Source organism: Sciurus carolinensis, chromosome 2, assembly GCF_902686445.1.
Source record: "Sciurus carolinensis chromosome 2, mSciCar1.2, whole genome shotgun sequence".
Lineage (NCBI taxonomy): Eukaryota > Metazoa > Chordata > Mammalia > Rodentia > Sciuridae > Sciurus > Sciurus carolinensis.
Window position 1 is genome coordinate 152,654,337 of NC_062214.1, and position 144,179 is coordinate 152,798,515.

Consider the following 144,179-nt stretch of genomic DNA (forward strand, 5'->3'; position numbering starts at 1 on the left):
ATAAAAACACATTGAGAATTAGCATGTAGGCTTTGTCTATAAAATTAATCCTTAATCTCCCATTCTCACCCCTCATGTCTATCTGTTCCTTATCACTCTGACCACACTATCTAAAGGAGGTCCCTTCTTGTTAAGTTCCATCTCCTTTGCTTCATTATTTCCTAGATTCCTTTTGGGCTGTAAACTCCCTGAAGTTGAGGGTCATGTATATCTTCATTGTCCTATCTCAAGTGTCTAGCTCGGTGGTACATAACAGATGCTCAATAAATATCTGCTGCATATTTATGAATGAATGAATGAGCATAACTTCTCCCCCCTGACTCTTTACCCAGTTCTGATGTCCTCCTTCATTGACCCACCTGAGCTACCCAGGGCTTTAAATGTAATTAGCCTATAATAGTTATATGAGACCTTGAAGCAGAAGGTGGAGTATCTTGTGCTTTCCATCAAAATGGAATTTTACTTATAATGTTCCCAAACCTGGGAACCAGGCTAAGCTAAGGGAAAATCTAGAGGAGTTCACCATCCCCTGCCTTCCTATAGCTTTCAGGATGGGTTCAATGCTGTGGTTTCTTAGGGAGGAACCCTGGGAAACCTGGTCTGAAAGTGAATCCTGCACTTGGGGGACCAACTATCAGGACAATGCCTCTCATAAGATGGTCAAAGGTCCTTTGAGAAATCAAACTTTCTAGCAGTACAAGCATCCCTTCAGTAGCATCTCTGGAGAAAGATCAGTTCTTGAGAATTCAGAACAAAGGGAAATGGCTGAGACTTGGTCAACATCTCACAGTTAACAAATCTGCCTGAGGGTTCACTGAAGAAAGAGGCAAAAGGAAGAAAGAACAGGAATGCATAGGAGATCTGTAAAGCAGAGGATCTAAGGTGACTATATGTTAGTCAGTATTATATGATATCGTGATCTCTGCCTTATTCACTACATGCTCTCAAGTAGTCAGAGATGACTTCACAGAAACCATCACAGAAATCTGCCACTGAAATGTTGATTTTTATCATTCTGCCACCAATCCTGTGTTTCTAAACCTGCTCCTCTCCACCTTTTGGGACACCACGTTTTATTTGTTCTCTTCATATTTCCAATCATGTCTTCCGTATTTCATGATTCTTCCTCCTACTCCCACTGGAATATAAATAATGGTTTTTCCTAAGATTCAGTTCTCAGCCTTCTTTTCTTTCCCCTTTTTCTCATGGAGCTCATCTTAATGGCTTCAGTTACAGCTTTACACTGACAACTTCTCAATGGACATCTCCAGTTCATTCACTTAGGTTCATTCCTGACATCCTAAGAGTGATCGATCACAGACTACATCTTCCATCATCTCAAATTCAACAAGTCTCAAATTGAATTCTTCAGCTTCCCCAGACTGGTTCCCTTCTACCAGCACTCCTATTTCTGTGCATCAATTCACTCTTGGTCACATCTCTGATGCATGACTGTTCAGAAGTCACCTGTAAGTCATTCATCTCCTTCCCATTTTATGTTGAGTTACACCAATTCCAGAGATTTGGGGAGTGGGAGAGTACTGGGGATTGAACCCAAGGCCTCATGCATGCTGGGCAAGCACTGTAGCATTGAGTTACATCTCTAGCCCCTGTGGATCATTTCTTTTATGTTACTCTAGAATCAATCCTCACATTAGGACTATTTCACCTTTAAGTAACAAAACTCCCAACCCAGCCTGGTTCAATTGTAAAATAAAATTTATTGGCTTGCATATCTGAAAAGTTGGATCTAACTCTTTGCAAGACATTTTTGGGAATGGCCTATCTCTACCTCATCACTCTGTTTCCTGTGTAGTCAGGTAAACTTCCTCTGCAGTATCAAACGTGGAAGATGAATGCTTTATGTTCCTGTTATGACTAAATGTATGATTATTCATTACTATTTGGTTTCTACCAATAAAATTTAATTTTACTGGTTTGCTTTTTTGCTGCTAATGCTAAATCATGACATACTCAGCCTGATCTTATTAAAAAAAAAAAAAAAAGCAAGTCTTCATATTTAACAGAAAGAGAGTAGATATTCTCTGCCTGGGAGGCTTCCTGGGAACAGGTACCTTTCTGCAACACGCAATAGGTTGAAAATATCTGATTTCATGAGGAGTTCAATAATAACATTCATCAGAATATTTCTATGCAATATAGATAACTTCATATTTCTTAGTGTTATCGACTTGTTTTGTTCATTGTCTTTGGAAGGATAATTTAAACAAAGCTAGCAAAACTGCTTCCTTTAAAAATGTTGAGTTAGGAAAATAATTTTCAAAGAGTTATTTATGCCTCTTATTGGTTGTCTTACTTGGTATGTATTATTTGGTTAATAATGTTGAAATTACCACCTCCATATGTGTGAAACCCTATACACCATTGAAAATATTTTCGGTTTTGTGAGACATATGGTCTCTGTTGCATCTATTCACCTCTGCCCTTGAAGCATCAAAGCATCCAGTAAGCAAATGGGCATGGCGAACTTACAACTTTATTTATGGCCATTGAAATTTGAATTACATATAGACTTCACGTGTCATATTATTCTTTTGATTTTTCCAATCATTTTAAAATATAAAAACCATTCTTATCTTACAGTAGTACTGAGTACTCTACCTAGAACTGTTTCCCCAGAGTCATGTGACTAACTTCCTTACCTTTTTCAGCCCTTTATTTACATTTCACCTTTTCTTAAGAAGACCTAGCCTGATCCTCCTGCCTAAAACTGCAACTTGTCTAAAACCTCCTGGCTGTCTCCACCCAGCTGTTTACCTTCCTTACTTCAATGTTTTCCCCACAGAACTTAGCATGTTTTACAATAGTAAATAATTTACTTTTATTATCGTATTATTTGTCTTCCCTTGCCTGATGGTAAGCTCCTTGAGTTAGGAGAGACGGGATCAAAGGAGCTGGTTGACCTACTAGATGCTGTGACTGAGTGTTTGGGAAAGGTAAGGATGATTCCAGTTGCTGACTTCTCTCAGCGGCTGGAACTATCACGTAGTTCTCTGTTATCCGTAGATCACTCCCAGCTACTCTGGAAGTGTCTCATTGCAGGGATTTCGCTTTTCAGTCTTTGCATTAGCAGTGTTAGAAAAGCACCAATGTAGGAAGAACAATAAGTAAATGAATACACTAAAAATACTAGGAGTAATTCTATGATCCAGTGGAAGATATAGCCTGGAGTAGGAAGCCTACAGATACTAATCTCTGCATGCTATATTAAAAAAAGGAGGGAGACAGGAGGAAACCGGCTCCCCGCTAGCTTTCTGCCTATTGTACAACTAGGAAGCTGACAATAAAGTTTATTTGAGCGTCGACGTGCCCTGACGTGGCCCCGCCTCCCCATCCTGAGCCGCGACTGGTGAAGATTTGCCGGCGGCCTGCGTTCTTAAGCCCCGATTGGTGAAAGCCGCCGTCATTCCGGAGCGTCCCGGCGTCAGCCCGCCCTCTCGCCGCGTCGCCGGTGCCTGCGCCGCCAGCTCCACCTCGCTTCTCCTCTCCCGGCGAGGCCCGGGGGACCAGAGCGAGAAGCGGGGACCATGTTCCGACGCAAGCTGACGGCTCTCGACTACCATAATCCTTCCGGCTTCAACTGTAAAGGTGAGGCGGCGACCCTGGCCGGCCGCGTGGTCCTGACCCCGGCGGTGGACGCACCCCAACCGCGCCTCTCCACTGGGACCCTCGGAGGCCTTGTACCCCTCGGTGACGGGAGGGCTTTGGGCCCCTCTTCTCCCGGCCGCCACACATGTCCACCCTCCGCCGCGCCCCGAGGTCGGAGCCCGTTCACTTCTGTCTGGGTATCGCCACTTTCTGCACTTGCTAACTCCAGACTACCCCACCCGACCCCGCAAACACCCAGCCCCCTCTGCACACGAAAGTGAAAGCGTTTGCCTTTCTTCTCTTTCAGCCCCAGGGTTCATCGGGTTGTTGGGTGATACATTGAGCATTTGTTGTGGGGCAGTAGGGCTGTATTCTGAGGAAGGTGCTGAGTAACTTGAAGTCTAGCTCACTGTCTGCCTGAGCTAAGGGGTAGGGGTTGAAGACAGAACTGAGGAAGCGGTTTCAGATCCAAGATAGTGCATAACAAAATCCAGCACCTACAGGGTAAGAGACTAATGCAGTTGTGTGGATTGTGCAAAAAAAAATGTAGCAGATGAGCGCAGAGGTTGAATTGTAAATAGAAAGATATTTAGAATTTTGCAGTATTAAAAGTTTTGAAAAGTAATGACATTGCTACTCATCATTACTAACCCATCTACTCATTTCCTCCAATCGTTCTTGATCTCTGATAGACTAGGAAGTTTGAAAGGGATCATCAAGTTCAACTTGTGATAGCACACTCACATCATTATATAAAACAAGTTGGAAATAATTTCAAGGCGGGTTTTTTTGATCTGTAGAATCACATCTAATTATTTTATCTTGTTTTTTACTTTGCCTTTGAATAAAAAAAGGTTCAGTGGCATTAGAACTTAGATCTGGATTTGAATCTTTAAGTATCCGTTTTCTGATCTGTAAAATGCGAATGTTACCCACCTCTAAAAGGTATTGAAAGCAGTCAGGCCAGGTGGCACATGCCTGTAATCCCAGTGACTGAAGCAGGAGTATCAGAGTTAAAAGCTAGCCTCAGCAACTTAGTGAGACCCTGTCTCAAAATAAAGGACTGGGGATGTGGTTAAGGGCACCTGGGTTCAATCCCGGTTTTTGTTTTGTTTTTTAAAAGAGTATAAGGATTAAAATAAATATAAACCATGCACTTAATATTCAGTAAGCATTACAAGACAGTAGTAGTCACAGTGTCTCCTTTCTGAGTTTAATTTCTTGAATTTTAGTTTTTTTATTATTGTTTATTTCACTTAGTTATAATTTCAGACTTGCCCAGTCTCCCTTTTCTCCCCCCAAGAAACTGGAATAGTACTAACACTTAAATAGCAAAACTATGTGTTGTGCACTGTTTTCTCAATATTTCACTCAATCTTCAAAACAACCCTATGAGGTAAGTCCGTTTTTTTAATCTCCATTTTGTAGCTAAAGAATCTGAGGCACAGAAAAATGTAGGTGATTAGCTCATGTTCACACAACCAATAAGTGTCTGGACTTTTTAAATTCAGGTTGGGATTGAATAGATCATTGTTAATCTGTAGCTCCAGAGTCAATACTTTGCAACTCCTGCTTCTGTTGGCTCAATTAAGTTATCATTGTGGAATTAAGAATATTCCACAAGACCATTTATGAAAAAGGAAGTATTTCATCAGTGCTTCTAGTGATTTAAATAATATTTTGATTACAGATGAAACAGAATTTAGAAACTTTATTGTTTGGCTTGAAGACCAGAAAATCAGACACTACAAGATTGAAGACAGAGGTAATTTAAGAAACATCCACAGCAGTGACTGGCCCAAGTTCTTTGAAAAGGTATGGAATTAGGAAGTAAAATAAAAAAGTACAGAGAGCTTTACTAAACTATATGAAAGCAACCTTAAAATTACTTTGTTCTTTAAAGATGTAATAATTAGTAAATATTAGAAAAGCAGATTTCAAGGATTTAGCTTTTTTCTTACCATGTTTCTCGATTTTAGTGCAAATTCTGTTCCTACCAAACTTGAGTATTGGTAATGGTAGGGGGTGGGAGGTCCTTGACAAACCTATGAATGAGGTAGAACTAGATTTCTTCAGAAACATTGTGAAGTTTCTTAAATAGTGTCATATATTCTATAAATGTAAATATATTCATTTAGTGGCTAAAAGCAGAATTTTAACATTAGACAATAGACTAAAATAAATAAATAAAAATGCAGCAATGTTATACTTTTAGTATTATTTCTTTCTTTCTTTTTTTTTTTTTTAAACTGGGGATTGAACCCAGGGGCCCTTAACCACTGAGCCACATCCCCAGCCCTTTTTTATATTTTATTTAGAGACAAGGTCTCACTGAGTTACTTAGGACCTTGCTGAATTTCTGAGGCTGGCTTTGAACTTGCGATCCTCCTCCCTCAGCCTCCTGAGCTGCTGGGTATTTTTTATATTAATACATTGGCATTTTGAAAACTAGACTGTGTCAAGTTTATGCTTATATTTAATGTACACAAATGTTCCTGTGTATGATAGAAACAGTCCCATAAAAGGTTTGTGTTTACATTACATTTTCGTGACTAGAATAAGTTTCCCATTGACTTAATTTTAGTAATATTTTTACAGAAAAAAATTGTTTTCAAATTAGATAAAAATAGCATTATACAGTGTTGCTATTTACATTAAATGCTTTCATCAGCTGTATTACTTTCATGAGTAAGAGCAAAGTGATTAGTTACCTTTCTCCCTAGACTCAATCAGTAATTTTATGAATTAGGTAGTTCTATAAGTTATATACCAGTGCTATGACCTTGGGCAAGTTTATGAACCTTTTTGTCTCAATTTTGTCATCAGTAAATGGGTATTACAATGGTGCCTATTCCATAGGGGTGGCTTTGTTGTTAGTGAGTGATAGACCTATATACCTGTTGACAGAAGTGCCTGACCCATAGCAGGTACTGTATGATAATTATTGTCACTGCCTTTTCTTCTCCTGGGTTATATTCCTTTACCCTTAAAAATATTTTAAAAATTCTAATGGATTTGTTAAGACTTTGAAATACATTGCTAGGATTTTGCATTTGTTTATTTTACCTTGTATGGCCCATTCACATATATGAGACAATACACATGTAATGTATTTGAAGAATAAAAATTTTTCTGATCTAAAACACACAAATGAGATAAAGTACAATAACTTGAAGATAAGTATATCAGAACTTACCCAGATTATCATCAAGTTTGTCTCTTGGGAATGCTAATGTCATTGTGTAAAGCATATGTTTCTTTTTAAATTACTTTTAAATCATGAGTCAACCCTTTAAATATTTTCAGTATTGACAATTTGGGGAGGGTGGTCATGAGAAAATGTGAAGGAGGTGATTATTTTCTTAAGTAAGTGAACAGAATTCAGGGGTAGAAAACAAGTTATGCTTAAACATACCAATTCATTAGTTATTCCTGAAAGGATTTCCAAAAAGGCAGAAGTTTTAACTAGTAGCATCGTTGCTAGAATTCAGTTTTCACTTCCTAAGAGGCTTCTTTGAAGGATACCAGTCATCTGGTATATGGCTTCAGATGTTTATTTAAAATACATGGTTATAGCCTACGTGTATGCTACATGGCTTTCTCTGTTCAGTAGCATTTCCATAACATGAAAGTTATAATTTTGAAATTTAGATAACTAATTTATTTATATATCCTTCTTTTTAAAAATGTCTCCCTTTTTATAAATTACCCTTTGTGTACTAAAGCCTAGAATTGGAAAGTTTAGATTCCCATCCCAGATCTAAGTTCTGTAATCATTGACTAAAACTGGATAATATAATCAAACTGGGCCTTTAAAAAAATTTTTTTTTTCCTTCCTTGCAGTATCTCAGAGATGTTAACTGTCCCTTCAAGATACAGGATCGACAAGAAGCAATTGACTGGCTTCTTGGCTTAGCTGTTAGACTTGAGTATGGAGATAATGGTATGTTTTTTGAAGTATTTGCATTTTTTTAAAGAGAAAAGAAAGATGGGAAAGAGGGAATATAAAAATACAGGGAACTTACCAATTTGTTTCTGTCTTCTATTGTTTTATCTTTGAATTTTTTGTTTTGTTTATTTTGTTTTCTATTGTTTGCACTTCTGAGGATTAAACCAGGGGCACTCTACTACTGAGTAATAGTCAAAGCCTTTTATTTTCTATTTTGAGACAGGGTCTTCCTAAGTTGCCTGGACTGGCCTCAAACTTGTTATACTCCTGCCTCAGCCTCCCAAGTAGCCAGAATTACAGGCATGTGCCTGTGCCTGGCACCTTTGGTTAATTTTTATCACAGGAAGTTAAGCACCTTCTATTGTCTTTTATTGATCCTTGTATTTATCTTTTAGAATTTGGAAATGTTTTCTGGAGAAGGCTATTTACCTTTTCAACAAAGTAACATTACATTGATAAATTTGCCAACTTTCACAGCCTACGCCTTAATCTTTTAAGTTAAATTGTTTTTTTTGTATCCCAGAATTGATGGGATTTTGGAGTGTTGGTTAAAGCATTTATCCCACGAGACTGAAAAGTATGTGTTAGCTAATATACATTAATGCATTATACATCAAAATATGTGTATTGTGCTTAATGTTGTCACACATACTTTTGGTATTAGAAGCTTCTTAATACTAGTACATAGAGTAAAAACAATTTTTCATTAAACTCATGTTTCCTCTCAGTGGACTTTCATTTTTGAAAAGCCTGCCAAGGTCTAAATGCAAGATCCAATCCATCTTATCTACATCCTTTGTATTTTGTTTTTCATTTTATTGATACTGTCAGTTACAGTCTCTTGATCATTTTCTTTTGAAGTTTCTTTGATAACTCTGTCTTTACCCCGTCCCTCCTGTCCTGCTACTATTGATCTTTTGCCTTGTTTGCTGTATCTTATCTCCTCCATTCTTAGACTATCATCCTGTTTCAGCTTCTTGCTACTTTCTGCTAAAGTTATTGTAATATTTTCTAAACTAGTCTGCTGTGTCACCCTACATTCTTTAGCCACATAGTCCACCAGCTAACTTTCTGAAATGTGAATCTGTTTCAGAGTGCTACTTCCTGAACAGCTTTATGTTATGTATTTTAAAATATCATTGTTTTCCTAATTTCTACAGAAGGAACTTTAAGCTCCTTAAATCTGGTATTTCAGTCTATACATTTAGCAGTAATTTCCATCTTAGCAGTAATTTCCTTATAGCTTTTTATCTCTACCTTCTAAGTCACTTGCCACTTTGCATTTTCCTACTATGTCTTATTTGCCCCAGTAAATTGTGAGGTTTGTTCCCAGCATGGTATCTTCTTAGTTTCCTGTTACTGCTTTAACAAATTATCACAAACTCAATGACTTAAAACATAATTTATTATCTTATTTTGGAGTCAGAAGTTCAACATCAGTCTCCTGGGCTAAAGTAAAGTTGTCAGCAGAGCTGGTTCTATTTGGAGACTGGAGGAGAGAGTCTGTTTTTTCTTTTCCACCTTCTCGAGGATGCCTGCCTGCCTTGACTCTGGTCCCTTTCTCCATCTTCAAATCTAGCAGCATAGCATCTTCTAGTCTTTTTCTGCCTCTCCTTCCATTGTCATATCTTGTTCTCTGACCTTTCTGCCTTCTTTCAGTAAGAACGTTGTGATTACAGTGGGCCCTCTTGAATAATCCAGGATAATCTCCCCATCCCACAATCCTTAATTTAATCATATATACAATTCCCTTTTGCCACATAAGGTGACATGAACAGGTTCTAAATACTCGGGGGAGGAGGCATTCTATCTGGCACAGTACCTGAGTGTTCCTTATCAGCTTTAGTGATTGCTTCGTAAATGTAGGATCTATGAATGTTCACATAAACATTGATTTGGAGCATCACCCAGTTGGTTTTTGCTGGTGCCTCAGATTTAAATTTCAGAAGCATTATGCCAAAGATCTTAGGAAAAGCTCTAATTTGAAATTTTTTCTTTACTTTCAGTTTTAGTTTACAAGGAAAATATTTATGCTTTTGATCCTTTAGAAAATAAATGTAATCCTCTGCCTTGTGACCATGATAGTGTTAATTGATTTTTAGCAGCTTTTATCAGTGCTGCTAGGAATTGGTAGGAACTATGGAAGCAATAAAGTATTCTCCACCTTATCAAAACTATTTTTCAGCTATTCCAAATAAGTTTGTAATCACATACCAATTTATTTGTTTTACCCTTGTTTATTCCATTGTTTTTATAATCCTTTAGTCTTCAATGGTAGGTGCCATATAAGTATGTACCTGTAAGTATGTACATTTATTTCTCAATTATAGCAGTCTTTGTTAATGAATAAAACAAATTCATATGTGAAATATAATGATTTTTTTTGATACTGAAAAAAATAGTGGAAAGGTAACTAGTATCAAAAGTGTATTTAAAAACTAAACTAGAAAACAAGTTTTGTTAAATATTATAATTTAGAATTATAAGACTACTTTTGAAAATTGTTTAAAGTAGTAATGCTGTCCTTTTTCAGCAGGAGGCACTCGTGTTCTTTTTAGGTTTTACATTGATAGGTTGCTACTTTTTTGACTTTTAAGCTTTCTTAAATTTGCTGAAATAATTGTGAAATTTTTATTTGTGCCTTACCACTATTTAAATTCTTCTACTAGCTTATCAATTAAGGTGTTTAAACTCTGTCTTAAATTTCTTTCACTTTTTTTTAATATAATTTCAGATTAACAGAAAAATTGCAAGAATAGTACAAAGAAGTTTTACATAATCAGATTCAGATTCTGCATTTAACATTTCATTGTCTTCATCCTTTTCTCTGTGTACACACACACACATATGCACATGTACACAATTTTTTCCTAAACAGTTTGATAGTAAATTATAGATAATTTCCTTCACCTATAAATACTTGTTTGTACATTTCCTAAAAATGATTTTGTCTTATTTGACCACAGCATAATAATTAAAGTCAGGAATATACTGCTATCTACAAATGTTACTTACATTTCACATTGTCTCCACAATGTTTTTTTATAGATAGCTCCCTCCAAATAAAATTAAAAAAAAATAAATAAAGCTATCCCAGATTGTATATTAGATTCAGTTTTCTATATCTTTTTAGTGGCCTATAATCTGGAACAATTTCTTAGTCATAGCTTGTGCTAAATGACACTTGACTTTTCTTTTATAGAATGTTCCTCAGTTTGGATTTGTGTGATGTTTCCTCATGATTAGATTCAGGGTTTACACTTTTGTTAGAAATAACACAGAAGTGATATATTTTTAAAGTGCATCACATCAGAAGATGTATGATAATACTGTTTCTCATTCTTAGTCATGTTAACTTTGATCACTTGGTCAAGGTCTGTTTACTATTAATTGTTTTCCCCTTTGGGAAATAACTGTGGGGAGATATTTTGAGACTATTTTAGTGTACTTTTTTTCCCTATATTTCCCTCCTAGTTTTAGCATCCATTTTATGATTCTTGCCTCAATTTCCCAAAGGGGCTTTCCCAATTCCATCATTCTTTCGACATTTATTTGTTGGCTTTCTACTGTAAGGAAGAACTCTCCTTCTCTCTACTTTATTTATTAAAATCATCATAGAGCCAGGCACGGTGGTGCACGTCTGTTATCCCAGTGGCTCAGGAAGCTGAGGCAGGAGGATTGCAAGTTCAAAGCCAGCCTCAGCAGAAGCGAGGTGCTAAGCAACTCAGTGAGACCCTGTCTCTAAATTAAATACAAAATAGAGCTGGGGATATGACTCAGTGGTCATGTGCCCCTGAGTTCAATCCCCAGAACCCCCCCACCATAAAAAAATCATTGTAGATAGATGGGGTCTTACTTTACTCAGTGTGTCCAAATCTCTTCTTCTCTTCTGTCTTGGTGTTTATACTGTTAGGCTTTAACTGTCTGACTTAAATTTTAAAATTTATTTTTTCCTCGTTTCATTAACAAATCATAAAAGCACTATAACTTAAGATTTCATTTTGGACATTAAGTTGATTCAAATTTTTTTTTAATGTATTCAATATTTTTCAAATGAAAGTAATAAAGCCCACCTTTGGAATTCTAAATTTCACCTTTCCTTGAAATAAGTTTTAGATTTACATATAATGTCATGTTTGAAGTAGTGATACTTTAGAAAGCAAAGTTTTTAGATTTCATATACTGCATTCAAAATAAGATTTAGGAAAAATCTTTTAGTGAGTTTATATTTAATCTTTCGTAACCTGTACTCACCTTCCTCCCATTCTTATGTCCCAAGTTTTAGATGGAGCTGTACAGGAAGACATTTTCCCTCCCAAAATTTCAGTGTTTGAAATAATTACCTTTAGAAATGTTATTGTCAGTCTGGGGTTGTGACTCAGTGGTAGAGTGGCTTACCTAGCTCATCTCATGAGGCACGTGGTTCAGTCCTCAGCACCACATAAATATAAATGAAATAAAGGTATTGTATCTACCTACAACTAGAAAAAAGATTTTTAAAAAAGATAGTTGTCAAGTATTCCAATAAGCACTTTAGCTTAATCAAAAATCTATGATTACATACTCTTCTGTTAGATTTTCTGTAGTAAAAAAAATAAGTTTAATTGGATGAGATGTCTTATGCTTGTAATCAGTTTGGCTCAGTTGAATTCAGAAATTTATTTTACCTTAAGTTGCCATTCTGCAAATTATATTTTTACCTCTTTTATAGCTGAAAAATACAAGGACTTAGTACCTGATAATGCAAAAAATACTGACAATGCAACTAAAAATGCAGAGCCATTGATCAATTTGGATGGTAAGTAATAATGTATAAAATTGATCAACATTTTTGATTTCTTATATATATTTTACTTCATGGAACGAAGTTCACATTTAACTTGCTTTCATTAAATTAAGAATGCTTCGTGTAGATCGTGTTTGTGTTGGCATTTTATTCTCTGTAATATGTTTTATTGTCAGTTACACTGTGCTTTCTCCCTCCCATTACAGTTGAATATTTGAATGTTAAAATGCTATTCTTTGATTCACTCCAAGTAGTTTGGAGTTTCAATTTATATTTAATGATGTAGGTCATTGTTTGCCTTTCTGGGTGTATAAATTTTACTTTTTAATCCAGTGACAGTGTGAAACAAATGGTAAAATTTTTCATTAAGTCCCACGTGTCTCAGTAATTATTTCCCCTTTTTGAAAGTATGAAGAGTCTAATTACCTAGATTACAATATTTTAAGTATGTTTTACTGACTAATTTCATTGTGACCTATAATTTATGAGTTATTTTTATGAATGAATAAGCTTGTACATTCCAGAACTGCTGCTTAGAGAAAAGGTTTGAGGGAAAACTCCCCACTGAAGGGATCTGTGTATTAAAATTAGTAACTTTGGGAAGAAATATAAATTAAAAGTGCCACAAAAATGGGCCTTGCAGACAGTTACAGGACAAACCTGATGCCAAGTTAAATTAGTCACTTACTGGTTGTGTGACTGGTGAGATGTATTAATAGTGAAACCATTTATCTCACTCATTTACCTGATCATTGATACTTTATACATTGCTTTGTTTTTTCTCATTAACATCAAAATAATTGGTATTATTAGGAAATTTAAGATATATTTTATAAGCTTATATATCTATAGATCTCTCTCAAATTATGTCTGCAGAGTTACATAATTTGTTTATTTTTAATCATTTCTAGTAAATAATCCCGACTTCAAGGCTGGTGTGATGGCTTTGGCTAATCTTCTTCAGATTCAGCGTCATGATGATTACCTGGTAATGCTTAAGGTAAGCTTCATATTTTTGATTCTTGAAAAAAAATTGTATATAGAAAAAAATCTCTTCATTTTTAAATACTATTTATTGATATTAAAAATTATGGTTGAGTAACCAAATATAGTCAAGAAATGTGGGGCATGATGGATTGTCTAGTAGCAACTAATATTGAAGAGTATTAATGTGCTTTAATCTTCAAAAAGGTAATCTTATTCAGTCCTCCCAATAATCATAGATACTAACGTTCTTTTTTTAAAAAATGTATACCAAGAAATAGACTTAGAAGAAGATAATGTCCAAGACACAGGAAGTTCTAGAATGAGAAACTGAATCTAAGTACTCTGACCCAGTGGCCCATTCTTTTTCCTACATTACTTCATCTATCAGTTCTTTTAAGGATTCAAGATCTGTATTCATTACAATAGTGGAAAATGCCAAAATTAATAATGGTAAATTTGGCCACAAATACAACAAAATCTCTTTTGGAAATGAATGTTTCAATCTTCTATTCCCTCATCCTACATAGGCTAGTCTGTTTAAATTCCCACATCAGGGAGCACAGTAATTTGAAAGTACTCTCATATTTCTGAGAGGAAAAAAATGTGCTCCAGAACATTTATTCCTTGTAACTAAAAACACAGTGGAGTAGAGAAGGGGAGTGGTACTTAAGATATCAGGCTTGGAAATTATTTTAGAAGTTATTATTGATTTCATAAGAGATTAAAGAGCATTGGGCTAGACCATGTACATGACTATTACTTTAAACTACTTTGTAATAAATTGAATAATTAAATTTTACCTTACCTTGAAGATATTAAGTCATAGTTTGTCCTACTTTTTAGAACTGTATATATTAGATGGCAATTTTAACAAGGGAAATATTATCCTAGCTTATTATAGTTCTCTACACTGAATCTGAATGTTAACTTGAATTTTCTTTGCCTAGATTGGATACCAAAAGACAAAGTTTTTTATGAAATTTAGCTGTTTCAAATGCTTATTCTTCATTCAGTTATGTAAATTTCTTTGGAATAACTACAGAGGTCATGACAGTTTTAGTTGTAAACTAAATGAGGAAAAACAGACAATGCATAGCATATTTAGGGTGTTTTGTTAGATTTCCAAAATGATTTCCAAATGAATAATACAAATCCAGCTCTAACAAAAAGCTGTATAATAAATTCTAGTCCTACCTACGTGTTTATCTCCCATTGGGTTATTTAAAGAGGCATTCAAAAAATAACATAGAAAGATCTCGGTAGGTTCGCCAGGTATAAAAGTCAACATATTAACTGGCAGACAATCACCATTAAAAATGTTTTAATTATCTTTTTCAAATATAGCATTTGCTTTTTATTAAAAATAATTTTTCAAGTTGTAATTGTTCTCTCCCCAATTTAAATTGCATTTAAAAAAATCTTGTCCTTTGAAATGTCCGAAAACTTGAGTATTGTGAAGTGAAAAAAAAAGGTATAGGGGCTGGGGTTGTGGCTCAGTGGTAGAGCGCTTGCCTAGCATGTGCGAGGCCCTGGGTTTAGCACCACATATAAATAAATAAAATAAAGGATCCATTGAGAACTAAACAAATATTTAAAAAAAAAAAAACAAGGTATAAAACAAGCATTGTGCGCTGGGGTTGTGACTCGGTGTTAGAGATTTGCCTAGTGTGAAGGCACTGGGTTCGATCCTCAGCACCACATAAAAATAAATGTTACAAAAAATTTTAAAACAAGCATTTTATGCCACTCTGTGGCACAGATTGTGCATGCATGAGCATACTTACAACTTCAGAATCTTTGTAGGGATACATAAAAATCTGGTAACAATGCTTGTCCTTTGGAGGGACAGCTAGGCATAGAAAGGAGACCTACTTTTTACCACATATCCTTTATTTAAAAAAAATTTTTTTAACCATGTACTTTTATTATCTGTTCACAAAAGTGTTTTGAATTGTTGTGAACAGCCTTATTTTCTGGATGCAGAGAAGGATGAATTTTAAACAGTAAACAATATTTTTGGTTTTCTTAAGGCAATTCGCATTTTGGTTCAAGAGCGCCTAACACAAGATGCAGTTGCTAAAGCAAATCAAACAAAAGAGGTATGTTTTTATAAATTCTAAATCAATTATTAATGGAAATTTCTTCTGGTATAGCCATGAGATTAAACTTCATAAGTATCTACTCAAGATACCCATTTTATGTCAAATAGCACAAAGAAAGAATATCTTATTTAATGTGTGATTCAGTTTGGTTCTTAAGTGAATTCAGTGTATCCAGTTGTTGGGAGTCAGTTGAGTGATGTATGAACTTCATTTTTATCTACTTTTATACCTTAGAAAAGTTCCAGTAGCTCATGTACAGTCTACAAACTACTGCACATGCCCAGTTGAAGTTCATTTAAAAGAATTTACCCCTGTGAAATTCATTGGATTGTTTTGATTCATGCTTGAAAACAAATGGCATATCTTCTGTTACCAGTTTTCTTTTTTGAGCTAAATTCTTTCCTTGCATCATTTTGTTCAGTATTTCATAACTACCTTCTCTGTACATAAAGAATACTTTGGGAATATTTTTAGATTAACTGTCCAAAATCCAGATATCCCTAAAGCCTTTTCGACCATGAAACGGTGCAGAGCATGTCCTCAGGAGTTAAGAGGAACAGCTAGCTATAGGTCTCTAATGACACTTCCCTCCTACTGCATAGACGTTGCAGTGAATACTTTGGGTTCACTACCATTCTGGACTTTGGTCCCCCTCCCTCTCTGATGCCTTTTGTCCTCTGACCCCTTTAGCAAGAGCCAGTAGTGTTAAAAGGTTACTAATGGCAGGGCAGTGTGGTCCCCTGTGAAAGACCCTCAGTTTTCTTCTCTAGGTTTTTCTTGACTTAATTATGTATGAATGGGGCCACTAGAACTTGGCTTAAAATCAGCTTATTTCACCCACTCTATAGAACAGACAGTAAATTGTTCTGGCATAATGTAATCATTCATTCAGCAAAACTATGTCTTTAGTTTGGAAGGCAATGTGAATAAAGGAATAGCCAAATCTTTTTGCCCTTGTTTGCAAAGTAAAATTTAGTCTTATTTTCAGTGCTCTGAATTCTAGTTTTAGTGTCATCTTAAGATACCAGTAGAGAAATTCTTATAGTTTAGTTTTTGTAACTATTCGTAACTAGTATTTGAGGCATGTGGTAATTTTCAGGGATAGCTATTCCTCAGTGGTCTGTTGGCAGACAGAGGGAAAATTCCAGCCTCTGGTACCAGACTGACAGAGCTTCTCAGTACAGTTGTTACTTTTTTAGTTTGCTCACTATACTTTCATACCCATTTGTTTTGTCACTTTTATATCTTATTTATTGGCTACTTTAAAACAGAAAGCAGATGGTAAGTAGGTAGGTGTATGTTAATAGATGAGGCGAGAAATGAGCAGTGACCAGAGTATTTACAAAGTAACATTGAAAGTATAGGTAGTTGGATTTTGTTGTTTTACTGGTAATGATTGTATACAGTATAATCATTGCATCCCAGACATCATTTTTGATAGTTATTTTGAAGTCTACAATTTGGCATCATTGTAGTTGTGACCTTTGGTATATCTATGTCAGTGTTGACTGTTTAGTTGAAATTTTTTTTCCCTTTATTTTCTGATATTGTTTCAAACAACAGCATATTTTTAGATAGGTTTTGTGTACTTGTAAAGGCAGATCAAGCTGGGCATGGTGGTGCTCTACCGTAGTCTCAGCACTGGAGAGAATCCCTTGAGTCCAGAAGTTCAAGATTAGTGTGGGCGATATAACAAGGCATCTCAAAAAAGAAAAAGCCAGGTGTAGTGGTACATGCTTGTAACCCTAGCTACTTAGTAGGATAAGACAAGAGGATCACAAGTTTGAGGGTAATCTGATCAATTTAGTGAGACCCTATCTCCAAAACAAAAAGGGCTAGGGGATGTAACTCAGTACTTACCAAGAGTGTCTGAGGCCCTGGAGTCAAACCCCACTACTGGAGGAAAGAAAACATCAAAATAAATGTGCTAAAAGAAAAAAAAGAAACTTCCTGGAGGAAATATTAAAAATATTCCTATCCCACTTGCCTGTACACTGATGCTTTCTGTAATTAAAATGGAACAAGAGCCAATTCAACCCTCTTTCCACAGCAGTAATGACAAAACACTGCTGCAGTAAGGATTGATTGATTTTGCAGTCCTGGGAGTTGAATCCAGGGCCTTGCATATGCTAGGCAAGCATTCTACCTCTGAGCCATATTGTCTGCTCAGGATTTATTGGTTTTTAAGCCTGGTCTAAAGGACTGGATGGGGTTGGGGATATAGCTCAGTTGGTAGAGTGCTTGCCTGTCAAGCACAAGGCCCTGGGTTCAGTCACCAACATCGCAAACAAACAAACAGACAAAAAACCAATAAAGGGCTGGATGGGCTATAGAATTTCTGGTACATTTAAAAGCCATTCTTTCTAGATTATTGTAATAGGGAAAAATGTAATCACAAGGCAAATTTCAGCAAACAATTCTTAGGCCCCTGACCACTGCAACTAAAAGAGTTAAAGTAGCAGAGTAGCTGCTTTTTACAGTTTCATATGAGAAGTTATGTTTAACTGTAAACTCATTTTGTCCTTTTTTTTTTTTTTTTTTTTAAAGGGCTTGCCTGTTGCTTTAGACAAACATATTCTTGGCTTTGACACAGGAGGTAAGTGATTTTTGTTTGAATTCAAACTATTCTTAGACTCTTGAAATGAATAAATAGTATTAAACACAACAATTATGTATTGATGCAGTGTTCTTTTCTTATAAAACAGATGCAGTTCTTAATGAAGCTGCCCAGATTCTGCGATTGCTGCATATAGAAGAACTCAGAGAGCTACAGACAAAAATTAACGAAGCCATAGTAGCTGTTCAGGCAATTATTGCTGATCCAAAGACAGACCACAGACTAGGGAAAGTTGGAAGATGAACACTTTAGGATTTTAGCTTCTTACCTACTTAGTACAATTGGGAACCATGTACACTTCTGGCATGTGTTTGGAAATCAAATGTCACATTTTCAAGGGAGGAATCCCAGAAAATTGACTATGTTCTAGAAATTTACCACCATTTCTTTTTTCTTTAATAAAGTTTGGGAAAGTGGAGTGTTTTGTTTTGTTTTTGTTTTTAACTATGTATTGCTGTATATTTGTATAATTAATGTGCTCCCTTGTGGTTAAGATGCATGCCAGTCCCCACCTTGTCACAGAACAGTATAGATCCTTAAGTTGTAGGAAAACAAATTTTATTAGAGTAATCTATAAAATGTGAAAACTGCTACATCTTTGGTATTTATAAATGTAGTACTTTTGGTGGTTGTGTCTATAGAGGCACTTATGGGATCAGAAAATACAATCATTCTAGCACCTTTTAATATAAATAGAAATGCACTGATGCAGAGGTAAAAAAGTCTTAGAACTTTTGTTGGGAAACTATAAATAAGTTGGTCTTTCCCACCAGTTCTGCATAGGCTTCTGTAACTATAACTACACTGATCTTTAGGATTGTATTTTAATTGTATTTTTATACTGATCACATGTGCTTTAATTTCCTGGTCAGAAAGAATCCATAGCAAAAATCAAATTTAGAGGCTTTAGCTCTAATTGGTTCTTAGTTTTGTGAATTTGCCCTTTTAAATATGATATGCATGTTTACAAAAAGTTGCTTTAATAAGCAACGATTAAAATTCTATTACTTTTTTAAACTTGCAATAACAACCTTTGTTTTTAAAAATACAGTAGTAAAGATTGAGGTATAAACTTTTCACAAAATATACTTAGTCTTGTACATTAAAAATGTTCATCTTGTATGTCCAGAAACTTCTAATGACCAATTCCTTTTTCACTGTCTTTGCCTTTTCAGTAAATGTTCTTTAGGGTCAAGATTCTGATTGTAAACTTAAAGTCCTCCTTTACGTTTCATATTCATTTTCTTCCTGTGAGGAAAAAGGGCAGAGGGGTGAGAATTTTGTAACTAAGTTGCAAGACCCTGTGCTAGGTAGACTTAAGGTAGTAAAGATGGCAATGTCAGTGGCGGCAGGAGTAATCAGTATTGCAGAAATCTCTTCACTGCTAATTCAAAAGAGCATCCTGTTATATGTTCATTTACCTGTAGGGCAGTAGGGATAGACTGCAGTTATCCCATAGAGGTGAGATCGCTGCTCTGGGAGATACTCATCAATAAACTGGCCACTGTCTTTATTTACTGATATAACACCATCCCTGGCAAAAAAAAAAAAAAGTCATGAAATTTTAATCAATAGATAAAAAGATACTAGTGGTTAGATAAAGTAGAGCTAAATCTCTGCCAACCTAGAATATGTTATTTAAATCAAGTTAGCCAAATGAGTTTTTTTCTCATGGAAGAGTTGTCTAATACCAGTGGTTCTTAAGGTGATACCCAGACCAGAATCACTTGGTAACTTGTAGGAAATACAAATCCCTGGCACCTCCCTACCACCCCACAAACATACCAACTCAGCCTCTGGGATGGGACCTAGTAATATGTTTAAAATAAGCCCTTGGGGTGATGTTGAAGCCATACTGAAGTTTGCAAACCACTGGTCTAAATCAGTTGTTCTCAGTCCTAGCTGCATTTAGAGTCACATGAGGATCTATTAAAATACTGATGTCTGGATCTTATGCCAGACCAATTAAATCAAAATTATAGGGAATGGGGAAAAGAACGTAGATGTTTTGTTTTTTAAATGTTCCCTAGATCCTCATTTGAGAAAGTCTAAATAGTATTTTCCAGTCTCCTAGATAGTCTGTAATATTCTTAAAAAAAAAAAAAAAAGTCTCATACCTACTAACTGCCTTATGGTACCACATAAGGGTAATCTTTTATTCTCTGAGAAACAGATTTAAATAAGCATGGCTCCTTTTAAAATAGGATATTACCAAATAATCTGCCACTTTAAGCTACCTATGGACAATAACATTAAATTTCTGGGTTAAGAAAGCATGATTTCAAAATTACTAACCCTTGAAGAGTAACTACTAATAAGGAAATAATGAAAAACCTCAGTAGAGGGCTTAAGTACCTAAGTAACTCACTGGTAAAGTGTGATCTCAAAAACCATTTGCCTTTTCAGGCAGAGTGTGCTGAGCTCACCTCCTCCAGTCTGTGTGGTAGAAGTGATCTGCGTAGCTAACGATGCTGAAGGGGTAGTTGAGGTTGTTTTGGATGACACGCCGTCCAGTTCCATCAGGTAGTGTACACTCCAGTTTTTTGGTTCCTTTTAAAACAAAGAGGGAAATGAGATCCTGCTATGCCATGAAGAAAAGAATGCTATTTTATCAAATATGATAGTGGTAGATTCCTTCTCCAGGAAAACAGAAAGACTAGAAAATGGGACATTTTATTCTCATTCCTAGTCATTAGCAACTGCATTATGAAAATTTTGAACTAGCTAAATAATTCAAGAATTTTAATCCCAAATACTTTTTAAAAATGGTAGTGTTTTGGACAATTGGGTTTTAAGTGACCCATCTGCATTATAGTCCTTTTTATTAGATAATAAATTCAAGAATAATATTTTCCATATTATTTACACAACTAGATACATAGCATCTTTCATTTATTCTAAAGAAAAGCACACAACAGAAATAGATAAACCTGGGTATTAACCCAAAAGTATTACTGAAAGGAAGCCATCCTGCCACAACCCTTTTCAATATTCTCAGTATAATATACTATTGAAGTAACAAGTGTTAAGCTGTAATACTGGTCCCAAAAGGCAGAATAACCTCAATTGGTTTATCCAACCTTGTGAATTCAACAGTGGCTAATATTTTAGTTTAAAAAGTATGCCAGGTGCCCATTGTTGAGGTCAAACAGTACAGACGAACTGTCCAATTCAGCACCCCCAACCCAAACCCAGAAAGCTCAAAATAAGATCTATTACAAAATTCTCAAAGTTTATAGACCAAATAGATTGTTATACTGTTATAAGTTTAAATTAAAAGATCTACATGATGGAATTTGTGTTTTTTGTAGTAAAATCTGTCACAGTGTACACACCCACTGTAATGAAGGGTTATATATTTGCATTCCATCAGTATTACCTGCATCTGCCCAGCACAGCAGTTTGGAGAAGGGATCAAAGGTTAAGCCATTGGGTAATCCAATGTCTTTATTAACCAGAATTCTTCTGTCTTCTCCATCTAAAGAAGATGTTTCAATTTTAGGTGCTTCTCTATTCCAGTCTGTCCAGTACAAGTTGCTGTAGATAAATTTTTAAAAAAGAATGTAAAAGCATAGCTGCAGGGTCTGGAATGTAGCTCAGTGGTTGAATGCTTGCCTAGCATGCAGGAGGCCCTGGATTCAATCCCCAGCCCCACAGAAAAATAATGATAGCGGTGCAGCTTATGGTAGGCAGCATCCAAGATGGCTGCCAGTATTTCCCCATCCTGTAGTATTCACATCTTTAAGCAATTCCCTTAAGTTTGGGCTAGATTTGGCTGAAGTGGTAGGATATCACTTCCAATATTAGGTTTCAAAATACTGTCTTCTGTCATAAGTTCCTTCTCTTGTTCCTTCTAAAGGAAGGAAGGTAGATGCCATGCTGAAAGCAGCCCTATAGAGAGACCAATCTGCCAAGGAACTTGTGTCTCTGTCCATAGCCAGCAAGGGCAGAGTTTTCCAAGAGCCGTCACAAGTGCTTGGAAGTGGATCTTCCCTAGCTAGGCCTTGCGATTACTACAGCTTGGCCAAAGTCTTAATCAGAGCATTGTGAAAACTAATATATAGTAAATGTGATTGGTGACTAATTTTGGGGGGGACAATTTGTTACACACCAATAGATAACTAATGCACAGTCATCTCCTACTTTTGCCTGTAACAAGGTTTTTCTGACAGTTTCTGAAGAAGTAATTTGAGTCTCAAAATTCTTGCTTCTTACACACCCCTAATTCAACTGCCAGAAACGCTTAATTTACTGAAATGTTGAATTGGATCTTAAGCCTAGAATCCAAAGAAATGCAGTTGTTAGAAACTATGGAACTTGTCAAATCCCCTGGGTCAAGGAGTTAAGAGGGAGATCTTCCAGGAAAAATACTCTGTGATACTTGTCAAAGGGCAATACACCTGGCCCCCAGGGGTAGAAACACTAAGCCAGGCAGCTTACCTTGAATGCCCAGTTAAATATGCAGATCTCTAGAAAATTCTCTCAATTGGAAATAGGTTACATGTTTACAAAAACGGTTTATAGAGAAGTAATGATGAATGCACTGTCTATAAAATACTGTTTCATAAAAGGTATAGTCAGTTGAACTACAGTAAGAGGAAGGAGGAAGAGATCATGGGTTTCCTCTGCTGAGAACTTTATCTTTTATACCTAATAGATGATGGCTGAGAGTGAAACCCAAAAAGCAGTTTCCACTTTGAGCTAAGGTAGAGGCAACCAGAGAGGGCAGGGCATGCTTTATCCTTTAAACCTGTCTCCTCCAAAATGATTTTAAGGTACTGAAAGCAGTGAGTCCTGAAAAGCTCACACAGATATACAACTTTTAATATAAATTACTCAAAATCCTTAAGGCAGAAAATTGGAAGGGTACAATCTATAGAAAATTAAAAATATTTACGAAGGTTTAACAACCAAGACTGAGCAGTTGTGGAAGATTTAGTTACATGTCAAGGTTTTTGTTTTCATTAAAAATTATTTTTAAAGTCCTTCAGCATTATTATTTTCTATCTTGATAATGAATGAAGTTCTAATTTCATTTTTAAACTCAAGGCAGTGATTTGGATGTTAGTTTAAAAATATGCCTTTTCCTCTAGGTCACGGAGCACATGATCAGGCATCACTTCTCCATAACTAGCAGCTCTTCCCCAGTTTCATGTCAAGTACCAAGGAGCAAATGTCAGAAAGGCAAGCTTATCAAAACAGGGTTCCTAAGAGGGTTTTTAATTCTTGTGACTAAGTTAACTGGAGTAAAGATATACTCCAGTTCTTCATTTGTAGAACCCCAAATTCAGAACTACCTCTGAGGCTTTGTACTTAAGTATTTTTGAGATTTCTGAACTGAAAACTACTTTGCTGAAGGTCTTCTCTACTGATGTGAAGGGCTACTGTGGAGTTTTGTTTGGTAAAAGCTCCACTTAGGTACAGCAAGAGTTTCTCAAGTATAAAAATCCTTCATGGTTCATTAAGTCCTATAAGTCCCAATAAGCAGCCTTAGTAATTGTCACAGAGAGGGAACATTTCTAAATGCCCAGTATCTGAATTTTGGTTACAGAGGAAAACTCTGCTGTGGCTTTAACACTATGGTTTCTAAATGTGCTGAATGAACTTGCTTTTTCCAGTGTAAATGTCATCTCCTGAGACCTTGCCTGATCATCTGGTCCAGCTGTCCTAAGTCCCTCTCATAACACTCTGAATTCTCCACATATCACATCACAGCTGAATATTATTTGTTCATGGTCTTATTTAAACTCCATGAAAGAATAGATCTTCTTTATCTAAAATAGTGCCTGGCACCTAGTAGTGGGTCCTCAATAGATATGGAGGTTAATGCATTTGAGCTTTTACTCTTGTTCTGATCCTCCCCACACTATTTAAAATCCAGGGGCTAAGTCAGGATCCATAGGTAACAGGAGAATTAGGGAAGCCCAGCTGACCCTCTGATTGGATCCACAGCGATGGCACGGGGGTTCACCAGATCTGTGTGGAAGAGGACCTTGCGCTCGGAGCCATCCAGCTTGGCCCTCTCTATCTTATCAAGGCCACTGTCTGTCCAGTACATTGTTCTACGGAAGTGGTCGATGGCAAGTCCTTCTGGGCTTATCAAACCTGGAAATAAAGCAAAGGCAGAGCTGGAGAATTTCTAAGGCATCAAGAGTGAACTAGAGTAGAGAGATCTGTCATATTTGAACAGTTTACAAAAACAGAAAAAGAAAAAAAAAAAAAAAAAGAGCCTGAAAGAATCTCTTAATTCACCAGAGGAACCAACCCTTTTGTTTTTTTTTAGACCGCCTCTAGCTTCTAAATATACTAATTGAACTACCACCTTGATGTCACCAGGTATCTACTGTGCTGAGGAACAAGTAGCATAAACTTGCTATGCCCTGCATTTGTACCCTGAGTCCTTTCTTTTGAGAAGAGCTCATGGTAAGAGTCACCTATTGAAATGGTGTTTGAATAGGTTTGCTTACAGAGAGGCTGGTCTCATGCAACTCAATAAAATGACTTGTGTAGAACTTAACCTCCCCTGTTAGATGAAAACAGAGGGAGATTTTGGCATAAAACAGGCAAGTGACTTAGTTCAATCAAAGGAAATGCAACGTGTCTGCTGAGTGAAGTTGCTGACCTGAGTTAATGATAGTCTCGGGCTCTGCTCCTGGTTCCAGGCTGGCACGGCTGATTGTCCGTCCGGCAACATCTGTCCAGTACACCATCCTTTCCCGGCAGTCATAATCAATTCCCACAACTATGGAGCCCTTTATGAACCAAATCATAAAATTAGAAGCATTAGGATTCTTTGGATCTCCCCATCCTCACCAGGTTCATGTTCACACCGGCCATGAGCTACTCTGGACTGTGGTTTTACAGGCAGTAGAGCAGAGTGGTTTTTCCTGTAGGCCGTGGAGACCTCCCCAGGGTCACAACCAGGCTCAGCCACTTAATAACTGTGAAATTCTCGTACTTAACCTCTCTCCATAGGCCTTCATTTCCTCATTTGCAAAATAAGGCTAATAGCAATGCCTACTTCAAATGACTGCTATAAAAATACCATAAATTCTTATAAAGTGTCCTAATCAGTAATTAGTATACAATAAACCCCTCAAGAAATAGTATAACCACTGCTGGTAAAAAATCAGATAATTTCATGGGGAAATCTAGCCTCATCAGTGAGTAGAGGGCAATCTAAGGCAAAGTCATTAACACTTACTGGGGCAAAATAATCCTTTCAGATGTTACACTTTTGAAAGAGCCTTTCTAAAATTTACCAATATATGCCAACGCAAACTATCGTCACCCCCCCACCCCCGTATGTAGACTGAGTGAGTCTTTTCCCTACCTGACATGCAATCATCCTTACTCTGCCCCTAATTTTTAATACAAAGCAAGTCTTCAGCTGTACTCTATAAAAAGTCTAATTTAATAGGCTTAGGAATTGGGGAATTGTGATCTCCCAATCTTTGGCCAGTAAGGCCTCCCTTCATTCCTTACTACTTAATAATAACAATGTCTTTTATTTAAAAAAACACTGGGGCTGTGGTATTCCTTTCCTCAACTCCACACAGGACTTGCTTCAGTTTCCAACCCCACCTCCTGCTCTGAGAACCCCAGCAGAAGTGCAAAGCAACATCAGAGGCCATCTGGCGGTCCCTGAGGTCACACCAGTTCCCATATTGCCCAAGAAAGCCTCCTGGGGCTTGGCTTGACTTATGCCTCCAAGACAGTAGCCACTGCAAGAGACTGAACAATGCAGGATTTGACTGTTTAAAAGTAGGCAGTTTATATGGCAGGGTCGGGGGGAACCCTAAGAATTTTACTTTCACTGGAAAATTAAAATGAATAAGCCATCTGTCCCAGGCAAGTATACACATTCATACAGACTTCCATTAGCCCAGGGAATCATGGGATTCATAAAACAATTTTCTTGGGGAAAATGTCCCAGTTGAAGCAAATTTCCCTAAGATGTGCTTGTGACACATGTCCATATCTCTTCCTGTTCGATCACCCCCCTGTCCCACCAGGGGCATGTTAAGAAATAAAGTCAAGCATCTGACAGGGATTAGAATAAAAGATGGTAAACTTGAAGCAATGGCAAGTTCTTTTAGCTTCTGCCTCTTCTGGAGAAGCTTAAAAACAGTATGCTAGAATTCATGGGAAAAAAAACCTCAAATTTTAAAAAGGTAGAGAAAACATCTTTTTCTGATAACTGCTATTAAACTTCTTTGCAAACAAATAAGTAGTTCATTAATAGAAGGAAATATTAACATGAACCCTAAATTATTCTTTCTCATGGTGAGCAAATACCCTGAGTGGAGTTTAGAAATAGGTACTTCCATTGTGCATGTCAATGCCTTTTCTGCAAAGTCCCCTTTTCTATTCCCTATTTTAGTGAGGGAAAAAAAAAATCCCTTCTTCCAAATTGGGCTGTCTTGATAATAGGGAAGTTGCTGGTTCAGGAAGTGACAAGCAGCCCAGAGGGAAAGATCCACGTACTCCTTTGCCAGCATTCCACACTGTCCGGATCTTCATTATGAAGGAGTCAGAGAAAGTTGGGAAGAGGTGAGTCAAAAGGACAACCAAAATGGCCAGGGAGGGCTGTAACAGGCAGTACTTAGCTCATTTCCACTTGGGGTTCTCTACTGACCACAGAAGCCACCCTTCACCTCTTGTCCTTTGACTTCCAGGATCTCTGCGGAAATGGTTGTGACCTGGAGAGAACCCTGGAGGCTTGGTTGAGATTCTGTCACTTTTCCCTAGGATCACCATACAGCCTCTGCATCCTGCCAAGTCTGAAACTCCCTTTCCATATATTGAACCCTGTGAACCCACAGGTGAGTGCAGTTGTGGTCAGTCAGATGTGACTCCCAGCAACAGAGCTTCTGTGGTAGTGGCATTGGACCCATGTAGATTGCAGAAACCTTCAGGGATTTCCTGCCCTGGTGTCCTTGGCTTGATCCACAGGGTACTTCCAGAAAGCCCTGCAGCCCCACCCTGCCCGAGAACTCCACTTTACATGCAGTGACAGCAGGGTCTTGGCGGCGTCCTTCTGAAGCCTGGTGCCATTGAGGGGCAAATGGCCAATCTGCTGGCCTTGGGCGTAGAGCAGGAAAGTGCCCACTGAAGGTGGGGTCACATCAGGCCGGGGCGTGGGCCGGACTGTGGGCGGAGCGACCGTGGGTATACCTGCCCAGGGGAAAGAGTAGGAGGGCATGGGGAGGGAGAAGAGAGGAAACAGGAGGGTGGGGAGGAAGAAAAGTTACTTTCTCACATCCCAGAGCATCCAAAAATATCAAAACTTCTTCACCCTAGACAGATGTGCTCCAGATGTTCTTCAAAAGAAATTCTAATTTCTAGAGTTTTTTCAAGGATCAATTATGTAAATCACTGCCAATTACTAGGACTAAGACAACAAAACACTTCCCTCAGAACAAAGCAGACCGTTTTGTTTCTGAAAGGAAGAAACCTCTTTGGTTTCTGGGGAGACTCTGCCCTTTCACCCTGGGTTGGGGAGTGGGAGAAAGAGCAGGTTGGCAGGAGTTCTAGCTGTTGTAAATGCAGTTCTAACTGCTAGTGACAAAACCAACGTAGTTGGGCTACTAGGGGGACCAGATTATAAATTAACAAAGTATAATGAGGAAGTGACTTCTTTGATCGGACCTGGTAACCCCATCACCCTCGGTGGGCAGCGACCCTGCAGAAGGACCTCGGTGCTGCTGAGGTGAGTCTGGGCTGGGTCCCCAGTGCTTACATGCAGGGGTGATGCCTGGTTGTGAGCGTGTGCCCTGCACCTCTCTGCCATCTTTGTCCACACACCAGCAGAAGTCGCTCTTTCCGTGGCACTGCAGGGGGGTGAAGTGGCCTAGGTCATCGCACTGGGGCACATACTGGTCATCTCTGGGTGTACCGCCATAGTGCTCCAGCAGGTTTTCCCTCCAGCGCTCACAGACGGTCCGAGGCCTCTGGGTGGGCTCTGAGCAGATAAGGAAACAAAGAGTCTTGGATTGCCTTCGGAGGACAGCGTGGTATACAGCACAAGGACCTTCCTTCTACTGTCCAGTAATGAGGTCTCAAACCCCTGAATATTGAGCCAGGGAAGCAAATGTGTCCTAAGAAGTTCTCTGTGGGGATTTCAAGAGATCCTCTTGATGCTCCTGTCTCCCCAGGCCAGGAGGATCCACAATCAAACCCCAGCCACATCAGGAAAGAATGAGAGGTAAGATCCATAGGGCAGAGTTTGCTCAACCTTGGGAAGGGGATGATCTTGCTCAGGCCAGCAGAGGCCATGTGAACAACTGCTTGCACCAAAAAGGACCTCTGCTGATGGAGCACTTGTGCGGGCTTTGGGGACTCAATGGCCTATGTGATGCTTAAAACCAATTGTTATTCTTTTCTCCTTGCTTCAAGCTACAGGGCCTGCTACTGAGAGGGCCATCCCGAACCTGGTCAGTGTCTCCAAGTTATTGCTAAAAGCCAGGCTCTGCCACATAGCCCTCAGTAGTACTGGAAAATTACATTGAGTAAAAAATAAATAAGACTTACTGGAATTAGTGTGTGGAACATGGTAGAGGTGGTAGCAGGCAACTTAAAACTCCCAGACAGTTGGTTTCTAGAAGTTCTTCAGTCACTCTACTCCTGGGACTATCAAAGCTGATCTCTTTTCTGCAGGTTCTAACTTTCTGCCACGTTGCTACCCCATCTCTTTTCTCCAGCATTCTCCCCTCCTCTCCCTTCCCTCCCAGCCCACACCATGCTTAAAGCCTTGCTGACTCCTGCTACAAAGCTGTTCCCTCCTGGATTGCTGTCACAGGGCTATGGGTGATTCTGTCTGAAAAAAATGCTGTGGGTTGTTGAATTAATGTGTTCATTTATGATAAGATTACCCAGAAGAACTCAAATAAGAGGACATGCTTCTCCTTCCTTTTTAATTCCTGCAACTCAAAGCCTGCAGTCTATAGAATCACACAACCAAGTATCTACTTGCTGCCTCCATTTGGATGCATAATAGAAATCTCAGATAGAAACTAACAGAACCTAAGCTAGGTACAGTGGTGCACACCTGTAATCCCAGTGGCTCAGGGGGCTGAGGCAGGAAGATTGCAAGTTCAAAGCCAGCCTCAGCAAAAGCAAGGCACTAAGCAACTCATTGAGACCCTGTCTCTAAATCAAATACAAAATAGGGCTGGGGATGTGGCTCAGTGGTCGAGTGCCCCTGAAGTCAATCCCTGGTACCCCCCCCCCACCAAAAAAAAAAAAGAAAAGAAATGAATAGAACTTGGTCTCTGGCTTTCCCTATCAAATCTGCTCCTCTCCTAGTCTCTTCAATACCAATAGCCCTCCATTTTCTCATTTCTCAGACAAACTCATTTTTGACTCCTTTCTCTTGCTCTTTACATCCAATATATCAAAAAACGCTGGCAATTCAAAGACATTCTGAACATCTTCATGTCTCACCACTTCCACCCCATTGCTGTGGTCAAGGCGCCATCGCCTCCCACTGGGATTACTTCTACAGCTGGTTTTCCTGCTTCCAATCTCCTGTGCCTTCCCTCCCCCTAAACCAATGTAAACTCAACCATCAGACAGAATGGTCCATTTAAAACAAGGCATTTCATGGGACTCCTTTGCTCAAAACCCTCCAATGACTTTGAAGAACAAAATTGGAAACATTATAATACAGCTGCAGCGGGGACAGTTTCTCTGGGAAGCAGGAAGATGGTGAATTAAATCCTCTGCATTCAAACTGGACTAGGTCCACAGCAAGGCTCACCAGGTTTGGGGGAAGAGGAGACCCCTCAGTTTGCCACTACAACTCCTGACCCACAGGAAACAAAGCTCTGAGACCTCATGGAGAAGGCAGGACTTGATTTTCCTACCCAAGTACTACTCAAGGAACCAGGAGACAAATGGCTACCTCCTCACACCCCTGTCAGCCACTTTAGGGTGGGACACCCTGGGGAAGCTCCTGACACCACCCTGCTCTGCATTCTGAGTTTAAGCATTCATTCTTGGTTCAAGAGACCACCCAAGGCACATCTCTTGGTTTGGACAGAGAGCAGAGTCAGTTTCTGGGGAATGGGCCTCAAACCACTCAGAATGTGGGCATCCCTCACTCCTTACTATTTGAAGCTACTTCTCAATCCAACCATGGATTTTTATTTTCCTCTTCTGTTTGGCAGGGGCTTAAATATTCTAAAATCTTGGGCACAGAACATCCTCGCTCCCCTAGAGCTGACCCCATTATGCAGATGAGATTAGTTAGAAATGGCAGCCAAGGCCAAATCAGTGCCAAGAGAAAAGTCTGGGCCATGAGAAAGTCTGCAGAAAGGAATGTGTCCCTATTTTAGTCATTAACTTCTCAGCCTGAATCACTGTCCTTAACACATGCTTGTCTTAATAAACTTAATAGAATTCTGAATCATTCCCCTAAGGCACCTCCCAGCTGGAGTGGAACCTAGACTTTCTAAAGAGAAGCCATAAGTGAAACAGGGTTTCTATGCACTCTTTTTTTTTTTTGAGTGGGGGGTAACCAGAGATTGAACTCAGGGGCACTTGACCACTGAGTCACATCCCCAGTCCTATTTTATATTTGATTTAGAGACAGGGTTTCACTGAGTTGCTTAGCACCTCACTTTTGCTGAGGCTGGCTTTGAACTCGCCATCCTCCTGCCTCAGCCTCTGGAGTCGCTGAGATTACAGGCGTGCACCACCACACCCAGCTATGCACTCTTTTTTAAACATGCAGAATCTTTTCCTAAAAATAGGGACAGAGAGGAATTGGGAATTTTACTGTTGATCAAACTACTACCAATTTTCACCTATATGACTCTCAGAACCACTAAAGTCCTGGCCATAACTATTAAAATTCTTAAAAAGTCTCAAAACTGTTGGTGATTCTCCAACATTCTCTATTTACTCATTAAAATCCAATATGAGTATTTTTGGGACCCTTCTCAATAACAAAAATGGATTTTGAATAGCAAGCTTGTGGTTATAGGAATCATTTTGGCCAAAATAGTATCCAACTTATCCTGTAATCTTCATATCAATTCTACCATTTAAAAAAAAAAAAAAGGAAGGAAAAAAAAGCTTCACCCAACTCAGCTATTAACAGAAAGCTGCCTTAGATGCCTGCTATTGGCATCAACTGTGAACACTTGCTAACCATGCCCTATGGGCAGAACTCAGATGACGACTAGCATGTTCACCATCAGCGTCCCTGATCTTATGAATGAAACAAATTCCTATGCCTCCTACAAAGGTGACTAAGGCAAGAGGGATTCCCTATCAACATGCTGGATAGGCTAGAGAGGGCTGGGTCACCCAGGTAGAGAAAACTAGCTGATCCACCCATAAGTTTCATACTTATCTTTCCTATCCACAGGAACACAAACTTAAAACTGCATCCTGCAATTCAGAAGGCAGAGGTAAGTAAGAGTTACGTAGGAAGGCAATTTTCCTTCTGGACAAACTTGAGTCTGTCAAGGTCCTCTAGCTCTCTAAGATCTTAGTGTGACCTCAGCCTGACCTAGATAATCTGAACTTCCAGTCTGGCACTCAACAAGGATCGAAGAGGCTGGAGTTCAATGTGTGACAGATCCAATGTATCACATGTGTATATGTCCTCATAACAAACATGCACATACCTGTGCACATATTATCTAAGTGTTCCTTGGAGGAAAGAGGCTATCAAAGGATGGTGGCCGGACATTCCATGTCTCCGTGATCTGAGCAGGGCTTATAATCCACCCTACCATCAGCACCATTCTCCTTCTTAAGCCCCAGGCCCAAGCTGTTCCAACTTCCTTTTCTGGTGGGCTCACCTGGTGGTGGCCCGCAGTGAGGTGGAGTGGAGCCAGGAGGAGTCTGGGTACCGGGGACTTCGTGGCCATTGGGATCCACACACCAGCAGAAGCCAGTGCTGCCATGACACTGCAGGGGTAGGAAGTTGCCCTGCTCGTCACACTGGGGGATGTGGAGCCGGGACCCAGGGTAGGCATGCTGCGCCTGGGCATAGCGCTGCTGGTGTTCACAGGGCTTCAGTCCAGAGATGGAGTCTTCCGGAACCAAGGCAAAGAGAGATACAAAGGAGAAAAAACAGATAGAACAATCCATCTACTTTAACCAGCTAACATCAAAGTCTCCTGTGCCACTTTTCCTACAATTGGAAGACACTGTGGCATGGGAAAAGTCGGAAGGCACCAGAATCTTAGAGTCCTGAATTCTTATTTAAGTTCTGCCACTAGTTTGTCTCCATATCTCTTAGTTTACTCTCTAAGTTCCTAGATGACTGTTAAGTGGACAGAAACCCTTTCCTCAGCCTTCAGGAGCCTACTGCTGTCTGGGTGAAATGAAGAGCAACTCATGGCACCTGCCCAAACATCCCAGAGGACTTTGGAGAGAACAAATCAGATTCCATCAAGCTCCTGAGCCCCAGAAGTCTGAGAAGTCTGAGATGCCCCAGGTCAATGGCAGTCACACACTTGGGTGTTCACCCCTGACTCACCAGTCCTATTTAATATACTTCTCAATATCTCATCCAAATCACACTCATCAAAGCAAAGTGGATCACTGGGGCAGTTAACCAGAGCAGCTACTAGGCAGGATAAGGGATGGGACAAACTCCAGACCTCCATAAATGTTAATAGCCAGTGAGCCCTAGGAGAGAAGGCAGCAGGAGGTAACTGAAGAAAGAATCCACCCACTAAGGCCCCAGACCAGGCTAAATAAAGAGTGAACCAAGCATCAGAGAAAGACACCATTGAAAGAACAGCAAGATTCATGTGTCTAGTCTGGCCCTCCAAACCTTACCAGGTGTGCACTGAAATCCGTCCCCATGATATCCAGATTGGCAATGGCAGGAGAAGGAGCCAGGGGTATTGTAGCAGGTAGCTGCAGGGTGACATCTGTTTTCTGTACATTCATCAACATCTGCAGAGGTCAGGAACCAGACAGAGAGAGAAGGAAGGAAGAGCATGACTTCACTACACACAATCTGTGCATTGACATGGGCTCAGGACACATACAATAACCAAGTGTCAACTTCAGAAGACCTTTGGACATAACCAGAACAATGCTAATGCCTAAAGGTCAATTTAATGAAAAACATTAAGGAATGTGTAAGTTAGCATATGAGAGAAGAACATTCAGTATAGAAGTCAAACGTGTGGTTGCTCAGATAAAAATATCCCGCAGTATATTTCTAGAGCATCTTTCATCTACAGTGAATTCCAGGAAGTTAATACCTTTGAACTAACCTTTAGACTATAAATCATCAGTTTCCTTTCAGTAACATTGCAAGGAAGATAAATATAGGAACAATGGTATTTTTTTTCTTTCATTGTTGGCACCATCTCCCTAGAATATTCACAAAGAGATGCAGAGGAGCTAGATGAGGCTCTAAACACTTCTGTGTTAGAAGCACATAGTCCTGCTATCTAGAACCTCCAATTAGCCAGAAATTTACTTTTCACTTACAGAAGAGAAAAAAAGAAAAATACTGTAAGCAAATATCACCAGCAGTTTTAAAATAAAAAAAAAAAATATATATATATATATATACATACACACACACACACATATATTATATATATCACATATGTTGGGCATATTGGTATAAATAACTCAGGCCTCTGCATGCCCCATGTGGTACCCTGAGGATTTTCATGTCTCAGAACTGCAAACACTTCAAACAAAAGCCAATTCATATCCATTTTTAATTCATTTACAGCAATTAGCACGTGCTGACAATAGCATGTCATTCATCTTCCCTGCCCTCCACGCAACAGGCTGAGGGGGGAATGTTAAAACTAAGGCTCAGTGGATGAGGTAAGCTCCCTCCAGAGGACGGAAGTCTTCCAGAGTAAAAGGAGCATAAACAAAAGGTTCAGCCCCAACTTGGCTTGACTGAAAGAAAACAAAGCATTAGTCACATCCATTATAATGATCAGAATTTTTTTTTTTTAATTCATGAACAGAAGAATAAAGTATAATGGGATGATCAGCATGAAAACTAGACAAGAGGGAATTGCATCCTCTTGGTCCACAGCCCATGGCAGAACCACACCAGCCTGGGAAGCTGGAGATTTACAACCTGGAACTTGATGAGACAGACTAGGAACAGGACAGCTCCTCACTCAACCTCCCATGACCCAGATGAGATGTCTTCTAGGGTTATCTCAGCCACCTTACTCAACCACACTGTCACCCAGTCACCTTCCCATAACTTCGTGCTTTCTGAGGTACCACTATGGGGATACACTGTACTGTAACCATAGGCACCCAGCTCATTGGAGGGGAATCTCTTAGATTGTAATTAGAAAATTAGCATCTGCTCATCCTCTGCCTCTGGGGAGTTTAATCAACATATATCAGTTCCTTTGAGTAAACAAACAAATTCTCAGCACTCTAATAACAGCCAGAGAGGCTCTCCATGGGGAGCAGTTGGCTTCCCTGATTACCTTTACTCCACCTATAACAGTAAAGTGATTCTAAATGTATCTCTAAAGTTAAAAATGAACAAGGTGTTCTGGTTAGCTCCTCGGTGTCTCAAATTGTCTTATTTAATTATGCTTGTGGTTGGCTGTCTCCTCAAAAGGATAGATCAAATGACCAGTTGAGTGAAGCTGGTGACCATCCAGCTCTTTGGGCTTGTAAGAGGTTGTAAAACTGGTTATAAAACCAAAGCTGTAAAAATTAGCATCCAGGCAAATGCAGGAAGTTGATTCTTCTGGCAGTACATACACTAAAAGTACCTCTAATGGTAACAGGAACCACAAGCAATGACAGGAAGCAGGAATTCCTGAGACACATGACCTATTTCTGAAGCCCAAGGTGAGATTTTTTTACAATTATTTTTGAACTAAGGGGATTCCCCAAAGCTTTCAAGCCAGCAATAAGATTAGGAATTCTGACCTAATCTGAAAGACCAGCTTTGCTCCCCACAGGTACCCTTGCCATTATCATGCATACCACAGTCACAGGTAGACAGTAACTGGTGCAAATGACCAAGGAGAAGGAGAAAGTCCCTGAAGAGACAGAAGGCATCCCTCACGAGCAATCTCTGAGCCCACAAAGCTGGAGGAGGTTAAGATTCCCTGGATCACAGTCCCTGACCCTTCTTGGAGGGCCTCAGGTCATGATATGAAACTAGATCCCTATCAGTCACTTAACTCAGAGCTGGCTGCAGCCTCTCCTCAGGAGATCAAACATGGAGGGGTTTGTGAGGAGCCTGAACTTACGTACAGAGGAGGAGAACCCTTCCCCATTTCATAGGATGTCAAGTGTCAAGAGAGAAAATGGGGAAGGACTTTCAGCCCCAAGGCAAGACAAGAGCTTTCCTCACTATACCACCAGGGAAACAGGGAGATACCAATTATACCGCATCAGTGGCAGGGATCTCCAGGAACTGACTGAAACCGACTGGCCAGAGTCCAGTGGACTTAAGAGTATTCTATAAATGGCAAAACCCCTTTACCACAAAGGTAACAAAAAGGAGCTCAATTCTAGCACAGTTTGCTATTCTATGATCTATTAAGTTCCTAGGGAACTTGTTTGGAAAATGTGTTAAAAACCCTCCATTTGGAGCTCATGTTTGGTGCTTTGACATTCTTCTTGGGCCCAATGCTGAGCAAAATCAGCTGGAGCCCCTGGATAACAACCATGTACTGAATCCCAGTTCCCCACCACCCATTTGTTTTCTAGCTCAATGTAATTCCCTGATGTCAATTAACCTTGATCCTTCCCAGGATCCCAGGTGCTTTCTCTCTGCTCCCCATCTGCTAAGTACCCTGTGGGTTGCACCCGTGTGGCACATGGTGACCCTGCTTAGGATCTGTGAGTTAAAAGTATCTTTTCAAGTCTCTTCCTCACCTCCTGTGACTACACTGACTTTACCATGCCTTACCCAATATCTACCATGGGAAAACAGAAAGTCCGAGAGGAAGTAATGACAGTACCCACCCCCACCTCCCTCCTGGGCAGGGGTGATGCTGGGTAACAGGCCATCTGTAACCCAGCTGCCTTGCTTCTCCCTGGGAAGGTTCTAACTCCTGACAATCTGCTCTTGCACTGGAGAAGGCACTAAGATCCACCAGGGCAAAGGCGCCTGAGAAACATCCAGCTCACACCAAGGCAGGGTTGAAATCCCACCAGATGGAGAGAAGCCTGGAGCAGACTTAACTCTGGATAAAAACCTCCTGCTAGTGACTCAGACCAGACTGAGAACCCAAATCCAAGTGCAGCCTCTCCAGGGAGCCTGGTTTTTAACAGACCATGGCTGGAGAGAAACCCACACACCCTCTTATGGTTAGTTTGATGGAGTAAAAATGTGTATGCCTCAAGAATGCAACTTCCCACAAGACAGCCTCCATCAAAGTTCCTTTGGAAGGAGACTGGGGATGGAGCTCAGTAGTAGAGCACTTGCCTAGTATGCAGAAGGCCCTGAATTACATCCCCGACACACACACAAAAAATAAAAAGATCCTTTGGTAACTCAGACACATGAACACTATGGAATGCCTTTAAACGTGAACACACATACACAATACACTAACATGCTTGCAGGTTTAGTCCGTCAGTTGCAAGTTACTTTCATGATTAGTGCAGACTAATTTATTCAGGGTGTTTAGGACAATGACTATTCATTCTCTACTACCCCACAATCCGAAAATTTGAAAGGCCACCACACAGTTCTGGCTGTGGTAGGGAGGCTTCAAAATGGTCCCCAGTGATCCCACCACGTGGTATTCGTGGTTCTCCTATAATCCCCTCCCCTTGAATAACATGCTTGTAGCCAATGCCATCGAGGGGAGGTTGAGATGAGGACTTCCATGGGCTTTGCCATCTCATTGGCTTTCATGAAGTAAGCTGTCATAATGGAGAGGACACAGGGCAAGAAACTGGAGGCCAGCCACAGCCAGCAAGGAACTGAGGCCCTCGGCATAGCAGTCCTGCGGTCTTCTCCCACTGGCCACGCCCCTTACCTGTATCCTCTAGAGATCCTAAAGTAGCGTACCATGAAGCCATGCCCAGGTCCCCAAGGCACAGGTGACAAATGTGCCTTGTTTTAAGCTGCTACATTTGGGGGTTATTTGTTGTGCAGCAATTAAGATTAAATCATGGGGGAAACATGTGACAGGTCTGGCACATTTTTAAGTCTGTGTGTTCCAGATAGAATCCCAAAAGTAGAGGACCGAGACGAAATAGGAACCATTGCAAATGATGAAAATAAGAAAGAGGGCAATAATAGCCAAGGATGGGTATTCTAGAAACTCTAAATCCAGGAAAGTTGCGAACTCTACTAATATGATATGATCCCAGAAGGTAACCAAGCTCTCACAGGAGAAGTAGACACAAACAGGAGGGAGAGAAAGTGATTCCAGAAGGGATTAAAGCAAGAAATACCTAACCCAACATTCTGATTATTAATACCCATTTCACCTAGGCTGAAATTAATTTCAACTACTTTGCTTTAGACTAAAGAGCACCATCTGACAACCTGAGCAGTCAGATGTTTAAATATGAAATTCTACAGACAGGAATGCACACTCTCTAGGCATTATTGTTTCTTAAGCTGGTAGTGGGTTAAATGGAAATGAATAAGTTCCATAGGGGCAGAAAAAGCATTATTCCCACTGTTGCAGGGAGAGAAGAAGGAGCTCTACAGGTATAAAAAGACATTAATTCATACTGCATCCCTAAACACCTTTCTCTTAACATTTATCTTGAAGAAATCATATAGTATTTTATAAAACCATTAAACTAGAATACAGGGCTAACCATTCAAATTTAAATATGTTGGACATAATGTGAGATTGTTATTTAAAGACTAGATATAACTCTCAGTATAATGTTCATGAAATTAGATTAGTAGTATTATAATGTATATATGTATATGTGATCAAATTGAACCTAGTTTCATGTCAATAACACACAGTCATGGGAATGTGAGACTCTGGGGATGAGAGAATGATGGGAAAGCATTTGGAATTGGAAAGGACCTGTTTTGGGAATGAAAATGCAAAAGGCAAGCTTCCCCTTTCTTTGAATTGCTGTTTGCCTCAGTCACAAACACCTGGACCCACTGAGCTGATGTGCTAGGAACAGCTTTGCAACTCCTGGGAACTTCCGGGGAGATCTAAATAGCAGGGGCCTCCATCCTCCTCCCTAGATGTTTGGTGAGGCAGGGACAAGAGGAGGGAAAAGAACAATCGGAGGAAGAATTGTATGTGTAAGTTTCTCCAGCCTGTACTAGCTCCCAGGAACAGAAGGTTACAAGCTGACGGTGGCTCATCACACTCCAAGGACATGCCTCCAAGGACAACCACAGTGCTCACCAGTCTAGGCCTATGGAAATCCCTGTGGTCTCCCTTCTTGACTCTAGGGGTACCTCTTCTCTTTTGGCAGTTACAAGGCTATTTGAGTCAAAAGAGGAGAAATGTTCTTCCTGTCTTTGTAGGGATGTTCATCCAAAGTGACCATCCAGAGTCCCCGAGACACACCCGCTGGTACTCACCAGAACACTGGTGCCCATTGCCAGCATAACCTGGAAGACAGGTGCAGCTGAATGTGCGGCCTCCATGGTGAACACATCGTGCCTGCCCAGCAGGAGCACAGGTGTGACTGCCATCCTCACAGGGGTTGGGAGGAGGGGCGATCACTAAAAAGAGAAGGCAAAGGTGTCCAAGAACTTGAATGGTGACCCTTATTCTCTCAGCACCATCCACAGACCAATAGCACCAGCACACCTGGAGCTTGCAAGACATGCAGGTTCTCAGGTCCCATCCCAGAGTCGGAGAGCCAATGTCAATATTAGCAAGATTCCTAGATGGGTCACATGCACATTAAGGTTTGAGAAGTGCTGGTATTGGTTTGTGTTGAAAATATTAGCCATTTCTCTCTCTCTCTCTCTCTCTCTCTCTCTCTCTCTCTCTCACACACACACACACACACACACACACTCTCAAATATCACACTGGATTAAAGCTTGCATTTTCTCCATTACTTACCTCTATCAGTAAAATGAATTTGGATTTCTCATTCTTTTGGACCCATTTTTAGATCTAAAATACGGTTTATGACCCTAAAAGGGTCATAATTCACTATGAATGGGGCTCTTTAGCTCCTCACATGGGACCAGCATCTTATAAATTACAAATATACCTTGTTCTAAGATGAGGACTACATATACTCTGTCTATAGCTGGGGTGTTCTTCTACAGAGGTCCATAGTCTTGTTATGTGGTGGGACCAGGAACCCCAACTGAGAGAACACCCTCCAGTAACTTGACATTAAAAAAATATATAGTTAGAGGAAAACCATGACCATAAACAAATAGCTGAACTGAGCTGTAGCCTTGGGTTATTTCGATATGCACTGTTTCAAGAAAAATTACTTAGCAGAGCTTCTATACAGTAGAAGCTGAAAAACTCAGTGAATTAAAGAGCAAGATTCAGTGCCATCTTGGCCAATGAGAAAAAATGATTCTGGTACTCACAGACACAAGTGTGCTGGTCATCTGCAAACTCATAGCCACTGCGGCATTCGCACCTGTGGCTTCCTGGCAAGTTGATACACACTGAGTTGGGGCCACAGCGATGGAAGCCAGTTGCACATTCATTTACATCTAAGAAGAAATGAAAGAGGAAAAGTGCTGCTTTTCTGGTCCCATGAGTTGGAAGGTCTACAGAGTCAGTTTTCTTACCACTATGATGCTTGAATGAGCTTAATGGTTGGTGAACTAAACAGGAATTGAAACAGGATATCTAAGTACCAGGTATGAATGAATGCAAGTTGAAGCACATCAGAAATAAAAATTTATCTCAAGTCCTTCCAGTGAGGTCACAGGGAGACAATTTTTAAATAACTATTCTAAGAATTCTTTAAATGTTTAAAACTAATGAATATTTAGAAGAAAATATATTGTAGCTTTTTTTTTTAATATGAAGAAACTTCTACTGATGCTTTCTTGGGATATAATTGTTAAAGGAAGTACTGTCTGAAATTTAAAAAGAAAACCAGAAAATATGCTTTCTAGTAAATCTAAGGACTACTTAATATAAGCTCAAAGTTGCAAAGCTTAAAAATATCCCAATATTGCAAAAGATGGTTTCTTTTTATAGACTCAGCATGAAATCCCCACCTCTATTTTCAAACCTGACCAGACAATGCTTCACTTTTTAACATAACTGCATCCAGATTCAGGGCTGCTAAAATCACAGACCTCAAATCAATGTGCTCACAGATCACAAAGACCACAGATCCTCGTCTTCCACATAACAATGCTGGAGATGGCGAATGAAAACAGGGGCTATGTGATACCAACAGGCATGGCTCTTACCCACACAGCTCCGGCCATCTCCCTGGTACCCAGGTGCACACTCGCAGGTGTAGTCTACACCTGTCCCTGGGTGGCATCGTGCTGCTGTGTCACAGGCGTGGCTCCCATCGTGGCAAGGGTTCACTGGGGCAGGGTCTGAGTCTGCTGCATGGGCAGAGAGAAAACAAACAGTGACAAGGTTGTAGAGAGAATGGCAGGGAAGGAAGCAGAGAAAGAGAGAGTCCTTGGCATTGAACGTGTGCTCATCTGTTTTGTGGCACCCCTGGAGGCCCAACTCAATTATTCATACTGAAAGCGAGGGTGAATCACCTTTAACTCAGGTTTAAATTTCATGCTGCTTTCCTTTACCTACCCTGTAGACAAGTTTCCCCGTTTTCAGCAAGTTTGTGTCCAAGGAATAAAAATATCCAACACCTCTTTCTATTTAGAAGTGCTTTTGCTCTGGCATCTGCTGTGGGTCTGTGTCCTGGGCTATTGTCCCCACTGTGGGCAGTTTCATAGATGAGGAAAGTGAGGGAGAGACATGGGAAAAATGTATCTGAACCTGTGAAATTGAGGCAGGGACTCAACCTTCAAGTTTCTGGCTCTAAATTTGGCAGTCTCATGAAAATTCACTATTTTTACAGGTGAGACCCAATTTTTTTTTAATTTTTTTTTTCTTAAGGATTCCCCAAAACAGATAAGTAGAAAGAGTTTTCCCAGAATTTACTCTTCTGGATCAACCTTGCCACGGATTCATCCATCCACAAGGAGGTGATCACTGATAACCTCTGAAATCTTCCCTAAAGAATCTGATTTCTAGATGCAATGTAGAAATGGCCAATGCTCATCAAGATTTCTGTACCAGGTGCTAATCCGAACCCTGGGCTTTACCAGTCCATCAAATTCTCATAACTACAAGGTGAGGAAAGTATCATCATATCTTCATTTTTATTTCAGCACACAGAGGTCAAGTAAACTGCCCAAAGTGACAAAGAAGAGGTAGATGGAGCTGGAAAAAGATAAAAACCCAGGCAGGCTCCCTCCAGGGCCCATGCTCCCCACCGCTCTGCTACAACCATCCCAGAGGAACTTCATAAAGTTACCTAGTCTGGCCAAAGGTCCAGAGATGCAGTGTTGGAGGGAGCCCCCAGTACCCAAGGAGTCCAATAACTTTGGGTAGTTGTTTACTTCTGATTCCTTGGGTGTAAAATAGAAATAAAAATGTTTACATCTGTCAGAATTGCTAAAAAGAAATCCAACAGTGTCACTGAAAGGTGAGTCCCCCACTGGCAGGGCTGGCAGTCCCCAGTGACTGTATTCTTTCTACCTTCTCAGGGGATCACTGTTCACCCTCATCTGAAGTTATACTTTGTCTCAGTCCCTAGAATTAATTCGAATCTTTAGATTCCAAAGATTTCAAGAGCCCTGACTGTGCCTGTTGGTCTCTACACTGAGCCACGTGTGCTACTAAGATGGCTTCATATAAGTTATAACTTGGGCTTCTGGCAGGCAACTCGGTATGCTCCACATCCTATCCTGCTGGTGACAGTTCTCGCCAGCCCAGAAGCCAGCACTGTGGCATCGGCAGACACACTCTGGCAGAATCACCTACCTCAACTTCTCAGTTTCACCTCCTCCTGGACCTTCTATCATTCCTCCTCACCCATGTCTCTCCAGACACCTTAATTCACATGGGTGAGACTTGCCCAAAGTATCTCCTCGACTATGCCCCAGGTACTTGCCACCACACAGCCTGCCCCATAGAGCAGCCTTCGGGATGACAGGTCATCTCCCCAGGGCTTGTACCTCCCACTGCCCAAGTCACAGCTCTGCAGTTTTCTCTACTGGTCTGCTGTGAATTGGATGCCTTGGCCAAAACACTTTCTGGTAAATGCCCTTCATCCACTTTATAAGAAATATTACAGTGTTCCTGTAACTGGATACTCCCATATTATCAGTTCCCATGCTAGTGCCTGAAAATAAGGAGGGCTGTGGGTTTATCCTCAGTTCACCTCAATGATTTGGCTATGGTAACAATCTCTGCCAAAACAAAAGACCAAAAAATGGCCCCAGTGCTTTTTAAACATGATGAACTTATGTCAGCATAAGCCTAGCTCCCCAAATCACACAGACACCCCTGGCAGACAGGAAGGAAGCACAACACTGGGGTTGTGGTTGATGAGTAAACTAGAGTGTAGACCAATTCCCAAGTCTACCTGAGCATGTGTTATGACTGACAATGACAGGGTTGTGTCCTCACTGAGGGCCCAATGTAAGAGAAGGATCTGATTCTCTCCCATGATCGTTTCTCCATTTTGGAGAAGATTCTGTACAAAAGGCCTGGCATCCCTTGCCAAAAAGGAAGGTCATCTTCAAAATGTTTTAATATTGCTGCTTAGCCTTCTTATTCAGTAATTTCCAGCATCAAACTTTCACCATGGAACATTCCAACAAAGATTAGTGAATTCACCAGCCTGCTAGGCATTAAGAGAAGAAAAAAAAAAAAAAAAAACCCAGGCAGTTCCAAGGTAACTTGCATACTTGGACAGGGTACATGATTGCACTTGAATTAAGGAGGAAATGGCCAAAATTATATGATACTGATTTAAAATGCATCTCACTGTCAAGACCAGTTACATAACTCAGAGTCCAATGCAAAGTGAAAATGCAGAGCCTCTTGTTTAAAAATTAAGAATTTCAGTGATACAGCATTATACCAAGCATGAAGCCATTCTGAACTTGGGGCTCTATTGACTGAACTTGGATTCTAAAAAAAAAAATTGTTTTTGTTTTTTCAGTGCCAGGGATTGAACCCAGGACTTCTGGCATGCCAGGCAAGCATTCTATTACTGAGTTACACTCCTAGCCCCCTAAGTAGTTTAAGAATATATTTCTAGAACAATCGCACCATTAATTCTTGACGGCTTGCTAGCTTTTCTCCTATCAAAGTTAGAACAGCAGTATCCTTCCTAAGTCATTTCACATTTCACCCTCACCTTCTTAAACTGTGCGACTCTGGCAGAGGATCTGGAACTCATTTACTCATTTAATCAAAAGGGGAAAGAGTGGTTTCCTTAAGAGAACAATCGGTTCAGCTTCACTGCACAGCCCTCTGCCTCAGGTCTCCTCACTTCACTGAAAGGACCCCTTTCAGGGGAGAGGAAGGGCAGGAAGCATTCCTGGTCCTGTTCTATGACACTACAAACAACAGCCAACTCCACTTGAAGCTCAAACAATGAGTGACCAAGTGGTGGTTGGGAAGACAGCAAGGGCAGCAGGCTCTGGGTAAGACACAGTAATTCTCATCTAAACCCTGGGAAATATGCAGCTCCCACATCAGGTGCAGGCAGCTGTCTTGTTTTACCTGCATTCCAGCCAGCTGACAGCTCCCTCTGGAGAAAGCAAAAGACTTAAGATATGGCTATGCACTGAGGGCGTGGCAGGAGAAAAAAGTGTCTTGTTTTTCTTCTTTGTTCTCCCCCGCACCCCATTTTTCTCCTGAAGTATGGTTCAAACAAACACAAAGAGTTTAAAAACACACACTGCCTCTTTTTTAATTTGGTCTGAATTATGAGGCAGTTGCAAAGCCAATGGTGTCCATGAGGAGCAGCAGGGCCATGAGGTGTAAAGCGTGGGCTCTAGACCTAGGTCCCAGACCACTTCTTACCAGCTGGGACTTCAAATTACTTCATCTCTACATCAGTTTCATTATCAGCAATAGTGATGGGGATGAGTTAATTCACAGAAGGTGCTTAGAAGAACACTAGGCACTTTTTATTAATTATTGCTTTTGTTTGATTTGGATGGAAGGGAAAATCATAAAACTCAAAAGGCAAACTAGCAACTTGGAACGTTTGCTGGTGTTTTCTGACCACTGGTTATTCCACATGATATTTCTCTAGGAAACTGACTCAGGGATATATCTTTTCAGAATATGAATGGGACTGTCACCTGGAAGGGTCTTCCACTAATGGCTGTTTTTACATATTTGAGGTATATACCAGCAAAGGGCAGAACTGGGCATCTAAGCGGGGGGATGTTTTCCTCAGCAGTTTTTTGCTCATCTCTCTGAGACGTCTGCAATAGCAATCTTTCTTTCTTGATTTACGTGTTCCCCTGAAGTCAACTGGCATTTTCACTTATTAACTCACTACCCCCAACCCCCTCTCTTCCCTTCATTCCCCTTTGTCTAATCCACTGAACTTCTATTCTCCACCCACTTCCCCTTATTGTGGCTAGCATCCACATATCAGAAAGAATATTCAGCCTTTGGTTTTTTTTTTCACTTAGCATGACAGTCTCCAGATTCATCCATTTACTGGCATAAATCATAAAGTCAGTCTTTTTATGGCTGAGTAATATTGCATTGCATTATATATATATATATATACATATATTTATATACTGCATTTATATATATATATTTATATATATATATATATATATACATATATTTATATACTGCATTTTCTTTATCCATTCCTCAGTTGAAGGTCACCTAGGTTGGTTCCATAGCTTAGCTATTGTGATTCTTGGCACCAAAACAGACATGAAGCCCAATGGAACAGAAGACATAGAGACAAAGTCACATAAATATAGTTTTCTCATACTAGACAAAGGAGCCATGAGCATACATTGGAGAAAAGATAGCCTCATCAACAAATGGTGCTGGGAAAACTGGAAATCCATATGTAGCAGAATGAAAATGAACTCCTATCTCTCACCCTGCACAAAACTCAACTCAAAGTGGATCAAGGACCTAGGCATTAGACCAGAGACCCTGTGCCTACAGGAAGAAAATGTAGGCCCAACTCTCCATCATGTCAGCTTAGGAACCAATTTCTTCAACAGACTCCTAAGGCACAAGAAATAAAATGAAGAATCAATAAATGGGATGATATCAAACTAAAAAGCTTCTTTACAGTGAAGGAAACAGTCAAGTACGTGAAAAGAGAACCTACAGAATGGGAGAAAAATCTTTGCCACCTGCACCTTAGAGCATTAATCTCCAGGATATATAAAAAGCTCAAGAAACTTAACACACACACACACAAAAAAAAAAAAACAAATAACCTAATATTTATTAAAATTTTAGAACCACTGTTTTCAAATTTTGTTTCCACAATGGTTTCCTTCAATTGAAATCAATTCAGGGGCTGTGATTGTGGCTCAGTGGTAGAGCGCTTGCCTAGCATGTGTGAAGGCACTGGGTAGATCCTGAGCACCACATAAAAAATAAATAAATAAAATAAAGGTATTGGATCCATCTATAACAAAAAAAAAATTTAAAGAAATGTAATTCGAATGCCATGCAATTCACCCACTTAAAAGTGCACGACCAAATGACTTTCAGTATATATTCACAGTTGCAAAACCAATATGACCAATTATTAGAATATTTTCATCACCTCAAAAAGAAACCTGAACCTTTTAACATAATAACTCCCTATCCGTCTGTTACCACCCCCAGCCCTGAACAAACTTTAATCTACTTTCGGTCTCTGGATTTGCCTGTTTTGGATATTCTTTATAAATGGAATCATGCAAGATGCTGTCTTCTGTGACTGGCTTCCTTCAATTAGTATGAAGTTTTCAAGGTCCATCCATGTTGGACGATGTATCAGTGCTTCATTTCTTTTTGTGGCTAAACAATATCCCATTGTATAAAAAAAAGACTTTATTTCATATGCTTTCATCAATTGACAGGCATTTAGGTTGCATCTACCTTTTGGCTACTATAAATAACAATGCTATGATTATCTCTGCACAAGTTTTTGTGAGCACATAGTTGTCCTTTCTCTTGGGTACATAACCAGGAGTGGGATTGCTCTGTCAAATGGTAACTTTGGTTTATAACTTTGAGAAGCTGCTGTTCTGTTTTTCATAGCAGCTATACAATTTTATGCACAGCAGCAGCAATGAATGAGGGTTCCAATTTCTCCACATCCACCCCAACACATTTTTTTAAAGCCATCCACGTGATGTAAAGTAATAACTCACTGTGGTTTTAAATTGCATTTCCCTGATGGCTAATGATGTTGAACATCTTTTCATGTGCTCATTGGATACTTGTTTATCTTTTTTAGAGAATGTCATTCCAGATCCTTTGTCCATCTTTTCATTTGATTTGTTTTTAGTATTGAGTTGTACAAGTACTTCATATACTTTAGAACAAGGCTTTGATTAAACATAATTAAAAACAATTGTTTTTGCAGCAGTGGGGTTTGACCCTACGTTTAAAATAGTTTATCCCATTCCATGGCTATATTTTCACTTTGTTGATAACGTCTTCTAAAGCACACATGTTTAAAATTTTCATGACACCCATTTGTTTTTCCTCTTGTTGCTTCTGCTTTTAGTGGCATTTCTAAGAAACCATTGCCAATTTCAAGACGGCAAAAATTCACCCCTTTATTTTCTTCTGAAAGTTTTAGCTCTTACATTCAGGTCTTTGACCCATTTTGAGTTGGTTTTTTAAATATGCTGTGAGGTCCAACTTCGTTTTTTTGCATGTGGATAGTCCGTTGTCTCAGCATCATCTATTAAAAAGACTTATTTCCCCATTGACTTGTTTTGACACTCTTGTTGAAACACAACTGGCTGAAAATGTGAGCATTTACATCTGGTTTCTCACTTCTATTCCATTAATCTATATGTTTTAATGACTCTTTTGAAATTGAGAAGTATAAATCCTTCAACTTCATGCTTCAAGATTTTGGCCGCTCTGGTTCCTTGAATTTCAATATGAATTTTAGAATCATTTTATCAATCTCCGCAAAGCAGCCAGCTGAAATCCTGATGGGGACTGAGTTGAATCAAGAGAACGATTTGGGAAGTACTGTCATTTTACAATAGTACGTCTTCCAATTGATGAATATGGAACACAGTTCCACTTATTTGAGTCTTTATTATTTTTTTTTCCAAACAGTTCTGTTTCAATGGATAAGTATGGCATTTCTTTAAAAAGAAAAAAAGTATTCCTAAGTATTTTATTCTTTTTGAAATAAAAATTTCTTGATTGCTTTCTCAATTCACTCATTGCTATTACAGATACACAATTTTTGTAGATTGAACTTGTGTACTGCAACGTTGCTGAATTTATTTGTTCTAATAGGTTTTTGTACATAAAGGATAGAGATAATTTTACTTCTACCTTTTCAATTTAGATGTCCTTTATCTCATGTGCTTGCCTAACTGTTCTGGCTACAACTTCCAGTACGTGTTGAGCAGAGGGGGCAGAGCGGGACTTCTTGCCTCGTTCCTGATGTTAGAGGAAGAGCTCTAGCCTTTCACTGTAAAGTACAATGTATCTGTGGGTTCTTCCCACATGAAGTTCCATTTCATTTTTCCAGGTCCTCCTGGTTTTTGGTCCCACCTTGGTCTGGTGAAAAAATCCTTCTCACCCTTGAAGCTTTAGATGAAGTGTCACTTCCTGGGGAATCGCCCTGCACCTCCAGACTAGGGGCTCTGCACTTGTGATAGCTGTAACCAGGGCTCACCAGTAGTCTCCCTCCTAACTTGCCTCCCTCTTCCCTGTTCACAGGCACACCCCAGCATGGACATGTTCGATTGGCATCACTACAGACCAGGCTCAGGCACTGTGCTGTTCCCTGAGCTTGGCAGGGACGTTGTTCTGCAGGTTCCATTTCTGCCTGACTCCACCTCCAGGACAAGGACCCCACTTTATTCATCCTTACAACCAGTAGCGCACAAAGATCCTGGCACCCACGAACCCTTACTACCCTCTGATTGTTCTGAGAATTCTCAAAAAGGTAGAACTTTGGACAAAGTTACAAATGAGAATTCTTACCTTCCACAGGGCCAATCTGATTGGTCACTGCAAATCTAAGCACTCCTTCGCCTTCACTGTACAAGGCAAAAACCCGGTCCACAGTCAGCTGCTGGGTGCTGGGGGTGGCCCGGTGTCTGGGAGTGTGCTTGCAGACCTGGTAAGTGAGGTTCTGGTGGACGCGGTAGGACCCCGTTTGGTTGATTGCACCAAAAGTGAGAGAGTAGTCTCTGGAACTTGTGGAGGTCACAGCTGCAACAGACATTGTACAAGGCAAACTAGTAAAATTTTTAAAATGTTAAATACAGAGATTTTCATGGGGGTGGGTTTTTCTATGGTTTTTCATCTAATTCCTGAGTATATCCCCTGGGAATGCCTTGAGTTTATATGGGAGACTTGCAAGGAAGGCCCAAGAACCTGAGTGGATGCAAAGCCACAGTGCTGAGAGGGAGGCGGCATTACAGTTGCTGTCACTGTGTGTCAGCTCTGTGAGCTGGGCACTACCATCACGTGAGCAGAGACTTGCAGAGGTGAAGTACGTAGCCCGAGAAGTAGGGCTAGGAAGTGGCTGAACTGGCTGGAACTTGAAACCATCTGGCTCTCCACCCCGAGGTCTGAACCAGCCCATCCCATCCATACATTGCACAGAGGTGGCAGCTCCTGATGACTTGCACTAAGTCTCCAGGGTTTCAGGGAAAGGAAAGGGTGGTTTCCTCTCAGTCTGGGAGTCGGGCCCAGGCCAGTTATCTGGCTCTTGGCTATTCTGAACACAGGCCAGGTCCCTGCTTCCCATTCTCTTCCCTACGTTTCTGTCCAGCTTCCAGCTCTCGCACCAGAGGAGAAACCAGGGCCAGAGAAGGAGCAGCTCAAGCCAAATCGCTGTCCTGCCAAACAGCCACCAGTGGCTGCAGCAGTTTCTTGCATATGGGTAATGATTTACAGAATATGTTGCACTTCACATGATTTATCAACCAATTAATCAACCATGTAAGGTAGAGGACATTTTTATTCTGATGCTAAAGGTGAGACAATAGGGCTGGGGTAGAGTACTTGTCTAGTAGCACAGGTGAAGCCCTGGGTTCAATCTTTAGTACAAAAAAGACAGAGAAAAGAGGCTCTCATATCAAGTGATCTTTCCCACAGGTTATAAATGGCAAGCCCAGGATGTGAATCTCTAACTTCTGACTCCAATTCTTGCCTTAGATTTATAAGACTATATAGCATCTTTCTGTGGCTTTTACAGCAGACTGAAATCATCAGCTGAAACAAGGTTTTGTTTGTTTGTTATTTCCACAATCCCACAGTGCTGGGGACTCGAACCCGGACCTCCAGCATGAGAGGCAGGCACTCTATGAGGTGGGCTATATGGCCTGCACTAGCTGAAACAAGGTTACAGGACAAATTCTGACAATATTTTACCATGCCCAAGAGAGTAAAATCTATATCTATTTACATGATGCCTACCCACCCCAAAAGATAATGTTGTTATTGATTATATTATTACTTTTGAAAGGATCGGGTAGGGAATTTGAGTATAAATAGCTGGTACTCTGCTCACTTACACTATATCATAGTAACAGTAACAAGAATAAAAATGGTATTGAACTCATGTTATCTGCCACACACTGTTCTAGGGCATTCCATGTAGTTATACCTTTAATTCTCATAACCACCCTGGGAGACAGTTACTATCCCTGTTTCCTAAAAGGTGAACACAGACTAAACATACCTGACTCTGAGTAATGGTAAATCTCTTTGTAGGGAGCAACATGGGCTGTGAAGTTTGCTGGGATGTAGGGCACCTGGCCTTGGATGTGGGTCTTGATGCTCAGATAATTCTCTGCATCGAGTCCCTCAGCAGTTTGAGTGATTCGAACCCTCTCCTCTCCTGGGTAGAAAGTAACTTCTGTGTCATGGATAAAGGTAGCACCTGGTAAGAAAAGAATTCAGCAAAAAGGTGAATAAAAGCCTTGCTTAAATAACAGCCAGTACTGACTGGGGCTCAGGCTCAGCAGTAGAGCACTTGTCTAGGATGCGTGATGTTCCAGGTTCGAGCCCCAGCAACCCCGGCAGATGCTCCCTCCTCCCAATTTCTACTACTGTGGGAGATGGTGCCTAAGATGACTATCTGATATTCAGACTGAGTCCTATCAGCTATTTAACTCCTTAAGTTCCTCAAATTTTCAATCGAAGAGTCTGTTTTCATCATTACCTTGCACTGTTTCTCTTTATAGAAACAGACTCTTGGAAACCTCCTTCACTTATCCAAGGTTGCCAGAATTAGCAAAAACAAGCAAGGCAAAACAAAACACGAACCCATAAACCAGACACCCAGTTAAATTTGAATTTCATATAAATGATGAATCTATCTTTTATATATATTCCATGCAATATTTGGGGTGTACTTATATTTTAAAAATTATTGCTTATCTGAAATTCAAACTTAACTTGTACTATATTTTATTTACCTTTGACCCAAGGTTATTCCAATCTTGATCAATGGCAAGATCCTATAAATAGCCATTGAGCTCTGCTGAGGTGAGGAAAGAACTTTTCTCACCCTATTTTTACTTTACATGCAATCAGGAAACAAACCTTTTCAGGTGAGTAGCCAGAAAGTATCCCCCACACTTTTGCTATCAAAAGGACCAGCAGGACTGGCATCTCCTGGGAGCCTGGTTAAAAAAAAAATGCAGACCCCACCAAAGGCCTACTGAATCAGAATCCGCATGCCCACAAATTGTCCAGGCAATCTGAAAAGCAGTGGTCTACACGGCTATAGGTAAGGGCTGTGGAGGTGCAAGAGGAGAAAAGGCAGCCCTCCTACATGAAGTAAAGTCATCTCCAGGTGTCCCGTAGGCTCACTGTTTTTGCATCTCTTTGACAGAGCTGTCACAATAATTCAAACAAAACTTGACAAATAGACTCCAACAAATTGGGGCAAGGGGACACAAATGCCCCAAAAGGGATCATCAGCCTATTTCTCAGAACAGCTGGGGAAACATTTAGACGCAATTGCTCTCAAAAATCAGCCCTAGGTGGGCGTGGTGGCTACACCTGTAATCCCAGCTACTTGAGGCTGAGACAGGAGGATCCCAAGTTTTAGGTTAACCTGAGCAACTCAGTGAGACCCTGTTTCAAAATAAAAAGAGCTGGATGTAGCTCAGCATATGCTGAGGTCCCAGGTTCAAGACCCAATACCACACACCACACACACACACACACACACACACACACACACACACACACAAATTCAGTTGTACAAGCCAGACCATTCCCAACTAAGCACAGGCAGAACTACACATGGGGGCTCAGCCATGAGAAAATCCCCTTTCCCTGTACAAATGCCCCAAGGAGCAACAGCACAAGGCACTGCTATCAGCCTTCAGGGCCCCACTCACCGGTGAGGCTGAAGCCATTCTCAGAGTCTGGTTTTTCCAAAGCAAAGAGCCAGCCAAACAGGCCTCCAATTGGTGTGAGGGGGAGAAGGGCCTGGGCCGCAGGCTGTGGGATGTGGCTGATGGCTGTGTAGGCTCTGCCGTCATTGCCCACGATGTAAGCATGCAGATCCACATCAGCAAAGTGCACGGGCATGTGGCCCACGTGGAGCTGGCCACTCACCTTCCCGTTGACTCGATGAGGTGCCCCTAGAAGATGGCAAATCCAATTAGCCTTGGCCATCAGCCAAGCTCGGGAGGGGTGCACACAGACAAAATAATTCCACTGCCCATTCCCAAAACTCCCTCTTTAGCAAGCCATTGCAACGATGCCCTAACCACTCAATTATCCAGCTGTGAGAAGGTCCTGTCTGGGATCTCTTCTCCCAGCCACCCGCCCTTGCTCCTCTCCCCTGTGGCTCTACGGAGCTGGAGGTGGAGGGAGGAGAACATCTCTGGATAAGTTTCAAATTGGTAAATCAGCCCAAATGTATTTGTTCCTCAAACATTTACACAGCACTTGCAAGATGCCAGTACTTAGACCCCACTAAGCCGTGGAGAGGTGAGGTCCACAAAGCAGAGCTCACAGAGGTAGCTGGAAACCAGCAGGCAACAGAACACACGCAGAGCAGCCCCAGCCCGCCAATCACCTTCCGGAAGACAGTGCTTCCCATTTCCATAAAACCCGGACTGGCAGTGACAGCAAAAGCCGGTGGCATAATCCGTGCAGAAGGCGTGCCGGGAGCACTGTCCGTGGTTGTGTTCGCAGGTTTCCTTATTGGCAGAATTATATGTAAAGACTGAAAAATAAAACAAAGTTGCATGAGGATGATTGAGCGATTCCAGCATCATGGCTGCCAAGCTTCAGGATGGCCTCCACATCTGCTGCATAAACTTGGTGTGGATTATAATAAACACATAGATTTTTGATGTTTAAGAGACAGAAATAACATTGGACTCAGGGGAATTAACTGGCTTTGTCCTCTGGCAAGAAATGCAGCTTATTGTTCCCATCTGGGTCTCCTTGTGAAGCAGGTGAACTAAGATGAGGCTGCTCTACTGCTGTCCAAGAGCAGAGAAATGCAGGCAAGCCACTAAGTGCACCTCAGGTTGAACTTCATCAAAAACGGCCAAATGCCAGCCACTTTGTATGGTTCCACCTAATAGTAATGGTCTGCTCAGAGGAAGACAAAATGAGGAGCTGAGCTGACAACTGTGGTCTATGTCTGACCATTCTTCTTTCAGGTAACCCTGAACTGAAAGTAACCTATAGCTGGTCTCACTTCACAGAGTTTTACTTTCTGAGAAAGAAGAGCCTTAAGGAATGTAGCTTAAAGAAAGTGTGTGGGGAGAAGGGAATGAGGGAGGGAGAAAGGAAGGGAATCCTGCCGTTAAAACATTCTGAACCCTTGCAGGGTTCGCTGTGTAGGGTACACCACAAGAATGGTTTCCATACAACAGTAGAGAGCTTCAGCTATGGCCACGTTTTCTAGAATGCCATGGTAGACCAGGGTAAGCTTGATGCTCCAGTCATTGTTGCTCATTGTTCCCATCTCCCATGTGCTGCACCCATTTTTTAAAAAGAGGTGTGGGGGCACTATTTGTGCAACAGTGAAGCAGGGGATTTGGAGCAAATGCCATTGCCCATAAAGGAAATGGCCAATGTAATGGGGAATGACTGGGAGTTGGGGGCATTTCAAAGATAGACACAAGGGTGCTTCCTCACAGGACACTGGGCCATGTGCCTACCCCAAGCATGGTCACTAGGAAGTGAAGTGGCTGTGCACACCTCGGTCTCTGCATCCCCAGAAGCTAAAGTGGGTTGGAGACTCTAGGAAACCACTGATAAGGCAGGGGTGGCACGAAGTCTATTGTGAGACTCTGGTGCTGGCATGGAGTGCCAGCTCCTAAGAGCTCACCCTACTTGTAGGAAAAAATAGATCATCATTGTGAAGGAAACAGGAAGGGAAGGAAGAAATCAAAAGATCAATATGTACCCAGTATTTCATGGGAGAAGAAAAACACACCAGAGAGAAGATACTATACTATATGTGTAACAATAGAGCCAAAGACTTGTATCAGCAAATAAAAATGTAACAAAGTTACCATTTTAGTACTTAACAGATGACAGATACTCTTCCCAAACTTTAAGCTTAACTTAATTTTCACAAGAGCCCTACACTCATAGCCCTTTTCATTTTGGGGACAGGGTCCCACTAAATTGCAAAGGCTAGTTTTGAAGTTTTCATCCTCCTGCCTCAGTCTGCCTAGTAGCTGTGCTACCACACCCTGTGCAGGCACTGTTTTTAATCCCTGTTTTGCAAATAAAGAAATGAGGCAATGTTAAGGAATGTTAAGAATAAGAAACCCAGGATAGCTAAAGCAATCCTTAGCAGAAAGAGCGAAGGATTTCAACTCTACTACAAAGCAATAGTAACAAAAACGGCATGGTATTGGCACCAAAATAGACAGGTAGATCAATGGTACAGAATAGAGGACACGGACACAAACCCAAATAAATACAATTTTCTCATACTAGACAAAGGGGCCAAAAACATACAATGGAGAAAAGATAGCCTCTTCAACAAATGGTGCTGGGAAAACTGGAAAACCATATGCAATAGAATGAAACTAAACCCCTATCTCTCACCCTGAACAAAACTCAACTCACAATGGATCAAGGACCTCGGAATCAGACCAGAGACCCTGCATCTTATAGAAGAAAAAGTAGGTCCAAATCTTCAACTTGTTGGCTTAGGATCAGACTTCCTTAACAGGACTCCCATAGCACAAGAAATAAAAGCAAGAATCAATAACTGTGATAGATTCAAACTAAATAGCTTTCTCTCAGCAAAGGAAACTATCAGCAATGCGAAGAGAGAGCCTACAGAGTGGGAGAATATCTTTACCACTCATACTTCAGATAGAGCGCTAATTTCCAGAATCTATAAAGAAATCAAAAAATTCTACACCAAGAATACAAATAACCCAATCAACAAATGGCCTAAGGATATGAATAGACACTTCACAGAAGAAGATCTACAAGCAATCAACAGATATATGAAAAAATGTTCAACATCTTTAGTAATAAGAGAAATGCAAATCAAAACTACCCTAAGATTCCATCTCACCCCAATTAGAATGGCAATTATCAAGAACACAAGCAACAATAGGTGTTGGCGAACAATAGGGGAAAAAGGTACACTCATACATTGCTGGTGGGGCTGCAAATTAGTGCAGCCACTCTGGAAAGCAGTATGGAGATTCCTCAAAAAGCTTGGAATGGAACCACCATTTGACCCAGCTATCCCACTCCTTGGCCTATACCCAAAGGACTTAAAATCAGCATACTACAGAGATACAGCCACATCAATGTTCATTGCTGCTGAATTCACCATAGCCAGATTGTGGAACCAACCTAGATGTCCTTCAATTGATGAATGGATAAAGAAACTGTGATATATATATATATATATATATATATATATATATATACACACACTATATACACAATGGAATATTACTCAGCCATAAAGAAGAATAAATTATGGCATTTGCAGGCAAATGGATGACATTGGAGAATATCATGCTAAGTGAGATAAGCCAATCTCAAAAAACCAAAGGATGAATGATCTCGCTGATAAGTGGATGATGACACATAATGGCGGGTTAGGGTTAGGGTTAGGGTTAGGGTTAGGGTTAGGGTTAGGGTTAGGGAGAGAGGCAAGAATGGAGGAAGGAAGGACTGTGTAGAGGGAAAGAGGGGTGGGAGGGGTGGGGGGAAGGGGAAAAATAACAGAATAAATCAAACAGCATTACCCTATGTAAATTTATGATTACACAAATGGTATGCCTTTACTCCATGTACAAACAGAGAAACAACATGTATCCCATTTGTTTACAATAAGAAAAAAAAAAAAAAAGAAATGAGGCAAAGAGGATGAAAGTGATTCACTGAAGGTCACGTGGGCAGCACACAGCAAAGGTGGATTTGAACCCAGGAAGTCTGGTTCAGAATTTTAACCAACACTCTTTACTACCCTCCCTTGGGACCTAGGTACATATATCGCGAGCCTAGGATAAGGAAGCAATTAGGTGTTTGGAATTAGTCAACACAGGTTCCAGCGGAGGGAGGTTTGAGTCAGACTCTACAAATCAGGTTTAAATGGTACAAAGAGAAGATTGTCAAGGTGCATATTTTAAAAAGCTCAGGTAAGAAGCAATGAGAATAGCAATATCATTGGTTTTTGGACACAAAAACTGTGTACAAAAAAGCAGCAAACTGAGGGGTCGGAGGTCAAATAGATAACCCTGATTCAAGTGGAAAATCTGATTAAGAACATAGCAGGCATGGATGGAGTCAGTGACTCAAGATTTGTTTTAGAGCCTTGATGATTTGGCTAAGAAATTCCAGTTTGATAAAAATAGAAAATTAGGCATAACTCAAGTTTTCAAATAGGAAGATGACATGCATAATGACTTTCATTTTTAAAAAAGGCAAGTGACAAAATTCAGGGGCAAAACAGAACAGATCATGATAAATATTATGGAAGTTACTGTAGAGAAAATTATCACTGTCCTCTATTGGTTTAAAAGGGGGGGGGGCACTTTGGGTTAAAAGAAATGAATGTAACCTGGGTGTGTCAAAGTCTCAGGTTTTTCCAGCTCAGAAAGTTCACAACTAAGTGTAAAGCAGCTCCAAGTGTGTCCTCGGCATTTCTCACTGCGAAGGAGAAGGGGAAGCAGCAGGTCTGGTTACTGAGCTCCACCACCTTGGGTAGCTCTTCAGAGACAATGAACTTGTGTGCTTCAGCACTGTCCTCTTAAACTCAGGACGACACCTGCTTCCCACACCTGTGTTTCCAGAAGTCACACTTTTTTTCTTAGCATACTTCTGAGCACCCAAGCAAAAAGGCAATCTGATGCGAATGTGAAAGATAGGCATTTTCAGGAAATTCAGGTATAAATAAAACCAGGTTGTACACACTGTTTTGCAAATTAAGGAAATGATGGATTTGTGATATAGTACCTCTGTTTCTATTAATTTGAAAAGAACGGTTCTTTGGCCCAGTTCCTACTCTCAGACTGGATTATGAATCAAGGAGAAGTAGGGCAGAGGAGAGAGTATAGATCCAGAGAGTCAGGTTAACTTAACTGAAAAAAATGGTATAATCATGGCTTTTATGCAGGTAAAAAGAGAGTTACAGCAACACAGCCAACTTAACATGGGCAATTATACAAAGGTTTGCAAGTTCACTGGAAACCACATTTTATTTTTCTACCAAAAAATAAAAATACCTGGCTGGGGTTGTGGCTCAGTGGTAGAGTGCTTGCCTAGCACATGTGAGGCAGTGGGTTCAATCCTCAGCACCACATAAAAATAAATAAATAAAATAAAGGTATTGTGTCTCTCGACAGTAAAAAAATATTTAAAAAAAAAAAAACTCCTGCCTCGCCGGTACGGGCTCAATAACTATGCCACAGCATGGGGGGCCCAAGCAGGAGGCCAGGGGAGAAGGCCCGGACTAACAGTCCTGGAGGTGAGCATTCTCCAAGTTTCCAGAAGTCCTCACCGGCTCTCCAGCTCAACGCAGCATGCATCTCTGTTTATCCCCCGTGGTGCATTTCCAACCCACGCAGCATTTAAATCACCTTTACCCCACAGAGACGTGCATAGCTCTCTTCAAAGGCTCATTCCTAGTTTCTGGCCAGTTCACTGGAAAGGAAAGCAGAGAATAACTTTCTGGAACTGTGGACAGAAACAGTGCCCTCTGCTAGTATCTTTCCTGGACACAGCCAAGCAAGGGGACTCCTTTGGATTGAGGTGGCTCTTTGCAAACTCTCCTGAAGATGTGTCCCTTCAGACACTCCCTGGCTTTGCAACTCTGGACATATTTATCCTTGTATTTGAGTATCATTTTCAAATAGATATAAAATGTATATAGTAACGAGCACTTAAGAGAGAGTGTACAGCATTTCCAAAGAGACTAGAAAGAGATGACTCTCATGAAAAATAAAATATTCCCCCAGCCCAGGATGTAACTCAGTGGTAGAGCACTTGCCTAATAGGCAAAGCCTGGGTTTAATGCCCAGCACTGAAAAAAAAAAAAAATCCAGTGAATAAAATATTCCAAAAAAAAAAAAAAATCCTACCATATAAGATTCAAACTCTAATTATGATGGGCTAGTTGGTTATTGGTAAGTTCAGCTGAGACTCTTCTCAAATCGTTTTTTTAAGGAAAATTGTAATTTTGGGATGAAACTTACTGAGGCATGCACACACCCGGCCGTCCAGCCCTGTGGCAGCCACAACAAAGAAAGAACACGCTCTCCTCTATAACGCCTCTTCCACACTGGCCTTCATGCCCAGGTGCACGCGCAGATTTACACACTTAACACTTAAAACCGCAGCTTGTTCAGTGAAAGGTGAACACCTCTTGCAATTTTCTTTCATTCATCCAGTAATTGGACAAATATTTATTAAGCACTCCCTCCATGCTTAGCTCTGGTCTAGAAATCAGGCATAGAGCCGGGACCAAGGGAGACGAGCATCTCTGTTCTGAAGCTTGCTTCCCCCCTGGGCAGCAGTCCAGGACAAGCATGGCAGATGTGTTAAGAGCTGTGCAGAGAAATCAAGCAGGGAAAGGCTAGAGGTGGGAGGGGACAGGTGCCCTTTACTCTTTTAAATGACATGGACCTTGAGAAAAGATGACCTTTGGGCAGAGGTGCGGAGGGAGTGAGCCTCATGGACCAGTGGGTCAAGGCCCTCACCATGTGGGCAGGAAGGTGCCTGGGCCGAGAGGTAGCCTGGGCCTTCACCTTCATGCAGGGTCTCAGGAAGAATCTGGACTTCAGTCTGAGCAAGATGGGAAGCCACTGGCGGGCTCTGGGCAGAAGAGTGATGTGATCTGACTGACAGGAAGTCAGGAACGGGCTGGTGCCTTGGTAGTCTAAGAAGTGCTAGCAGAGAACATGATAAGGGACCAGATCTGGGATATTTTGAAAGTGGAACCAAAAGGGTTTGCTGATGAACTGGATATGCAGTGTGAGGAAAAGATAGGGGGCAATCGAGGACGAAGCTGGAGTCTTGTGGCAAACTGGAGGGGGGTGCAGCATTTCCTATGGAGGGTAGGTCTGTGGGGATCAAGAGCTTTGGCAACTGATGGGGGGCCTCAGGGAAATTCACTCCAATCCCCACAGCAACTGACCCTCAGCCTGCACCCCCTCAACCCTTCACAGGGAGAACTGCATGCCTCTCAGTGAACTCCAGGGACCATCACATTAAGATCACCTGAGATGTCTGTTAATAAAGCAAACTCTGAGACCCCACTTAGACCTACCAAGTCAACTCTACAGGTGGATGCCTGGGAGCTGCCCAAATAAACCTAATGGCAACTGATGGTGACCACATAGGCGCTCACAAGCTTCCCATTTCTGAGCCAGGGACTGCTCATTAACATGCTTAATGAGTTGGACCAAATAGCAGCCCCTGGGTGGGTGGAATGTCAAGGAATGCTCTTGTGCTCATTCCTGGTCATCTATCTGAAAAGTGGAACTCAGTGCTTACAGCCCAGCTGGGCCTTGAGCCACAAGAACACCATATGAAGATCCTTTAAAGGACGTAACACAACAGCCAGGTCCCTTTTATTGGTCCCTTCCCTGATGAAAAGGGAAAATTGGAACTAGAAATGTGAACCCACACATGCCAATCTTCCCAGAGCAAGAAAGTCCAGACTTTGGGGCAATGCAATATTTCATTTCTGTGAGAATAAGATTCAGATGCTGTGTAGGATTGGAATTAAGGTCTGGATTCCAGAGAATGGTCCAACAGACACATCTAACCCAAAGTGGCACTTTTCCTTTTCAGTGGCTACTTGCATGCCTCTTTACATCATTGTTGGGATGTATTTCCAAACCTGCTTCCTATTATGGTAAGGAGATATTATTTCCATTTTAAAGAAGAGAAAACAGAGGCCCACAGAGATCCAACAATCTTCTGGCTCTAAATCCCATGCTCCTTCCACTACACCAGCAGTCTTCAGATTGTTTGGGCATCAGAATCACCAGGGGGACTTAGTTGTAAAATGCTGATTCTATTTCAGAAGGTGGAGGAAGGAGAAAAAGGGCAGTATTTCTAACCAGAGCCCAGGTAAGTTAGATAAAGGTGGGCTATAGTATTGAGGTTTTTTTTTTTAAATTCCATGACCCTCTCTTCTGACCCCATGAGATGCTGTCATGGAAAGTTGAGACGATACAGAGCTGAGGTTGATGACATCTCAGTACATAGCAGTGGGCTGAGGATACCAGGTTTGAATGAGCTCAATTTGTCACAGATTTGCCTACTGAGGCTTGATAGTTGCTAAAGGAATCTTAACATGAGGATTTTTTTAATCTCATGTACTTTTTCCATTTGTCTTTTTTTTTTTTTTCCCTCTCTCTCTCTCTCTCTTTTCATATCCTTTAATAGAAAGAAAAATGGGGTGGAGATACATAAGAGAAAAGAAGCAAAGGCTCTGCCAAAGTACTTGAGACTTGTCCTAATTGGGAGTTTTTAACAAAAATGGAAAGTTCTCCTCTGCTGTGCTGTTCTGACCCATCCTTCAATCTTCATTCTCCCAGAAGCACTTAAGTGCTTGTCCTCAGCCCGAGGCCTGCCTGCCCTCCTCACTGAGGGCTCTGGCCCTGCTGTGGGAGGCAGACAGGCTCCATAGGGTGGGCCAAGCTCATTGCCACGGGACAGAGGTCTTCCTGCACTGGCTGCCCCATGGAGGCTGGAGTGACTTTTACTTTTAACAACTCTTCATTCCTTCTCAAGAAAATGAATGACCATTTTCATTTCAGGACTGATTGGGTACTCAGGGTTGGGTACTCAGTGATGCAAGTGGCAAACAGTTCTCAGGACCCCGGGGGGTGGCAGTTTACATCAACTGTCATGACAGCTCTCTCTACTTCTGGAGAAGGAACAGGATCCTCACCAAGGACTCTCTCCATGCAGTTGTCCTCACAGGTATGGGGACTTCCATTCCCAGGCCTCAACAACCCGGAGAGTACCAGCGACACAGGGCTTTTATGCCTGAAGGGCTGGACTGGGTACAGAGCCTGAAGTGGACACTCAGTGAGCAACATAGTCCTGCAGCCCCCACCCCCACCCCCAAGGCCAGAAGTAGAGTGGAACCCCAGGTCCTAGAAATCCTGCTTAGGCTGGGCTCTCCCAGCATGGCTCCCATCCAAGTAGAAAGAACAGGATCCCCAAGGGGGTGCCCTTCTCCCTTTGCCATATAGGTCAAGATGCAGCACCTCGGCAGGCTGAAGGACATCTAAGACCCCTATAAGTCAACCTGCTCCTTTGCTACTCCCAACACAGGCAGTCCCTGGTCCCAGCTGGCTGAAGCCATCTCTGGGAACTCCGACTCTTTCCCTCCCCATTTCCATCTCTGTACCTCCACTCTTGTCACTTCTCTGTCCAGAATGTTTTCACCCTTTTTTTCTCTCTTGTTTCAGATTCCCAAGGCCTGGCTGGAGCGCCCCCTCCTTCACCAAACTGTCCCTGACTACAGTGACACCCAGCTACCGCCCATCCCTGGGGTACCCACAGGCTTGCCCCATTCTTCCCTGGAGTCACTGCAGTCTCCATCTGCCTCTTACTAGGCGAGACACTGTGTATTCCCATCCTGGAGTTTCTGCCTCTGCAAGAAGGAAAGGATTACCAGAGGCACTTCTGAGAACTAACCAGATAATATAATCTAAGCAAAGCTCCTGCTTAGATAACCAGTGGGCACTCAATAAACACGCATTAAAACTTCCACCAGCACGTAGTTCAGAGAAAAGTACATGGCAGTTAGTTGGGTAATGTCTGACTTGAGGAGCTCCCTGGAAACAGACACCCCAGGGAAAGGACGGACACGGCCTCTGCTTCACTGGTTCTGGGGTCTATGAAAATAGAACACTTGGGACCACAACCTGATTGTAACTGGGACATTCTTGCCTGATGAAGACCTAATCTGAAAAGAATCTAGATTTCTGAATTTAAAGAAAAAATAGTCTGTGAAAAGAGTCCCTAATGAGGAAATAAATAAATAAAAAGAGGAGAGAGATTTTCTGGGCCTTTAAGTCTTACTTCCTCGGTTTGGCAAGATGAGTACTATAAGCTTAAAAGGGAAACTAAAATTTATAGGGTGTGGAGCTTCCCAAGCCCAATTTTAACTTTGGTAACTACTTAATGAGGTCTGTGTTATCTCCATTTTATAGTTGAGGAAAACAAGGGTCAAACAGAGTCCATATCTTGCCTGAAACCACACAGCAGAGGTGGAATCAAGTTCAAGTCCACCAGGTACTAAACCCATGCACTTTCTACTCCAATCACAGAAAAGGACAGGCAGATGACACACAGCTGTGTCTTAGCTGCAATATTTCGTGTGGGTCTCTGCCACCCCCATGTCCCCAGCTTCCAGAGTGAGTCCACCTTAACACAATTCCATGTGTCTATACTTCACATCTCTCCCCAAATTCCTTTAAAAAAAAATGCTGGCTCTTTCTTCTTCAACACTTAAAAACTTCTAGTTATTTTTTCCCCTACATATCTCAGTGTATTACTCAGCATTTTCATATGCATTTTGCCATTTCCAAACTCTCAGTGGTAGGCTCTGTTCAGCAGCTGACAAGTGTCACAGTTCATGTGCCACCAGGGATATGGTGGCTGCATTCAGCTCTCAAAGGCAAACCTCCCGCACTGTTACTCCATACAGCAGCTAAAAGGAGCGTGTGCAGCCCCTTCTTAGGTCTTTAACGGACAGCTGCACAGAGCTGCTTTTTAATATTCCTGAGCTCTTCTCAGGGAAATCACAAACCACAAATGCAAAGCTTACATCTTCACCTTAAAATCTCTTTGTAAAAATCTTTGACACTTGGCTTTAAAGTGTCTTTAGATACAGAGAACTCATACTGAGGATTCCAGAGACTGTTAGGCATAGTCGAAGGTTCTGAAGCCTTCCCATAAAAGCTGCATCCTCAGCTTTACAGAAATGAGGTCCCTTAGACACAAATCAAGGCAAAACTCTTGAATAAGCACTTTCTTCATTCTCTCCCCATCCTCCAGCCCATTTCCACTGTTTTACATTTTCTAAAATTAGTGACAGCAGCCACCATATCTTTTTCCAGGATCTACTAATACAGACACTAAATACTTCACACATGTTATCTCATGTAATCTTCCCAATAAAGTCAGGAGAAACTGGAGGCTGGGGTGTTACATGAGTTGCCTTGAGGCAGCCAGGATTCAAGTGTGACACCCAAGCTCTTCCTCTACTCATTACACAACACCACATTAGTCACAAAATACTTTCTTCCCTCTGGAAATAAGAACTTCTCAAAGCAAAATCCTGCAGATCAGTGCCACAGCTGAACCTAGGAGGCCTCTTTGTTGGTCAGCACGTTTTTGTCACAATGTGGATAGAAACGGAAAAAGTGGGAAAAAATGGATGTGTAAAAGAAAGTTTCTGCCTCTGAGCTCTTTCCTCCTGGTAGAGGTCAGATGAGCTGTCCCTGGAACAAACGGAATAAATCTGTGGTCAGTTTCCCATCTTTATATCCCTACCAAGAAGAAAGAGCGGACATGACAAGTCTCCAGTAGGAAGAGGAAAGTGTTGATAAAACACTGGCTGCTACTCCTTCCAGCTCCAGTCAGTGAATCATGAAATGAGGACAAGGCTCCAGGGAGGAGGATGCCACAGCTGCACAGACAGGAACCAGAAATGACAGCAGACCCAGGTGTGCCGCCATCTTTCCCCCCAAAGGCTCTCTGGGCCGACACAGTACAAGGGTGTCTACTACCAAGGGGAGCGCCTGGGTTGTCCCATAAGCCACCTGGAATCTGGTCTGTGCATCACAGCTAACACCGCCCTGACTCAAAACCAAAGTGTTCAGCCCTCCTTCACTGCGCTGCACACGAAGCCTCCAAATGCTTCACCTTTGCTGAACTCTCAAACTGAAATACTTCAGTACACTTGAGAGCGCAGCTGGCACAAGCAACCAGTTCTTCCCCACTCATTTCGTGAGGCCCATTTTAAAAAACACATTATTAATGGTCAAGAGACTCCAACCAGAACCTGCCTGCCAAGATTTATTTGGCAAAAAAATTTATCTGCTGAAACACAGGGAGTAAAAATCAGTTCCAATCTTCTTGCTAAACTTTTCACCTACTCACTTGAGAGAAAAATCACGACGATATACAAGACCAGCATTTTAAAAAATGAACATCTGCTTTTCTGATGCACTTACCCTCAGTGCTGGAACTGATGTCGTCCCCTGTGCCTACTGTGTACCTCCCTTGACTAGGGGGTGAAGTGTGACCTGGCACAGGGTAATCAGGAAGAACAACTTTGGCTTCTCCTTCAGGATGGGCTGCAGGAACATGGGGTTTTGAAGGAACAGCCCCTCCATCTGGGTAAGGCTGGATGCTTCTATTTCCAGGATAGAGTGGTGGGCCTTCCCGGGGAGGAACCAGTGAATCTCCATCTACTTCCGGGGGACTTGGGCTTCTGTTGTCTGTCTGGTCCAGAGGTTCCACACGATCTTTCAAATCTGGGGCTCCTACCTCCCCCTGAGATGCTCCTTTTTTGGTGAGAGGGTCTAAGGTAGCAGATTCTGTTTTAGGATAGGGTGGCCAATTACTAGGTGCTGGATGTGGCAAAGGGGAGGCCAGATCAGAATCTGGAGGAGAGAGTCCACCTCCTAAAGGATCTGGATCAGTTTGTGAGTGGAAGGACACATCAATTCTGCTGTGGCCATTCAATGCCTCCTCTGGTTCACTTGGGGGGTATTCAACCTCTTCCTCATTCTCGTCATAATAATCCAAATTGTCCTCTGTATAGTCACTTTCTAGGGCTGCAGCATGGCTGAAGGAATGTTCCAGAGAAGCTGAAGAGTGGAATGTGGAAAGGTCTCCAACTGCTGCAGGTCTGATGTTGTCCAGGGGGGACCTGCTGCTGATATGAAAAGCCCACACTCCAGGAATCCCCAGGTTGCTTAGTCTAAATAGAAAGGAAAAGCTCATTGTAACTGAAATAAATGTCCATTCATCCTTCCCACAAAATTGAGCAATGTTTTTGAAAACAGAAAGACTATTAAAAAGAGATTTGGGTTTTCACTAGTACATAAGACCAAATAAAAGTAGGCTTGCAGCCGGGCACGGTGAAGCTCCCCATAATCCCAGGGGCTCAGGAGACTGAGGCAGGAGGATCACAAATTCAAAGACAGCCCCACTCAGTGAGACCCTGTCTCTAAAAAAATTACAAAATAGGGAATGTGGCTCAGTGGTCGAGTGTCCCTGAGTTCAATCCCTGGTACCCCCCAAAAATAAATAAATAAAAAGCAGACTTGCATGGTAAAAGAAGAAAGGACTATGCTGGAATTTTGATGTAAACTACTTTTTATTTAACATTATGTTTTGAATACAGACCATCAATTTATAAATCTGCTCTAAAATCCAAATATTTTTTTCTAAAATTTGACTATCCAAAAACAAATAAGGAGTGTTGTGGGAATAATTTATCCTTTCTCTACTTATCTGAAAACTTGTAACACTCAAGAAGACTTATGCTTACAATTCTTCACCAAACACTCAAACAATAGTGACCACTGTACACCTTGGTTAGGTGCCAGCCCCTGTGCCAAGTGCTTCACGTTCTTCACAACACTGCAAGAGAGAGATGGTGATCATGCCTAATTTTACTGAGTTAAAAATAGGTTCAGAGAGGTTCATTAATCTTAGGATCACATAACTAATTGCTGCCAGAGCCTGGGCTTGAATTCAGTGCTGACACCAAAACCCATGCCCTAAACATCTGTATTATGTCAGTAAACCAAAACACTTGGATTATCACTACTACAAAGAAAGTTAAAGACATTTTCATGATTTGTCCCCAGGACCAATCCACAAAGAATGGACAAAATTTTCAGAAAAAAAACAAAAATCAAAAACCAAAAAACCAGTAACCATGCACATCTAAAAAATTTTGAGCAAATGCAGAACAAATTTAAGGGGAAAATAATAATGGCTTAGTCAAGCCAAGCATGGTGACACATGCCTGTAATCCCAGAGGTTTGAGAAGCTGAGGCAAGAGGATCACAAGTTCAAAGCCTGTGTTAGCAACTTAGTGAGGCCCTAAGAACTCAGCAAGACTCTGTCTCTAAATAAAATACAAAAGTGGGCTGGGGATGTGGCTCAGTGATTAACTGCACCTGGGTTCAATCCCTGGTACCAAAAAAATAAAAAAGAATGCAGCTTAGTGAAAATGAAAAGAGTCTTAAGTGGGAAGTCTTTGCAAAAATATCTGAAACTCACTCATTTTCTCCACTAGAAAGTAGCAATGATTCTATTCAGTTTTCCAAATATCTCAATACTCCATTATTTTAGAGTCAGTGATACATTCTGAAGAGAACAACTATATATAAGATTTTTAAAACCAAGAGGAAACTTGAGCTACCAAGGGTCTGGCTAACTTGAATATGCCCGTTTACAGACTCTTCTGCTATTTGTGCACAATGCTGTTTATGCTCAAAGTCTCCCATGCTATGGAATTTCCTCCGAAGTCAGCAATGAGAAATAGGAATGAATAATGAATAAGATATTTAAAATGTATTGAATTGCAAAGGGAAAAGAGAACTCTGCTTTTGGGGGTAGGTATTTATCATATTTGTCTGGATTTTTACAGTAAAAATATTTTAAAACACAATTTGAGATTCTTTCCTGTGCGTGTGACTGTGTGTGTGCACACGCACGCACTTGTTAGTGTATGTACATGCTGCTGCTGCTGTAGCGAGTCTAGGAAAAGAAGACACAGAAAATAAAACTGCAATCCTTAGCGCAATAAGCTATGCATATGAGTATTTTCATAAGAATTAATGTGTTTTTCAGCAAGCAAACAAGGAAAATTAAAGAAGATATAAGAAAATCCTAGCCATATAGAATATTAAGTTGATTATCACATTAGAAGTGTTGCAGTTTTGAAATCTGTTCTTGAATTTAGAAACAGAAAACTATGAAAGTTTCAAAGAGCAGGACTATACAAATAATGACAGATAAGAGCTAAATAAAATAGCCTTCTAATGACATATAAATCACAATTCTGGCTTTTGTCATAGTGTATGATGGGAAAGTAACCAGTGTGAGTTTATTGTCAAGTCCAAGGTCATTTGGGAGGCTTAGTGATAGAAAGAACTTAATTTATTTCCTAAAGGGGAAAACCAGGCTACAAAATGAAATGATAATGTCTTCGTCATTGGGTTGTTGGGAAGATTAAGTGAGAAAATCACACAAAATGACTAGCACAGGCTCTGAGCATAATTTACCTACTAGGGACTACTATCTTCCAGAAGATAGAAAAGTTTAATCATCCAAAATGCAAATACACACATTCACATTTAAGTTTGCAAAAGAAGAGTATGACGAACATTATGAATTATTTAATTTATGACCTTTGAATTTACAAGTTTATAGGACAAGTTTGAGGGAAAGAAAGATTCCATTGACAAGGAAAATAACTTTACTCTTTAGCGATGCATGCCAAAGTATTTAGGAGTGAACTGAAATGACATTTGTCACTTACTTTATTCAGAAACATGTTAAATGTTCATCAACAAGTTGTCTTTATAATGCAGAACATATGTGATGTGAAGTTTTATTATCTCAAAATGATAACATAAATACATGACTAAAAGGTGCCTATAAGACAGTGAAAGATGTGAAAATATCAGGTGTAAAGCAAATGAACAATTTGCATTTTAAAATGTTTGTGTAGGTACCTCAAATACAGGAAGGACAGCTAATACTGTTTATCACGTGAAGTAGTGATCATGGGTACTTTTACATTTCACATTGTTCTGCATTGTCTGTACTTTTTTTTTTTTTTTTTACAGACTTCATTTTGGTCCGCATATCTCCCCACCTCCTTGGCAGCACTGGGGGTTGAACCCAGGAATGCTCTACATCCCCAACCCTTTTCATTTTTGAGACAGGGTCTTATTGAGTTGCCTAAACTGGCCTCAAATTTGCAATCCTCCTGCCTCAGCCTTCTGAGTTGCTGGGATTACAGACCTGCACCATGGAGCCTGCCTCGGTCCCATTTCTTATTTTGCTCTCCTCAAGACACTCAGAGGTTTCTGGGAAGTATCAAGGATGAAGATATGGCAAGTCTGGAGTGGGGTAAGTGGCAGTGCTTCTGTTCGAGTTGCACACATGTATGGTATTAGATTCCAGGCCCTTCATGACTCTGGTGGGGGACACAAATGCTTTTTTGTCCATGAGTTTCATGGCCCCACTGCTCCTGTACCCTGTGTGGATGTCAGCCCTTAGTCCAGTCTCTACAATTGGACTGACCTATTTGTCTGGGTTACCAGAGTACAAGTTATTGGTATGCAGGGCCTGACTCCTAAAATATCTGCGTATTGCAAGTGCTGGGCCCTCTGTGAGTGCTTTCGTAATATCTGAGGAGTAGAGAACCTGAGCTCCTGAATAAAAGAGGAGGATGGAGAGGGGCAAGGAGTGGGGAGAGAACGAGGAGCTAAGTGTGTCCCAGAGTCCAGACTAAGCAGAAGCCTAGCTCGAGACCAAAAGAACGGCCCTGTGGGTCACAGAATGGGAAAGGAGACAAGGGCTTAGCATAAAACAGAGTAACTGGCTGAGCACTCCTAACCTGTGCTTGGCTGTGGCTTAGCCACTTAACTCTGAGATCATAGGCAACTGGTTCAACTGCCCTAAGCTTATTTGTAAAATTAAGAAAATAGTAGTATTTACCTCCTGTGATTCTGGTGACTTTTAATTAAGATAACATCTGAAAGTATTTAGCATGATACTTAGCAAATAATAAGCTTTCAATAAATGCCAGTTCTGAGAAACCTTATCTGGCTGCAGGGCACATGGTATGGTAGTCAAGCAGAGCAGAGGCCATGCATAGGTGTAAGGTGTTCCTATACCCAGGGATGATTTAATGAAACTGAGACCCAGCTGAGGGTGGCCAGGAGGTAGCCAAATTGTTCTGTCTGGTTTCTGAGCCAGTATTTAGGGAAGGGATAAAAGCAAAGACAAAACAAAACAAACAAACCAACCCCAAAACACAAGGGTTAATAAAAATCCTACTCCCTAAATGGACTGACAAAATGGGTCAGGGTTGAATATTGCAATCATGGAATAAGTCGATGACGGGATAAAGAATGGATCCAATTCTGGCTCCCACTCAGAAAACCAATCAGTGTCACTTCAGGCAGTGAAACCATAGAGAAATCCTGAGGCTTTTAAAGATTTACAAATGTGTTTTATTTTTTTCATAAATTATATTAATTTAATTTTTAACAGTATCTGTCCAAGAGACTAAATCCTCCCCTGTGAAATGATTAACCTGAAAACCCTCCATCGAGGCAGTTAGATTACTGGATATTTTTATGTGGTTCCAAGAGCAATGTTTTTCATAGCAAGCCTCAGTGGTTCTGCAAATACACACACACTGCTCTGTTTCTGGTATCTATACACAACAGAGCCGGAAAAATAAAGGACCTTTTATATCTTGGAGAACTTGATTCTCCCTGGATCCAATCTAGTTCCTGGTTTTGATGCGTAGTCTTTCTGACCAGCCACCAAGGGATCATTTAATGGCCACTCGAATTCAGGTCCCAAATTCCTTATACTCAAACAGCAAAGGGCTCAAGCTCCATGTTACTTACTGATAGAGATTTTTCACAGACTGTTCAGTGCTAGTCAAGCTGAAATATAGACCTTCTCGCTTTAGGTCATCAGCCTCGCCTCGGCAAAAGCCCACCCGAGCTGGCAGCTGGAGCTGGACGTTGTAAGACTCTTTGGGACGGGTTCCGAAGAACTGAAGACCATTGGCCGGATAAAGAAAGAGGGCATACGAATCAGACTCATCAGATGCCAAAACCACCTGGAAAGTGTTCAGCTGAGGAAAAATAAAAAAGGAATTGGAGACATCCTTAAAAAAAAAATGAACATATGAAGAAAATGACAATGTAGACATGGTATCAAAGTGCAAAGGTGCTCACCTTTCTCAGGATTTCCCCAAATTGGTTTGAAACATAATTTTTAAAAAATTTTCTCTTCAAATTACAAATATGTTTATAAGTGATATTCTTTATTTATTATAAGCATCTTCTACCAATTCATATCAATTGGCACAGGAAAAAAAAAACCTTAAAATTTTTTTAAGGTTTCAAACTTTTCTTATCTAAACCCTCTCAGAGCTAAGAGCAAGTAGCAAAATTAACTTGCCTGTTTCCACAGTCACTGTCCTCATGTTTAACCCTAGGCACTCAGCATCTTTCTTTTGGATCAATCATTCATTCATTCGTCTATTTACAAAATGCCCATGGAGGCAGGCACTGTGTTAGGCACCCGCTGACCAAAAAGGCTCTTTGCTGCTCTTATGGCCTTACTCTCTTTTCTCTTTCATCTGCTCTTTCACACCAGCACCAGTTACCCTCAAGTCACAAATGAGGAAAAGAGATGAGGGGTAGCAGATATGCCTAAAGTCAGGTGACAGACAGAGCCCATCCCCTGCACTAGGCCAGCCCTTAGTACACCACTCATGGGGATTTGTAATGGCCCAACTTCCCCTCAGTTCTGTTGCATATTCATTGCACTATTAAATCGTCCTCCTTTGTATCATGTATTTGGTGCTTCTATCCTTTGCTCCTGTTTCTCCGCATCTGCAAACCCTCCTCACCTTCAGAAACTGCCCTTCGGAGGTGTTCTGTGATTCCCTGTAGAATTACTCCCGACCCTCCATAACATGTCTTCTGTGGCTATTTCTAGATAGCATTCGTTAGTTTTGCTTGGTGAGCAGTTTACGTGTTTGAAAATCCTGTTTGCTTATTATTCGCTTGTAATTCAAATAGCCAAGTGTCTACTAAGCACTGGGATATAATATAATGCTCAGCACCAAATACACAAGGGGCAAAAAACAGGAGACTGTGCCCAGGCGAGCCCTGGTTTGTTAGAGGGAAGCAGCAGTGGTTGGAACTGTAGGACAGTTACAGAGAAGGTGGTAGAGGCCACAGAGGAGGGTGTGTGCCCAAGACTCAGGGTGAGGGTGGGGAGGTGTCACAGAGGCAGCAAGTGAATGTTAATAAACACCACAGGAGCCAAAGCAGACCAGAGAGAGAGACCAGGAATTAGTCACAAGCTCAGTACCCAGCTGATTACAAGAATCACTATTTGATGTTCAGTTTTCTCTCATATTTTCAATAAGACAATTTTTACCTTTACCTTTATCCAGCTATCTGCCCACCACCCTTCCTCCAAAGATCAGTTAACAGCGCTGGGTTTTCTTAAAAAGACACCATACTTAAGACTCCGAGACGACCACTCTCACTAGATCACATACTTATTTTATAATCTAGTAAGGAACTGCATAGGTATTTTTTAAAAACTACTTACCTCATAAATAAGGTGACTCTCAAAAAACATCACTTATTGGTACATATCATTACCTCCCCGTTTTGCGAGGCAGAGAAAATTAGGCACGGAGAAGAACCTCACATTTAACTAAATAAAATAGCCAGGAAAGAATGTGTCCTTGCTTTTGGTCTGTCCTGGGTCTTTTCCCATGTTGTTCCAGATCTTTTCTAATGCTAATTTTTTCCTTCAATATTGAATTCCAAAGTATAGTTTTGAGGTTTTGCAGATAGGACAAAGATATGCAGGTGTTACCAAGCCTCAAAAAAAAAAAAAAAAAAAAAAAAAAGAAAAAAGAAAAGAAAAAGAAAAAGAAAAGAAAAGAAAGAAAAAATAAAAAATTATGGTAGGAGCCATGGCAGCACACTCCTGTAATCCCATCTACTCTGAGGTTGAAGTAGGAGGATAGCAAGTTCAAGGCCTGGACAACTTAGAGAGACACTATCTCAAAATAAAATTTTAAAAAGGCCTGGGGATGTAGCTTAGTTGTTGAGCACTTTCCCAGCATGGCAAGACCCTGGGTCTAATTCCCAGCACCACACACACCAAAAAAATACTATGCAAACTTTCCTTAAGTTCTCTACTTGAAAAAAAAAATCCTCTTACTGTTTTTTCTTTTTTAATTTTTCCTTTCTTTCTTTTACTCATTCAGTTCATGAACTAATAGGAGATCTGGTATATTTGTTTTTGTTTTTTTTTTAGTATTTTTTAGATGTCAATAGACCTTTATTTTATTCATTTATTTAAATGTGGTGCTGAGAATCGAACCCAGTGCCTCACACATGCCAGGCGAGCGCTCTACCACTGAGCCACAACCCCAGCCCGATCTGGTATATTTGTTACGGTTGTGGCTGCTGATTGTTTCATCAGCAAAGCTTGACTTTTCCTAAAACAAAAGGCAAGGAATGTTTTCTAGAATCTTTCACAGCTAAGAAATATCAACTTCTGCCAAATGTAAACAAAGGTGTTCTGCCTCCTGTCTATGCATAATATATACTTCATCGTCAACTAATGTGGAGTCTATCACTTCAGAGTTTTATTTCAGTCAGAATAAAGAAAGTTCAACTTAGGAAAGGGAAGTCATCAGGGAAAGAGAAAGAACCCCATTTTTAAAAGCTACCCTTTAAAAGCTCCTGCTGTGGATTGCCCACAATTAAGGTAAGATGGGAGAGAATCTGGTTCTATGTTTAGAGAAATTTTGAAAGATAAGGCGGGTGTAAGATTGTGAGGAGTTGCAGGGAATGGGAAGAGGGATGGGGAAAAATAAACAAAGTCTGGAGGGGAGAATGGCTTTTCTCTCTGGGGTCCGAGTAGTTAGCATTTCATTCATTCTCTCACTCACTCACCCAACAGACTCATTTTGATGAAGATGTATCAACATATTCTTTCCTATGCCTTCTTTGAGATAAACACTCATTACAGGTGGCAAGCATTTAATTTCCTTGTCTCCCCTGAAACAGGCAGATATCAAAGGACAAAAACAACTTCCTTTTAATAGAATTTATGATACCAAAGTACACTCCAAAAGAGTTTGGCTGTTCAAAAACCACCCACACACCAAATGATGACTTGTAAAGTCCTCCGTCAGTTCTACAAAATTCTAAGTACACTCCAGAAGAGTTTGCCTGTTTAAAAACCACCCACACACCAAATGATGTCTTGTAAAGTCCTCCATCAGTTCTACAAAATTCTACATCTAATTGCTAAAGAGCCCACTTGATGCTGTCCTGAAGGGCTCCTCCTCCCAAGCACTCCTTGACTGGCTTCCAAACCAGAAAGGTCCTTGAATTTCCAGACATAAGCCTTTGCAAGAGCCCCACATGTTTGGACTCTGAAGGGAAACCCTCAGATGGGCTGCCAAACCCTACACAAAGGTCACTGGTTCCCAACTTCCCCAGGATCCCAGAGAGGAGAGAGGGGCCTCTACAGGGAAAGGAGCAGTCCACAGGTTCAGGCTAGTGGTTGCAGAGCTTCGAAGTTTCCGCCCTTCTGTTATCAGAGAGAGAGAAAGGCCAGAACTCTGAGCAGAAACCAGGCAGGAGTCTGCCTGTCCCCTTCCAGGTACAGGACATTACCACTCAATACTGATGTGACACTAGGCAGACATAGGCTGATGGATACAAAACATGCCCCTCTAAGGATTCCTAAGGTTTGCCATCCATTTGATTAATTATAGCCATCTGACAAAAAGTCAGAATAGTGCCGTCCCTCTCCCCAAGAGGCCTGCCTGTAGAGGCTTACCAAAATAAAATGGAAGTGGAGAAGGAGGACTCCCTCAGGGGTCTCAGAGCTCCTCCTGTCTTCCCAGCCACACATGCCCTCTAGAGTTGGAGGATCACTGATTTGTGGCCTCCAGTGTTCGGTGGGAACAGTGTTCCTTAGTGTAATGCTTCATCTCATTGCCTGTAGGACATTGTCACATGCATGATGTCCCCCTGTTCATTTTTCTGCACTAAATCCTACAAAACTTGCCAAAAATTCAAAGATGAATGCTCAGTGCCATCACATCCCTAATATTGTATCTTTCCTGACATTTAGGTTTGAGCAAAACTTCAGCATTTTTAAAACCAGCTTCCACATGTGCCTTGATTCTCTATGTCTTTATACCTATATTTTAGACTCAGGTGATATTTGCCCTGATAATCTGCAGACTTCCCTCTTCTGAATCCTGTTTTAGAAGTCAAAGAGCCACAACAAAGTCCAGTTTTCTTGGTCAATGATTATCATCCTTTGCATCAAGTCAACACACCCCCTTTCCATGCTGAGGCCTTCAATGGGCAACGTCCTACCCACCTCTCATGTCACTGCCCCACTACTCCCTCATCCATTTGTCCAGCCTCAGCCATCCCAGTCTTCTCTCAGGCACGCCCCAACTCAGAAAACTCCCCCCCACCTCATTCTCAATATTCACTCTCTCAAGTCCTTTTAACACAACTGAAATTCCAGGCCAACAAAAATATTCCCCACACCATACAAGTCAGTTCTCTATAAAACCCTAAAAGTGATCACCCCATAATGCTCCTCTCCTGCAAACAAACAAAAACACACAGAGAATAACAGAAAAAACACACACGTAGCTAAAGTAAACACTACTCTTCATGTCTCCCACAAGTTCTTTGAAAGCCAACACCATGACTTCTTCGTGAATTGCCTTACATGACAGTTTAAAACAAGCTGAGATTAATTGAATCGATAAGCACTATTTGTTCACATTTTTTCCCATGTAATTACACCTTGACATTCCTGCAACATCAGGTACAGCTTCCTGTCATACCCCATGTGAATATCCACGGAGAGAAAGGGCACCAACTTGACTGTTTTAAGTGGTAAAGATGCCATTCCTCTGATATCTTCAAGTTTCCAGTAACTCTGCAATATTAAGTTAGTATGCCAAGATTTAAGAAAGCCATGTAAGACTCACACAATCCTTCAAGAAAAGTAGCTTAATGGTTGCCAAAATCTATCTCCAAAAAACTATTAAAGCAAGAATTCAAGTCCCAGGGCTCTTTAAAGTATTCAGAAAAACCTTCAACATAGGTAATTGAAAAAACATACTCTGTCCTAATGGAATCCTCATCTTTCTAAAGGAAACAAATTCTGAAGCCAATTCAGTATATGGAAATGTCTAAAGAATAACTTTTTTCTTTAACTTGGAAAAGTTAAAGAGCAATAGAATCTACAAATCTTTCCCTAGTCTAACTTCCCTTCATAAAAGAAACAAACAAAAAAAGAACAAGAAAAGATGTTATTCAGAAAACCCTCTAGTTAAAGCAAGATTACACAAAGGACCTGTATCACAACATCTTTACGAGAGAGAGGAACAAAAGAAGTAGAATCTGGTCTTATCAAGACAACATAGGGAAACATAGTTAGCCTGATCTCATACCAGGTCAAGGGACTACAATGGCTACTTAAAAATGTCACCTGGTTCATTCAAAACAACAGTCCTGTACAGTAGGAGGCATTGCTACCCCATTTTACAGGTTAGGAAACTTAAGTCTGAATCTGGGTCACTGCTTCCAGTCACTGGCTCACCTTTCAAAACCAATTATTCCCAAATGTTTTAAATCTTATCATTTACTTCACAACCATTCTGGAAGTTTAACCAAAAAAAGCGGCACACCCCTACTACAGATGAAATTGAGAAAAGTAATTAACAAAGTCATCTCATCTGTATGGTAACATTTATTTCAAATAAGCCCCAATAGAACTGGGATGCTAAAGCTCAAGCAGGATGTCATGAGCCCAGCCTTCATGTGACTGTTCTCTCTATTTTATCTAACTCAATGTGTCTTTCTTTTCTCTATTGAAAAAGTAAGATGTACCACACATACAACTGGATGCTCTTCTGAGCACTGCAATACTAATTTGGAAGTGATACTGGCATCAAAAGTGTCCCTTGCAATCATCCTGGATGATCACTTTATCTTCTATTTGCCATTAACAGTGAAATGCAAGCAGTAATTCTTGTACTTATCTTGTAGGATTGTGATGGGAAGATAGCATGATAAAATATGCTTTGGAAGAATTTAACAAAATAGCTTGAATCAACAACATGTTTAATCAGTGTCTAAGCAGTTGGTGTCCTTTGTGCCCTCACCTTTTCAATATTGTCAAAAATCTCTTTCTTTAAAAATAACAAAGGAGAAACATCTTTACACACCTACTTAAAATCCTTCAAAGGCAGCCCACTGCCCAGAAAAAAAAAAATTCAAACTCTTTCCAAAGGAAGATTTGGTCTTTCTAAAAAAAAAAAAGCCTGTATCTCACCCTTCCTCTTCAGTAACAAGGCACCACCTGTAATGCCCCCAGCATGTTATACTCTGTGACACATGGGTGACACATGTTATCCCTTCTGTAATGAATATTCTACTCTACCCTACTCAGATACAAAGATACCTTCTCACTGAAACCTGTCCAGACTGATGCCCACACACAGGAAGTGTTAGGGGTAGGCTCCTTAAGACACCACGCCTATCGTATTGAAAAGTAATCCACGTTCCTACCAAACTATGAGATCCTTCATGGCAAGAGTATGTACTTTCACAGTGTCTATCCCAGTAATGACCTAATAGTTCACTGGATGGTTTACTGGATGACTAAATCTCAACTATGTTTAAATATAAGTGATTTATTTTACACATATACATATATAAATACATCACACCTATGATACAAGTTTTTTAAAAAGAAGAATATATAATCAAGTATAAGTCTTGGTGACTTCTAGTTAGTAGAATTATAAATAATGTTTTCTTATTTTCTGTTTTTTGAATTTTCTATTATTGGCATGTGATAACAATTTTAAAGCAATTGTCTGACTTATAAACAAAAATGAATGAATGAAAGATAATGGTAGAGCCTAGTCATATTTTTCTTTATATCCTCTCTAACCCTCTACCCAGCCCAGTGGTCTGCACAAAGATGCACAATGTGTTTGTTTCAACTGAAAAGATTCTGTAGACATAACTCACATGTCATATCCATGCATTTAAAAAGTTATATAATATACAAAACTAAATTTTACTTAACCAAAAACCTGAATGGCAAAAGAAAACCCCAAACACAAATTCTAATTATTTTTACTTCAACAAAGCCTCTGCTTAGTATAAGTTATAGAAAATAGTCCTCTTCCTCTAATCCTAGACCAAGAACTACCACCATCTTGAACTAGCTTCTTAACCTCTTACGGAGGATATGTGATATCTTTCTATAGCTAAGAAACACTTTAATGAGTTAAAATACATAAGAGTTTTGCCCTTGGAGTACCTTATTTTATATTCAGGTCTAATTTCATAAGAGGAAGCCCTTACCTACACCCAAGAATGAGTCTGTTTGCCATTTACCAAATTGCCTTGACCCTACCCATTGTCCATTTGGAGTACTTCAAATCTTGCTCCCAGGATAAAAAACTGGAGCCTGAATTGTTGTGATCTCTCCAGGGAGAGACTGTAAAACACACTGTGGACAGTCTCCTATAAACTAAGGAATATGTAAACAGGTATCTGGAGGGCAATTTGGCAATAGCTTTAAAGTACCTTAGAAAAACCAATTGTCTATCAATTGTGATTTCGGGAATGTCAACTAAAAAGATGGTGCAAAGATAAAACTTTTTGAAAAGTACCTCATGGTAGTATTTATAATAATGAAAACATGGAAATAACCTTAATGACCACCAGGAAAACTGGTTGAATAAACTATGGTAAACACACTGAAGGGAATGTTACACAGCCATCATACATGATGTTATAGAAATATAGTTATTGACATCAAAACATTTGGAATATACTATTTGATAAAAAACAAGTTATATAAAAGTATATGTAGTGTGAATCCATTATTATTAATAAACAGCAATAATGTACGCATAAAGAAAAACAACTCTGGAAATGTGCCTACAAAAATGTTTAATAGTAGTAGGAAAATGAGTGCTGTTCTTTTTAAAATTTCCTGTACTTTCCAATTTTTCCTTTAATGAACATATAATTAGAAATAATTGCATACTTAGAGGTGATTCTAAAACTAAACAAGCAGTAAACTGCCTGTGTTCCCAGGACCTCTGGCATCTGCACTAGGCAGTCTTCCTTGCTAAAGTGACCACGTGAATGAGCCTCAGAAGACAAGAAAAGACACCTCTGAAGCCACTCTTCCAAGCCACTTCAGTTCTGAGGCCACCAGAGGAAACATCAAATTCGGCACAGGGCAAACTCAGAAGAAATTAGGAGCCAGTTCCTGGGTTCCAGTTAAAAATTCAAGTCCATCCCTGGATTCGCTCAGCGAGGAGCATCGCCCATCACTTACCTCCTCCGAGGGTGGAACCCCACGCTTGACCTCCTCGTAAGCTCCCACCTGTTCCCAGGTGGCCAAGAAGGCGTGGGTGGGAGTGAAGCTGGCAGCTGAGCTCGGGAAGCCTGTGCGCACGTAGCGGGTCGCCAAGCCCAGCACTGCGGGGGAGGTGTCCTGGCGGTACAGGATCCGGCCCCTTCCGCGACTCGTGTCGATATCAGCCAGGAAGGGGGCGATGGCGGGGAAGTCTGTGGGGAAATCATCGTCCACATATTGGGTCTCCCTGGGGAAGTCCTGGGTGGAGATGATGCCGTTTGTGCCTACCTGGGAGATGAGAAAGACAAAAAAGGTGACTGACGGTCATTCCAAGCAAAAGGGAGGCCAGTCGTGTGCGCTCACCCTGTCCCGCAGGGAGGGAAGGGTCCTGCTGAGGGAAAGAAGCCTCTCCTTCCTCATGGCCCGAGTCCGGGTTCAGGGCTACCCGCGCAGCGACAGCCGCGATCCCACCCCTACCCCTACTTCACAGCGCGTGCCATAGGTCTAAGCGCCCTAGAACTTGTCCATCTTCTCACGCCCCGAACAACCCTGGAGCTCCAAGCCTCGGGGGAGAAAGCCTGGAGAGCGAGGAAGGAACACCCCAGCTCTGCAGAGGTGCACCACCTTCTCACCGTCCTAACTGCAAACCTTTCTGATCGCCTCGGCAGCCCCACCTTCTTTTCTGCCCGGTACGCTACGTGGCTGCGAACAATTCTTAAGTCTTCCTCTCCGGGTAATTCTTACCACCGCAGGGGTCAGGCAGCAGCATCGCTGCAAAGCCGCGTCCCCTGGGGAAGAGCCCAGAGTGCGGACTGTTTCCTTCCTTCCAAAGGGTCTGGGTGAGATGGCCACTATATTAACCCCTGCGAAGAACCTAGAGAAATGTGCCGACTGGCGCACCAGGAGCGGGCTGAACTTACGTAGAGGTTGTTGAACTGGACATCGTAAAAGCGCAGGGGAATCTCCAGTTTCACCGCGGCTGAGCTTTCGTCGTCGCCTTCCTGCAGGAGCTGGTCTCCCCACGATTCCCCATAGGGGAAGAGCTCTCCTGGGTTCAGCGCCGCGGCCCGCGACAGAAGCAGCAGCAGCACCAGCAGCGGCGGCGGCGGTGGCGATGGCAGCGAAGGCCGCCTGGCCGCCTGTTCCCCCGGCATGCTCTCTCCGCCAGTGGGCTGTCCCGCGGTATAGAGCGTCCGGCCTGCCTGCGGGTCCACCAGCAGCCAGCCTCGAACCTGGATCTCCGCAGACGCCCGGGAGGGGCGGGATTGCAGGCCCGCCCAGCGCACTGATTGGCTGAGGCTGTGGGCCTGGGACCAATCAAGCGTTCTGAGAAAGTTCGACAGCGGCCACTACATCTGGTTCTCGTTAAATTTTCTAAGGCAGCGGTCTCGGGAGCGGCGGGGCTGGCGAGGTAAAAACCCTGGCCAGGGCTGTTCAGGGCTGCTTCTTTTCCTCCTCCGTTCCCTGAGAGCTCCTGGGGTCACCTCCGCCCTCCGGTTGGGGCTGCCCGGCGGCCCCGGTGTGACCCGCCCCCGGGACCAAATGGCCTAAGAGGACCCAAGGCAGCGACGCTGCAGGAGATGATCTAAGCGCGAAGGAGGGACCCCCGGCGGCGTGTGCAGCTGCTGGCTGACGCGACGTTCCCGCGCCAGACTGGCAGAGCAGGGGTGGGTGGTGAGGTTACGCTAGGAGGTTTGCGTCCTGCCCGGGGGTCCCAGGCGCCCCATGCCCTTAAAGCAGGCCCTGGGAAAGAGGCAGAGGGGCATTGTCGTTACCTCCTCCGCCACTTCGTCCCACCCAGAGAGTCCCTGCGGAGAAGCGCGCCTTTGTAAAAGCCCTGGGGACTGATTCCCAAGTTCTGTTTCGTCCTCCTCCGCAGGTCAGACCGCTGGGTAGGACTCCTCCACGCCCTGAAATGCCCGCGTGACCAATCGGTACTGCCCTGAATTCGACTGTGAGATGCGCTCCATTTGGGGCACAGGTTGAGGTATCCCTTTGGGGCACCGGGCCGGAATGAGCGAGGCGCTGGGGACGGAGAACTTAGTCTTCAGCCTGCGTTTTGCGACCATCCTAGCTGCTCTCAGGGCGACCAGGGAGCCGGTAACCCGAGCTGATCTGCAGGACTGGAAACCGCAAAACCTGGAGAGCAGCTGTGCGGGTGTGAGAGAACCCCATGCACCATAAACATCCCCTTTGCGAAGCCTCAGGAGCCGGACGAGATTTTATTACCGTTTTTATTATCCAGAGCTTGAAATTTCCCAGATAGTCTGTTTTCTCTCTCAGACCCCCAATGGGATCCTTAGAAACAAAGGTATTTTAATAGAAAGAAGCAAACGCTTGGAAATGCCTTACAGGACTCTCCAAAGACAGATTTCCCTTTGCAGGTGTTTGTTCCAGCTATACGAATCCTTCTGGACCCACAGGACCAAACACTAAAAACCTTGAAGACATCAGACTGTGAGATTCACAGAATCAAAACAAAGTGGAAAACTAACCCAAAACAGTTTGCTTCCTGAAAGTTATATATTTGCTCTTGACAAAAACGCATTTATACTTGCACATGTATTTTCTCATTTTTCCAAAAGTCAGGTGTTTTCATTTTACTGAAGCCAAAACGAGGGCTTAAAAACACGAGATGACTTGTACAATGTCTTCTTAAATTTCTCTTTGATACAAATTCCTCCACTGGCTCCCTATAGTTTTTCCTAATCTTTCAGTTCTGCATGATAATAATAATACCTAGTATTGATTGGTGGCACTAAACTAGTGGAGCAAGTGAAATTCCAAGTAGTCTCCCCCAAATCCCAATTCCCTGGCGTTCATCACCTTGTATAAGCCCCGCCCCAGGAGTATGTGCCGTCCTTAGGATTTCTGACCAATAGAAAGAATGTGGCAACAGTGATGAGAAGTCATTCATCGATTACACCACACACGACTGTTCGGTATGGTTAGCAGAGCCTCTGTCAATGACTCTTGAGGAAGCCAGCTGTCATGCCTGGGGCTACACATAGCAAGGAACTTAGGGCAGCCTCTGGCCACCAGCCGGCAAGTAATTGAATTCTGCCAACAGTCATGTAAGTGAGCTGGAAGCAGATCCTTCCCCAATAAAGTCTTGAGATGACACCTCAGCCCTGGCTGACTCTGATTGCAGCATGTGAGAGACTCTGAAAGAGAGGATCCAGCTAAGCTGAGCCCAAATTCCCAACCCACAGAAACTGTGAGAATTATAAATGTATGTTGTTTTAAGCCTTTACATTTGGGCTCAATTTGTTATATAGCAATAGATAACTGAAACATCTAAATACTATTTTAAGGAAACCTCTAATAGGTTAAAAAAAAAAAAAAAAACAGTTATTGTTACAGGGCTGGTATATTCCAGAACCAAGATTTGAACCCATTTCTGTGTGATCTTTAAACTTCTCCCTTTAGGCACTAAATTGTATTGCCACAAGGCCTTTTACAAAGTTGCTGTAGCCAACCTCTATAAACTCTTCTCTTGCCATGGCCACCCTTCAGTTGAGATTTTAGCTCTGAAATGCAACATACAGTTCTATGATGGAGAATATCCTCATGTACTAGTTCCTTTACCTGAAGTCATAACTCCCAGTCAGTCTTAAACCAACACCCACTCAGCCTTCAAGACTTAACTCAAAACTCTCTTCCTTTTGGAAGCTTTCCTGGCAACTACAGTCTGTTAAAGAAAGAAACCCCTTCTTACTCTCACGTGCCCTGTGCTTGCCATGTTCATGTCCCCTGTCACACACATCCCCTTAACCCTGATCTCCTCAGGTCCCCCTTACCACCACCAATGCACCCCAAAGGCAGAGACTTTGTCTTATTCAGTACCCGCCACAATGCTTGCCTCCCTCTTGCCTGGTTTATCAGTTTAAGAAACATGTGTCAAATAAGTGAAGGCAAGCAAGCCAGCCTGGGACTAGGACCTGTATTCGCTGGCTCAAAACACAACATTCTTTCCCCTCGACCACCTTTCCTGCTAATCTGACCTGACTCTTGTAATCCTCTTTACCAGGCTGCCTAGCAACTCACCTACCACTGCTTTCCAGTTTTTGTCTTTCTTTCATTCATTCATCCATTCAACGACTATTTCCTGCAAGTTTGCCTTAGCAAGCACAACTCTGCAAGAAATAAAGAGGTGCAAGACCTGGACCTTGACCTTAAAGAGTCAATGATTTGGTTGGGTAAAGAGCATAAACCTAAAAAAAAAAAAAAGTAAGGCTGAAGCATGCATTTAACAGCAGAACAGGCCACAAAAGGCCTTTGAACTGAAAGGATGTCACTAGTTCTGAATCTGATGCTGAGTACTGAGAAATGAATCCAGTAGAGAAGAGGCTGAAATAAGTAGTCTTGTTTCCCTGTCTGCATAAAGTGGCTGAATTCTTGAAATATGAGGCTTTAGACAGCTGTGCTTAAGCAGACATTCCTTTGAGCTTTTATTCTAATATTATTTTTAAACGACTCAGTGGCACCAACAGAGAGGTTTCTCCTTTAAAATGTCACTTTATGTCTTGGGGAAAAGAAAAAAAATCTGTTATAGCTATTTCACTGGTCAAAGTAAATACTGAAGAAACACTTCTCTTGTATCCACAGCTCCCTTTGCAAGAGTAGAATTTCCATGACCTGCCAGCCTTACTGAAGAGGCAGAGGCCCCTTTCAGACTGGAAGATATAGAGGACTTCTAGAGAAGTTTTTAGCTCTCTTGGATTGGGTCCTCCCAATAGACCAAGCATTGCTTGAGAAGAAAGACTATTTCAATGTAGGACTTTCCATCCCAAGGCAGGATGGTACCAGAGGCCTTGCCAATAGACCTCAAAAGAGTCTCCACAGTTATAAATATACTTACAACTATAAATATATTTTCTGTGGCTACATTTCTGTTGCAAATACCAAGGCTTCGAGAATGATGATACTTCCTGTTATTTTAATCAAGAGAATGAAACTCCACAGTGTGGCAAATAGATGTAGGTATTTAAGAATAAGTTCTATGTATAGCACTGACCAATGCATGTATGTGTTTGTATTGGAGGTGGGCTTAGCAGAAAATGTCCCAGTTCTCATAGCACACAGGGATTCTTTGCATAACTTTACTATCCATTAAATTCCAGGGTGGGTGTGCTAGCATGTGGAAAAAATAGAGTTGAGCAAATTAGTATGTCTTTTCAGATGCAGGCTTAATTGAAATTATGTTAAGCCTAAGAAAAACCATGGAGTGAGAAAGTATTTGAATTAAAATGTACAATCTGAAGAGACCCTGAGTCTTCCAATCTTTTGATATGAATCACTGACTATGTAAATTTACCATGACATTTTTAAGTATAAAGAGGGTTAGTGTGTGTGGCAGACACTTTGGGATTTTTTTTTCTACACAATCATTCTCTTTTTTTCCCTGGTTTCAGAAATTCCATATTGTTTAGGTAAATAAGCCCAAGAATAGTGGGCTCCTCCTTCAGTACTGATGGATGAATTAAGATTGGTCAAAGCCAATCATAATTACAGTACATTCCCTCTCCTTATCTGCAGGATACGTTCCACAGATGCCTGAAGCTGTGGGTGGTATGAAACTCTGTATATGTGCTATCATTTTTCCTGCACATACATTCCTATGATAAAGTTTCATATTCAAAGTACATAGAAAGATATTAACAACAATAATAAAAGAGAATAATTATAACAATATGCCTTGATAAAAGTTATTTAAAACCTATGAATTGTTTATTTCTGGAGTTTTCCTTTTAATATTTTCAGACTATGGTTGACCATGGGTAACTGAAACCACGGATAAGGAGCTCCTGTATGCCTTTCTCCTTCTCAATGATACAATATCCTGTTTCTTCCACCTTTTCCTTTTTGCCGACCCTTTCTACTCTGCCTTTACATACATTCCAGTCTTACCTATAAAAACAAAAGTAAATTTCCCTATGTTATAGTTTGGATGCTGGGGGCAAAATATAATACCCAAGGGCACACCCCCAAAAGTTTATTTTGGCTTATGGTTTCAGAGGTCCTGTAAAAGTACCTATGTTAATGCAAGAGGTGAAATTATTAAATGATGACTGCTGTACCTGATCAATGGTTTGACCCATTTAATAGATTAATAATCTGAATGGATGTACTGAAGGCAGGTGGGATGTGGCTGAAGGAAGCAGGTGTCTGGGCGCTTGCCCTTGGGGATCATATCTTGTCTCCCTAGCTTCTCATTCTCTTTACTTCCTGGCTGTCATAAACTAAAGAGCTTTCCTCTGTCACGCCCTTCGGCCACAATGTTCTGCCTCACCTTGGGGACTAGAGGAATGGAGTCCATTTACCATGGACTGGAACTCTGAAACCATTAGCCAAAATAAACTTCCAGCTCTAAGTTGTTCTTGTCAGGCATTTCGGTCAGCAACAAAAAGCTAACTAACACACCTGACTTTCTATGCCTCAGTTTTAGTTCTTTTACTTTCAAGAACCTCTGTTGAAAAGGAATTGCACTTGCTGGCTTCCCTGCTTCACTCTAATGCAAAAAGAACCTTTCTACATCCATCAACAGAGGGCTCAGGCAGAGCAGTGAGATTAGTGTAAGACCAGCAGGAAAATCAGATGACCAAACCCCATAGGCTCTTTCCAGTCCTTCCTTACTGGACCTTTTTGGTATTTGTGATCCTACTGAGGATTCATTTCTAGAAATTCTCTAGTGCCTTGACCTCTCTGACTATTTCACTGTGATATCGCCTGTGAGTGTCTCATCTTCTGTCTCTACTGTCTAAAAACATGGCATTGCCATAGGCCTACTGCTCTTCTTCCTCCATGGTGTCCTTGAATGTCTTGATTCTTCTTATGACCATGTTTCCCACCTATGTTCTAATGACTCTCAATACATCCCTACCCCTGAGCATTCCCTTGAGTTTTGAACTTAATCCTATTCCTTGCCAAGCAGCCCCCTGAGATTACACTGACACCACATCTGATCCACCGCTCAGAATTTCTGAGTTTTCAGTTTCTTCTCATGGCAATAATAGTCACTCCTCCTTTGTTTCCACTCTCCTCTCAGGTCCTCATCTTCTCTCACTTGCTAGCTTTTGTGGAAGAAATGATAGGTTACTTACCCACTGCTTCCTTCTAACCTCCTCCTTTCTTTTCCACATCTATTAGGGAAGCGATACTATTGCTTTCTTAGCATACCTTGCAACCATAGGTAGCCATCTGATATAATCCTGACCTAACTACCAGAAATCTACTGGAAGGCTGTTGGTCTCTGGAAGGGCTTTACATAGATGAGAAATGGAATCATCAGATCTTTCACCATTCTTGCTGCCTTAGACATAGATCCAATGTTTTGAGCTTGGCCAGCCATCCTCTGACTATGAAAAGACAACTTTGAGGACAAAAGCACAGTAGAGCAAAACACAGAAAGGAGATGAATATCTAAACCAGCCAGTGACTGTCACCAAATCCCTTGTTATATGAGAAAACAAACCCCTATTTGCTTAAGCCACTGTTATATGCAGCAGTTCTCAACTTTTACTGATACAGTCTGCCCCTAAATCCTTTCTCCACATGTATATAAAAATACATATATTTGTGTGCACGTGTGTATATACATGACTGTCATACACTCCTGCTTTAAACCCTCTCATAGATCTCTCACCTTTAAGGTAAGACAATGCTGTCCATCAGGCCTGGGAAGGCCCACTATGGCTTGGTTTCTGTCTCTCCTCTTGCTCTTTTCTGCTTTGCATCTTCAGAATGCTTGGCTGTTTCTAATTCTCCATCCATGCGACAGCAGGACCCTGTTGTGCCTTTGTGTGTTCCGTTCCTTGCCTGGTATATTCATCAACTTTTTGTTGCTGTGATCAACATTTCTGACAAGAACAACTTAGAGTTGGGAAAGTTTATTTTGGCTTATGGTTTTAGAGGTTCAGTTCATGGTCAACCAACTCCATTGCTCTGAGCCCAAGGTAATGCAGAACATCAAGGCAGAAGAGTGTGGCAGAGAAAAGCAGCTCAGCTCATGGCAGCCAGAAAGCAGAGAAAGAATAAGGAGCTGGGGGCAAAATATAATCCCTGAGGGCACACCCCCAGTTACCTAATTCCTCCAACCACAGCCCATCTGCCTATAGTTACTACCCAGTAATCCATTCAAATTATTAATCCATCCAATGGATTAATTTACTAATTTGGTTCAGCTCTCTCTCATAATCTAATCATTTCACCTCTGAACATTGCTATGTTGGTTGAAGAACACATGAGCATGTGGGGGGACACCTCATATCCAAACCATAACATCTAGTAAGCCTTCCCATCATCTGTGGATCTCTTGTTCCCTTCTGTCCTCAGTTCAGACCTGAGATCATGCAGATAGCCTCCCTCTGCTTGGGCTCCCACTAACAACCTCCCTTCTATGTGTGCCTTATACCTGGGCATCCCTTGCCTAGATTCCTCACCTAAAATACTGAGAAGGTCTAGTTACATCTATCACTTCAAGTAGTTAAAGGACTTCAAGAGTAGTTTTCATGTAACGGTATACCTTTGCCTTCCTTTCTTCTTGTGCTCTCTTATCTACTCATTATCTACAATTCAGATAGTTTCTTAACATGAACATAGGAAAAGAAAGGTCTTAGAAATGTATTCCTTGATAGTCCCACATGGCCAACGGAATGTGAATCAGCCCTTGGGGACAGGGACTGTATCTTCCTCCTTCTGTCCCTCATGGGTCTAGCATAGTACCTGTTACAGTGGCTGTTCAGTAAGCCCTTGTGGATTTGAATTGGAAAAGAATGCTGTAAAGAAACCATTTTTTTTACTCCTACACTTTTTCCTGGACAATTCATTTCCTCATTCTCTGCATATTTGTTACATTCTGTATCGTTACTAGAAAAAAAACAGGATTAAAAGTTTTGGGCTTTTATGTTAGCAGAAGAGAAACTTCCACTGTTAATTGTATTTGAAGATGCGATTGCTAGTGGCGTTATTCCCCTTCAGAAAGAAAAGGGCATAAAGGACAATATCACTCTCTTCCCTTTTGCAGTTCTTACTAAAAGAACAGGCTGAACCATACAAGTTAGCACTTAATGATACAACATCAGTATCTGTCTTCACAAGACTTCTCTACTCACCCAGACCATAAGTTCCTCAAAGGTCCCACCTTTTACTTCCTTTAAGATTTCTACAGCTACCTAACACAGTGTTGAGTAAATAAAGGCTGGTCAACTTCTAATGAATTGGGAGACTGCCCAAGAGTGACATCAGGATGTGCTGTCTCCATTGGGCAGTGACTGTGGTCATGTTTCCAGAGGCTGTTGTCCTTGACTCCATCTGGGCTTCTTTCCTAGACAAGCTGCACTTCTTCCCAAGTTGAGTCACCTCATTTCTGTTGCATGTAACCTACTGGCCACTGTCACTTCCTCTAGAAGTTGGTGCATGAGTCAGAACAATGCTAATGAAGCCAATAATAATAATAGCAATCCTTAATTGAACCTTTAGAATGTACAGGGCTCTAAGGACCATCTATTCACTATTTTATTCCTGCAGTGAACGTGCCCCATTTTCAGATAAAGAAACTGAGTGGAGAGGGATTAAGTAACTTGACCAAGAACTCAGCCAGCAGGGTTAAAACCACAATTCAAACCCACTAATCTGACTCCAAGCTTCCACTGGCTCTGGTTGACCAGTCACCTTGCTCAGTAACATGGTCATAGATTCTGTCTCTAATTCTGCCAACGTGATGAAAGAATTTGTTCTTGTGTAAATTTATAAAGTTGGCATTGTATTATCTCTGTTGAACGCCATCACACGAATGTTTAAAACATTCTAAATATCTGGCCAGGTATTATAATCCCAAGGGCTCAGGAGGCTGAGGCAGGAGTTCAAAACCAGCCTCAGCAACTTAACAAGGTCCGAAGCAACTTAGGGAAACCCTGTCTCGAAATAAAATTTAAAAAAAATTTTAAAAAGGCTGAGGATGTGGCTCAGTGGGTAAGTACCCCTGGGTTCAATTCCCAATATAAAAAGAAAAAAAGAAAACAAAATTGTAGATATCTGAACTTTATAGAGAAAACATAATACAATACCCTTTAAAAAGTTTACAATCTAGATTTGATGATAATAGCTTTTGTTTATTAAGCATTTATTATGTAATAGGTACTGTAATATATTTACAATCTTTACTACAACCTACCACATAAGGAAAATGAGATTCTGAGAATGTAAGTGACTTACTGAGGTTACAACAGCTAGTAACCGAATAAGGATCTGAATGGTCCCAAGGAGCCACATCACACATAAGTATAGAGAACGCTTCATTACTCCGGTGGCAGGAACGTGATTAATAGGATATCCAGAGTGACTGTGAAGTCGGAAATGAATCAGAACTTCTCTGAGCATGATCACCAGACATTACAACAAGAACAATAACAACTAAATGAAGAATAGAGAAATTTGAAGGCTTCAAAAACTCCCCAATCTTTGCTTCTATTGATACAGACAGATCCCTAAGCAGTGGAAACTCATATCAGACACTGTTCATGCTTCTTCCTCCTGAAATATTGTTGCCTAGATAAACATGGACAGGAATAAGTTTTCATATTCTAAGTGATGGAAAGAGGGCCCGTACTGAGGCTGCTCTTCCCTTTCTTTTTACAATGGGCATGCAACCTGAGAAAGATACTCCACGGGTTGCATAGATGTATTTCCTACCTGCCAAGAGAAGGTCCACTGTTCTGGTTGCTTGGCTTTACTGCCAAGAAGTTGGAGCAGAATCACCTGGGATATTTTCTAAAATTCCAGCGTCTAGACCACAACCCAGGCTGGTTAAATCAGAATCCCTGGGCTCAGATTCAGACATCCATATATTTTGGTGTTTTCTAGATGATTCAAAGTATAGCCAAAGTTGAGAACCACTGTTTTAGAAGTGGATTTTTCTTTGGTCAAAGTATTGATCGACTGAACCTACTTTCAACACTTTTTCAAGATAAAATGGTCTCATAGCTGATGGGGCAAAGCAGTCAGATTCAAACAAATTCTTTTAATTTAAATTTTTACTTTCACAGACTGGATTTTGATTCACTGTTTCATTTCTGTGGTAGATTCATACCATTCATGTAATCATACATGTACTTAAGGTAATATTGTCTGTCTCATTTTGCTATCTTTTCTTCCCCCACCTCCTCCTGCCCCATTTTCCTCTACATCATCCAAAGTTCCTTCATTCTGCTCTTCCCCTCACTACCGCCCCACCTCATTATGTATCATCATCCACTTATCAGAGAAAACATTCAGCCTTTGGTGTTTTGGGCTTGGCCTATTTCACTTAGCATGATATTCTCCAACTCCATCCATTTACCAGCAAATGCCATCATTTTATTCTTCTTTATGGTTGAATAATATTCCATTATGTTTATATACCACAGTTTTTTTATCCATTCATCAATTGAAGGGTATCTAGGTTAGTTCCACAATCTAGCTATTGTGAATTGAGCTACTATGAACATTGATGTGGCTGCATCACTGTAGTATGCTAATTTTGAGTCCTTTGGGTATAAATCAAGGAGTGGGATAGCTGGGTCAAAAGGTGGGTCCATTCCAAGTTTTTTGAGGAATCTCCATACTGCTTTCCAGAGTGACTATACCAATTTGCAACTCTACTAGCAATGTATGAGTGTGCCTTTTCCCCCACATCCATGCTAACACTTATTATTGCTTGTGTTCTTGATAATAGCCATTCTAAATGGAGTTAGATGAATTCTTAGAGTGGTTTTAATTTGCATTTTTCTAATTACTAGAGAGGATGAGCACTTTTTCATATATTTGTTGATCACCTGTATATCTTCTTCTGTGAAGTGTCTGCCCATTTCCTTAGCCCATTTATTGATTGGGTTCTTTGTATTTTTGGTATAAAGTTTTTTAAGTCTTCTTAAGTTTTGGAGATGAGTGCTCTGTCTGAAGGGCGTGTGGAAAGGATTTTCTCCCACTGTAGGTTCTCTTTTCACATTATTGATTGTTTCCTTTGCTGAGAAAAAGCTTCAAACAAATTAAGAGACTGAACAGTCAGTATACTTTGTGGGGGAATATATGCTCTTACCATCTCTGTAGCTCATTTCTTTGGGGAAGTAGAATGATCCCTGGTCTAGTCTTACTTCTGGAGAAATAGAAGAAAGAAACAAATCTCCTAACTTTTCTCAATAATATTTCAACTCTGTTAGTGTACGTTTCTGGCCTGTGTGGCTTCCTTTGATGAACCACGCTGAATACTGCCATGTCAGGCACCAGGCAGAGAATTTGGTCAGGAACTAACCAAAATCCAGCCCTCAACCATATTTCCTGGTGACACCTGATCTTTGAGGCACATTCTAAGGGACTTGTCATTTCTCTATATCCCATCCCTGTATTAACCTAGATCATCAGAAAATAATGTCCTTGAATTATATTATTTTACCCTCTCCCAAAGAAAGATCTCATCTGAGAAAAAAAATTTAATTTTATGCTTTCATTTTTTATAGTAGGTATTCACAAGAAAAACTAACTTCATGTGCATTTGAGATTCTTTTTGTACAGCTATCCTCAAAGACATCTACTATTTTAATGAATTTTCTCATGTAGGGTTTACAAGAAAGAGGCATCCTAAAATTTAGGACCAGGATTAAGTGGGTGCCTCTTTCATTAGATTTTGAGAAACTGTATAACTCCACAGAGATCACTTGGTGCAACAACAAAACCTAAGAGTTTAATCCAGAGCTCTTTTCATCCTAGAAAAGTACTTTAACCAACTATTGGTTCTTCAAATCATTGTCCCAAGCCCTGAACATGCCACCTTCACACCTGCTCAGTCCTCCTCATGCCTTCCATTGCTGTCCATCACACCACCACGTCCCCAAACACCAAGCTGGACATGACTCCCTCCTTCCCTATCACTGTCCAGTTACAAGTACCAGAGGTCAAAAGATTCATGAAGATCAATATTTCATCTATTTCTCTCACAGATATTCCCAGACCCTAGAATAACATATAAATGTTCTATACATAACATTGAATGAATGAAGTTCATGGTTTACTTCCTGCAAAGTCTCTTGCCTCCTTTGCATTCTTACTGCCATTAAACAGGTACAATCGTCACCACCTTTCCTGTCAGAATGTAAAACTCACCGTCCACCTCATTTCAGCCCACCCCCACTCCTGTGCACATGTCCAGTCTGTCAGAGTTCAACTGTTGCTGATTAAGCATTCTTAAATCCTTGGGGATGCCTCTTCCTTGCTCAGTGGAACTCCTTGATCTGGCATCAAGATGAGTGTTTGATAGTATTCTTGTGTCTGCTTTCAATAATAATTACACAGCATGAAAGAAGAGAAGTGGGATCAGAGGCTACACCGTGGCAGCTACGAAGGAAGAATGAAGGACAGGGTCAGCGTGAGGACAAATGACCTATGCACCTTGTAGGCTGTGGGAATGAAAAGAGGCTATGTACGTGAAAGCAGATTAAGACACTAAAGCACCACAGATGGGGACATTTTATTTGTCAGTAATAGATGTTCATGAGGATAACCCTGAGTCATTTAAAAAAAAAAAGGTGAAGTATTTTGACATATCAGAGAAAGAGTTGATTCAATTTAGAAAGACTTCTGTTATAGGTTCTTGTTCATAATCTTACTAGTTTATAGCAATGCTTCGTTTACGGAGAAGTTTATAATTTACAATGCATGATCTCACATGCATTATCTCATCTAACTCATTCCAACATTCTTGAGATAAGTGTTAGTATCCTCATGGAAAGATTTGGTGACATGCCCGAAGCTAGAAAGTGGAGTACTTGTTGTAATTTGCACTGTGGAATTTTGTTTGTTTGTGGGCACATTCTGTATCTCTGTGTTATCTTGAACTAAACCACAGGCTTTGATGCTTAATGCGATGCCTTAGTCACTCCATCACGGTGTCCCTTCTCTCCACCGCCATCCAGTGCCGTAGATAGTTTTGGAGTGATCATCCACTGTACACTATCTGGAGAAGCAGTACTAGTCAATTATATATGATATTTATCAACCATTTCATGATCCAGGTGAGTATGCATGATTTTTTAAAATTCCTCCTAGGAACTCTTTAAAGAGAATAAGATTAGTATCTCCTTTTATATCTATGAAGGGAAACTCAGAGAAAGAAACCTGGCTGTTACACAGCTTCTAAGTGGTGAGGCTGAGTGGTAGAGTGTTTGCCTAGCATGTATTCCCAGCACCACATATAAATTAATGAATAAAATAAAAGTCTATCAGCACCTTAAAAAATATTTAAAAATAAAAGAACATCTGGCCACCATGCCCATCCCTCCAGCTGCCATTTGAAAGACTTATTTACACAGAGCAGACCTTTTACGTTTCTTATATTTACAAACTCAAATTTGCCCATGCCTGAATCATCAATAAGTCCTGTGAATCACAGGACTCTTTTTCAGACTGATCTGGAAAATGAGTTGCAAAGATCAGCCTCCCAGGCTGGGCCAGTTCTGTTGTGCTGTTGCTTTTGTTTCTCTCTTCCCTCCTCCTCCGTTTCCTCTTGTGTTTGTGTTCGTTATTGTCCCTCCATACTACACACAAACTTAAAAGGGAACAATAACTGCAAACAGTACTTTCATTTTGCCAAGTTCTATGCGAATTGCTAGAGATTATTCTCACGCTGCCTTCAGATGGTTACAGGTTAGCTTTTGGAGCCCCAGCAGGTATACACACCTAGGTCCAGAAAACCGTCAGAGGAGAGAGAACCTTGCCCTGGCTGCAGAGCACCTTTTTATTCTCAGTTTTGATAGAAGGAAGGGGGTTAAGGAATTTTTTTAAAAACATGATCAACTAATTTGATTATTATCTGATCAATGGGAGAGAATCCTCAAGTATGAAAGGGGAGCTGCCTGATGTCCCAGCTTGATGGACATCGCCCACACTGTGGAGTGTTCATACGTAAGGGGAGTGTTGACCTCCCCTTCATCTAGTTTGCATCTATCTGGAACTTCCATGCCATGGATCCGAACTCCCTGTCTTTCCTCAAGTAACAAGAATCGCAGTTAATTTATACTTGGCAACCATCTTCATCAATTTAAAAGGTGTTTCTCTTAGAACCCAAAACATTTACAGGATGAATTAATACTTATGGAAAGATTTTTTAAATAACATATTAACTAGATATTTTTCAGTAGCATATTTCTTTCTTTCTTATTTATTTATGCATTTGGGTGATACCTGGGATTGAACCCAGGGGTGCTCTAGCACTGAGCTACATCCCTAGCCTTTTTTTTTTTTAGAGACAGAGTCTCTCTAAGTTGCCCAGGCTGGCCTCAAACTTACAATCCTCCTACCTCAGCCACCTGAGTCGTTGGGATTATTGGTGTGCACCACCAAGCCCAACTGGCCTGTTTATATTTTTTAAGTTATTTTTAAATTCATATACAGTAAAATTCACTTTTTTGGTGCATATAGCTCTATGAGGGTTGGCAAATGCTTAGAGATATGTAGCCATCACTACAGTAAAGACACAGAACGGTTCCATCACCCTAGAACCTTCCTTAGTGCTTCCACTCTCCTGGTGCCACCCCTGATCCCTGGATGCCCCTAATCTGTCCTCGAACCCGACAGTGGCTCCTTTTCCAGAATGTCATGTACCTGGGAACGCGGTCTGCTGAGTCTGGCTTCCTCCACTTTGACAATGCACTTGAGATCCCTCCATGGAGTTCCACATGTCAGTAGTTTGTTCCTTTTTACTGCTGAGCATGGCTCCATTTCACAGGTAGACCCCAGTTCATCTGGCCACCAGTCGAAGGATATGGCGCTGCTTCCAGATGTTGCAGACAGACATTCAGGTCAGAGTTTTGTGTGAAAGTCAATTTTTCTTTCCTTCTTCCTCGGAGTGGAATCGCTGAGTCATATACTAAGTGCATGTTTAATTTATAAAAAAAAATTTTTTTTAAAACCTGCCAAACTGTTTTCTTGTCATCTCCACCAGCATTTAGTGCTGTCATATTTTTTATTTTAAATAAAATAATAGATAATAATAATAGATAATAATGATAGATGCACAGTGGTATCACATTATGGTTTTAACTTGAATTTCTCTCATTTTAATAATTAATCATGAAGTAATGTTGAGCATCTTTTCCTGATTATTTTCCACCTGTACATCCAGATGTTAGTCTGTTTTATTTCAAACATGATACATGCTCTTTATTTAAAAATTAACATACTATAGAAATATATTTATAGGACACAAGTTTCCTATGATAATTTTAGTTTCTAGTTATAGTTACTACTAATAAATGAGTGTGTATTCCTCCATATATTATATGCTAATACCTATTATTTTTGCATTTTTGGTAAAATCACATACCACTTAAGAACATGTTCTTATCAAACATAATGATCTCGTATAGCTTTTATATCAAAATAGATAGATTATACGGATCTAGCCTATTTTTTCTTGTGACTTTGTAATATTCAATTGTATGCTTTATTCAGTTCTCTATTGTGTTTTATTTTGCAGTAGAACACAAATTTACTGTTTTGAGGTCAACAAGCACATTTTGAAAATTCCATGTTTCAACATTTTATTCCTAGCATATTCTAGTAAACTCTTGAGGTTGTACAAACTTCATGACAAAATTACAGATTGCACAGTTCCCAGCTTTGAATTGAAAGTTATGTTGTAGCAATAAGAGGATTTTTAAAGATGTGACCAGTTGAATTGTGTGGAAATATGGAACAAGTTCCTGTTAATTTCGTGTCCATGTCTTAAGCAACTTGGAGTATGAGTAGCTGCAATATCATAAGGAATAGCAAGACTCCCCCAAAATTTATTACACTGTATTATCACTCCCTTGGGTTTTCCAGATTAAACAAACTAATTCTGGTATGTACTTTCAATTATTTCATTTAAAGGCAATTCCTTTCTGCATCAATCTCTCCTATTAATTCTCATAACATTCTCATGGGAGGCCAAGTCCTATCAATGTCCTCTTTTTGATTTATATGATTTATTTCTAGTGACTTAACCTTAGACCTCCGTGTTTGCTTAACTTTAGAGAGATAAAGGGAAAATACTGGCAATATGGTCATCCTTAAGAGGAAGATTCTTTTTGGTCTTTTTAGCCATAGATAGGCATATTTAATCCTAGAAGGCTATACAGAAGTAGGAAACAAAAAAGGAAATATCAGAGACCTTATTGAGCATTTCCTCTCTCTCTCTTCTCTTAAGAGTATTTAATCTTTTTGTTTTCTAAGCAAATCTCTTGCAGCTGCTTAGTCCTGTGTTCGTGCCAAGGACCCTTTGTTTATACTAACTGCACCCAAAGAATTCTTCTTACACAAGTTGTACTACTTAAGCTCTTTTGCAAGCCTCGGGCTTTATCACATCCATGGGGAAACAGAACCATACTTTTCTTTCTCAACATTCCTTCTGGACAAAGGAGAATGTCGAGGATTTAATTTCTTAAATATTAAGTCTTAACCTAATACCACTTGTGATTTCCACGTATCAATGTGAGAAAATTTGCTAAAGCCTGTGGTTTTTACCATTTCCTCGCAAACTGAATTTAGGGACTTGTTGAAAATTTAATCTATCTTGATTCAGTTTATCTATCCTAACCTTAATATCAGCAAGGACCAAAGAGTCTAAGAAACAGAATAAAACAACCAGATCCAGTCCTCCTGAGGAGAAGGACCGGTGCCAGATATCTGTCCGTAAGTTCACAACTTCTGTGTTCCGTGGAAGGCAATCGTTTTAAATGTAATTTAAAAGCCTTCAAGGAAATTTTTTTAAATGTGTGTATCTTCCAGGCCTTTTGTCCCTCCATCTTCTTTCCACCATACCACAATTGCTTTACCCAGAATACCCAGATTTAAAATGTTTCAAATGTAGCCAGTCACCCTGATGTTTGCTATCACTCAAATTCAGGTAACTGATACTTCCCTTTTACCTCCCTCCCCTGCTAGACTCTTGGTGGGTAAATGTTTGCCAGAGCCCCACTGATAGAGACCAGACTTGGAGTCAAATAAATCTAGGTTGCACCCAAGTTCTGACACTTAGTAGGGTACCCTAGACAAGCTCCTTCAGTCATCTGAGCCTCCCGTTTCTCACTGGTAAAATGGGGATAATCGTACTTAGGCTAAAGGACCATTAAAAAAGATTAAGATAAAGTATGTGAAACACTCAGAACAGTCCCTAGCAAATAGTAACAGCAAACAAAATGACAGTAATTATTGTTGCTATTAAAAGTCGGAAGGATTTAAATCTCAGCTGGGTCCTATGCATTTCACATCTCTTGAGTAACACTTAATGAAGATATGAATAGGATGTTAAAGTGAATTTGTCAGTCTAGATTGGGAAAGAATTTGTTTTGGGGGCGGATTCTATTCAAGTTCTTTTATTGTTTCTGTTTGAGAAAATATTTAAACAAATTTGAACATCTAAACAAAGATAGTTTTAAAGCCAAAAGTCTAAGTGCTCCGAGTCTCCTCTGAACATTTTTCAACAATGTTGGGCTCGAAGCCAGAACATGTTACAAATGTTTTGAACCCACCCCACCCTGTCTCAACAGCAGTCCTCCCTCAGAGAAAAGAATTTGATTCAATGCCAACAAGAGAATCTTCCTCCTGAGAAGATCTTAAGGCTTTCATTCTTTGTGTTTAAACACACACACACAGACACAGAGTTAAAATCTTGCAATATAAGAGACCTCAAATATCTAAGTGCACAGAACCCAGAGAAGAAATATGCAACTATAAAAATCTGTTGTTCTGAGGCATGAAGATGAAAGGCCTAAGCCTGAGGTCCCGCTTGCCATGTGGTAGGAAGAGTCCACACCGCCACAGGGCTGGATTCCTTGTCCAGTCCCAAGCTTCCCCTTCAGTTCCTGCATCACTAAGGGAGCAGATGGTCACCTATCTGCTGGCCCCCTGGTCCCTCACAGGAGCTCAAGGCAAATCCATTGGGCATTTGGGGGAAGGGTCATTGTTCATTGGTCACTCTGTTGCCAGGGCATGCAGAGGGTGTGGCAGGAAAAGGAGAGAGCAGACATGATTTGGAGGCACTGGTGGAGTGAGGAGCCAGACCCCATGGGCTGGAGAAGGAAGGATGAGGAAAGGAAAGGCCTTCCTCTTCTGGAAGACCTTCGTCTTCATGGTCACCATCTGCTCCTGCCTATGTTGGAAAAACTGCCCAGAGTGCAGGAGGCACTGGATGCCCCAGAGCAGGATAAAATGCAAGACTCTCTGTGGACAGCTGCCTCTTTATTCTTATGTAGAATTTGGAACTAAAAGACAGGACCTTAGAGTTTCACTTTATTCCACTCATAGAATTTCACAGGTGAAATCATTTTTTTCTGAGGTTACACAGCTTTTTTTGTGTCTAGAGCTCAGATTTTTTAAAAAAAATTTCCTTCCAAGTGTTTTTTCTCAAACCACGCAGTGATTGGAACTTTTCACCTCCAAATTCTGAAACTTCAGCTTTCCTTCTCTGAATTTACTCTGTGAATTCTGCATCCTCAGGCTGACCAAGAACCAAGTTCTCACACAGCAACACCATTCCCCTTCTTTTTTTCATCAACACCAACCTCATCTATTCACAACCAAAACTTACATTTTCTGTGGTTTAACTACAATGTACTGGGAGTGGTCTCTATAAACTCTGAGTCCTGCTGATGAATTTTTACAAGAAACAGTGGTTTAAGAATGAATCTTAATGAAAATCATCATCTTTTACACATGTTTTCAATATTTGATCAGATTATATCCATAATTTTGCCTGGCACATGGTTGCCCCCACCCCCTGCTTTACCTTGGTTAGCAGAATCCTGATTTTGTTTCAGTGACCACCTTTGCCCCAACAGCTCAGCATTAGGTCCCCACAGTCTAAGTCTATCACTGTGCTCTTATCTAGCTAGTAGTTCATTTAAGCATGAACATATTACACCACACTGGTCAGTGACAGGTGAGGAAGAGGGAACTGAGGGACTTAGAGAAAGATTATACCTGACTTTAAAAAGGTAAACAAAGATGAAGAAGGACTTTATTGCCACTGGATGTTGTTGAGTGACAATGGACACTTGAAGCTTCTGCAGCCATCTTGTGACTAGGAGGAGAACCAGTCTGAAGATGAAGCTGATACCCTAATAAAAACTGAAAAGATCCTGGATTCTTTTTTTCTTTTCTTTTCTTTTTTCTTTTGGTACCTGCGATTGAACACAGGGGCCCTTAACCACTGAGTCACATCCCCAGTCCTGTTTTATATTTTATTTTGAGACAAGATCTCACTAAGTTGCTTAGGTCCTTGCTAAGTTTCTGAGACTGGCTTTGAGCTTGTGATCCTCCTGCCTCAGCCTCCAAAGCCACTGGGACTACAAGCGTGTGCCAATGCACCCAACAACCCTGGATTCTTGATAGTTTTTAGTCACTAAACTTACCAACCTTAAAGATGCCTAAGCTGTGCATTTGGTTTTCCAGATAAATTCTTTAGTATTGAGGTCAGTCAGGTCAGGCCTATTACTTTTCAGTTTTACCTCATATAGTAGGTGAAATTAAGTGGTTTACCCTGGGATGTAATTTACAATGAATTTATATTGGAGAGCTCACCAGAAAGGTACACTGCTTAAAATGAGAATTTCTATGGAAATTTCATTTAGATTTTCTATGACTTTCTTGGGAAATTGATATTATATTCTTTAAAATGTTCCGATCCAAAACAATCAGTTTACTATGCCATAGAACGCTGGAGTCCTGGAGTCTTGATGGCTTGCATATCTATAAGAAAAAGTATCTGGGGATATAGCTCAGTTGGTAGAGCACTTGCCTCAAAAGCCCAAGGCCCTGGGTTCAATCCCTAGCACTACAAAAAAAAAAAAAAAAAATGTATACCCAGAAATGTTTCCAGAGGATGATTTTGGATGTGCCATGCAGACAACTATCCTGGTCAGTTTTCTTAGTTTCAGTAAGAGGATAATAATCTTATCCTCAGCGCTACTGATTGCCAAAGCATTTGAATCTGACTTTAATTAACAACCCAGATATCTCTATTCCAAGGTTTTGCTAAGTATTACAGCTTTCAACTCTCTGGAGTCCACATCTTATCCCAAGCTCAGCTGTAAGAATGGAGCTTGCCAAATGTCAGATAATCCATCATTCTACTGGAGATTAGAAATTCAGCCTTTGGCTCAAGTAAACTGTCTTGCAACCGTGACTGTAGTGCTATGCCTTCTTGTCCCAAGCATCCACACACCATAAAATTACACTTTTTTTTTTTTACAACCATAAAAGTACACTTTGAGGTTGTACTTTCTATTGAACAATGTTAAAAAAAACAGCCATCTAAATTCTGCAGTGGAAGGTGACCCTACTGAGGCAAATGACCTGGAATCTGAGTGGAATCCTGGTCAAATGAAAATTGTCCAGCAACAAAATGTAATTTCAGAGCAATGCAAACTCCATATTCGTGTTTCTTAAACACAGTGGAGACAATACATGCTTCACAGCAATACCTTAGGCAATTGACTTATAAAGAGAAAAAGTTTGTTTTGGCATTCTCTCTCTCTCTCTCTCTCTGTTTCTCTCTCTATGCTGGAGATTGAACCATGCTAAGCACATGCTCTACCACTGAGCTAGAACCCCCAGTTCTATATCAATATTTCTTCAAGTCTCGATCTGTAAGTTCATTGTCTTGATTACAGTGATAGTTTCATGGATCTCTCACTCTCTCTCTCTCCATTTATATATCAAATTTTATCCAAAAGTACACTTTAAATATGTTAGTTGATTGTATATCAATTAGTCCCCAATAAAGTTGTTAAAAGTAATAAATAGAACTAATAGAAAAAATGCCACATGTGTTCAACTATGACACGCCATAGTTCCTTCGGATTTCCTCATCTCCTGAACCTCTAGGGAAACTCTGGACTTATCCTAGCCTGCCCACCCATCACCCTTCGGCACCTGTATTAGTCAAGGTTCTCCAGAGAAACAGTGCCAGTGGATATATAGTGCTATATCTGAGAAGAACTTCCTTGTGGGGATCGATTCACATGATCACAGAGGCTGAGAAGTCCCATAGCTGCTGTCTACAAGCCAGAGAGGCAGGAAAGTCAGGGGTGGGATTCAGTGGGAGTTTGAAGGCTTGAGAGACAGGAGTGCTGGTGTAGAAAGGCAAAAGATGGTGGATGTTCTAGTTCAGACAGAGCTAATTCATCCTTCCTGAGTGTGTTTGGTTCAACCCACAATGGATTAATCATGCCTTCCCACACCAGGAGAGCATTTTCTTTACTCATCTACTGATTCAAAGTCTGATCTCTTCTGGACTCATCCTTGTAGACCTACCCAGAGATAATGTTTTACCAGATATCTGGTCATGCATTAATCCAGCCAGGTTAACAATACTGCCCAATCACCTTTTCTATCAATTCTTTATCATAAAATCTCAGAAGAACTAGTCCACCAACTGCAGGACCCTGCTTAGAATACAAGGGAAAAGGAAAAACTAATCAGTCAGAGAAAAAAATACATCTTCTTTGGGGAGTGGCGAAGGACTAGGAACACATTTTTTTGCAGCCCTTACAAAGACACATACATAATTAGTGAAATATCCCATAATTAAATGTCCAACTGGGACAATTCCAACCATGCAGAGTGTGGATCTGACTCATTCTTAGAATTTTCTTGAGAAATCAGTCATTCATGTATGTTGACATTGAAACTGTATTAGTCAACTTTCTGTCACTGTAATGAAATATCTAGACAATCAACTTATAAAAGGAAAAGGTTTATTTTGGCTCATGATTATCAAAGTTCTAATCCATGCTCCCATGACCAAGTGGCCCCTTTTCTTTGGGCCTTTGCTGAGGAAGCACATCATGGTAAGAGTGCATGGTAAAGAAACCATTGACCTCATCAGGCAGAAAGCAAAACCAGAGCAAAAGGAAGAGGGGCTAGTATTTCACAAACCCCTTCAAGGGCACATTCCCTGTGACCTAGGACAAAGCCTACCTCCAAAAGGGTCACAGGGTCCCCTAATAGCACCATGCTGGAGACCAAGCCTTCTATTCATGGACTTTTGGAGGACAATTAACATCCAAACTATAGCAGAAACCAATGTCAAGTTATTCATTTCTTGAGAGTTCTTATTTTACTTTCTTTTGTTTTTAACAAAATTAACTCTACTTAGTGCATTATCCCTTAGCTTGTAACTTCCAGTGAATCAAGCCTTAAGTTTAATTGGATCCTGTTCCAAGTTCCTAATCAGCACAATGAAGCTGTGCTCTCTGATCATTTCTGCAGCAATGACTTGCAGTCCAGCACACAGCTAGCATGTGACATCTTGGTCCACGACCCAGCAGGCAGCCTCCTCCCATCTCTATAACCAGGCCACGACTTGCATCCTCCAGTTTCAGAATCGTGTCTGAATCCATGGAACAAACCCAACAACCAGATTTCAAAATAAAGCAATCCCTGACTAATATTTCTCAAACACTATGAAGGAGATAGATAACCAACAGCAATGTTTCTTAAAGCCCATTTTATTCCCCATGTGCTTTTTCCATATCTCGTGGCCCCTCCAAGAGCCAACCTCTCCTCCAAAAGTTCCTTAAGGGGCCCCTTTCCCAAACTCAGTTCACATATATCTTGGCTTCCTAGCCACTCCTTTTATTTCCAATTAGTCATCAATAAAATCTAGAAAAGAAAAAGAAAAAGTCTTCAAAGGTAGAAGTGACTTTAAATGGTGGCCTTAAAGAAGAAACTGAGTGAACAAAGTCAAAAAACTTAAGAAGTAGAGATGGGGAAAGCCTGGTGACATTCATATATTAACAAATTTTCTGCATCACAAATATCTGTGGGGATAAGACAGGAGATTATATTACCCATTACATCATTGTGTCCTCTTTCTGAGAACACAGAAGAGCATACAAGTTTCATTATCATGAAAACTGTGCTCCTAGTGATGAACAGTAGACTACTTTTTCTGAATCCTGTGCATCCTGTGCTGGTGGTGCCTCTGTGTCTCTGGGTCATCAAAGACACCAGACTCAAATGCACACCATAGTAACATGTAGCTTAGTACAGCATAGCACGCAACCCGCGTGCTAGCATCACGTCCTATGCTGATTTTTCTTGTCTACCAATTCCCTCATCAACATCTATCATTTTAATTAGTGGTTTCAGATCCACTACAAAAGGGGATGGTATATTAAATGAATGAATGAATTGAATGAATGAATGAGTTAATGAACAGAAACACAGTTATCTTCCCTTCTATTGCCTGCTTTTTGTCATACCTGCCTTATCTCCCTGATTTTTCTATTTCAGCTCCACCATACTACATGCTCACTCCTGTCCAGTGTTTCCCTCCTTTTCCTAGTGACGTGGGACTGGAGGCCAGAGGTCATCTTCAGTTTCTCCAGTTCTTCCTCTCTCAGGTGTCACTAAGTCTTGTCAGTCCTCTACCCACAGCTGTGCATCTGTCTCTTCCTGTCCATTCTCAATGCCAGATTCTTGTTCAAGTCCTCATTGTCTCTTGGTTAGATCATTGCAATGTTTTTCTAACTTCCTTAGCTGCAGACCTTCTCCATTTCAAATTATCATACAGATGTTGCATTATTATTCATAAGGCCCTACCCAATGCATATTGAGTTTTTTGTCGTTCCTAAAAACTAAAGCCTAAAATGCAATCATTTTTTAATAGTAAAGATTCTTTTACATATAAGCTATCTTTGAGGCTTTCCAGATGGTCTCTGCGTAAGCAAAAAGACTTACTGTCTCACCTTATAAAAGGAGACAGACTAAAGTAATAAGGTATGATTCACATTCTTCATATTTTAATTAGCTTTAGCAACTATAGAAATGACTGGAATAGGTATGACAATGCCTGATTTGGGGTCCAGATGCCAAGTGAATGAAAATTAGATTAAACCCCTACTTCAGACATTTCAAACTACACTAACCCTTTCTCCTGATTTATACATGAAAGACAGTGTTGGGTTTTTGTTTTTGTTTTTGTTTTTTTGTTTGTTTGGTACCAGGAGTTGAACCCAGAGGCACGTAACAACTGAGCCATATCCCCAGTCTTTTTCATGTTTCATTTTGAGACAGGGTCTCGCTCACTAAGTTGCTTAGGGCCTTGCTAAGTTGCGGAGGCTGGCTTTGAACTTGTGATGCTCCTGCCTCAGTCTCCCAAATCGCTGGGATTACAGGCCTGTGCCACCGTGCCCAGTGATGGTGTTGTTTTTAAAGGTACTTACTAAAAACCTTATGTGAAGCCCCTTGCCTTCCTCACTGTCCGTCCCTCTTGACCCCTAACCTAAAGTTCATCTGCTTTATCTGCATCAGTCAGGCCCATGAGGTCCAACACTCCCAAGCCAGTAGTCACCTATAAAATTCTTGTGTGACCCGCTTTCATTTAACTCCCTGGTTAAATGCTGCTCTGATCTAAACCCACTACGGAAACCCTCCCTTCGCTTCCCAATGTAGATGTTTCTTCCCAGAATCCAAGATTGGCTCTTAGCATGCCCTATTCTGATCTCACTATTGCTTGATCCTGATGACAACCCTCATATACCATTATTTAGTGATTGCTCATGTCTTAAGAATAATCAATGCATATTTTGTGCTGTATCATAATAGATTCTAAACGTTCTGTTTCATAACTTAATCTCCTCAGATAGCCCTGACAAGATCATGCTATAATGAAGATAGGTCTAAGTTAATATTATGGTTCTGACATATAATGTTAAAAACAAAGGCATTTTCTAACTTCCTGGGCATGCCCAAGAAGCCAGTTTTATAAGAAAATAAATGTTCACTTTTTTGAGACAAACATCTAAAAAAAAATCTTCCCAATTAAGGCTCATTCTAAAAGAAAATACACCAGCCAAGTATTATGAGAAATGAATAGCCTTTACTGGTGTTATGACCATTGAAAAATGATGATTCAATCTGATTTCATAATAAAATAGACTAACTCAGAGATAACAGTTTACCCCACTAGAAAGAAAATAATACCCTATTATTCCAAAATTTTCTCACATCACCGATGTCTTTTCAGATCATATCTCTAGGCCTTTATACTTACAAACCAAAAAATAACTCAAGTGGCAGGATCAGAGTCAAATTGCTTCATACTTTTATAAACTATGAGTGGAAAAACATTTTACCAAGTGATCTAATAAGTAACCAAATCTTGTCTTTTCTATAATAATAATAATAATCTGGGAAAACTGGATGATTTCTTAGAAATACTTTACATTAAAAACATTTAGAGAAATATTTAAGAAATGTTATTGACTTATCATTTTTGAAGCCCTAAACATATAAAATGAGCGATTGGATTTTTTTTTTCATTATTAGGGTTTGAACTCAGGGCCCTCACATGATACACAAGCACTTTACCACTGAGCTACTTACATTTCCAGTTCAAGCTAATGATATTTTATAATCAAAATTGTCTTACTTTTCCATTTTATTAGAATCTATCAAAAATCCCTATAAATTCTCACTGCATAAAATTATTATATAAAGTCCTGTGAGACTCTTCCTCTGACAGATCCCACTTGGAGCATTCTGGTGTTGTCAGATACCATCAGGTAGATGTGTAGTCCTAAATTCATCCCAAAAGGTAGATGGCTGTATTCACCACATGAAATACCTTTAGGTGACCAAATATATTCAAACAAAACCTGATGAAAGTCGGCCTCAGAATTCCATGTACAGAGCCATTTCAGTTATGCTTAACTACAAATATTGATCTTCAGCTCCAAGTCATCCATTATAGGCATGTGCCTTCTAATAAACATACTTAGGATCCTCGATCTGAATCCCACAATCTATACTACTGTGCACCTGACCCAAAGTTCAATAAAATCCTCCAGAAGCTGACAACTTCTGAAACTCCTCTATGGATTATAAAAAACATTAGGTGATATAGTTTTAATACATCTGGATCAATATCTATGGTTGGTCAAAAGACTGATAATTGGGCTTAAGTTTTATTCCTTTTCTTCTTTCTTCTTTCATTTTGTGTTACTTCCTTTTTACCCATTTCTTAACTGCTTCCTTTTCTATGAAATTCTCTGAACTGAATTTGTCTTTCTCAAAGAATGGAGGGACCTCCAAACCTTTCTAAATATTAAATTTAATTTACAGCCTCAAAAAGCACCAAAACATATGTTTTAACAATGACACATCTATATGCTTTAATGAACTCACAGGTCCCCACCAATTAGCTCCTGTTACTGGCATTTCTCAGAGCCTCAGAATAAAGGGACACACAACTAATTATGCAAACTACAGTCCAATTATTTTTCTTATAAAGCTATGCAGGAATCTTTGCATGATTTTTAACTCTCCCAGACATTTTGTTCTCCACAATTAGACCAATTAAGATCAGACTGTTATTAGTACCTATTCCCATTAAATGGCACCTCTATGGATATGCTAGAGTCTATTATTTTGAATAATTTTGAATAAAAACATAGCTCTCTTGTTCTTACTCTATCCAAATGTGACTTATTCTTTAGAGATGGTAATCTAGTTTTTCCAAGTATTCAAAGCCATTCTTTCAAGTGCTCACATTTCCTTGAGATCTTGACATGGCAACTCCCCAAGAGTGGTCCAATACTGTGGCTGTCATTCATTTATAGAAGGATTCCTAAACTATAGTGTGTGAAGAATAATGTATCTCTGACAATGACCCAAATTTTAAAAAACCATAAAACTTGAATATAAATTCAGTGACTAAAATAGTTCTAAATAATAAAGTTGCCTTAGACTACTTACTAGTCAGCCAAGATGGACTCTGATCATATTTAACGTGTTTTATTATACCAGAGTAAATATGTGAACAATAATCAATCCATTAATGAAGGGGATAAAAGTCACTCTCTTGATTAAAACTGGTCAAACTAATCCTTGAAACTTATTCTTGTAATCAGGTCGGGCTAATTAAAAGTTGAATGGAAAATGGGCCTCAGTGTTCTGTGGTATTTTGTAATTATCCTCATGCATGTTTTCTCTGCTCTGCTTTTTATTGACAATGAAAAGAGACTGACACCCTCTTGGTAAACTCCACCTCTGCAGGATTTGGTTTTGACAGACTTGTGTGTTTGTTTATTGTCTCTCTCCCACACTAGAAACTTCGTCTTATTCACCACCGTACCCTCATTCTGAACCAGGTGTACAACCACTTGTCATGTGATAGGTGCTTAATTAGAATTTGTTGAAGAAATCAGCTTCCATCTCCTGCATGGATCGAGGCCATGTGGAAATAGTCTCGGTACTTGGATGATGGAGGTCTAGCTGGCCTCCTGGTGGTGGCCACATGTGGCTGTGGCAGTGACCTCATAGAAGGAGCAGAACTTCACAAAGCAGAGACTCCTCTCTGGGTTTGTCAGACCAGGAGCTTGGAAACTTTGACTTTGTTACTGTTGCCCCAGTAACCAAATTTGGGTCTTGGACACAGTGTTGCATCCTCTGAACTTCAAGGTCTACTTAGAAAAAGAGGTTTTGGAAGAGATTGGTCTTATAGTCCATTGGCATCAAGACAGACGTGTGTGTTGATGGACCACAGCTGTATTTACCAGTTTTAGACACTGGGATTACACTTATATTTTCCATTTTGAATATAATAAATATGTATAATCCACTGACATAAATTCAACTTTCTGAAGGGTAGCCACTCAGTATATATGTAGTGGTGGGAAGATGGTGTTTATTTGACTAATGATGGAATGTTAACAACCCCTAGAGGCCTAAATACAGGGACATGAAGAACGATTAATAGTGGGTCAAGATCTTCCTGTCTTACCCTATACTTAACTGAGGAAGCTACTGAAAACAATTTTTAATTAAAAGGTTCAAATTTTTTAAATTGAGATAATAAATGTTTTAAAGCATGTGTTATTCCCATGCAGAAACATAAAGTTTTTGTTTCTTTTTTAATTTTTACAGACTGCATTTTGATTCATTGTACACAAATGGGGTACATCATTTCATTTCTATGGTTGTGCACGAAGTAGATTCATAGCATTCGGGTAATCGTACATGTACATAGGGTAATGATGTCTATCTCATTCCAACATTTTTCATACCCACCCCTCTTATTTCCCTCCATGTAATCTAAAGTTCCTCCATTCTTCTCTCACCCTTACCGCCACCCCATTATATATCATCATCCACTTATCAGGGAAAACATTTGGCCTTCGGTTTTCTGGGATTGGCTTATTTCACTTAGCATGATATCTCCAATTCCATCCATTTATCTGCAAGAGCCATATTATTCTTCTTTATGGCCAAATAATATTCCATTGTGTATATATACCACAGTTTCTTTATCCACTCATCTGTTGAAGGGAATTTAGGTTGGTTTCACAATCTAGCTATTGTGAATTGAGCTGCTATAAACATTGATGTGGATGTGTTATTGTACAGAATGTTTACAGCACCTTTTTTTATAAATGACAAAAACTGAAGTGTCCATCAACACAAGAACAAATTATTATGTATTTATACAATGGAATAATACCTAGAATTAAAAAAAGATATGATATACTGATTAATGCAACATCATAAACAAATCTCAAAAACAGGTGAAGAGGAAAAGCAGTCAGACACAAAAGAGCAAATATTGTATGATCCCATTTATATAAAGTTCAAAATAGCAAAGTTATTCTGTGGTAACAGAATTCAGAAGAGTGTTGCCTTTGAGGACATTCCCCCTTTGAGGGAATTGACAGGAAGGGGACAAAAGGGAATTTTTTTCAAAGTAGTGAATATGTTCTATATTTTGGGTAAGGATGGTAATTACAAAGGTATATTTATTTAGCCAAAATTAGATGGCCACAGTTTTATGCAGAAACCTAAGCAAACTAGAAACTTTGTTGAAGCTGTTTTCTGTTCTCATTCACTCCCTCCGGTTTCTATTGTTTTTCCTTTCCAAAATGTAAACTTTATATTCATACTGATGCTTCAATTACCTTGCAACCCTCAAAGAAATATTTACATATGTGCTGTATTATGATGCTCTCTAAAACTGGAACTATTTTGAAGGACAATTAATAATACAAAAGTAAAAACAAACAAACAAAAAAAGCACGTGATATTAGAAAATGCAGCAGCAAGGAGATTGACTGAATTTATATAATTAAACATCTGAAGTAATCTGGTATTGGTGTCTGCTTGTCTATCCTTCAGAATAGACAAAAATAAGCCACTTTTTCTCCAATTGTTAATCAGAGACATTAGCCTCAAAAGAACCGAGAGTAATGTAGCTACTGACTTCTTGTGCAATCATACATCCATTATTTTTTTTTAACTATACATCCATTATTTAACTTCTTTTCAACTGCATTTCCTCCTCTTTTAAATGGGGATCATATTTGTCTGTGTCTCACAGAATTGGTAGAAAGATTAGTAAAAAAGAGATATGTAACTTGGGCATTTAAACTATTCTATATTAAAAGTGTTTGAGGCCAAGAGTGTAACACAGTTGGTAGTATGCTTGCCTAACACATATGAGGTCCTGGGTTCAGGACTGAAAAGAAAAAGGTATGTGATTACCCACATCAGTGGTTGGATACAATGAAAGCAGTATTTAGGTTGCAGGTCTTTTGCTGTCACTAAAATAACCCAGAAGTTCCTCTATGGTGCAAAGTTATACATGTAACAAGGTCATTGCTTTGTAAAAATATATTGAGAGCAGAGTTCCCCCTCCATACAGTATTTGTGAGGGGAACCATCATTCCAACTCAGAGATGTTCAGCTGCAATGTCCCACAACATTTCTACAAGAGGAAGAGAGATTAAGATGCTGGGACTGTTGAAAGTTATAGCTGGCTCAAGCCAATAGCTCACCTGTTCGCTTTACTGCACTCCTGTCTTGGTGCAGGCAGCCTTATCATTGCTGACACCTACAGATGGCATCCATCCCTGCTACCCTCAGCCTCTTGCCCATGCAGAGGGAGCATCATCACACAGGAAGCATTTCTTGCAGACAAGACTGAAAAGTTAAGCGGATTAATAGAAGTGTCGGAAAAACCTTGTTAATAAGACACATTGTGAAGGGCATAGACATTTACAAAGACTTCAGAAAATTTAAATATTTTGTTGTTCTTATTTACCATCACCATCCCATCAATAATTCAGAATAGTTTGATGTTTGATGAATATAAATCTATCTAAGGAAAAGGAACAATTATTTCCTGATGAGCGAAGCACAGAGAAGCCACCTTGAAGGCTTGTCTTCTTATTTCAGGGTAAAGGGCAGAAACAGAGATCCAGAAGGAGTGTCAGGTAGATGTTTAGAAGGCAGACACGGAGGTTTTCCATTTGCCTCAAAAGATCTTGCATGGACATTCTACTGTCACTTCGAATGGTTTAATGTTTGACCCTTAAAACAGGAAGTTTCTCTGCCTGGCTGCCTTGTTCTTTGGGGCAAGTTCAACATACATTCCATCTCCTTGAAGGAGGGAAAACAACCATCTACCACCATCCTCCTAATCACCACTGAGATTTGCAATGCTGGTGTACATTTATAAGTGATTATGTAAAACCTAGACAGTACCTTCATGAGGATGAATGAGGAGAGGACACTTTCTCTGGGTGCACGTTCTGGAAAGCTGATGATCCCTTATTATGAGAAAAAAGGTGGGGCTGAGAAGTCATCCTCCTGACGAATTCAGCCTGAGCCAGAGCAGTTCCACCAGGCCCCCATTGGCCTTCTTGGCTGGGACCCTTTGGGCAATATGCACAGATTCCACAAATGTATGGGATAATTCTTCAGCCCTGCAGGTAATCGTCATCAAAGCCAGGCTTTCCAAGAGTCAGAAAGTCTCACATCAGCACAATGTTTTAGAGTTTACAAAGTTCTTTCAACACTATCTCATTTAATCCTGCTAAGAATCCTTTAAAGAAATATTACCTCTGTTTCGTAGATAGGGAAGTGAAGAGAGGTTAAAGTACATGGCTGGTGAGTGGCACAGCCAGGCATTAGAAACCAAGCCTTCCCTCTCACATCCAGTCCTTGCTTCTCAGCACGGAAGCTGCTCTTTCTTTTATTTCCCTGTTTAAACACGCAGCTCATTTGACCATTTTTTGTGCATCTACTTCTCCCTACTTAACAACTGTCTTTGTAGGACCTATCTCTAGGTAGATCTCCTATCTCTTTAGAGTCTGGAGCTCCAAAACCCAGGCACTATCATATGCATCAACGCAAATCAAAAAGTGCCACCCTTGATCTTGAATGAAGTCTTGCTCTCAGGTAGATGGGAGTGTCAGTTGTTGCTACTGAAGCTGTCCTGTGTGTCTCTTGAGGATGTGACCTTACTGTTCATCAATCATACAACAGCCATCAGAACATTAATGCCATAACACTCCAGGGCTTTCCTCATTTTGAACCTGTAGCATTTCATTTTATCCTAATTGTCCACTTGACTTGATCATTTATCATATTCTTTTTTGCTTTTTTTTTTTTTTTTTTTTGTACTGGAGATTGAATTCAGGGGCACTCAACCACTGAGCCACATCCTCAGTCTTATTTTCTATTTTATTTGGAGACAGGGTCTCACTGAGTTGCTTAGCACCTCACTATTGCTGAGGCTGGCTTTGAACTCACAATCCTCCTGCCTCTGAACTCGCAATCCTCCCACCTCAGTCTCCCAAGCCTCTGAGATTACAGGCAAATGGCACTGCACCCAGTTTATCATGTTCATTTTTAATTCCTTTTCTGACATTCCATTAACAACTCCCTCTCACTCTTGCCTGATTTAACAGTATCTATAAATTTAACCAACATAAGCTCAGTACCTGATCTCTGTCATGTAGATGTCTGTCTTGCATATAGAAGCTCTGGCAAGGGTGTTATGTAAACATGTGCAAACTTTTTTCTTTTGAGGATCAAAGAGCAAATATTTTTAGGTTTTGCAGGACATAGGATCTCTGTTGAAACTACCCAATTCTACCATTGTTCAGAAGCCGCCAGAGACAATATGTCATAAATTGGCATGCCTGGGTGGACACTTAAACTTGAATTTCAGATAATATTCATGCCATGAATTATTATTTTCCTTTTGATTTTTTCCCAGTTCTTTAAGCATCTAACAATCATTCTTAGATCACAGACTACAAAAATAGTCTAGGATTTGGCTGGGTGTTCTAACACTGATGCAGAGATTGAGACCTGTGTTAACATATTGTGCATCAGAGACAACTATAACTTTCATCCTTGCCTTCACAGTTTCTCAGGTATAAAATCACAAGTTTCAGCAGAGTTCCAACTGAGCCAGGTGCTATGGCATACACCTCTGACTCAGGAGGCCAATGCAGTAGGATTACCAGGGAGGCCGAGGCAGGAGGACCACAAGTTTGAGGTCAGCCTGAGCAACTAAGGGAGACCCTGTCTCAAAATAAAATTTAAAAGGGCTGGGGTGTATCTCTGTGGTACAGTACCCTCAGTTCACTCTCTAGTACCAGAAAAAAAAAATCTAAAATCATTAGTTTCAGATCCCAAAGCCTAGAATGGAAACTAATAGAAATGCTTTGAATGAAATAGAGTTTATACTCAATCTGGAAACAACAAGGCCCTTCAAGTTCAATTACAGATTTCTGTAGCTAAGTATACTGATGTATTCATATGAGGTCTCAGATTTTCATTTTTCGTTTCCCTTTCAAACTTCGGCTTCATGAAGTGTCCACAGAGAACACATATGGAAAGATTTTTTTACACTGTGGTAATAATAAACAGCTCCGGGCACTGAGCACTGGCTCCTCTGTGTTGCCCTTGGCTCTGGAGTCCAATTGGCCATATTGACTTCGCCTTCCTGTCTTGGATGATTTTAATTCAGGTTGCACAGTCCAGTCTGTGGTGTTCAGTGTGTAGGTTGGTCACATGCTTGTGCATTGAATAAATAATTCAAATTCAGGACAAGCGTTCTAGATAAATTCTTTTTCAAGAGCAATCTCCAGTTGATAGAATGAATGGGAGAAAGGTAATAGAGAAATTGCCCATAGCAGAAAACTTAAAGCAACCTCCCAGACTATGGGACTCATCAGGACTCTGGCCCTGAAAATAATACATTACTTGAAGAGGAAAAAATCTTTAAAATGTGGATTTGGCTCTCTGGGGCTGCGGCTGTGAGGTTTGGATCATACACTGTTGTCTGAGCCTTTCTGGTTTTCACAGGGCTGATCTTGTGGCCTCCACTGCTTTGCCCCGTCCTGTCCTCAGGCATCTCTGCTTCTGGCATTTTCCTCTGGTTCTGCCTAACATGGGGATTTGGAGATCTTGTCCTGGTACCTGTCTCTCCACCTCCATTGTCATGGCTCTCCTTTTGAAATAATGATTCTCTTTCCTTGGTTCTCTGCTCTTCTCAAAGGGTAAATTTGAGGAAGATAAAATGCAAATTGAAACCAGAAGTATCATGTTTCTGATATGTTTCTATCTATCATGTTTCTATCTATCTATATATATATGTAATTCATTACATATAGTTATAGCCATAAATATCATTAACTTTATTAAGCATGTCAAGAAACATTTGCATACCATGCAGGTGAATGTGCAAATCAGAAAACCTGTTAGCCCTGTTAGAATACAAATGGACAACATACATCGAAAGACTTCAAATTGTATACTTCAGTGCTTAGCACCTTTCCAGGAATATTTCCTAGGAGAAGATGATTGGTATAAAAAATCAGCACAGATATACTTATCATAACATAATTATGATAGCAAAAGTATACATTAAATATACAACATAGGGAAAAGACTAAGCTGTGTTGTGTGTTGTGTATGCTTGACAAGTAGCATACTTAAAATACAATGAAGAGTGCAAAAAGCTGGATACAAGATTTTTGCCACTTAAAAGAGTATTTGCATAGAGAAAAATTTCAAATATTCCAAATAATAGTTATTTTCCTGTTTATACTTTTATGTCCTTGATGCGTGTTACTCTATGTACGTTGGTATAGTCAGTGAAAAATACATGGAAAGGTTACTAAATATATTGCTTAGAGAAAACAGTAGCATATAAAGCTACATCCAGAAAGTAAGTACAATGATTTAAAAAAAACCCAACTGTACATCAAGGGCATCAAATTTAAATAACTATAGAAACCAAAAAGTTACCATAAAGAAATAGAAGAAACTGCACTGGGATGACCCAAATTGGCAAGCTTGTGCCCCTTCTGAAGGTAGCCACCTCTCCTGAACTCCCACCATCTGGGGATGCCAGTTCAATTTTTCAAGATAAACCCTAAATCTGGATGTAATGTGTCATCTCTTAATATTTGCATGTTAAAATCTAATTTAAATTAAAAATCATTAGTTTTTTGTCACTATGACCAAAAGTTGTTGACAAGAACAACTCAAAGGAGGAAAGATTTATTTTCCTCACAGTTTCACAGGTTCAGTTCACCATTGGCTGGCTCCAACGCCAGAAATGTCATGGTGGAAGGGCATGATGGAGGAAGGATGCTCGGCTCACAGCAGCCAGGAAGCAGAAAGAGATAGGAGGGGGCTGGAGAGAAGATAAATCCTTCCACCATGTACCCCAGTGACCTGCTTCCTTCAACTAGCTCCCACCTCCCAGTAGTCCATTCAGCTATCAATGGATTAATGCGTTAGCAGGATTGATGTCTAACTAAGGAGGTCAGAGCCCTTGTGTTCCAGTTAAGGCCTAGAAACCCCACTCTGTACCGTGCTGCCTTGGGGACCATGCTTTTAACCTAAACTTGGGGGGACATTCCAGATCCAAACCATAACAAAAATATACTGAATGGGTCAAATAACATTCCAGATGCCTTTCCTCCTGAAGGCTATTCATTTGCACCTTCTATCTATCCTTGAAGAGAGACTTGCAAGCAAACACACACACACACACACACACACACACACACACACACAGAGTTGTTAGAATAAGATCAAAATGGAAACAGACATCATGCTTCATGATGGGATTCTGGTGATTTCCCTTATTTTCTAAATTTTCTTGAAGATGCCAGAATATTTTTTAAATGGAAACATTAAAGCATCATTTTTCACCAAAGTGCAGATATAGGTTATCTTTTTTGAAGATATTACAGAATCTCTGAAGCATCATCTTCTTATTTTTCCTCTACATACGATAGTCATTAAGTCAAGCACTTAATTACATATCGTTGTTGTTTTCACTATTGGGAATTGAACCCAGGGCCTCTGGCATGCTAGGCAAGTGCTCTATTACTGAGTTACATACCCAATTAAGTATTTAATTGTTCTTAAAGGTAGATGTTATACCCACAGCACAGGGTCCTACCGATATGTAAGCCTTAAAGACAAAATAGGACACTTGTGTGGAGGGAACAGTGAAGTAGAAGGTCATTCCATCATCGTGCTGGGTGCTCACTCTCTCTGCCCCATCCACTTGCACTCTTTCTCCCAACTTCCAGTCAGAAAAAGCAATCACCTTAGCCAGCTTTATTACAGGGGTGTAGCAGAGGAGAGGAGGGAATTAGGTAAGCTTATGGAATTTATAATGTAGGAAGAGTTGATGTCTTGGAAAAAGTGAAAGGTTTTATATTCTCCTAGGGATTATTTTAATAATTCTACTTTGAAAGCTGAGCTGTTTCTCCAGACATTAAAAAAACGTAACAAAAGACCATCTGCAATTCTACTCAAGACAGAGCTGCAGATGTTGGAGAAAAAGTATTAAGGAAGTTAGACTTGCTCTTCTATAAGTTCAAGTGCCATTAAGGGCACTTTCAATTTCCTTTCTATTTTCCTTTAAGTTCAAAGGGATAGTTCAAGTTTCACTTTGTGCTGAGAGGTGGTATCGTCTGTGCCTAGAGGGGAGACATGTTTTCATTCATTTTTTCTTTGCCTTGAGAATGTACCATTTTCAGGCCTGATTCACAGTCCCTAGGGAATTTCCTGCCTGGGCATAACAAACCAGTGCTTGGTGAGGTGGGCTTGCCAGAGTCCTGGGGCACTGCAGTAAGCAGGGGTAGTGAGGTGAAGTGCCAAAGAGTTTGTACAACTTTGAGTTTCTGCCAGGATTGCTTGAAGGTTCCTAAATTTTTCCCTGAAAGGTTATATAATTTGTCTCAGGGTTAATAAATGTTCAACAACCAATTCTCTAAGGAAAAGAGTCCTGATTTATAGCATTTGCTGATTCTTGGAGTACAGATATAGTCAATGCTCAGCACCTCTGGATTTTGCATCCCTGTATACAAACAATCACAGAGAGAAAATATACAGAAAAACAAATTGGGACTATACTGAATATGTACAGTTTTTCCCCTAAACAATACAACTTTTTACACAGCATTTATACTATATTAGGTATTATAATTAATCTACAGATGATTTAAAATATACAGGATGATGTGTGTAGGTTATGTGCAAAATTTATGCCATTTTATACAAGGGACATAAGCACCTGCATATTTTGGTATTGGCAGTGTGTTTGTATGTGTGTGTGTGTGTGTGTGTGTGTCTTGGAACCAGTCTCCCATAAGTACCATAAGAAGGTCAACTGTATTCCTACCTTTGCCCATTTCAAGTTATCAACCTGAAGTCACTGAAAGCAGAGCCCAAGACAGCTCCTCCAGCACACGACTACAGATGGTCCCTGAAGATTTGACTTACAATTTTTCATCTTTACAATGGTGTGAAAGTGATACGTAATTCAATAGAAACCACGCTTCAGATTTTGAATTTTGATCTTTTCCTGGGCTAGTGCATCCTCTCTCAGGATGCTGGGCAGCTGCAGCAAACCCTAGCCCCCAGCCAGCCATGCAATCAGAAGAGGAAACAAGCAATGCTCTGTGGGGCATGGTGTTGCTGAGCTAGGACATTCGGCAGGCTAGGTGGAGGGAGCACATTTTCCACGTATGCTCTTTCCAACTTACTGTGGATTTATCAGGATGTAAGTCCTCCTAAGAACAGGAGCATCTGTACTTCCACTCTTTTGCTCTGTAATAGCCAAATTAAAGTGTGTGTGTGTGGGGGGGGGTGGTTTCCGAGAAGTTGCTTAGCGCTGAAAGAAGTCCTTGCTATGAACAGGTTCAGCTTTATTCTCTGCTGCTGCCTTAACCTCCCTCCTTTGTTTAAAATAGGCTGTCTTAGTCTAGACCTTTTTTTTTTTTTTTTAAGTACTGAAGATTGAACCCAGGGCACTTAACTTCTGAGTCACATTCCCAGCTCTTTTTTATTTTTTATTTTAAGACAGGGTCTCACTAAGTTGACTAGGGCCTTGCTAAATTACTGAGGCGTGTTTTGAACTCAAGATCCTCTAGCCTTACTTAGTCTCCTGAGTGACTGGGATTACAGGCATGCACATGTAATCCTCCATAGCTGGTTTAGTATCTTTTTAAATATATCAGATTGCTTAACCATTCTATTTCAAAATATTTCATTAGCGTTATATCTCTTTCCCTGTATTTTTTTCAGTTAAGCACTTCTATTCCTCTTCTATTGTCTATTTCAGATGAGGAACACTGGATTTGAAATCACCTTTTTTCTAAAGAAGATCCATAGTTCATACTACTGTCAATTATAAAAGAATAATAAGTATATTCATTAAAAATGCTTTTGAGGGTCAAAATAATGTTGCAGTGTAAATATTCCATGGTATTGATACACCTTAATTTATTTAATAGCTCCCCTATAGCTGAATATTTGTTTCTTATATTTAATTTTTTTGTTTATGCACTTTTATATATTTGTGGGAGTATCACTTTAGGCTTAATTTCTGAAAGTGTAATTGATCAGAGTCCCAGATATTTTTAGACCTTTGGATTGCCAAATTGAAGCTAGAGATTAGAGGACTGGAGAAGCGTAGTGAGTTGCACTTGAAAGGAGTTTAAATGAAGTGACAAGAATGCTAAATTAGACATTGAAGCAGTGAAAGGCTAAATGGTGGCTGCCAGGAGGGTGGGCAAGGAGACAGACCTTCACCCAGAAATGCATTTCCTTGAAAGGCTGGTTTTAACCAGGCGCAACAGGGCATGCCCGTAATCGCAGCTACTCTGGATGGCAAACCAAGGCTAGCCTGGGCAACTTAGCAAGAACCTGTCCGAAAATAAAATTAAAAGAAAAAAAAAAAGATCTAGGGATGTAGCTTAGTGGTAGAGTGCTTGTGTAGCATGTACAAGGCACTGGGTTTGATCCCTAGTCCTACAAAAGAAAAAAAAGAAAGAAAAGAAAGAAAGAAAGAGGAAAGGAGGGAGGGATAGAAGGAAGGAGGAGGAGGTAGAAGGTGCTGAAGTGGGAAGCAGAAAGCTGATGTGTTGTGATCCGCTGTCAGAGATTTAGAAATTTAGGGCTTTGGGTCCAAGTTCACGGCCTCCTGGGAGATAAGACATTAGCTCCACTGTTCAGGTTAGGAATGCATCGCTGTAGGAAGCAGCTCCTGCTGCAATTCTATTGTTTCAGACAACTCAGGATCAGTGGCTCAGAAAAACAAATACTTATATCTGCAATGGTTCCTCTTCATGCTGAATATTTGATTCAAGATTCAGGTCTTTCCTGAATATCTTCTTTCAGCACACATGATAAAGGACCCCAGGCTACTGGAACATGAGCTCCTGAAAGGGCACATATGCTCAGGAATGTCATCCTGGTCCACATTTCATCACTCAAAGCAAGTCACATGGCCAAGTCAACGTTAGAAGTATGGAGAAGTAGACTATGCTCCAAAGGGTGAGGAAGTAGAGAAAGGCAATTTTTGCTAAATTATAGTCAATGAACCACAGCAATTCTGCAAGGTATTACACATTTAATGAAGGTGTTGCATGAGCTAGTTTCTTCTGAAAATTGTCCAAGTTGAGAAAGAAAAGGGTAAATGATAAAAGTTGAAAATTTTTAAATTGAGCGGCTTCCTAGGAAGAAATTCCTCTTGCAGGTTTCTGAACATCTCTAAGTAATACCAGAAAGAAAGTAGATTAGAATTGTTGCCCAAGAGCAGGGCGGATCCTGGCTTTGGGGATTTGTAGCCTTTATTGGTGTTCTTAAAAGAAATGGAATCAGATTACAAAGGTTTGTTTAGAATGAGAAGATTAAACCATAAATGACAGACACATTCTGATCATTATACCAAAATATGTCAAAATTTAGAAAATAGAACATTTTAATTAACTATTTGACACCTCCAAAATATTTATTTTTTATGTTTGGGAGCTGCAACTATTTTGATAGTATCTGTTTAACAACAATTTTGTAATATCATTTTTTAAACAATTTTCTGTAGAGAGAATTGATTGGTAGAACTATTCCTCTGCTATGGTGGCTTTTGACTCTGAATATCTCAGACTTGTTTCTCCTCCACAACCCTTTACTTTCTGTGCTGGTAGCAGCCCCTCAGGCCGACCCTCCTGGAGGAATGGCCCTCTCCCAACTGCGGCCCCAGCCACGTGTGTACCCAGCTGCCTCCTCATATTTTTCTCCCTCACTTGGATTGGACACAGCTTCCCTTAAATTCTTCAACTGCCTATCACTGAACTGCTGCTCAGTCAGGAAGGGGAGCCCTGGAAAATCCAGAAGCTTGAAACTCAGTTGTTTGGGGATCATATAATTCCCAATTCCAAAAGGCAAATAGAGACACTCTTTTTGGCATTTAGTTTATTTTATTGATCCATTTTCCAATGGCTAAAAAATGTTCTTTTGAATGTGAACTTCCAACTTCTTTTTTTAAAAGTTTTTAAGACTACTTTTTAGTTGTCGGTGGAACTTTATTTTATTTATTTATATGTGGTGCTGAGGATTGAACCCGGTGCCTCACACATGCTAGGCAAACTCTCCTCCACTGAGTCACAACCCAGCCCAACTTCCAACTTCTTAATTGGGCTTTAATAAGTAATTAGCATTAAGAAAACAAATTGTTATGTGTCCTAGCTCCACTGTCCCCCCCCCCCCCCCCCCCCCCCCCCCCCCCCCGCACACACACACAGCCTCCCACCCTCATACTTGAGATTGGACCTAGAGACTCTCCATCACTGAGCTACACCCCCAACATTTTTTATTTTTTTTTATTTTGAGACAGAGTCTTGCTAAATTGCTGAGGGTGGCCTCAAACTTGCATTCCTCCTGCCTTGGCCTTCCCAGTCACTGGAATTACGTGCACCACCATACTTGGCTCATATCTCATCTTATAGAAAAGATAATGAATAAACAATAATTCTAGTGACCATCAGAGGGTTGGCTTCTGAGATACTTGGGTAATCTAACCAGAATTTACACTTTCATTTTAAATATATTTTTATCAGCAGTTTGTTGATCCTCAGATGTAGAATCCACAGACACAGAGATCTGCCTATACAAGTTATGGTTTCCTCCAAATTCCCAGGAATAATCATGCTTTAAAACTACATCAAGAATTGGGTTACAAATAAAGAATAGAAGTTGAGGGAGCAGGGCATGGTGGCACACACTGTAATTCCAGCAGCTCAGGAGGTTGAGGCCGGAGGATTGTAAGTTCAAAGCCAGCCTCAACAAAAGTAAGGTGCTAAGCAACTAATTGAGACCCTGTCTCTAAATAAAATACAAAATAGGACTGGGGAGGTGGTTCAGTGGTCGAGTGTCCCTGAGTTCAATCCCCAGTACCCACCCAAAAAAAGAAAAAAGTTGAGGAATTTGGGTGCGGTAATGCACACCTGTAACCCCAACAACTCAGGAGGCTGAGGCAGGAGGACCACAGGTCTGAGGCCAACCTCAATAACTTAAGCACTAAGTAACTGAGACCCTGTCTCAAAATAAAAAATACAAAGGGCTGGGATGTAGCTCAGTAATAAAATGCCCCTGGGTTCAATCCCTAGTACCAGGAAAAAAAGAAAAAAAAAAAAAAGGTTGACTTGGAAAGGAAATCCACTGGGAAAAGTAGGAGTAGACTCTGGACTGTGTATCCTGATGCTGTACAGTTGCAGAGCAGGAAGAGATTCCAGACCACAGACAGGGTATAGATGTTGTGGCAGCTGCTGCCAGGCAGGCAGCACAACAGAGAGTTTCCCTCCAGGCCAAACTAGATCAGAGACAGGGCAAAAGATGGATGATGACCTTAGGAAGCAGTGAGTACTAACATCAGACAGACAACCATGAGAGTCCCCTGCCTGGGGACATATCCATCCTGTCTTTCCTCCTCCCTATAGCAGGCCAGATTGCAGGTCACAAGGCACCTCTTTTTCAAATAGATAGTGCAGAGACTCTAACAGGAAATCCCCACCACAAAAATGATCCCACAATCCAGAAACATGAAATATTCACAATGGTCAACTTTGATGAATGGAGACAATGAACTAAAAAATGGAACAACTTATTTAAATATCAAAGTTGGTGGAGAAATCAAGGCAGCACTTAAAGATTGGAACTTGGGACCTTCATTCCCAGGCCACCTGTCTTTCCCCTTCTCCACGCTGTAATCATTCCTAAATTAGCCACTTTCTGTAGAGAAGAAACAGTTTAGAGACATTTCTTTATTTTCCCAAATAGAGCTATCGCGGGGACGTGCATTAGTTCAAGGCCCACACTACTAGATGAGATTTCCTCACTTCTTAATTTGAGGAAGGGCTTCACCATCCACCCTGAAATTACGGCTTCCCATTCGGTTCGCAGGTCAAGTCACCATGGCCCCTTGCGACAACGGATTTCTAATTCTTGCTGACCCAGGCTCCATCTCTCCAGCTCTCATGTTCATTCTCTGTACTCTAGCCAGAGTGATCTTTCCAGAATGCAAAAATCATTCGGACTCTTTCAAAATTTTCAATGTCTTCCCTGTTGCTCTTCAAATAGAGTCCACATCCCTTAGAATGGTCTACAAGACCCGGTGGGATCTGGCCTCTGCCCTTTTGTTCAGTCTTATCTCTTGACCCTTCATAACTATCCCACTACATCCCCTTGCTCCACGACCCACCCAGAGCAAACATCTTCCATTTGTTCCTCTCTTCTCCAAGCTGTTTTCCCTAGTAAGAAGAGCCCTACCACTACACACCCACACACCCACATGCACCCCCACACACACACTTTACAAGACTGACTCCTGTTTAACCTTCAGGTCTCAGCTCTGGATAGCCTTCCTGGGTCCCTAGAGTTAGCAGAGTCTCCTCTGTAACTCCGTGGCAGGGAGCACTATGGGTGTTTTTGTCTGTAACACCTATCACCAGCCTCATGTATAAGCCTCAGGGGGCAGAAATTTCTATGTCTCTGTGTTAGCCACACAGGAGGCAGAGGAAGTACACAATGACATGAGTCATTGGAATCCATGAGTTGTCTTGTAACAGTGGCCCCTTTATGCTTTGAATATAGCCCTTGCTGCTCTGCCACTGCAACTTTTTTTAAAAAGGACATGTTTCTTTCTCTTCCTCTCTCCCTCCTCCTTCCTCATCTCTCCCCCTTCTCTAATCTCAGGGGAAACAGCATTACCCTCTTCCCCATCCTAGGCAGAGTCATCTGTCCTTGAGCACACACCCACCACAGGAGTGAAGTAATTCAGACTCTGGGGATGGCACCAGAAGATCTGAGAAATAACTACCTCCCAAATGAACAAGGGAATTACAACTCCACAGAGAACACGTGGAATGTAGCCTTTGAATCACTTCTTTAAAACCCCCTGCTCCCTCTGATGGGCAGAATCACAGCCTCTGGGACAGGAGTCCCCTGTGTCTCTCCTTCGCTAGCAAAGCAATAAAATGTCTCTTTCCTTTTTCTCACACATGTCTTCATTATTGGATTGACATCAGGGACAAGAACCAAGTTTTGATAATAGTCTGATGTCATTGGAACTTTTGAGATACCTGGTTAGCAAACTAGAGCCCAATAGAATCGTGGTTATCTTCCTCTTCTCCCACGGAAGGAGTTTGCAGGCTATTCTTAGACCTACCTTGACATGTAGGCCATCGTTTCATTCAATAAATATATTCAATAAATATATGGAGGGCCAGGGTAACTCCATATGCTGGATTCAGCAATAAAGAGAACACACACAAATCCTCACCCTTGTGGAATCAATTTTATAGGAGATTATATAGTCACCAGCCTCCTCTTCCCCACCACCCTCTCCTCAGACTAACCTGCCATTCTGCAGGAATCTTCCCCCACCTGTCATTGAGTCCTGCTGGTCTAGGACATCATGGCTCATAATCATATACTGGCTTATTTCACTTCATTTTTACTTAAAAACTTTCATTATGGAAGATTTCAAACCTAGGAAAATAGAGATGACAGGATAATGAATCCTCGTATATACAACGTGTCGACATATGGCTAAGCCTGTCTCATTTCTGTCTCCCACGGACTTCTTCACTGCCCACCAGACTGTTATAAAGCAAAACCAGACATCCAATCATTTCACCTACAGAGGAAACAGTCTTTCATATGGACCTGGAGAATGAATGGGTCATAAACAAGTGGGAGGGGGCAATACGGCTCACTGAAGTGGAACGGAAGCACAAAACAAGATTCAGACAGAGGATGAAACGCATATAGAGTCATGAAGGAAAGATCTGTGACTGAGAGAAGTTGGATAGATCAGGTGGAAATGATTATGAAAAGTGTCAAATGACAGCCTGAGGATGTGAGTCCCTGTAGAGAAGTGTTAAATAAACATTTTAAGAGGCCATTGTTTTGAACTACTCTCCTCTACTGGTTCCCAATGGACTAGAGGAAAAATTAAAACAGAGTCACTTGTGCTAAAGTTCCATGTCATCAAACAGAAAAAAAGATATCTGAACTGAGAAACCAGGAGAGATTATAGCTAAATTTCCCTAACAGGCCAGTGTCAATTGTCATGATAATGACATTAATCCCTGCACAAAAAGGTAACCAATCTGTTATTTTTCTATTGTTCTGTCTCTGTCCTACCTTACAAGGTGAGTAACTCTGAAATGACCAATTGGATTTTTCTTGTTTCCGTGGTTTTTTTGGTTTTGTTTTGTTTTTTAACAGAACTTTTCTATCTATCATGGGAGAAGAGATGTCTCCAGAGAAGGGTTCGAGGAGTTCCTAGAGAGAAGGGAGACCTTGACACAGAATCAGCTGGGCTCTTGTAACACTTGACATAAAGAATTTCAGTATGTGCCAATCAAAGGCATGGACGTGGGTTTTTTGGGGAAAGTAGGTACACGGTTGAGGGAAAAGGGGGTGGGCACAATCTCAAGGGAGAAATGCCTCTGGGGTAAAGCAAGGAAGAGGCCCTCAAGGGAGAAGGTGGACAGTCTCTGTTGGTAGGTGGTGTTATTATTTATAGAGGGCTGATGCTAGTGACTGGACAGGGTGGAGCTACATAATTCTGCACCAGTTTTTCTCTTGCTTGCGCATTTCCCTCATTTTACAAGGGCAAGGGCCAAGGGCATGTCGTCAAGATTTACAACTGTGCGTTCTGCATCGCAGTGGCTCCTGGGTGTTTCCTTTAAGATTCAGTAAATCTCTCTCTTTATCCTAAATTCCTATCTCATATCTATGAGACAACCTCTTTGCTCAGCCCATGGGAACACTTTTTCTACTTGGTGGACTGAAGTGTTTCCTGATTCTAGAATCAAAAACAAAGACAATTAAGATCTTTAAACTGAATTGCTATTTTTTTTTCTTTTCACAGAAGGTTTAATTAGATATTCATAGGAGATTCTAGGTGGGATATGAGTTAAGCTGTGTTTGAAAAACAATCCTTTGGGGTGAAAGTAAGCCCAGGAGATCTAAGGGGTTGGGGAATGAACAGAGAACAGGGGCATAGAGGGGCCATTTCTTATAATTCAGCACAGCAGGACCCAGTCCATCATGCGGACTGCAGAAATGGAGAGTAGGGATGGGCTAGGATGCCTGTTAAAAATCAAAGACATGGAATTCACTGCCTGGCTCCATGGAGTGGCTAAGAAGAGAAAGAGATGACACTGTAACAGTGGTCCGCTTTATGCTTTGTATATAACCCTTGCTGCTCTGTTACTGCAACTTATTTTTTAAATGAACATGTTTCCTTCTCTTCCTCTCTCCCTGCCTGCTCCTTCCTAATTTCTCCCTGTCCCTAATCTCAGGGAAACAGAACTACCTTTCTTCCCCATCCTAAGCAGAGTTATCTCTCCTTGAGTACACACCCAGCACAGGAATGAAGTAATCCAGACTTTGGCGATGATCTCAGAAATGACCATCTCCCAAATTAACAAGTGAATTACAACTCCAACAGAGAACACCTGGAATATAGCCTTTGTCTCGCCTCTTTAAAAGCCCCCTGTTTCTGCTGATGGGCAGAAAGAATCACAGCCTTTGGGACAGGAGTTGCCTGTGTTTCTCCTTTGGTAGCAAAGCAATAAATATTTTTCTCAAAACCGTGTCTTTGTTATTGGATTGGCATCAGGGACAAGGACCAAGTTTTCAGCAGCAATACAGTGCTCTATCTGGGCAACTTGGAAACCAAAGAAAATGGAAGGGAATCTCCTTGTTTTATGTTGAATTTGATAATGGGATACATAAATGTACCTAGTAGTGTGTTAGAGGTGCAGGATTGGAGCTTAGGTGCAAGTGGGATCCAGGTTCAAATTTGTCCATCTAAAATTAATAGTCAAGGTCATTAGTTTTATTTACAGAGAACCAAGGGAAGAGGTGAAGGTAGGAGAATGGAATGGGAAGAGAGGGGAGGAGAGTCCGGGGGTACTAGGGAAGAGGAAGAAAAAGTGTAGGAAAGAAAGAAAAAGATCAAGCCAGGGAAGAAGAACCACGGCTAAACTGAGAAGGTACAAATATCAGGATAGTAAAATAATCTCAAAATCAAAGAGAAGCGTCTGGCTAAAGGGGAAATTTTGGTCACTGGAGAGACTGGGGCGGTTGGAAAACCCCACTGAATATGCATGATGTCATGTACTGTACATTCATGGTGCACAAGGCCACATTCAATCTGTTGACCTTGAGGGCAGAGCACAAGGCTCATTTATTCCCGGCCCTCGCCTCTGAAGAGAGGTCTGTACTAGAAGAGTTTTAATTCTTGAATCAGCTAGTTGTTAGCTGCGCTGTGAAATGAACTAGTTTTCAGAAACTGAAATTTTCATTTCTGCTTAGAGTCACCACAGGAGGTGAAGGTGGGTAACTGGCTTGAGAGAAAAATGGGCCCTGGGTTTCGGGGCAGGGATGGCGTGACAAAGCCGGGATCCACCAGTGGAGAAGAACTAACCCAGCTCAGAAGGGAAGGGTTGTACCCCAACCCAGACTGTGGTGCAGACACAACTGGGGAGCCTCCTTCAGTGACTTTAGGAAAAATAAATCTAATATATAACCTTGTTAAACAAGCTGGTTAAAACCAATTAAATCATATTAATCATGGGAAATTTTGTCATGGCATGAGTTAGGTGGTGGCGACATTATAAATACAAACAGAAGGGACATCTAAAATAAGATTCAGAAATATTGGAATTTGTGTGTTACCAGAATTACATGAAGAGAGGCACTTAGGTTCAGGAACATTCACAATGACATTACAGAGCAAAAAGATAGAAGATAGGTAATTAACCAGGTTATTTTCCCCATTTAATTTTTATTTGGGAAGTTTCAGTTTCCTTTTTTATTATCCTGTGTTTACTGACTGGTTTTTGTTTTGTTTTTTAAAACCCTGCTTATTAAGAAATAATTTAACTGAGTGCACACCTGTAATCCCAGTGGCTTGGGAAGCTGAGACAGGAGGATTGGGAGTTCAAAGACAGCCTCAGCAAAAGCCAGGTGCTCAGCAACTCAGTGAGACCCTGTCTCTAAATAAAATACAGAATAGGGCTGGGGATGTGGCTCAGTGGTCGAATTCCCCTGAGTTCAATCCCCAGTACAAAAAAAAAAAAAAAGAAAGAAAGGAAGAAAGAAATAATTTAGATTTTTATTACTCACCAAGAATTTATCATGTTATTTTTAAAAACTTATGATAGCCATTCTCAGATTTAGAGGCAGAAAGAATAGTATAATGAGCTCATATGGACATATTACCTGGTTTCAACAACTTATTGGCAATTTTTTAAAAAATATTTTTTAGTTGCAGACGGACACAATACCTTTATTTTATTTAATTTTATGTGGTGCTGAGGATCAAATCCAGTGCATCACATGTGCCAGGCAAGCACTGTAACACTGAGCCATATCTCAGTCCCTTATCAGCAATTTACCATTAAAAAGAACTATTATATTTTCTACCACCTCCTTTCTCTCTTTCTTCCTTCCTTCCTTCCTTCCTTCCTTCCTTCCTTCCTTCCTTCCTTTCTTTCTTTCTTTCTTTCTTTTCTTTCTTTCTTCCTGGGGGTGGGTACTGGGGATGAACCCGGGGGGCACTCAACCACATCCCCAGCCCTTTCTTATTCTTTTATTTTGAGACAGGGTCTCACTAATTTGCTTAGGGCCTCATTAAATTGCTGAGGCTGGCTTTGAACTTGCAATCCTCCTGCCTCAGCCTCCCAAACCACTGGAATTACAGGTATGTGTCACCATACCCAGCCCCCACTTTTTTCCTGAAGTATTTTAAAGGTGACCCCACACATCACACTCACTCATCTATAGAGACTTCAATATGCCTCTATCTTTTCTTGATAACAACTTTAAAAAATGACAATATGCCTTTAGGATAGTGATAAAACTTAAAATAATTTTATGTGATTGCATATTATATCTACATTCAAAGTTCCTTGATTATCTCAAAGATGCATGTCAGAGTAGGTTTGTTCCAATCAGGACTCTAACAAAGTCCACATATTGGATTTTGTTATTATGTTTCTTAAGTATCTTTTTTTCTCTAAAAATTTATCTCTTTTTATTGTCATTGTTTTTTGAAGACACTGGATTATTTGGCTTGTAGACAGTCTCAGTCAGGATTTGGTTCATTGACTCTTCATGGTTTTGTCTGTAAGGTACTATTCCTCTCACTGTCCTAAAACTAGCAGTAAAACCTACAGGCTGGTAAGGTTCAGGTGTCATTTTGTCAGGCAGGAGTACTTCCTCAGTAGTGCTGCCTACTGCAGGACACCATCCAAAGGTCCAGTTGTGTCCCCAGTTGTGGGACACCATCCAATGGTCCAGTTGTAGGACACTGTACAGTGGTCCAATTGTTGTACTTCTCATGATACTGAGATGGATCAGCAGGGGCAGTGACAACAGCCCAACCCTTCTGTTGTGAAGTTCTTCATCAACTTTTAACCTAAGTCCTTTAGCAAACACTGATGGGTGTTCCCAGGTCCATTATTTCATTTTAGGTTGCACAATGAAATTCCAGTGCTCTCATTCTTTCCACATTTACTGGCTGCATGATTCCATAAAGAACTTTCTCCTGTGAATAGTTTCATTGCCCTGAAATAGAGTATACAGCTGAGAAGAGGATAAATCCTTGATAGTTCCCTTTCTATTGATTGCATTTATGAGTAAGAGGTTGGTAGAACAGCAACCTCCAAAGATAACCAATTAGGTATGTTTTTAATCATTGTAAATTCATGGATTTTTAAATATCTTTTTTTTTTTCCCCCACTCAATTATTCCATCTTTGGTCAGTGGGAGTCTCTTAAGGTAGCTTTTGAGTCCTTTTGATCTGATCTCATTTGTTTTTAAAGGCCTCCTCCTTTGACACAAAACAATGTTCCAGACTCACCTTTTAATTTCCTGCCCTAGACTTGGAATCAGACATGTGTCCACAGAGCTCTGGTTCCTTTTTGGAGAATGTCATTTAGAGACCATGACCTGTCTGCTTACAGTGCTTAGTGTTATTTCATCTAGGCCTCTTCAAAGAACAGAAGGAGGAAATAGGTTTCTACAAAATATATTAAGGAAAAAATGAGTACAGGCTAATATTTCCAATATAAATGTGGGGTATAGGGATTTTTAGCTTCTTTATTTTATACTCTTCTTTGATTTCACGCTCTTTTTTAGTAATCTCACTATTACTAGTAACATTGCTATTTTAGTATCACTTATATTTGAAGCAACAGTCAAGTTTTGCCAGATACTTGAGAAAGCCTGAAAAATAAAAACAGAAACAATAAAGGAATGAAAGAAAATATCAATGCAAAAAGGAATTGTAATTAATATCCCTAGACACACAAGAAAGGAATACCAACTCCATGAAATTATTGCAAAGAAATCTTGACCTACATTCAGTAGTCCTACTGAAAGTTACATGGTCCTATTACTTTTGACTAGACATATCTTAACAGTTAATAAGTAATTATGCTAATACAGGTCCTATTTCTTTTAAGCTATCAATGTGTCGAAAGGTATAGTTAATAAGTAATGATGTCAACATCATAGAAACCAAGCTGTTCAGCACAAGAAAACCAAATATGAACTTCAACAACTAAAAACCTTGTAATCATATATTTAAATGGGAAATGCTAATAGAAACTCAGTTTTTCTCATTTGCAAAGACATAAATATTTTCCAACTCTGTTTACTCTGAATAAAACCACAAAACAATGACAACCCAGTGGCTAAGAATACCCCATGCAGAGATGGTGGTCTTTAAATACCATTTCCCAATGAAAAGGAACTCAGGCTCTTTGGGAAAACACCACAAGAATGCAATAAGCCAAATACGGAATATGGGAAATTCTACAGAACCTATGACCTGATTTCTTCTATAAATGAAGAGCATGAATATGTAGACCTTGTTTGGATCTCAAACAACCCACTCCAAAAGAGATATATATTAGACAACTAAGGAAAGTAGAACACTGGGTATTATAGCTTATGAAAAAGTTACTACTTTGGATACATATGAGAGTAGTATTATTATGTTTTAAAAGTCTTTAAACATGTGCTAGCAATAAATTTTGAAGTTTTTACACATGAAATGATATAATCTTTGGAATTTGCTTTAATAAATCTAACGGACAGGACACAACTGAAACAAATTTGGCAAAATGTTGGTAAATAATCAAGGTTCACCATACTAACCTCTCCAATTTTTGTATGTTTGAAAATGTCCTTAAAAAAAATATATGGAGATATTTTAGCACAAGTAATTAGTTAATTAACTAAAGGAGCCCAAGACAAGAGTGAATCCAGTTCAAACCCCATGCTCCAGGGTTCGCAGCCAGCAGGACGTGCCTGGAATTCCCCCAATGGCCCTGTTCAAGACCTGGAGGCAGCTGCAGAGGCCCCTCTACCTTCCTGTCCAGGGCAGCACTTGGTGTTCTGAGACTGCTGGTGGTAGGCTCATTGTGCTGCAGGCTGCACGTTCAGCCCCCTAATTCACAGAGCTCTTTTGGACCTGGACTGAATAGCTGGTCACATTCTCCACATTTTTTTTGCACATGAGGTTGCACATGGTGGATGCTGGGGGCTGGGGCGGCTGATGAGGAAATCACTAAGTGCAGATCAGGAAAAAACCTCCCCGAGGGACATCACAGGAAGCCAACCCAAAGAGAAGTTTTTTGAAACTCGATGCAGCAGAAAGTTCACATCCCTTCTGCTTCAATCCTCCGAATGGCTGCGAGCCTCAGTTGCTCTGGAGAGTCCCTTTCTCCAGTCTCTGTTTCCCCTACCAGCTCTTGTTTCACCTTACCCACCTCAGGAGCAGGAGGACTCCACTCCATTTAGGGAACTCCTGGTGCTTCCTGGTGGCTGGTGATGATTCATTTTTACTCCCTTGAATCTTCTCCATGGCCAGATCATTGTTTCCCACATCCTTCCCACCCCAAGGAAAGAACAAAAGGCACTATTTGGTCATTTGGCCAGAGCTATTGCTGGACCACCTCATCCCACACAGGGCCTGAGCTAAAGTTCCTCCAGCTCTCTTGGATTTCCCTAACCATCTAGTGGTGGGATACATTCACTTTCCAGTTGAAGTGATGTGTTATATGATCATCTGTTTCCTAAGATTTCCAGTTAAAATCATGAAATCTGGCCTTTTGCCCCTGATACAAAAGGCTCTTGTTGGTAAGAAGTAACCTAGGTAACCCATCCCATTTTCAGAGCTGGAAGCGTGCTTCCTGTCCCCCGAGTTTGGAAATGCAGCAAGATAAATTTCCTCTTTCCAGACTTACTTGAAAAGTTGGTAGAGTTGAAATTAGTGCCAAATAAGGCAGATTGGAGTTAGTTCTAGCTCTGGAATTCTATCTTCTCAATCCTGTGCCAAACCATGGCCAAATCAATGGGACCTTTCGTTGTATTTGGTTTCTTCAAAGAAAATCAAACTCATTTTAGCAAATGTGAAGGGCAAGAAAGTGACCTCAGCCATCCTGAGTTAGACTTGCCACAGATGGTAAATAGATCCTCAGCATCACAGAACATTAAGAGTAGGAAGGACCTCTTCTTTCTAGAAAATTAAACTTAAAGAGTCAGATTTTGCAGCCGACGTTTGCAGAGGTAGTAAGTGAAACCAGGCTTAAAACCAGGTTTATCACAGAAGACACAAAGCCCACCCTCTCACTCACGCCAGCTACAAAAACACCTTTCTCGTGGGTCCCTATCTTGTCACTGGTCTCTTCTCATCCCTTCCACACATTCTCCCGACTGCTGCCTGCCATAGCCACTGTCTCTCCAGGCTCTGAACCGTTTTAGAATTCTTGTCTCAGGCTACTCCCAGTGACATTTCAGTCAAATCTTAACTGCACACACGTACACTGCCCAGAACCTGTTCCCAAGCAAACTCTGTGCTTACCTGTGTCTTTTCCCATGTGGTCTTCTCTGCCTAAAAAATTCTTTCACAGGCAAGATCCTATTTTTTAGAGGCTCAGTTAAGATACCCCTTCCTCCACAACCCCTTCCTTCATTCTTCTAAGTGAGAACTGACCTTGTTTTAATCAACTATGTCACTGCTATAACTAAAGAACCCTACCAGAACATTTTTAGTGGAGGAAAAGTTTATTTGAGGGCTCACAGTTTCAGAGATCTTGGTCCATAGAAGGCTGGCTCCATTCCTCCAGGATCAAGGTGAGGCTGAACATCATGGTGGGAGAGGGTGGTGGAGGGAAACAGTTTACATTATAGTGATCAGAAAGCAGAGGGAGAGACTCCACTCACCAGATACAAAATATATATCCCAAAGCCACGTCCCCAATTAACCACTTCCTCCAGCCACACCCCACCTGCCACTCAGTTAATACCATCAGGGATTAATTCACTGATTATGTTAAGACTCTAAGCCCAATCATTTCTCTTCTGCACCTTCTTGTATTGTCTCACATGTGAGCTTTTGGGGGACACTTCACATCCAAACCATAGCAGACCTCTCTCCTTGTCTCCCTGCACTGTGTACTCTAGACATCTTTTCTAGCAGGCACCACATTCCACCTGGTATAATACTATAGTTAATTATGAACAGTCTTCTTCCCACTAGACTACAAATTCCCTTAAGGCAGAGACCAGGTCTTATTTATAGCCCCAGCAATATTATTTATTCAAAGTAAACATCAAAAGAAAATTTTGTTAAATTAGGTCAAAATCCACTATCTTTGGAATCCCAAAAGTATTTAGAGATACAATTACAAAGAGCTAAAATTTGGTATCTTGAGTTTATCCTTAATCGTCTTAGATACACCAAAGGATATTTTTATCTCCTACAATGTGTCATAGATAAAAATAGGGACAATTCATTTTCTTAGATCACACTCAGCAAAATTCAGCTAAACACAGCTATTGAATACCTAGTATGTAGACAACACCATGCTAGTTTGCTACAGGCATTATTGTTGGGGTGTACAGTTGGGGTCCTGGTCCTTGGTGTCCTGAACAACGAATTGAACAAGACACATAGAAGTAACAGGTAAAGCACAGACTCACTGAAGGTAAAGGTGGAAGGGCCACTCTGTAGGATAGAGCAAAGTGAGCTGAGTAAGAGAGAGGCTCAAGGCCCAGATGTCTGGGAATTAGTGTCTCATACACTGAGCTGTGGGATGTTCTCTTCCCTATACGGAACCTATTTGAAGACTTTATCCCATTTGTTCCCAATGGTTACCTTATAATACCTGATTAGAATAGTGTCAATTTTCCCATATTGGTTACTTTAGGAAACTTAATTAGAATACTCTCCACTTGACCCCCATTGGTCATTTTAGAATATTGAACCTGTGGTGGGAGTTGTCATGGGTGATATGTCCTCAGTGGCAGGAGTTGTCATGGTAATGGAACTTACTGTAAACAGGGACATGGTGACTCATCTCCCTGTCTTGTCCTTCAGCAGCATCCTTCTTATACCCTGCCTCTACCATCTTGGAATTCCTGAACTCCTACCTAACACAGATGAATAAAGCCGGGGATCCAGGCCATAAAACATTTGAGATAGGGTAATTTTCATAGATACAGAATTCAAGAACCAACCATAGTATTAACTCTAAGGTATTTTCCAAATAACAATGGCCAACTTTCCCTGTGTGCTATTAAAGAAAGTTACCTTAGAAACCTTCCTAGATTAGGAATCAGAAGACCTTGGGCCTACTTCAGACTAGAACATATTTCTGTCTGTGTGACTCTGGATAAGTCACTTACTCCTGTTCATCTTTCTCATTGGTAGAACAGGCTGGCTCTTCATAAACGGTAGGATCTTCCACAGACAAGGATGCCACCCATCTTCAACAAGCATGTGGAGCAATCCTGCAGACATGTGGTATGAGTTAAGGCGGTTCTCACAGTAGAGTCTCCAGACCAGTAGCATCTGCTGGAACTTGGTAGAAACACATATTTTCAGGCCCCACCCTAAACTGACTGAATCAGAAACTCTGGTTCCTTTGCCTGGGGATCAGCTTCATGAGGAAGCTGATCCTGGGGAAAGCTGAGTGGTATAGTCTCTCCCCATCTTACCAGCTCAGTGTTCAGACAGTCTAGCGTGAGCTTGCATGTAGCCTTTAAAGAACTCTGCCTGCCACCGCTCAGGCATCCTCACTGAGGTAAGCTCTGACTGAGGCTCCAGGAGGCCATGATTGGGAAAAGACTTTGAAAACTGAGAGGGGCCATACAAATGTAAATACCAATAGTAACTAAAGTAGCGAACTTTTTAGGGAGGAGTTGTGTCAGAGGCAAAAACAATAAAAAGAAGTCAATGACAACAGATTCTGTAAACTATTCTTAAATCCTAAAGAATTTTTTTGACTGTATGCAAATCTCCCCACTTGATTTTGTCCTGCTTGTCTGTTTATACTTGAAACAAAGATAAAACAGATGGAGAGAGTGAAGAGAAGGCACTGCAAAAGCAAGGCCAGGACCCTACTACCAGTACCAGGCTTCTGGGCTCACTTTGGCAGTGAGATTAAGAACTCTGGCGCCCTCTTGAGGGTACGGCTGGAGCAAGGGCTGCTTTTGCTCTTTTATCCCAACAACTCCTGTCACTTGAATAATCTCAACTGATTGCTTGCAGTTCAGACCCATAGTCTACCCCACACAGAATCCCATCTGTTCAGCTCTGAGAAACAAATCTGGTCCTTACCAAATGGAAATTATTTGAACTCTTTAATTTCTTCCCCTCTCAAATTGCCTGTGGGGAGCTACTTTCCAGAGCAAGCAGTATAATGGAGCAGCAAATGACCTTGAATCACACAGCCAGAACTTACTTAGATTTCTGTTCACTATGACACTGTGGGTAAACCCCATCTTGACCTCATTTCCTTCAGAGTATTTGAATGGGCAGTATGCACCGTATTTGTTAACTACCAGACATTAACAGTTTTAGATGGTATTTTTGCATTGCTACTGGCAAAGCATAAGTAGACTCATAAAACTGTCCTGGTCAACAGCTTTTCTTTTCAAAAGAAGAGCATTTGTAGACAAAGAAAGGAGCCATACATATTGGTAGTCATTAAATAAGAAAACAAACCAAGACACCTACTTCCTTGAATGCTTATCCCAAATGTGGTAGGGTTAGAGCTTCATGGTTGGCAGAGCTTCTTATCTGCTCCTGCATTTGGTCTTCTGTTATATATTGCTTTGGTTGAAGTACATGAAGAAAACAGTCTCACACAAGTAAGGATGGAAAAAAGAGGACTGTTTCAACAGCTTTCAAAATACTTCTATGGCTAATTATCTTTTATACTACACCAAACTGCTAAAATGTTGGTTTCTTTTTTTTCATGTATATAAATATAAATATATATATGTGTGTGTGTGTGTGTGTGTTTATATAGTTCTTTTTAGTTATACATGACAGCAGGATGTTTTTGACATATCATACATACATGGTATGTAACTTCCCATTCTTGTGGTTGTACATCATGTGGAGTTACACTGATTGTATATTCATACAGAACATAGGAAAGGTATATCTGATTCTTCTACTGTCTTTTCTATTCCCATCCCTCTCCTTTCCCTTCATTCCCATTGTCTAATCCAATGAACTTCTATCCCCCCACCTTTATTGGGTGCTAGCATCTGCATATCAGAGAGAATATTTGGCCTTTGAGTTTTGGGGATTGGCTTCTTTCACTTAGCATGATAGTCTCCAGTTCCACCCATTTACTGGCAAATGCCATAATTTTATTATTATTTATGACTGAGTAATATTCCATTGTGTATATATACTACATTTTCTTTATCCATTCATCTGTTGAAGGACGCCTAGGTTGGTTCCATGGCTTACCTATTGTGAATTGTGTTGCTATAAACACTGATGTGGCTGTATCACTATAGTATGCTGATTTTAAGTCCTTTGGATACATGCCAAGGAGTGGGATAACTGAATCAAATGGTGGTTCCATTCCAAGTTTTCTGAGGAATCTCCATACTTCTCTCCAGAGTGTTTGCACCAATCTGCAGTCCCACCAACAATGTATGAGTGTATCTTTTCCCCCACATCCTTGCCAACATTTATTGTTACTTTTATTCTTGATAATTGCCATTCTGTTTATCTGAGGTGCAGGTAGCAAAGATTTAAAATGTTGGTTTCTTAAGATTAGTAGCAATATGGAATCTGAGGTCATATCAATGAACTTTCTGTATTCTGTTGTATTAAAATTCATTGCTTATATTGCATTTTGGATAGGTCTTTCACACATGCATAAAGTAAAATAGTGGTTCACCGAGCTATACAGAACTTTGACACATTTCATTAAGCAATATAAAAATATCGTATTAAACATCACCACCAAAATAATCAGAAATCCTTCAAATATGTATAATTTGTGAAGCTCACAAATACAAGTTTTCCAGATTTTTTATTGTCACTGGCAAGTTCACATTTTATCATTTATACAAATACTTTTAGTCGACTTTTCCTGAGAGGGATTAAGCTCATTTTATTTTTAAGAAAATATCTGCCAAATACTGAAGACTGAAAAAAAACATACTTTGTCTGCCAGTTATTTTATTTGTTTTAGTAAAAATGATATTCCCTCCAAAGGGAATCTCCTTCAGAACACAAAGGTGTTTTTCTTCAAAACAGTCATCCTACTTTGGTATGCGGCAGATGTTCTATCTCTAGTGTCCTTTTGTTACACTGAATACTAAAAGAACCTAAATTCGAGTCAAGATTTAGTAAAACTAATTTTTGCTGATTGATAAGGGCTGTTCTTAGCGGAAACTGGCTGTTTTGCTTCCATGGTGAAGAACGACTGCTGGAGTGTTTCTGTGCCAGGATCTCGCTTGGTGCTAAGGTGCCAGCAGTTTTAATCACCATCACTTGGCATCACTGGTGCATGAGAAGCAAGGAAAAGGGCAGATCATGTCTTGCTGTTGTTCTGGAAATAGTCTGACTTCCTGGACCCCCGGAAAGGGTCCCCAGAAACCCAGGGACCAAACTTGGAGGACAACAGCCTGGAAAACCTTCTTGCCTCCAAGTTTGCACTGTGATGTTTCTCTAAAGCCTCTCTTGAGAGATTGAACCTGAAACAGAGCATAAAGAGAATTGGGACGGAGCCAGAGACCAAATACACCAGTTGACAAGAAGCCGACTGAGAAAATTCTTATCCTCTTCCTCCCCCTGATGGTAGACCATCAGTACTACAGCTGGCTACACTGCAGGACGGGTAGCTGTTCCATCAAGAAAAGGGAGGAAATGGTTTCCTTGTTGTGGTGGCAGTGCCATCGATTTCAGCCAGACTTCCTGCATTCATTTCTAGATCTAAAGTTTGTTTAATATTTTAGTAACTAAAACCGGGAGAAGAAATTGTCACTAGTCCACAGCGAAAGCGTCGACCTCGTCCACTGTCTCCAAGACCTCTAAAAAGAGCTTCCTTCTTCCACTCTAGTTCCCACTCACCCATCATCCTATTTTAGATGTCCCTGAATGGCGAAGACAAGGCCACCACACCTAGTGTGCCCTAGGTGATCTAGTTTTTCACCGATCACTGTATGTTGCAAACCCTTGTTGGTCTATCCCTAACTGTGAGGGCAGGGACTCTGCATCTCCTTGTGTTCTGAATACCCAGCACAAGGGTCTGCACAGAGCAGGCAAACAATTCAACCTTGATGCGGTCTAGGATCCAGCTTTGCTCTGACCTCTTAGATCACTGAGCTCACGTCCTTCTCTGAGAAATTCTCGTGCTCTAAGTCACAACTCAGCACTTCCCTCCCCTCTGTGTATCCATGCCCATTAATACTTTGTCCTTCCTCTGTAGTTATTGCTCATTGTTTGTGCTAAGGGCTTGCAAGAGAGTTAGTTAATTATATGCAGGTTTTCCCCACTGGAGTTCAAGCAACTTGAAGGTGAAGGTCACTACCAAAGCAAATTCCTTTTCAGTTTACCTTGCATAGAGGCCACTGTAAAATATGCATTAATTTCATGTTCACTAAAAGAGAATACCAAGTTTTTTGTTTTTGTGGGTTTTTTTTTTTTTTTTTTGGAAGTACCTGGTGTGGCTGAAAGGGACATGGGATAGGCAGGGTGGACTTGGGTGATGAAATATAAAGCGCCACTCTAATGATAATTCCCAGAAAGGATTTGACTCACGAAAGACATTTAAAGTGCATTTTGCTAGATTAATCTTTTTGTTTCTCACGTTCATCATAATGCCAAAGATGTGTTCAGATAGAAAACACTTTTACCTCAAGGTGGAGAGAAAGCTTGGTGTAGTGAACAACTTCCAGATTCTGCAATCGAACAAACAAGTTTGAATCCAACCTCTGCTCCTTACTACCTTGAACAAATTGCTTAATATATCATTTTTGTTAGGTTGGCAGAGGTCAGAGATAAGTAGAATTATTATTATTATTACTCTGTAAGTAGTGAGTAGATTTAAAAAAAACCCTATCAGCAATAAAATATGATATTGGCATATACCCCAAATTTAGGGATATAGTTAAATAACATTTACAAATATAAAAGGAGGACACTTTCCATTACAAAGATGGAAAATGAACTCTAACAGATTAAAAGAAAACTAAACTAAAAATCACAAGTGGGGGACATTCAGGAGTGGTTCAGAGTTCAGACACATCAGGATCCAGAGTGGAAATGATCTTCTGGGAGCTTCGGTCACTCTCCACGTCTAGGGAAAGCTGTATTATAGTATGGGGAAGAAGACAGCAGCCCAGCCCTTATCTCGTGAGCTTTTAAAATACAGAGGGAAGCAGAAACCAGAGCCAGTGGCCTGGGATGGGGAGCCACCAGGACGGAATCCACCAGAATGGAGTGGGGAAGGGCCATCTCCTGAAGCAAAGGTGGGTAGCTGGAGGAAGAGAGAGCATGCACTCTCCAAGCAAAACCAGCGGACACACTCAGCTGATTGGAATTAGGTTTCAATTGCATTTTATTTTCAAGTCCTGGCCAGAATGCTTTACCCCTTCATACACTGAAACCTTGGGGATCATCAATTCCCTGATGCCTTTACTGACATATACATAATCTTGAGCCATTGAAGCAAGAATGAAGACAGGCAGTTAGTGTAGATAGGTGATCCGGAAGCTTGAGACCACTTCTGGGGTATTGAGATGCTAATGCCTCCAAAGCCCTTTCTCCACCCTTACCAAGATAACCTGCCCCAGGAATTGTTCCTCCCTGCCAGAGCTGTCAATTATCGCCTCCTGGCCTGCTACCTGCCAGGATCACTCCACCATTTGGCCCTTCCCTCTTGCCCTTTTGCGTCCCACCTTAGGGTTCACCGCGGCATGGTCCTGTAGGCTTACTTACATATGCAGGATGGGGAGAAAAAAGAGGGGGAAGAGGGCAGAAGAACAAAGAAAATCTAAAATGTTTAAAGGGGGCAGGATGCTTCCACTTCTTGGGATACCAGGACACCAGCTATGGCCCTCTTCTTCCTCCCAGGAGAAGTCTGTTTTACTATTATTTAAATAGAACTTGCTTTCTATGCTTGCCTCGGTGTTTCTCCAGTATTTAATCTTCACATCTGGGAAATGGAACTTGTGTCACTGGTAACCTGTGGTATCACCACGATAATAATTACTAAGTGTTCACCTCACTATGCGAGTGCTATGCTGGGTGCTTTCATAGATGATCTCATTTCATCCTCACTGCCTTCGACCATCTGTGTGTGGTGGGGGGATGCTAGGGACTAACCCCAGGGCCTCTTGCATATACTAAGCACTGAGCTACACCCACAGCTTCCTTAGTCTGGTTTCTGTTGCTAATAACACAATACCACAAGTTAGGTAAAATATGAAAAAAGAGGTTTATTTGGGGTTACAGTTCTAGAAAAAGGTTGAGGGGATGCATCTTGAGATCCCCTTTTTATGGAGTGGAGTCCCAAGGCAACAGAGGATATCACATGGTGTGAGATGGGGAGCATTGGAAAGGAGAGTGACCGAAGCTCCCAGAAGATCATTTCCACTCTGGATCCTGATGTGTCTGAACTCTGAACCACTCCTGAATGTCCCCCACTTGTGATTTTTAGTTTAGTTTTCTTTTAATCTGTTAGAGTTCATTTTCCATCTTTGTAATGGAAAGTGTCCTCCTTTTATATTTGTAAATGTTATTTAACTATATCCCTAAATTTGGGGTATATGCCAATATCATATTTTATTGCTGATAGGGTTTTTTTTAAATCTACTCACTACTTACAGAGTAATAATAATAATAATTCTACTTATCTCTGACCTCTGCCAACCTAACAAAAATGATATATTAAGCAATTTGTTCAAGGTAGTAAGGAGCAGAGGTTGGATTCAAACTTGTTTGTTCGATTGCAGAATCTGGAAGTTGTTCACTACACCAAGCTTTCTCTCCACCTTGAGGTAAAAGTGTTTTCTATCTGAACACATCTTTGGCATTATGATGAACGTGAGAAACAAAAAGATTAATCTAGCAAAATGCACTTTAAATGTCTTTCATGAGTCAAATCCTTTCTGGGAATTATCATTAGAGTGGCGCTTTATATTTCATCACCCAAGTCCACCCTGCCTATCCCATGTCCCTTTCAGCCACACCAGGTACTTCCAAAAAAAAAAAAAAACCCACAAAAACAAAAAACTTGGTATTCTCTTTTAGTGAACATGAAATTAATGCATATTTTACAGTGGCCTCTATGCAAGGTGGCTTTCATAGATGAGTCACTCGAGAGAGAGACCACTAGCCTACTAATCCATTAATTGCTTGAATAACTGTAGTGATTAACTGAATCAATTGCATAGCACTCACTACCACCCTATGAAGGGAGCTCTATTGCTTCCTTGATACAGGTGGAGAGAGAGACACAGAGAAGTTAAGTCATTACCCATGTAGGGGGCAGGATTCTAACCCGGGATCCCACGAAGGGCTCGCATGCTGAACCATTGCTCCTCCTGTGCATGACCACACATACGTGTTGTGACAACATCAACAACTTGATTGCACATATTTGTTTACACCTCAGGCTTTAGGTCCTAGCAGAGTTACAGAGTGCAACAGACACTATATGACTATAACTTAACATATGGTTAAATATAAATGGCAGTGAACTATCTTTATTACTTTCCTTTCATGTCAGTAAAATGGGTCTAATAATACTGCTTGACTCATTTGTTGTGAAGGGATTAAATGAGGCAATATTTGTAATGCAGGTTGGATGGTGCTGGAACACAGCAAGTGCAAATAAATCCTTCTATTGGTATTGTTTGTGTTACCATCTGGCTAATCAATCATGTTTCAGCCTTGCTGTCCTGAGGTTGGGGCCCTTTGGGAAGAACCTTAGATCTGTGACAAAAGGAACAGTCAAACATCTTCCTTATTTTCTCTTCTTTATTTTTATTTTTTTCCTGTGAAGGTTCTCATAGCCTGAGTGCTCCAGGCAGTGCTGAATGGGTGTTCCCTACATGCCAAACACCAGGACTAGGGAGTCAGGTCTAACCCGAGTGAACGGATGAGGAGCGTTTTCCCCTGTGCCTTCCCAAAGCTGGTCTGAGCAGTAAACCATAGATGAGATTTGAGGGAAACTTCTCTCACAACAGTCACTCCCATCTCCAATATTTCTCTCACCCTGCTTGAAATTTTACCCAATATTGTCTTACATGAGGTAGTAAGACTACCAGAGAAGCAGGAGTCAGCTGTGCCTTGGGGTGGCGCTGTTGAGCCAGACTCTCTATTACAAGGATCCTCCAGCTTTTCATGCCAAGGACATATGAAAAGCTCTCTGGCCCTCTGGTAAAGCCTAGGGATGGGGTGCATAATAAATATTATAATAATAATAAAATACATTACAATAAATAAAATACAATATATAATAAAAATAATAAAATAATATATAGTAATAAAAACCATTGTAATAAATAAACTACTAAGGAAACCAATGATGTTGAAATACAATTACCAAAATAATTCTTAAAATTGTGATATGATATCTATATGCTCTTTATAACAGCATCATTTCAAATGAGGATTTATGATTTTTCAAAATATCCACAACAACCATTAAATGCTATAAAAATATCTTTGTTTCCTATAGTGTCAGAGTTTCAAGCATTGCTATTATTATTCCATTGTGTTGCTTATGCTCATAATGAAAAGAATTGCTTCATTTCAGTTCGAGGTTAGCAAAAAAAGTAATTTTTCTCTTTTTAAGTCAAGGATTTTATTTTTTTCAATCCATCTTGATAGAGACCAGTTACCTTGTTTAAAACATAATCAACAATAAACTCTGCTTTCAGATCTCAAACTGAGATATTACTGCAAGACCCTGAAGTTAAGAAAATGAACACTTACATGGAAAGGGATGGAGAAAGGAAAACCCTTATACAGTGCTTCTCACATTTTAGAATGCCCAAGAAATCTGCAATTTTACTAATAAAAGGCAGGCTGTTTCCAGAGATTCTGACTAAAAAGATCAGCTGGTCAAATCTGGGATTCCTTCCAAGTTCCCTTAGTTAGTCATGGCTCTGCTGGCATCCAAACCATGGTCAATCTGCCCCCAAACCTGGGATATTAACCATACATTCTCCTTTCATCTGGAAATAGGAGAAAGGTCACAATCCTATCACAGAAACCCAAAGTTCTTTGATGCTGAAAAGATTGTATAATACACAGTTAATATTCAAACCAGACTGAATTCAAGAGTCTAGACCCTAAACTCAGCACTGTATTATCAGAGGGCATATAAAGGAGACTAAAGACTAATTGACTCTTCAGGGAAATAATAACAGACAAATTTCCAAACCTTTAGAATGAGATGCATTCAGAACCTCAAATAGACAAGATTAAAAATGAACCTGTCAGGCTGGGGTTGTGGCTCAGTGGTAGAGCAATTGCCTACCATGTGTGAGGCACTGAGTTCAATTCTCAGCCCCACATATAAATACATGAATAAAATAAAGGTCCATCAACAACCAAAAAATTAAAAAAAAAAAAAAAAAGAACCTGTCTACAACACATTAAAACACCTAACATACAGAACAAGGAGAGAATTTTTAAAGCTTCAAGGGAAAAACATCAGGTCATGTAGAGGCAAGCCAATCAGAACCACTTCTGATTTCTCAGCACAAACTCTGAAAGCCAGGAGAGCTTGGAATGATGTGTTCCACGTCCTGAAAGAAAATAACTGTCAACCAAGCCTGCTATATACAACAAAGCTATTCTTCAAAATCAAAGCAGAAATAAAAATGTTCCAAGATAAATAGAAACTCAAAGAATTCATGACTATTAAACTAGCACTACAAAATTTACTTAAAGAAATACTCCACAAAGGGAAAAAAAAAAACTCCAGAGTTCACAAATGAACAAATCTCATTTGAAGAGTAGCTAATCAAATGAGAAATAGGACCAAATTAAAAATGATAAATAAATGAAAATGTCAAGAATTAATAAACATCTTTCTATAATAACATTGAATGTAAATTGTCTTAACTCTCCAATTAAAAGACAGGCTGGCAAAATGAATTGAAAAACAAGATCCAACTATATGTTGTTTGAAGACATGACCTTACAGCAAAGATAGCCACAGGCTGAAAGGGAAAGGATAGAAATTGATATGCCATGTGAATGCAGCTTGAAGTTAAGCAGGAGTAGCTACTTTCTTCTGACATAGCACACTTCAAATCAAAATTAATCAGGAGAGACAAAGAGGGTCACTTCATTTTGGTAAAGGGAACAATCAAAAAGAAGATAAAACAATAATAAATATTTATGCCCCAAATATGAGTGGAACTAATTGCATAAAAGAGACAGTACTCAAATTGAAGCCTCAGCTGTACCCCAGCACAATAATACTGGGTGATATCAACAAACCTCTCTCACCATTAGATAGATCATTCATACATAAACTCAGCAAAGACTCTCTGGACATAAAAAATATTATAAATCAAATGTACTTAACAGACATCTATAGAATACTTCATACAACAACAGTTGAATATACTTTATTCTCAGCATCTCATGAAACCTTCATCAAATAGACTACATTTTAGGCCACAAAGCAATTCTTACCAAATACAAAAATATCGATATGATTCTTTGCATCTTATCAGATCATAATGGGATGAAATTAGAAATCAACACAATAAAACTCTATAGAAACTATATAAACACATGGATATTGAACAATATTCTTTCAAATGATGAATGGGTGAGAAAAGAAATCAAGGGAGAAATTAACACATTCTTAGACTCTAATGAGTAATTTAACATACCAGAACCTCTGGAACACTATGAAAGCAGTTCTAAAAGGAAAGTTTATAGCTATGAGTGCATACATAAGAAAATCAGAAAGATCCCAAATAAACAACCTAAGGATGCATCTCAAGGCCCTTGAAAAAGAAGAATAAATCAATTCCAAAACCAGTAGAAGGAAGCAAACAATTAAGATTAGAGTCTACATCAATGAACTTGAGAATTTAGAAAAAAAAAAATACAAAGGAGCAATAAAACAAAGAATGGTTCTTTGAAAAGATAAACAAGATTGATGATCTTTAGCCCAACTAACCAAAAGAAAAAGAGAGAAAAACCAAATTAATAAAATTAAAGATGAAAAAGGAGAAATCACAAACATCTCAGAAATTCAGTTGATCATTAGGAACTCTTTTGAAAACTTATATTCCAATAAATTGGAAAACCTAGAAGAAATGGATATAGTTCTAGACAAATATGATCTGCCAAAAGTGAATCAAGAAGACACAGAAAAGCTAAATAGGTGAATAAATATATTATAATGACATAGAAGCAGTAATAGAAAGTCTTCCAACAAAGAAAAGCCCAGGACCAGATGGATTCTCAAATGGATTCTACCAACCCTTTAAAGAAGAACTAATACCAATAATCCTCAAATTATTCTATGAAATAGAAATGGATGAAACACTTTCAAGTGAATTCTATGAAACAAGTATTACACTCACACCAAAACCAGTAAGGACACATTAAGGAAAGAAAACTACAGACCAATATCCCTGATGAACTTAAATGTAAAAATACTTAATAAAATATTAGCAAATTGTATTCAACAACATATTAAAAGAATTGTATACCATGACCAAGTTGTTTTATTCCAAAGATGCAAGGATAGTCTAATATATGCAAATAAATAAATGTAATTAATTACATAAATAGAATTAAGGGAAAAATCACTTAGTCATCTCAATAGATTCTGAGAAGGTCTTTGACAAAATTCAGCACCCACTCATGATAAAAACACTGAAGAAACTAGGGATAGAAGGAACCTACCACAACATCATAAAGGCTATTTATAAAAAAAACTAAATTCAACCTCATAGGAAATGGGGAAAAACTGAAAGCATTTTCTTTAAAATCTGGGACAAGTCCCTCTCACGACTCCTATATATAGTGCTAGAAATTCCATCGAAAGCAATTAAGCAAGAGAAAAGGAAATAAAAGGGATAAAAAATAGGAAAGGAAGAAGTCAAATGATCACTATTTGCAGTTGATATGATCCTATACCCAGAAGATACAAAAAACTCCACCAAAAGAATGCTGGAGCTAATAAACAAATTTGGCAAAATAGCATATTACAAAATCAACATACAAAAATCAATAGCTTTTCTATATACCAACAATGAAACTGCTGAGAAAGAAAGTAGAGAAACAATTCCATTCACAATAGCCTCAAAA

General features: G+C 40.4%; 2 protein-coding genes across 4 annotated transcripts; one reads left to right on the forward strand and one right to left on the reverse strand.

The window, feature by feature from the left end:
* Window positions 1-3,449: 3,449 nt before the first annotated feature.
* On the forward strand, window positions 3,450-18,468 carry Rtraf (RNA transcription, translation and transport factor). The gene is made up of 8 exons (XM_047540750.1): window positions 3,450-3,609; window positions 5,300-5,424; window positions 7,453-7,552; window positions 12,270-12,356; window positions 13,256-13,344; window positions 15,362-15,430; window positions 17,981-18,029; window positions 18,139-18,468. The coding sequence occupies exons 1-8, from the start codon at window positions 3,549-3,551 to the stop codon at window positions 18,291-18,293; spliced, it is 735 nt and encodes a 244-aa protein (XP_047396706.1). The 5' UTR covers window positions 3,450-3,548; the 3' UTR covers window positions 18,294-18,468.
* Window positions 17,925-79,575, reverse strand: Nid2 (nidogen 2). 3 transcript variants are annotated; one of them, XM_047540749.1, is made up of 21 exons: window positions 78,793-79,575; window positions 77,852-78,160; window positions 69,304-69,536; window positions 63,865-64,616; window positions 52,239-52,388; window positions 51,553-51,798; window positions 49,881-50,081; window positions 48,173-48,403; window positions 40,381-40,521; window positions 39,538-39,666; window positions 38,557-38,700; window positions 32,853-32,972; window positions 31,865-32,098; window positions 27,793-28,014; window positions 27,058-27,227; window positions 24,673-24,802; window positions 23,984-24,155; window positions 21,430-21,587; window positions 20,477-20,600; window positions 19,472-19,584; window positions 17,925-19,298 (listed from the first exon to the last, which is right to left on the reverse strand). In XM_047540749.1, exons 1-21 carry the CDS (start codon window positions 79,024-79,026, stop codon window positions 19,288-19,290), a joined length of 4,224 nt encoding a protein of 1,407 aa, XP_047396705.1. In that variant the 5' UTR covers window positions 79,027-79,575; the 3' UTR covers window positions 17,925-19,287. The 3 variants fall into 3 exon arrangements, with proteins under 3 accessions (XP_047396705.1, XP_047396703.1, XP_047396704.1); XM_047540747.1 differs by having other exon boundaries at window positions 40,381-40,524; window positions 78,793-79,574; XM_047540748.1 differs by lacking the exon at window positions 17,925-19,298 and having other exon boundaries at window positions 19,464-19,584; window positions 40,381-40,524.
* Between the last annotated feature and the right edge of the window lie 64,604 nt (window positions 79,576-144,179).

What these genes read in the sequence shown, in the direction of transcription:
- Rtraf (XM_047540750.1), top strand. Translation starts at nt 3,549, where the DNA reads ATGTTCCGACGCAAGCTGACGGCTCTCGACTACCATAATCCTTCCGGC. An exon ending in GCCATTGATCAATTTGGATG is followed by an intron (nt 12,357 to 13,255) that starts GTAAGTAATAAT and finishes AATCATTTCTAG; the next exon opens with TAAATAATCCCGACTTCAAG. An exon ending in ATTACCTGGTAATGCTTAAG is followed by an intron (nt 13,345 to 15,361) that starts GTAAGCTTCATA and finishes GGTTTTCTTAAG; the next exon opens with GCAATTCGCATTTTGGTTCA.
- Nid2 (XM_047540747.1), bottom strand. Translation starts at nt 79,026, where the DNA reads ATGCCGGGGGAACAGGCGGCCAGGCGGCCTTCGCTGCCATCGCCACCG. An exon ending in TCCAGTTCAACAACCTCTAC is followed by an intron (nt 78,161 to 78,792) that starts GTAAGTTCAGCC and finishes CTCATCTCCCAG; the next exon opens with GTAGGCACAAACGGCATCAT. An exon ending in AGATGGCCGGAGCTGTGTGG is followed by an intron (nt 39,667 to 40,380) that starts GTAAGAGCCATG and finishes ATTTCTTCTTAG; the next exon opens with ATGTAAATGAATGTGCAACT.